The 144,179-nt window shown below is 40.3% G+C and overlaps 3 protein-coding genes across 7 annotated transcripts; all 3 read left to right on the top strand.

The window, feature by feature from the left end:
• Positions 1–20,054: 20,054 nt before the first annotated feature.
• LIPT2 (lipoyl(octanoyl) transferase 2) lies at positions 20,055–22,844 on the top strand. Its single transcript, XM_080815492.1, has 2 exons — positions 20,055–20,546; positions 21,074–22,844. Exons 1-2 carry the CDS (start codon positions 20,081–20,083, stop codon positions 21,301–21,303), a joined length of 696 nt encoding a protein of 231 aa, XP_080671618.1. The 5' UTR covers positions 20,055–20,080; the 3' UTR covers positions 21,304–22,844.
• Positions 22,845–34,375: 11,531 nt separating this feature from the next.
• On the top strand, positions 34,376–46,350 carry KCNE3 (potassium voltage-gated channel subfamily E regulatory subunit 3). Of its 5 annotated transcripts, XR_013967509.1 has the most exons (5): positions 34,396–34,530; positions 40,297–40,432; positions 42,243–42,296; positions 42,471–42,584; positions 44,247–46,348. XR_013967509.1 is itself a non-coding variant. In XM_080815355.1 (2 exons), exon 2 carries the CDS (start codon positions 44,287–44,289, stop codon positions 44,584–44,586), a length of 300 nt encoding a protein of 99 aa, XP_080671481.1. In that variant the 5' UTR covers positions 40,368–40,432; positions 44,247–44,286; the 3' UTR covers positions 44,587–46,342. The 5 variants fall into 5 exon arrangements, 2 of the variants coding, with proteins under 2 accessions (XP_080671481.1, XP_080671482.1); XR_013967508.1 differs by lacking the exon at positions 42,243–42,296 and having other exon boundaries at positions 34,376–34,530; positions 44,247–46,350; XR_013967510.1 differs by lacking the exons at positions 42,243–42,296; positions 42,471–42,584 and having other exon boundaries at positions 44,247–46,315.
• A 40,121-nt stretch (positions 46,351–86,471) lies between these two features.
• On the top strand, positions 86,472–136,645 carry PGM2L1 (phosphoglucomutase 2 like 1). Its single transcript, XM_080815700.1, has 14 exons — positions 86,472–86,903; positions 109,509–109,676; positions 113,088–113,194; positions 113,910–113,994; positions 117,401–117,484; positions 124,054–124,247; positions 125,083–125,272; positions 125,590–125,687; positions 126,341–126,521; positions 128,709–128,802; positions 129,337–129,466; positions 129,724–129,913; positions 133,284–133,417; positions 135,207–136,645. Exons 1-14 carry the CDS (start codon positions 86,793–86,795, stop codon positions 135,307–135,309), a joined length of 1,869 nt encoding a protein of 622 aa, XP_080671826.1. The 5' UTR covers positions 86,472–86,792; the 3' UTR covers positions 135,310–136,645.
• Positions 136,646–144,179: the final 7,534 nt, after the last annotated feature.

The following is a 144,179-nucleotide window of genomic DNA, read 5'->3' as shown; positions in this document are numbered from 1 at the left end:
CATGGCTAAAAACACTAGTGTCATCCCTGACCTCCGGATATCCTTCTTCCTTCCAGGCAGAAAGGCAGCCTGGCTCCTCAAGCCAGACCTTCCCGGTGGGCCATCCTGGCTTTGACCCCACCACCACCAGATCCTCATTCAACATTTAATCACTTCCTCTCTTGACACCCATCCTGCTCTCCCTCATCCTGCCTCTTGGCCTTGGCCCTGGAACCCAAGTGAAGATAAATCCAGAACGAAGGAAGGAGGAAACTCAGACAGAGAGATCACCCACTGTGTACCTGAGACCATGCTTTTTTAGTGTGGGGGGAAAAGGGGTCTGACTTCTCTCATTCTGGATTGACTGATTGATTGATTGATTTGCATCGTGGTAAAATATACATAACATAAAATTTACCATTTTAGCCATGTTTTAAGTCATCAACGACATTTACACTGTGGTACAACCACAACTATTATCTGTCTCCAAAACTTTTTTTTTTAAGATTTTATTTATTTATTTGACAGAGAGAGATCACAAGTAGGCAGAGAGGCAGGCAGAGAGAGGTGGGGGGGGAGGAAGCAGGCTCTCCGCTGAGCAGAGAGCCCGATGCGGGACTCAATCCCAGGACCCTGAGATCATGACCTAAGCCGAAGGCAGAGGTTTAATCCACTGAGCCACCCAGGCGCCCCTCCAAAACTTTTTTTTATAATCCCAGACTGAAGCTCTGTACTCGTAACTCCCCATTCCCCTCTACCCAGGCTCTGGTAAAAACTTTTACAGGCATTATTTCATCTAGTCCTTACATTTGCCTTATGAGGGAGGTACTACTATCCCCACCCTTGACATCTGAGAAATCTGAGGCTCAGAGAGGTTACATCACTTCCCCAAGGTCACTCAGCTCCCAAGAGTCCAGGCTGAGATTAAATTCCAACTGACTAAGCTCTTCCATTCTTTTCATTTGTGTGCTCTTTCTCAGGCGGTGAGAGAGTGAGAAGTGGTGTGTAAGGAATGGTCTTTGCCATTAAAGAGCCTATTCTTTCGAGAAAAACAAGTTTAGCTTGTCTAAATGTGTGGCTCAACATGCACAGAGGCTATGGAGTCAAGGTGGGGCTGTGGTAAATACCATTGGGACTGTGCATTATCATCCATTCCTTCAATGTTCACTGGAAAATTGCTCTGTATCGGGGCTCTGCTGGGCCAGGAGAGCCACCGGACCCCACCTTCACCTGGAAGAAGCTGGAATCTAAACAGAAGTGTACAAGGCAGTATGCTCTTCTCTCTATGGAGAGCCGTGGTAGGTAGAACAGGAGGCGGAAGGCTGCAGGAGAAGGAGACAAGTTTGGATGAGGAGGAAGGTGGGCAGTGGGGAAGACATGGTAGAGCATTCCAGGCAGAGGGCCTGGCATGTCCTAGAACAAGGCATGATCGGGAAACAGCAAGAAGGCAGGGGTCCTGGCAGGGAGGTGGCAGGAAATGGAATTGGTAAGATAGGTGGGGGCTGGATGATCAGCCTGAGGGAGTCTGGATTTGTGTTGGTAATGGGGAGCCAACATTTCCATGTCCAGACCAGACCTCACCTCCCAATTTCTATCCATTTATATAGAGTGTTGATGTTTCCACTTGGATGTCTTATAGTCATATCTAAATTTACATTTCCCTGAAAGAAGCCTGACTTACATGCTTCCTTGCCCAGCCCCACCAGCAGAGATATTAAAAATATTTAGGGCAGAGGCACCAGCAGGTCCCCTGGGTTTGGGATCAGCATCCCAAAGGCCCATAGCTATGCCAGCTATCATCAACACTTTAGATACTGGAGAGTGGGAGGATCTGAAGGTCCCAGGGGAAGTCCAGGCAGCTGGGGTAGCAAGGGGGCTCATAGTGGCAGTGGTTTTCCTAACAGGCACAGTCATACTGCGGTCCGGAAATGCACCAGCTGCACATCAGCAGTGCCTCCATCAAGCATAATCCTCCTGTGCTTTCCCCATCTTAGTAATGGTACCATGCAGGGACTCTTGCTGGAAACCAAAGCATTATCTCCCGGCACAGGCCAAAAATACAATGCCATAATGCTAAATATTTAAAAAGTTATACATCAGGGGCGCCTGGGTGGCTCAGTGGGTTGAGCTGCTGCCTTCGGCTCGGGTCATGATCTCAGGGTCCTGGGATCGAGCCCCGCATCGGGCTCTCTGCTCAGCGGGGAGCCTGCTTCCCTCCCTCTCTCTCTCTGCCTGCCTCTCTGCCTACTTGTGATCTGTCTGTCAAATAAATAAATAAAATCTTTAAAAAAAAAAGTTATACATCAGATTAAATCAATTACTTATTTATTAAGAGAAAAGATCTCCTTAATTTTTTGAGGTATTTTTACATAGAATAAAATGCACAAATTTTAAGAGTATAGTTTGAGGAGTGTTAACAAATACATTGTGTGGCCACCACCCCAGTCAATTACCATTTAGCCTAGCAAGTTTCCTTATGCTTATTTGCAGCCAATTTCCCCTCTTCTCTCCTGCAGGCAACCACCCCTCAAATTTCTGTCACCATAGATTAGTTTTTTTTTTTTTAAGATTTTATTTATTTATTTGACAGACAGAGATCACAAGTTGGCAGAGAGGCAGACAGAGAGGAAGGGAAGCAGGCTTCCCGCTGAGCAGAGAGCCCAATGCGGGACTCGATCCCAGGACCCTGGGATCATGACCTGAGCCGAAGGCAGAGGCTTTAACCCACTGAGCCACCCAGGCGTCCACCATAGATTAGTTTTGCCTATTACAGACTTCATATAAATGGAACTAGGCAGTGTACTCTGGCTTCTTTTGCTCAAAAGCTATGGATATTTTATGGTAGAAAGCTGGCAGAACATCAAAGATGACTGAATTTAATGGTTTTGTTTTGATGGATAGTAATATATGTATAAAAAAGGAATATATGGTTTATAAAGGATTATATATTTCATAAAATTTGTTCTCACCCTCATTTTAACAAAATCACCAATTACATTGTTATAATCAAGAGTTTTCAAATAATTTTGTTTGGTTGACAATAAGGTCCAAAATTAAATAAACTTTGTTGAATCACTGTATGTTTTAGACTTTTTTTTTTTACTTACTAATTTCAATTTGGAAAAACCACTAGTAACTGGAATTGTCAACAAACATCTTTTTTTAAATTATCATTTTGTTACTTGCTGATGTTTTTTTTTTTAATTTTTTAAATTAACATATAATGTATTATTAGCCCCAGGTGTACTGGTCTGTGAATTGCCAGGTTTACTTTTCACAGCACTCACCATAGCACATACCTTCCCCAACGTCCATAACCCAACCACCTTCTCTCAACCTCCCTCCCCCACGGCAACCCTCAGTTTGTTTTATGAGATTAAGAGTCTCTTAAGATTTGTCTCCCTCCCGATCCTATCTTGTTTCGTTTATTCCTTTTCTACCCCCCAAACACCCCACTTTGCCTCTCAACTTCCTCGTATCAGGGAGATCATATGATAATTGTCTTTCTCTGATTGACTTATTTCGCTAAGCGTCAACAAACATCTTAAGACAAAATTTAGGTTAAAACAATGTATCCTGGGGATGCCTGGGTGGCTCAGTTGGTTGGGCCACTGCCTTCCTTCGGCCCAGGTCATGATCCCGGGGTCCTGGGATTGAGTCCCGCATAGGTCTCCTTGCTCAGTAGGGAGCCTGCTTCTCTCTCCACCTCTGTCTGCTTGTGAGCGTTCTCTCTCTCTCTCTCTGACAAATAAATAAATAAAATCTTTTTTTAAAATTTCATTTATTTATTTGACAGAGATCACAAGTAAGCAGACAGGCAGGCAGCGGGGAGTGGGGGGAGGGGGGAAGCAGGCTCCCCGACGAGCAGGGAGCCTGATGCGGGGCTTGATCCCAAGACCCTGGGATCATGACCTGAGCCAAAGGCAGAGCCTTTAACCCACTGAGCCATCCAGGTGCCCCGTAAATAAATAAAATCTTAAAAAAAAACACACACACAGTGTGTCCTGAATTTTATATATTGTGGTCAAATATTGTTATGGGAACACATAGTAAATTATATATTTCATAATAATTATATATCAAAATAAATTTATATCAAAAGTATGAACAATTATATTTATATATAAAATAAACATAATATATATAATAAATTATAAAACGGAGAGCTTTTTCCCTAAGGTCAGGAACAAGACAAGGATGGCCACTCTTACCACTTTTATTTAACATAGTACTGGACGTCCTAGCCAAGGCAATCAGATGACAAAAAGGAAAAAAAGGCATCCAAATTGAAAAGGCAGAAATAAAAGTTTCACTATTTGCAGATGACATGGTATTATATACAGAAAACCCTAAGGACTCTAGAAAAAAAATACTAGAACTGATAAATGAATTCAGTAAAGTTACAGGATATAAAATTAATGTACAGAAATCTATTGCATTTCTATACAGTAATTATGAAGCAGCAGAAAGAGAAAATAAGAAAACAATCCCATTTATAATCACACCAAAAGTAAAAAATACCTAGGAATAAACTTAACCAAAAAGGTAAAAGACCTGTACTCTGAAAACTATAAAACACTGATGAAAGAAATTCAAGATGGCACAAAGAAATGTAAAGTCATTTCATGATCATTGGTTTGAAGAGTATTGTTAAAATGTCTATACCACCCGGGGCACCTGGGTGGCTCAGTGGGTTAGAGCCTCTGCCTTCAGCTCGGGTCATGGTCCCAGGGTCCTGGGCTCTCTGCTCAGCGGGGAGCCTGCTTCCCCTTCTCTCTCTGTCTGCCTCTCTGCCTACTTGTGATCTTTCTCTGTCAAATAAATAAATAAAATCTTAAAAAAAAAAGTCTATACTACTCAAAGTAATCTACAGATTTAATGTAATTCCTATAAAAACACCAACAGCATTTTTCACCAAACTAGAGCAAACAATCTTAAAATTTGGAACCACAAACAACCCTGAAGAGCCAAAGCAATCACAAAAAAGAAAAAAGCTGGAGACATCACAATTTTGGACTTCAGGTTACATTATAAAGCTGTAGCAATCAAAACAGTATGGTACTGGCACAAAAATAAACACAGATCAATAGAACGGAATAGAAAGTCCAGAAATGAGCCCACAACTATATGATCAATTAATCTTCAATAAAACAGGAAAGAATAGCCAGTGGGAAAAAGTCTCTTCAATAAATGGTCTTGGAAAAACAGCAACATGATAAAGAATGAAACTGGACTACTTTTTACACCATACACAAAATAAATTCAAAATGGATTACGGACCTAAATGTGAGACCTGAAACCATAAAAATCCTGAAAGGGAGTACAGGCAGTAATTTCTCTGACATTGGCTATAGTAGCATATGTCTCCTGAGGAAAGGGAAACAAAAGCAAAAATAAACTATTGGGACAACATCAAAATAAAAAGCTTCCACACAGCAAAGGAAGCAATGAGCAAAACTATAAAGCAACCTACTGAATGGGAAAAGATATTTGCAAATGGCATATCTAATAAGGGGTTAATGTTTAAAATAGACAAAGAACTTATACAACTCAACAGCCAAAAAAACAAATAATCTGATTATAATGGGCAGAAGACATGAACAGACATTTCTCTAAAGGAGACATACAGATTGCAACAGATACATGAAAACATGTTCAACATCACTAATCATCAGGGAAATGCAAATCAAAACCACAGTGAGGTATCACGTTATGCCTGTCAGAATGGTTAAAATAAAAAACACAAGAAACAAGTGTTGGAGAGAATGTTGGTGGGAATGCAAACTGATGGAGCCACTGTGGAAAACAGCAGAGTTTCTTCAAAAAGTTAAAAATAGAGCTACTCTACAATATAGTAATTCTACTACTGGGTATTTACCCCCCAAATTCAAAGGGATACATGCAACCCTATGTTTATGGCAACATTATTTACAATAGCCAAATTATGGAAGCAGTCCATGTGTCCACTGATAGATGAATGGATAAAGACAATGTAGTATACATAGACAAAAGAACATTATTCAACCATATAAAGGCATGAAATCTTGTCATTTGCAACAACATGGATGGAGCTAGAGAGCATAATGCTAAATGAAATAAAGTAGTCAGAGAAAGACAAATACCATATGATTTCACTCATGTGTGGAATTTAAGAAACAAAAGGAACAAAGAAAATAAAAAGAAAGTCAAACCAAGAAACAGACTCTTAACTATAGAGAACAAGCAGATGGTTACCAGAGGGGAGGTGAAGGGGGGTGGAAATAAAGCTAAATTTTAAAAAAGTAACATATGTAACAAATTATAACAAAAAATAATCCAAAATCTTTTCATTATATAAATCATAACCAGTTATACTGTGGTTTTCATCATTTCTTAAAGCAATATCTAAGTCCATAAAGAATCAGTATCATGTTCATACATGCTATAATCAGACCATATATTTACATATAAACAAATGTAAGAGTAGTATGAATTTTTTATAATCAAAATATTTATTAGCTGCCATGTGCCACTGTTACAAATACCAAGCAACTCTTGAGTTCCTCCTAGACCACAAATTAGAACACAAAGAGAAGCAAACACTCTGGGAAATGATGTCCCATTACGCATTCGTGCTGTTTGAGGAAGTATATTCCGCAGAACCTATTCGTGTGTTTCTCTCTTCCTCTCCCCGAGATCTCCACCACTCACATGGTCAGAATACTCCAGAGCAGTGACCAGCTCTGATGTGGGCAGCAGCACAAGCCACGGAACTCCAGACACAGCTGCCATGTAAAGAAAGTGGTCTATATCCATGACTGAGGGGGATGGTGGTTACACAGATGGATACATTCATCTCCTCACACTGTGTACTTAAATGTTTGCATTTTGTTGCATGTAAAACACACAATTTTTTTTGTATTGAGACTGTAAAGCAAGACAGATGAAGTGTTTCCCTGGGGCCTGAATGAGTTTACACACAGAAGGGAGTGCTCCTTGTATAGGACATGCAGCGCCAGCACTGAGCGCCAGCTCCTGAATGTCAAATCAACCATGCTTTCTTTACTGTGGGGGGTGTGGGGAGGGCGCATGCCAGCAAAGGAGGGGATACATAAGGCTTCTAAAGTGCAGGGTCCAGGGAAGAGATCCCTCCTGCACTAGTCCATGGGTGGCATTGCATCCTGATTCCTACTTTTTTTTTTTAAGATTTTATTTATTATTTGTCAGAGAGAGAGAGAGAGAGAGAGAACAAGCAGGGGAGCAGCAGGCAGAGGGAGAAGCAGACTCCCTGCTGAGCAAGCAGCCCCATGCGGGACTCCCAGGAGCCTAGAACCATGACCTGACCTGAAGGCAGCTGTTTAACTGACTGAGCCACCCAGGTGTCCCTTGATTCCTCCCTTTTCTCACTCCCCGAATATCCAGTCCATCAACTGGTCCTGTGGTTCTGCCTCCAGAATGTATCTTACATCTCTCCTCGCTCCATCTCTGCTGGACCGCTCCAGCCCAGGGTGTCATCATCTCTCACTTGGAGTACAATGATCTCTTGGTTAAACAGGCCTCTCTGCTTCCTCTCCCACCTTCCTCCTACCTGCTCTCCCCATAGCAACCAGCATGATATTAAAACATAAATAGCATCAGAATTGCTATCTTGCTGAAAACCATTCAACTGCATTCCCATTGCTCTTAAGATAAAGACCCACAACTTTAGTGACCTTTAAGGTTCTGCAGGACCGGCCTTGTGCAGTTCTCTGGCCTCAAGCCATCCTCCTGGTTTATTCTCAGTCAGCATAACCTGTTTAGTGATTTGTGTGATTGCTCCAGGTCTTTCTGTCTTACCCGCCCACCCAAGGCAGGCAGGGACTATCTGTTTTGTTCCTGCGCTGTTGCCCATCACAATGAAAGCATTTGATAAATACCATTGGCCAAATAGGTGAATGGATGTTTTTAAACTGCAGGGTGGCACAGACAAGTCTGGGTTTTTCACACGTATCTGGATGTAGTGTGAAAGGTGAGAAAGATGGAAACAGGTTGGAGGGAGGTGGCTGCCATTTATGCATAAGCTCAGGATATCACTAGGCCAACCTCCACTGTTGAGAGTGAATGATAAATAAAGAAGTGACTTAAAGGCTGAGACAGGGAGAGAGAGGCCAAGAAGCAGAGGCATTCTGCTTTATATAATGGAGATCTATGTAAAATTTCAATAAGAAGTCTCCATTACTGAAAATGGATTTCAGAACCACTGGGCTAGTAGTCAGGATCCCGGAGTTCCAGTCGTGTTTCTTTCCCTGAATAGTCTTGTGTAAGTCCCTTGCCTTTCCCTTGCCCAGGGAGAGCAGAGATTGGAATGATTTCTGAGGTCCGTACAGCACTGACAAGCAGAGTCTACACAAGCGTGGCAGAGCCTTCATAGGCCTGCTTTGGCTCAAGTCCTTGCTTCATTTTATCTGTAACTCTTTAGAAGCTGAGAAGAGGGTCAGTGATACTAGAGATCAGGGAACCAAGAGGTGTCAGGTCTATGACATCACATGCTTAGGGTTGTGCTGGGCCTCTGGCCATTGCCGATCAGGAAAGGGAGGGAGCGGATGGAATCTGGCAAGGAGGCCATGGTTGGCTGTGACCCTGGAGCTAACAGTTCAGGATCAATAGTCACAATCAGTGTCTAAGGGGTATGTCTCAATCTAGGGGCATAGAAACCAAGAAGAACACCAGGATTCAGAACACAGACAGTGCTATGGATTCTCAGAGCGAGATGGCAGCCAGCAGCTGGGAAGACATGCTGTTCTGTCTCCAGCTACATGGACTGGAATCAGGCAGGACCGTAACTACTCATTGAATTGATGGATAAAGGGAGGGATGGATGAAGGGACAGATGAAACAACACACCAACCCTATACACTGAGGAAAGGCGGGAGCTCAGTAGGCCCTCCAAACACCCAGCTTCTCAGTTTATTGCTTTTGTTTATTTATTCAACAAACATTTTTGTTGAGTAGCCCCTATGTGCCAAACTATGAGATGCATGCTATGAGGTATTTGAATCCCGGTTAAGGGCAAGGATCCTATAGCCTGATTACCCAGACTTGAATCCTATCCCTAGCTCATAGTAGTAGCTTAATAGTAAGCAATATATTCACTTTGTGTCTCAGTTTCTTTGTCTGTGAAATGAGGAAGATAATAGTACCTACTTTATGGGTTGTTAAGATATTAAATACATTGATAGTTTCAAAGCTTTTAGAGTCCCGAGCCCATGGTGTTAGCTTTACTCTGTATTCTCATGTCACAGGTCAAGTGGGGGGTGGAAGGATGACCAACCCAACCTACAATAACCCAGGCAGACTATATATTCGCAGAGGTACAGACAAGTTGTTGAGGGATGGGCAAGGGTGGCACTGTGGAAAGGACAGTCTTTGCACTGAAGCTGATAGGTTGATTTGAGGTTGATTCAGCATACTATGAGATACACCCTTTTTAGGATGATGGTAGCCAAACATCCATCCTCATGTCCTGAAAATTTAGTATCACTAGGGACCTGAAGGCCACCTTGATCCACTGTTTCCTTTTATGGTCAAGACCCTGGTAAAAAAATCCCAGTTCAAGGACACACAGCTAGTTATTTATTTAACAAATCATGCCTTCGTTCTCCAAATATTCACTAAAAACTTACTGTGTGCCAGGCACTAGGGTAAGTGGGGATCTAGGGATCAAATTATGCGTGACCTTCCCCAAAGGAGTTCATATACTCAAATAAATAGTGATAGACACAGAACTTGAGCCCAGATCCCAACCTCCCAGCCCAGGTCTCCTTCTAATTCCCACTAGAACCTTCTACAGACTGAGATCATCTTCTCCAAGAGCTGAGTCTTGAGTTACTTTCCTAATCCCATAGCTATTGACTAATGAACTATAGATACCCTGGGACAGGGCTTATGAAGTTTAACCTCTATTTTTCCCTCAGAGCCTGGAGCTATCTAAATGCTATGTTTATTTTTAAACAACAGCACTGTCACTCATGACTCATAATGACTTTTGTAATTTGCTCTGAAACCTACCATTGTATATGTCTGTCCAGGTTATTTTATCTCCCTTTCCCAATTTCTTGGCCCTGAGTCTCATTCTAGCTGTTATTCCCTTACCCCTACCTTCCCACTTCCTCCTTCCCCACTCCTGTGGCTATTCCCCAGCTACACAAGAATCAGTTGATATCTTTCTTCTCTCTCTCTCACTCTCACTCTCTCTCTCTCTCTCTTTTTTTTAGAAGTTGATATCTTTGTCTAAGTGTTTATATTCCTCTAGCCCCACAACTTGCATACTGAATCTGGGCCCAAGTCCTTTGAAAAGCTACCCTCTTGTCTAGGATAGGGGCTGGGGCTGAGAGAGATCATACCTTCCCTCTCTCAGTGGTTTCATTATCCTCAGATATCTTGTATCCATTAGGTACCACAAGCTGGAGCTGACAAGCTTCTCAAGGGTCCCAAAAATGTTTAGGACCACTCCTCTCCCATTTTTTTTTACAGAATTCAAAATACAAAAACTATGAAATCAAAAGCAATAAATATTTAAACAAATGTCTACAAATGTATATTTTTTATCATTTTGTTAGTTTTTCAATGTAATTGTGACAGTGACTGTCACATACCCCATTCTTCCTTTATTAACAGATTGCCTGAATTTTAATGAGGCATAAGATCACCCAGCAAAAGCCTATACTTACAAACTCTCTTAAAGCTAGATGTGGTCATGTGACTAAGTTCTGGACATAGGAAGTAAGTACAAGTGATACCTACTACTTTTGGTTGCGTAGTAGATGTGGGCCCATATTCATCTTCTTCATAGTCATAGTACTTAAGATTCTTTTGAGCCACAAATTATCCTACTCATGGAAGATACTTTGCCCATTTTAATTCCTGAGCAGCATTCCATTGTATAAATATACCACAGTATATCCATTCTAACTGATAGACACTTGGGCTGTTTCCAGTTTGGGAGTATGATGAATAAAGTTGTATTGAACATTGTTATAAAAATCTTTTGTGGTATAAATACTTTCATTTATCATGGGTACATTCCTAAAGGAAAAAATGGGCCATAGGGTGGGTGTATATTTAGTTTCATAAGAAATGCCAGACATTTACCAAAGTGTTTATACCATTTTACACTACCAACAACATTATGTGAGATTTCTGGTTGCTCCACAATCTTGTCAACACTTGATATTTTCAGGTTTTTTTTTTTAATTTTATGCACTCACCAGAGTGTGTAATATCATTTCATTGTGGTTTTGATTTACATTTCCTGACAATGACGTTAAGCACAGGAAGATAGTAAAAAGAAAACAGAGAAATAATAATAATAATAAAACCAGAACAAACAGAAAAATAAACTACCAGGATTAAGCCTTAATATAGAAATATATCAATAATTACATTAAATCTAAATGACCTAAATATACCAATTGAAAGACAGAGATTGGTAGAGTTGGGGGGGGGGAGGGGGAGGAAGCATGACCCAACCGTACGTTATCTGTAAGAAACTCACTTTAAATATAACAATAAAGACAAATTGAAAGTAAAAGGATGGAAAAATATATATGATGCAAAAGTAATCAAAGGAAGCAGGAGTGAGTGACTACAATCCAATCAAAGTCAACTTCAGAGCAAAGAATAGTATCAGAGACAGAGAAGAACTTTATAAACTGATAGAAGGATCAACGCACCAAGAAGCCAGGGCAATCATAAATGGATATATACCAAACAAAATACGTGAAACACAGAGTAATAGAACTCAAGTGAGAAATAGGTAAATCCACAATTATATTTGGAGACTTCAACACCCTTCTTTGAACCATTGGTAGAACAACTAGATAGAAAATCAGCAAGGATATAGTAGAAAACATCAACACCATCTACCAATAGATTCTAATTAGCATTTAAAAACTACTGTACCCTTGGGGCACCTGAGTGGCTCAGCGGGTTGAGCCTCTGCGTTCGGCTCACGTCATGGTCCCAGCGTCCTGGGATCGAGCCCCACATCGGGCTCTCCGCTCAGCGGGGAGCCTGCTTCCTCCTCTCTCTCTGCCTGCCTCTGCCTACTTGTGATCTCTGTCAAATAAATAAATAAAATCTTTAAAAAAAAAAAAAAACTACTGTACCCAACAACAACAGAACATACATTTTTTTTAAGCTGCCCATGGAACATATACCAAGGTAGACCATATGAGGCCATTAAGAAACATTTTTTTTAAAGAATTGGAATCATATAGTGTGTTCTCTGTCCACAGTGGAATCAGACTAGAAATCATTAACAGAAAGATAATAAGCACGTAACATACTTAGAAATAATCCATGGGTCAAAGAGGAAGTCTCAAAGGAAATAAAAAGATACATTGAACTGAATGAAAATGATCATACACTATATCAAACTTTGTGGATACAGCCAAAGTCATACTGAGAGGGAAAAATTTGTAGCACTAAATCCACATACTAGAAAAGAGGGGAAAAGTCTAAAAGCAATTATCTAATCTCCTACACAGAAATCATTTGGAAAAGAAAAACAAAATAAACCCAAAGCAAGTAGAAAGAGGGAATAATAAAGAGCAGAAACCAATGAAATTAGAAACAAAAACAATGGAAATAATGAAACAGAGCATGAACTCTTTGAAAAAATTAATAAAATTGACAAATCTCTAACAAGACTAACAAACAAAAGAGAGAGAGAGAGAGAGAGAGAGAGAGAACACACATTTTCAACATCAAAAATGACAAAATGGGCATCACTACAGACCCATGTAAGTATCCACAGGATAATAAGTGACTACTACAAACAACTTACACACATAATTTGACAACTTAGATGAAATGGACCAATTTTTTGAAAAACACAAACTACTACAACTCACCCATATGGAATAGATAATTTTTATTTATTTATTTTTGAAGTTGATAATTTTAATAGAACTACAACTCTTAATAAAGTCGAATTTGTAATTTTAAAACTCCATGAAAGAAATCTCTAGACCCAGGTAGTTTCAGAAATTCTACCAAATGTTTAAAGAAGAATGTAGAAAATCTACACAATCTCTTCCAGAAAACAGAAGAGGAAAAACACTTCACAATTTATTTATGAATCTAGTATTGTCCTATACCAAAACAAAAGAAGCACAAAAAAGAGAAAACTTTCAACCAATATCTCTCATAAACTTAGATGTGAAAATCCTCAACAAAATATTAGCAAACCAAATACAACAATGTATAAAAAGAATTATAAAAATGTATAAAATGAATTATACACCATAACCAAATGGGCTTTATTCCAGATATACATATATATTTTCATTCATTCCAAAGCTAGTCAACATCCAAAAATCAATCAATGTAATCTACCACATTAACAGGTTAAAGAAGAAAAGTCACATGATCATACCAATCATTGCAAAACAAAACAAAAAAAAAAAAACTTTTGACAAGATTCAACACCTTCATGAAAGAAAAAAAAAACCCTCAAGAAAACAGGAATAGAAAGAAACTTTCTCAACTTAATAAATTATCTACAACAAGCCTACAACTAACAATTTATCTCACAGTGGAAGGCTAAATGCTTTTCCCCTAAGACTGGAAAAAGGCAAGGAAGTCTGCTCTTACTACCCTTATTCAACATAGTACTGGAAGTTCCGTTCAGTACAATAAGGCAAAACAAAGAAATTAAATGCATATCCAATCAGAAAGGAAGAAAATAGAACTGTCTCTTTTGCAGATGACAAGATTATCTACATAGAAAATCCTAAGGAATCTACAAAAAAATTCTTAGGGCTAAGAATTCAGCAAAATCAGTTGCATTTCCATATATTTGCAACAAACACATGGACACAGAAATTAAAAATACAGTACCATTTAGAATCACTCAAAAAGGAGAAATATTTAGGTACAAATTTGACAAAACATGTATAGATTTGTTTGCTGAAAACTACAAAATGCTGATGAAAGGAGTCAAAGAAGATGTAAATAAATGGTGAGACATAACCATGTCCATGGACTGGAAGACCCAATATAGCAAATATGTTGATTCTTCCCAAATAGATATAAAGGTTCAATGCAATTCCTATCAAAATTCCATCAAGAGGGGCGCCTGGGTGTCTCAGTCGGTTAAGCGGCTGCCTTCGGCTCAGGTCATGATCTCGGCATCCTGGGATCGAGTCCCACATTGGGCTTCTTGCTCCGCAGGGAGCCTGCTTCTCCCTCTGCCTCTGCCCGCCTCTTTGCCTTGCCTGTACTCTCTCTATCTCTCTGACAAATAAATAAATAAAATCTTTAAAAAAAATTCCATCAAGATTTTTTAGATATAGATGAGGTTATTCTTTTTTATAATTTTTTTTAAGATTTTATTTATTTATTTGACAGAGAGACGAGACACATCCAGAGAGGGAACACAAGCAGGGGGACTGGGAGAGGTAGAAGTAGACCCCCACTGAGCAGGAAGCCCAATGTGGGACTCAGTCCCAGGACTCTGGGATCATGACCTGAGCTGAAAGCAGATGCTTAACAACTGAGCCACCTGGGCATCCTTTTTTTTAATGTTTTTAATTTTTAAAAAATTTTAAATAGGCTCACACCCAATGTGGGGCTTGAACTCATGACCCTGAGATCAAGAGTCACATGCTCTACCAACTAAGCCAGTCAGGTGCCCCCTAGACAAGATTATTTTAAAATTCACATGAAGGGCGCCGGGGTGGCTCAGTGGGTTAAGCCTCTGCCTTCGGCTCAGGTCATGGTCTCAGGGTCCTGGGATCGAGTCCCGCGTCGGGCTCTCTGCTTAGTGGGGGAGCCTGTTCCTCCTCTCTCTCTCTCTGCCTGCCTCTCTGCCTACTTGTGATCTCTGTCTGTCAAATAAATAAATAAAAATATTAAAAAAAATAAAATTCATATGGAAAGATGAAAACCTAAGACAATTTAGAATAACTAAAACGGTTTTGGGAAAAAAGAAGAATAAAGTGGAGGAATGGGAATAATTGATTTTAAGACTTATTACAGAGTTACAGCAATCAGGAATAAATGATATTGGTTTAAAGAAAGACACATAGATCAATGGAAGGGAATCCTAAAATCAGCCCCTACAAATATGCCCAACTGGTGTGTGTGTGTGTGTGTGTGTGTGTGTGTGTATTTTTAGCACAAAGCAGTCTCTATTATAATGAATGAAGTAAACAAAACATGCTCATTAAAATAATTTTTAAATTTTTTTAATTTTTCAATTCCAGTATAATTAACATACAGTGTTATATTAGTTTCAGATGTACAATATAGTGATTCAACAATTCTAAACATTACTCGGTGTTCATCATAATAACTGTACTCTTAGTCCCCTTGACCTGTTTCACTCACCACCCCCCCGCCCCTCTGGTAACCATAGTTTGTTCTCCATAGTTAAGAGTCTGCTTTTTGGTTTGTCTCTTTTTTACTTTGTTTGTTTTGTTCTTAAATTCCACAGTCGAGTGAAATCATATGGTATTTGTCTTTCTCTGAGTGACTTGCTTCACTTAGCATTATACCCTCCAGATCCATCCATGTGGTTGCAAATGACAAGATTTCATTCTTATTTTCATGGCTAAGGAATATTCCATTGTATACATATACATCTTCTTTGTCCATTCATCTATTGGTGGACACATGGGTTGTTTCCATATCTTGACTACTGTAAATAATGCATTTTTAAAAAGATTTTATTTATTTATTTGGGGGGGCACAAGTGGGAGGAAGGACAAAGGGAGAGGGAGAAACAGGTTGCCCGCTGAGCAGACAGCCTGACATGGGGCTCAATCCCAAGACCCTGAGATCATGACCTGAGCCAAAGGCAGACACTTAACCAACTGAGCCACCCAGGCATGCCTGTATATATCTTTTTGAACTAGTGTTTTCATTTTCTTTAGGTAAATACCCAGTAGTGTGATTACTGGCATAGGGTAATTCTGTTGTTGCTTTTTTTTTAAGTTTTTGAGGAACCTCCGTACTCTTTTCCAGAGTGGCTGTACCAGTTTGCATTCTCATCAACACTTCAAGAGGGTTCCTTTTTCTCCATAACCTCACCAACACTTGCTGCTTGTGTTTCTGATATCAGCCATTCTAACAGATGTGAGGTGATACCTCATTGTGGTTTTGAGTTGCATTTCCCTGATGGTTAGTGATGTTGAGCATGTTTTCATGTGTCTGTTGACCATCTGTATGTCTTCTTTAGAAAAATGTCTGTTCATGTCCCCTGCCCATATTTAATTGGATTATATGTGTTTTTCGGGCATTGAGTTATATAAGTTCTTTGTATATTTTGGGTATTTACCCCTTATTGGGTATATAATTTGCAATTATCTTCTACCGTTCCATGGGTTTTTTGTTTTGTTGATGTCTCCTTCACTGTGCAAAATCTTTTTGTTTTGCTGTTGTTCCAAAAGTTTATTTTTGTTTTCATTTCCCTTGCCTCAGGAAACATATCTAGAAAAATGTTTCTACGGCTGAGGTCAAAGAGATTACTGCCTATGTTTTCTTCTAAGAATTTAATGGTTTCAGGTCTCACTTTTAGGTCTTTAAACTCAAAATAGAGTTTGTTTTTGTGTACAGTGTAAGAAAGTGGTGCAGTTTCATTCTTTTGCATGTAGCTGACCCGTTTTCCCAACACCATTTGTTGAAGAGACTGACTTTTTCCCATTGCATGTTCTTGCCTCCTTTGTCATAGATTAATTGCTCATATAACCAAGGGTTTACTTCTGAGTTTTCAGTTCTGTTCTGTTGATCTATGTGTCTATTTTTGTGCCATTACCATACTAGTTTGATTGCTACAGCTTTGTAGTATATCTAGAAATCCAAGACTGTGATAGCTCCAGTTTTGTTCTTCTTTTTCAAGATTGCTTTGGCTATTTGTGGTCTTTTGTGGTTTCATACAAAGTTTAGGATTATTTGTTCTAGTTCTGTGAAAAACGCTGTCGGTATCTGCTAGGGATTTATGCCCAACTGGTTTTTTACAAAGGTGTGAGAGCAATTAAATGGAGGAAACATGGGCTTTTGAACAAATGGTGGTGGAGCAATAGGATATCCATAGGCAAAAAACAAAAAAACAAACCAAAAAAACTCCAAAAAAAAGCATGACCAAAGTTTCCAAACATAGGGGAAAAACACAGGAGAAACTCCTCAGCATGTAGGGCTAGGCAAAGACTTTTTAGACCAAAATCTTGATTCATGAAAGGAAAAGTAGATAAATTGGACTTTATCACAGTTACAAACATTTGCTCTTCAAAAGATATTAAGAGGATGAAGAAACAAGCCACAGATTGGGCAGAACTATTTACAAACCATGTATCTGACAAAGAACTAGAACTGAGAATATATAAAGAATTCTAAAAACTAAACATTAAAAGACCACAATTAGAAAACGGGCAAAAGGGGCACCTGGGTGGCTCAGTGGGTTAAAGCCTCTGCCTTTGGCTCAGGTCATGATCCCAGGATCCTGGGATCGAGCTCCGCATCGGGCTCTCTGCTCAGCAGGGAGACTGCTTCCCTTCCTCTCTCTCTGACTGCCTCTCTGCCTACTTGTGATCTCTGTCTGTCAAATAAATAAATGAAATCTTGAAAAAAAAAAAGGAAAAAAAGAAAACGGGCAAAATACATGAACAGACATTTCACTGAAGAGGATATTCAGGTTGAAAATAAGCACAGTAAAAATGTTCAACATCATCAGCCATTAGGGAAATATAAATTAAAATCACAACAAAATACTACTACTAGAATATCTTAAAAAATGATAACAATGCCAAATGCTGACAAGGATGCAGAGAAATTAAATCACTCTATTATATAATGCTGGTGGGAATGAAAATGGGACAACTACTCTGGAGAGCAGTTTTTCTAAAAAATGAAACATGCAAGCACCATAAGACCCAGCAATTGTACTCCTCGGCATTTATTCCAGATAGATAAAAACCTGTGGTCACACAGAAATACCCTGTATACAAATAATTGTAGCAGTTTTATGCAGGTTCTCTGAAAACTGGAAATAATCTAGCTATTTATCAGTGGGAGAATAGATAAACAAAATGTGTTCCATCCTTACCATGGAATACCACTCATCAAAAAAAAGAAACGGACTATTGTTACATGCAACCACCTGGATGAGTCTCCAGAAAATTATGCTAAGGAAAAAAAAGTGAATTCCAAAAATTTACACATTGTGTCATTACATTTATATAACACAGATTTGTGTTTCCGTGGGAGTGGGGGTGGATATAAAAGAATAACATGAGGGATCCATGTGGTGATAGAAATGTTCTGTGGGGAGCCTGGATGGCTCAGTAGGTTAAAGCCTCTGCCTTCGGCTCAGGTCATGATCCCAGGGTCCTGGGATTGAGCCCCGCATTGGAATCTCTGCTCAGTGGGGAGCCTGCTTCCCCCTATCTCTCGCTCTGCCTGCCTCTCTGCCTACTTGTGATATCTGTCAGTCAAATAAATAAAATCTAAAAAAAAAAAAAAAGAAAGAAAGAAATGTTCTGTATCCTGACTATATCAATGTCAATATCCTAATTGTGACATTGGCAAGACATTACCATTAGGGAAAACTGGGTAAAGGGTACAGAAGATCTCTCTGTATTATTCCTCACAACTGTATGTGAGTCTACAATTTTCTCAAAATAAACAAAATTAATTTAGATGTTACCTTTGTGGTTTCTCTCTTGTCTGAACCCTGAATGATGCAATACCCTTCATCAGACTGGGGAATTTCTCTTCTCTTCCTAGTTTGTTCCAGTTTGCAGGGAGTTTTAGTCAGGATGGGTGTTGATTTTTGCCAACTGCTTTTTTTGCACCTACTGAAAATAATCATATGGTTTTTCAAATTATATTATTCGATTTTATAATGTTAAACCAATCTTGCATTCCTGGGATGAACATTACTTCATCATGATGTATTAATTCTTTTATACACTGCTGGATTCAATTAGCTAATATTTGCATAGGATTTCTACGTCTATATTAAGAAATGTCTTTCAGATACCTAAGGGAGGGAAGTTACTAGTTTTCTAAAATTAAAAAAGACCTAAGCAAAAATAGTAAAATATCAAAATTTGACAAGGCTGGATGATGGGTAAACAATAATTTGTTACACTATTGTCTACACTTTCCTGCTTTCTTATTTTCGTTTTTCTTTCTTTTCAATTGAATAATCCTTGCCTTTAGCTTGGAAGATAAATTCAGAGGACAGATTGAGGATCTAATAACCAAGTTGTTTATGCTATTAGGACTAAGGGGTGGGATAGCCTTATGTATCCTCTTCACCTGGAAATAGGCCTAACAAAGTTGGTACTCAGTGAAAGTTTATTGAATTAGTTCAATTTATTTGAATGACAATCTGAAACAACAGAATGGATACTGTGGTCCAGATCCACCCTCAGGACCCAGCCAATCATTCCCCCAGGTTCTGAGAGTATGCTGCTTCTGGCTCATAATTCTTCTCTGGGAATTGCCTTCCACAGAAGTTCCCTTGCCGAGAGTTACAGATAGAGCCTCTATCACTGCTCAGTGATAGGAATAAAAACTTCTGGCCCCTGTTCTTTAATTCGGAATAACTCTTAAAGGTCATCCCCGGTTCAGAGCATTCTTTGAGATAGGCTGAGGCCTCTACAGCGACTGTTTCAGGTTAACTTCTCCCGCTGCGAACCCTGGTTCCATCACTCTTACAGCTTCCCATCATAAACTTTCTGCACGTTCACCTCTTTTTCGCTCTCTTCCTCGGGTAATTCCACCCAGGACACACATTACCCTATTTTATATTCTTTTCCTAACAGTTTTCAGAATATGAGATAACCTTATTTATTTAATGCTTTAATACTTGCTTATTGTCTGCAATTAGACTGTAAGCTTCCCAGCACAGACTTTTCCCGCCATACACTGTGCACCACTGTATCAAGCGCCCACTGGTTGTTGAATGAGTGGAAGAGACACACCTGATACTGGGTCTTGGGCCCACAATCTCTCTACAGCCTGCGACCAGCGCTTAGGAGCGGCCACTGGGGACGTGCCTCTGAGTCCCCGCCCCTTCTGTCACGCTTCCAGCCCAGGCAGGGGGCGGAACCTCGCAGATTCCCTCGCTGAAGCTATGCGGCTGCCAGCGGTACGCCTGGTGCTGCTGGGCCGGCTACCGTACAACGAGCTGCTGGCCCTGCAGGAGCGCTGGCTGCGGCGGCTGCAGGCCGAGCCAGGCACTGAGGCCCTGTCAGGGACTGAGGCGGGCGCACTCCTGCTCTGCGAGCCCGCGGGGCCCGTGTACACTTCCGGGCTGCGCGGCGGTCTGACGCCGGAGGAGACGGCGCGGCTGCGGGCTTTGGGCGCCGAGGTACGCACCACAGGCCGCGGCGGCCTGGCCACCTTCCACGGCCCAGGCCAGCTGCTCTGCCACCCAGTCCTAGACCTGAGACGCCTGGGCCTGCGCCTGCGCACCCACGTAGCGGCGCTGGAGGCGTGCGCCGTGCGCCTGTGCGAGTTCCAGAACTTGCGAGGCGCCCGCGCCCGGCCCCCGCCCTACACCGGCGTCTGGCTCGGGGAGCGCAAGATCTGCGCAATAGGTTAGTGCCGTGGGCCGGGGGCGGGGCTTGGCGGGACTGGACCAATGGAGAGGAGAGCAAACTTGGGCTGGGCGGAAGTGTATCTGGCGCAGGCTTTGAATCAGAACTACCAGCTGCGTTTGATGTTTTAAGCCTTCTTACTGATCCAGGAGGGCCCTCAGTGGTCATCTCATCCAGCATTCATCTTTTCGAGAAGTGAATTGTCAGGTTACTTCCAATGAGTCACAATGCCTGGACAATAATGGAGTTTAGTAATTTTCAAACTTCTTTTTTTTTTTTTTTAAGCAACAGAATCTCTGTTAAAAGATATTTTCTGGAATCTCCATAAGAAGTGCAGGAGCTGTGGAGCCACACACCCCTCCCCAGCCTCCCCCACCCCCACCCCCACCCCCTATGCCCAAGCTCTTGGGTGGCTCAGAAACAAAGCTGGAAAACCAGTGATGGAGTCCGATTCCTTCATCAGACTGAGGGGGATCCTGAAGCCCGGGAAGGGTATCTACTCTGAGACCCTTTTTCTTGTCTTGCAGGAGTCCGCTGTGGAAGGCACATCACGTCCCACGGCCTGGCTCTGAACTGTTCTACAGACCTTGTGTGGTTTGATCACATTGTCCCCTGCGGGCTGGTTGGGACAGGTGTCACCTCTCTGAGTGAGGAGCTCCAAAGGCATGTCACTGTGGATGAAGTAATACCACCTTTCCTTGTCGCCTTTAAAGAGATCTACAAGTGCACGTTGATCTCAGAAAACAGCTCCAACTGAGTGTTCATGTTATCACAGCTGGGAGGTCCTGCTTGAAAAGCACCCAGACTGACTTGGGAGTCACTGAAACCCAGATTCTAGAGTTGGCCCTGTCATTCATTCACCATGAGACTATGAGCGAAGTATGAGCTCTTAGCCATTGTTTCCCTATGTCTGCTGGCTTATTTATATCTTCTCACCTACCTCAGATATGGTAGATGCGAAAACATGAAAAGCAACACGTGATGTATAAATGGAAGACATTAGCACTACTATTGACCCCCCGTTTTCTCAGCTTAGAGAAACTCAGATATAGAGAATCAGTTTTCAAGTATTTATCACTTTCTAAATACTGTATTTAATTTGGTGATTCTGGGCTCTAGTTCCTTTGATTTTGGGGGGAATCATATCTCTAGATAGCCCAGGTGAAAGTGATATGGTGGAGAGCTTTCTGCAATAAAAGGAAAAGGGAAAGGAATCTTTAAAGAATAAAATGGGATCTTGACTTCCTGCATTGGATTGCCAAGCCTGATAGCTATTTTTAGTTAGGTAACCTGAGCCAGACCAGAGGCCAGGAAAAGACAAGAATAATATACACTGTACAAATGCCAAAGGTAGAAGTAAGTTTTCCTTAAATGAGATCTCTAAATTTATAAGGCTGTGTATTAACTACTCATTGCTATGTAACAAATCACCCCAAAACTTAATGACTTAAAACAATAAACATTATCTCACATATTCTGTGGGTCAGGAATTTGGGAAAAGCTTAGCTGGGTGATTTATGGGTTGAGATCTCTCATGAGGTGTAGTTAAGATGTCTGCAGGATCAACTGTCATCTGAAGGTTTGACTGGGAATAGAGGATCCATTTCTAAGATGGTTCGCTCTGCATCATTGGTACTGGTTGATGACGGGGCCTGTGTTCCTCACCATGTGGGCCACTCCATAGAGCCACTTGTTCCCCCAGAGCAACTGATGCCAGAAGAGATAAGGTGGAAGCCAGAAGGTCTTTTAACAGAGCCTTGGAAGTTACACAGTCATTTCTACCATTTCCCAATAGATGAACCCGACTCAGTGTGAAAGGGACTACACAGGGTGAGGGAAAGTGAAGATCATCAGGGACCATCTTCAAAACTGGCCAACATAGGCAGTTATGGTGGAAAGATCCTTGAATGAAAGGTGACCCAGGCTGCAGTCCCAGCTCTTTGGGCAAGTCATTTACCTCTCTGGGCTTCAGTTTCCCCTATATAAGCACTGTCCAATAGGAATACAACGTGAGCCACACTGTAATTTTGCTTTTACAATAGCCACATCAAAAAAGGAAGAATAAACAAGTTGACATTAATAACACTGTAATTAACCTAATATAAAAATTTTTTACATTCCGGGACGCCTGGGTGGCTCAGTTGGTTGAGCAGCTGCCTTCGGCTCAGGTCATGATCCTAGCATCCTGGGATCGAGTCCCACATCGGGCTCCTTGCTCGGCAGGGAGCCTGCTTCTCCCTCTGCCTCTGCCTGCCACTCTGTCTGCCTGTGCTCGCTCGCTCTCTCCCTCTCTCTCACTCTGACAAATAAATAAATAAAAAAAAAAATTTTTTTACATTCCTTTTCTCCATGCCATATCTAGATATTCAGTGTGTATTTTCCTTGTAGCTCATCTCATTTTGGAATTTTCACACTTCAGAAGTTCAGTAGCTACGTGTGGCCAGTGGCTACCACATTGCAAAGTGCAGCTTTAGCTTTAGGTAATGTATCTGAAGACGTGAGCTTCCAGGGTCCTGTGGCCCCATTGGCTTCTGGAAGAAAGGTGAGTCTTCCCACTTCTGAGGTTTGATGTTTAACTCTGCACACAGTTTTTATCAGTTTATCATTCAAGCTGGAATGGACTTTGGAGGTATATACCTGCCTCCTCATTGTACAGAGATGAAACCAAGACTTGGGAAGAAACTTATTCAAAGAACACAGTGAGTTAATCACAAAGCCAGGATTAGGTGCCAGATAATAAGGCCATTCTCATGTTCTTTTCCTGCTGTGCACACTGACTTAGTGCTCAGGACAGTATGATTTACAAGTCATGAACATTTGGTCAATATTAGTTGATTGGTGGATTGTCCACCCATTATTTACCCATATCCCTTTTGTTTTCCCTCTATGGAGCCAACAGTGCTATTGTAGGAATGTGGGGAGTGGATAGTAGTTGATAATTACTTTGCAGTATTATTGCCAAAAAGGGAAATAATTATTCCAGGAAAAGTGAGTTAGATTCTCATGGTTGGAAGGCTGTGCACAGTGTTGCTCCCCATCTAGTATTCGACTACCCTCTCTAGCAACGCTAATAAAGTGACTATACAGGCTGGTCTTGAGTTCCTCCAAAGATTGGGAAAGAAACATTTATTCAGCACTTATTTTTAGTACCAGGTACTGTGTTAGCCCTCTTAAGTACATTGTCTCAGCAGCCTGTCCCATGTTTCTGGAACACTGGGAATCATTCTGCATGGTGTAATGACTGAGTTACCTGACCTTCCTGAGCCTTCATTTCATTAGGCCCAAGGCTTGGCACAGAATAGACATCAGGAAATATATGCTAATTATTAATGTGGTTCACCAGATATTTCAGGCAGGACTGTACTGTGTGACTCCCTTGTGGTTGGTTGGGGCCAAGCAACTTGTTCTGATCAATGAGTTATGAATGGAGGTGACATACCACTTCTGAGCTGGGGCACTGAATTGCTGGTGTCAGGCCCCTTGGGGTTTCTCTTTCCCTCTGGAAGGGTAACCAACAGGACAACGTCACACCACTCTAACGGGAGCCTGGGATTTCCAGGCATCCTGGAAGAGCCAAGTCTCCAAGAACAGGTGGACTGTGGGTCAGCAGAGCCAAGAGGATGCAGAGCAGAAGGCCAGGGGTCGGCAGAGGCCAGGCCCATGGGATCAGGTCAGGCTGCTGCTGTGGGTTCCTGGCTCTTCTTCCTGCCTGGACAGAGCCCACTTCCGGTTTCCCGCAGGGGCCCTTCCTCAAGGAAGGAAGCTGAGTTTATGAAGAAGGATTTTTAACACCCTGGTTTTCCTACCTCCAGAAGGCTTCTTCTTGTTTGTACAGAATCTCTTCCTCATAAATAAACAGATTGTCCAGGGTGTGGTACATAGGTGCTAAATGTAAGGACGTGACCAGCCACAGTGACTGGTTCAGCATCTCATTCCTCTGGTGAAGCTGGCAGGAAGCCACAGAGAGCCAGCTCCGGCAGCGTAACCAGATGTAACTTCTTGCAAAAATCCTCTCTCCGAAAGCCCTGTGGAAATCAGATATTTCCAGTCTAAATCTGATTCTTCTTTTCACCAAATTACAATTTATCATACATATAATCATATCATATTATAGTATCTATAAAATTTAAAAATAAAACAATGCTTGTACTGCCACCTGACAACAAATTCCCTACGTTTGTGTGTCTTTGGTGCTTGATCACTAACAGACATATTTTAAGTACTTGTCATTATTGTGTGGATAAAATTATGTATATTTTAAACTAAACCTAATATTACATACACTTTCCCACATTGCTACATAATCTTTACAATTATATTTTTGAATGTCTTAAAATATAATCATAATATAATTAAAATATAATTTGTTTTTATTTCTTTTAAAACGTAGAATTTATTTCTTTTAAAACTTAGAATTCAAGTTTTTTCTAAATATAGGTAATGCAAATTAGAAAGGTACAAAATGGTGGCATTGAAATGTAATTCTTGCTCCTATTCTTTTCCCCTGTAAACTCAGTTGTTTTTTTTTCCTGGAGGCCCAAGTGATGGTAAATTGTTTTTTATACACTTCAGAGATATTTTATGCATATATAAGCATGCATGATTGTATACATGTTTTTCATATATTAACATACTATACCCACAGCATTGCATTTTGGAGGTTGTTTCAGATTAGTATATAAAGAGAATCCTCATTTTTAAAAATGACTACAGAGAGGGGTGCCTGGGTGGCTCAGTCATTAAGCGTCTGCCTTCGGCTCAGGTTTTCATCCCAGGGTCCTGGGATGGAGTCCCACATCCAGCCCCCTCCCCAGTGGGAAGCCTGCTTCTCCCACTCCCACTGTCCCTGCTTGTGTTCCTGTTCTCACTGTCTCTCTGTCAAATAAATAAATTAAATCTTTTTAAAAAGTGACTACAAAGTATTCCATTCAGTGGATTTCTTATGATTTATTTAGCTAGTTCTCTATTGAGGACATTTAAGTTATTAGTAACCTTTTGCTTTTACAAGCAAGGCTGCAATGAAAATTCTGTGTGTGAGTGTGTGTGTGTGTGTGTGTGTGTGTGTTACATTTGGTGAATACAAGGGTTGCATCTTTAGAAGTGATTTTCTGAGTCAAAGGATATGTGCGTTTTTATTTTACTTTATTTTTTTAAAGATTTTATTTATTTATTTGACAGAGAGAAAGAGATCACAAGTAGGCAGAGAGGCAGGCAGAGAGAGGGGGAAGCAGGTCCCCCGCCGAGCAGAGAGCCTGATGTGGGGCTCCATCTCAGGACCCTGAGATCATAACCTGAGCCAAGGCAGAGGCTTAACCCACTGAGCCACCCAGGTGCTCCATGTGCATTTTTATTTTAATAGATACTGTCATATTACCTTCCATAAAAGTTACACCAATTTATATTCCCATCAGTAATGTACAAGGGAGATGCCTCCATTTTTAATGTTCCAGCATCTTAGATTTTTTTTCATTTTTTAAGTTTTTTGATATAAAATCTTTTTAACATACAGCAATGAACCCCATTTATCCATCAGGCAGCTAAAGCAATCATCAACTCATGGCCAATCTTAATTTGTTTAAACTGGGAAGTACTTCTGGCTTACTCCCTGGATTATTGTGAAGCAAATCACAGAAACCATATTATTTCATCCATAAATACCTCAGTATGTATTCCCCAAAGATAAGGGCTCAAAAAAAATACTTCAATATCAACAAATATTCATTTAGTATTCAGATTTTTCCAACTGTTTGCTGAACTTCCTATTTTTTTTTCCACAGTTGGTTTGTTCAAATCAGGATTCAAATACTGGATTTGGTTCACATGTCTCATAAATGTCTCCTTAGTCTCCTCACCTATAGATTCCTCCCACAACCTTTTTTTTTTTTTTTTAAGCTTTTTTCCCCTGTGTTTCCTGAATCTTGAAAGATAAAGCCTGACACGTGATATGATTTGGCAAGTCAGCTTCATAAATGCTGGTGTGTTCTTAAGGCATGCAGTATCTTTGTGTTTTTTTTTTCTTTTTCATGATGATTATTCCCTAGATTCATTATTTGGTTAGGGGTTTACAAAATTTAATACTCTGATTCTGACATGCTTCTTCACTTACTAGCTGGAGAATGTTGATATAACTCAACACGACCAGTAGCATCAGTGTTATTGGTATTTTAATTGTTTTTTAGTTTTGTTCATATTCAATAAAAGTTTGTATTGAATAAAAATTATCTATATAAAATATTTTCTCTTATAGTTACATTAGAGTTTATACCAAGTTAAATTTGAACATATTTAGATTGCCAGCTTTGAGTACCTCAATAATTTTTGAGGAATCCATATATTATTCAAATTCAAGAGACACTGATACAAGGCTAAAGTGTCACATTTTTGTAATACCTAAATCCTGGGTTTTTCTAAGCCCGGCACTGTTTGTTTGTGTTTGTAACCTAGTACGCAGCATGTAAAAGGAAGCAAATTTCATATCTATGTTGTTACGAAGAGTTCCCTATCGCCTCCACATTGGTTCTTTTGTTGACAGATATCAGTATCCAGTCTGTGTTGTGCTCATTGTGGCCATGCTCAGGCAGTCTTCCATTCCTACAGAATTCTAATTGTTAGACAGTTATTCTTCCTCCTAAACTGAAACCCGCCTCCAACACGTCAAAACCCTACCCTCCTGCGATGCCTTCTCTCAGAGTCCTTTCCTGGCCATGTCCTACTTATATCCCTGTCTAATAGCAGTGGCCACACTGTGTTACAGTTACTTTGTTCCACATCTGACCCTGTCCAGACTGTGAGCTCTCCAGGCAGGGACTGTAGCGGCATCCTCTGTGGCCTCTTCAGGTCCAGCCTAGGGCCTCACACAAAAGAGGTACCCAGAAATGGCCTGTTGGGCCAGCAAATGAATTCTATTCCAGAAGTGGTCTCTTCTTCAAGTTTAACTTTCCTGATTCTTCTGTTCTTCACATAACATGGCTTCCAGACTCCACACCTCTGCCCTCATCTCGGTAGGCTCTAATTGGCTACCGTGCATTTAATCTGTGTTACTGGGAACTGAAGATAACATGACTGGTTTGGGATGGCCAGTGTGAGGTGTGTTGGCTTGCGCTGGGCCCTGAGGACACAGGACACAGGGACTTCCTCCCTGTCTTCAAGGAGCTCACAGCTTTGTGGAGGAGACATACTATAAATAAAATTCATAGTAAACTGTTACAAGTACCATGAGAGAAGCTTGCACAGAGTACTATGGAAACATAAAAGTAGAGGTGAGAAATCATAAGAGAGGAGGGGCAGAAAAGGCTCAAGGTGACGCTGAAGTAGAAGGCCAGGCTGAGTTTTTGACAGCGCACTGGAAGATCAGAGCTGGCAGAGGCCCCAGAGATCAGACAACCTCACCCCTTTCTGTGTCCAGGAGGAAACAGCTCCAAGTGGTTCCCCTTAGCTCCCACTAAGGGGTTCCTGCAGGAACCAGAATTAGAATCCAGAATGTCTGCAGACACCCTGTAAACATATCAGGGGGAAGGATGCAGCATTCCCCTCAGAGAAGAGAGAGGAGAGAAAAGAAGGGGTGGGGATCTCAGAGGACAGAGAAGGGGTGGGGATCAGGATCAGGGGTGGGACTATAGGATTTCAGATTTGCAGGAGGCAAGGGATGTCAGAGCCCATCTAGAAGACTTCTCTCATAGCACAGCTCTCCCAACCCATCCCAGCCCAATGCAGCCTGTTACACTCCCCGTGAATAGAGATCTAGGTCCTGTGACTCCCTGTCCCCAAGCACACTTGTTCTGCAAGTGTGCATCTTCTCTCTGGGATCCATAGTGCACGTCTACTCCCACTGCCCCAGATATGGGAGACATGCTCACAGCACGCTTAATCCCCTCTTCTCACTTTCCCTTGGCTAGGAATCTCTAGGTGACTTCTCCCTCCTCTCTGTCCGCCCAAATCAGGGATGTTCTCCAAGGCCCACTTATTTCAACTTGTACAACTATTTACCCCACTTCCACTAAAAACATCCATATTTTCCTTAGGGAATCACACCCCCATCAACTTTAAGTTTATGCATTCTTTTTCATTAAGGTATAATTGGCATATAACATCATGTTAGTTTCAGGCATACAACATAATGATTCAATATTTACATACATTGCAACACGATCACCACAGTAAGTCTAGTTAACACCTTCCATAATTATAAAATTTTTTTCTTGTGATGAGAACTTTTAGTATCTACTCTCAGCAACTTTCAAATATGCAGCACGCTGTTAGTAACTGTAGTCACCATGCTGTCTATTACATCCCCACAACTTGTTTATTTTATAACTGGAAGTTTGTAATTTTTTATCACCTTCCCCCATCTCTCCCACCCAAGTTTTTGCGGTTTGAATAAAGATGATGTGACTGTCAGTTTCTTTCCCTGGCTTCTGTGATGGGTGCAGGGATGGGCACTGGGCCTCTTTCAGGACAATAAGAGTCAGACCCAGACTTCTGCCATGAGGGCTGGGGGGAAAGAAACTCTTCCTAACGGTTTTACAGACAGGTTAGAGTGTATACATGAAACTGCAGGCAACCATCTTGTTACCACAAAGCGGGACCCTGCCTCTGAATGGAGCAACAAGCCCAAAGATGCAAAGAGAGAGCTTCCTGAAGACATCATCTAAGCTCCTGGATCCAACCATGCCTGATGCCAACCCTCTGAATTTTGTAATTCCATGAGCCAATAAATTCCTTTTTCTACTTAAGTCAGTTTGAGTTGGGTTTTCTGCCTGTTGCAACTAAGATTCCTGACTGAGACTTACTTCCTCTGAAAATCTTAGTCCTCATTTATCCTACTTTCTTCTGCCTTCCCATAACCCTATTGTTGAAGATCATAAGATTCAAAAGTCCATATTTACAACACTATGAACACACATGCCCTCATTAATAGTCATTCTTTACAAAACACTTGCTATGTGCCAGGTACCAGGTGAAGCCTTTTATAAATAATGTCTTACAGTAATCCACAGATGTAGCTATATTTTTAAAGATTTTATTTATTTATTTGACAGAGAGAGATCATAAGTAGGCAGAGAGGCAGGCAGAGAGAGAGGGAGGGAAGCAGGCTCCCCGCTGAGCAGAGAGCCCGATGCGGGGCTCGATCCCAGGACCCTGGGATCATGACCTGAGCCGAAGGCAGAAGCTTTAACCCACTGAGCCACCCAAGCGCCCCTGTAGCTATTTTTAATCCCCATTCTACAGATAAGGAAACTAAGATTCAGAGAACGTAGGCTCTCATTCCTCTGTCGGACCCCAGAGGCAGTGTTCTGGACCACTTGCTTCCCAGGACATAGCATGTGTGAGGGGGAGGTGGGGAGAAGATGCCATGGAGATCTTTAGTCTCCTGACACCACACCATCCCACCCTTGCTATCCCTTCTTCCAGGTGTCTTTTCACTGCTCTGTGCTGCTTGTAGAGGCAGGAGAAAGGTGACGCTCAGAACAAGAAGACAAAGTGTTCTGAGGGTCAAACTGACAGGCCAAGAGTGAGTAATGGAATAAGATAGGATGTGACCATTAAGCTTTCTCTGTGTCTCATGCTGTATTTTCCTTGGTGACTCCGGCTTTTAACACTATCGACAGACACAATCTGTGCTCATCCTACCTCCCAACCCTTCTCCCCCTACTTACTAGGAAGACATGGAGTTACATCCTGTGTATTCTATGGTGAAAAAGGCACACTTGATCTGTTCTCTTGGAGTGCTCACACTCTGATGGGAAAGGCAGACCCCAAGTCCATACACAGGTAAACCGAAGAGCAGGTGGAGTTCTCTGAAGAAAACAAACAGGAAACTGGAGGGGTGATGTTTCCATTTACTGAGAGAATGAAGACTTAGGGGAGCCAGGGAAGGAAGTCAAGGGTCCCAGTCCCCATGTATCATTTAGAGATGTCAGGTACATAGTCAGATATGGGAGTCTAATGCTCAGAGGAGAGGTCTGGCTTAGAGGTTGAAAAAGCATCCGGTTAGCCTTCCAGCCTCTTGGGGTTTTTTTTTTTTTGTTTTTTTGTTTTTTTGTTTTTAAAATTTATTTATTTATTTGAGAGAGAGAGCACATGGGGTGGGGGGAGGGGGAAGGAGAGTGGAAAAGGAAGAGAGAGACTTTCAAGCAGACTCCCTGCTGAGCACAGAGGGCAGAGCTCATGAAGGGCTTGATCTCACCACCCTGAGATCACACCTGAGCTGAACCCAAGACTCAGATGCTTTCATCCACTGTGCCACCCAGGCAGCCCCCAGGCTCTCCCAGGTTTCATCTCTTCTTGGAAGTTTTCCCTGATAACATAATTCCTAGGGAATTTCATGACATCCATTCATCCATCCATCCATTCATTCATTAAATCATTCAACACATTCTCAGCAAGGTCTACTGTGGGCAGACTTTGTATTGCCCTAGCATCCTCTAGGAGCCAATCTTCTAGGTGTGGAGTCAACAAATAAAGTTGACAATTAAATAACAAACAAACAAACAGACAAACAAATAAAGTAGACAATTACAGCACAGACTGGTAAGTGCTGTGTTCAGGGGAAGAGCAATGGGCCTAGGAGGATGGGTCAGCCTGGGGCCTACAGGAAGCAGATGGCCATCTCAGGCCAGTAATTTGAGGAGGCTCTATTCACAGAGGTGGGCAGGGAGTAGGGAAACCACAAGGGATAGATCACAATGTACCCTGGAGCTGGAAACATTTCAATATCATTACCTCCCCAGGCCTGGAGAGGAGAGGGAAGGGGTGGTCCCAGGAACATGGAAACAGGGAGCGCTCTGACATGGGGCTGATCGACAGAAGCTGGGAGCCTCGGTTGAGGCAGGTAGCAAGAGAAACAATAGCAAAAGGTTTTTGGTTTTGTTTTTTAAGTTAACTATATCAGATGATGTTAGGTGTTACTGAAAAACAAGGCAGAAAAGGGAGTTAGGGAGGGCAGTGGAAGGAGGGCAGCGGAAGGAAGGGATTACAATTTGTAAATTGAATGGTCAGAGAAGACCTCAGCAAGAAGAGGGCACTTAAGTAAAGACTTGAAGGAGGTGTATCTCCAGGTGAGTCTTCCCCTACCCCTTCAGTCATCCCACCCCACTCCCCTGCCCATCCTGTCTTAAGGTCAGGGCCTTGTCTCCAACTTTTTTTGTATTAGAGGTCCCTGAAGATCTGTCTCAGACTTTGGTCTCCTTGGGACAGGAATCCTGTTCCATCCTTTCTTTTCTCATCTAATAACAATAGGAGGGGCACCTGGGTGGCTCAGTGGGTTAAAGCCTCTGCCTTCGGCTCAGGTCATGGTCTCAGGGTCCTGGGATCGAGCCCCGCATCGGGCTCTCTGCTCAGCGGGGGGCCTGCTTCCTCCTCTCTCTCTGCCTGCCTCTCTGCCTGCTTGTGATCTCTGTCTGTCAAATAAATAAATAAAATCTTAAAAAAAAACAAACAATAGGAGCTGTCGTTTATGAAGCACATATGTTATGCTGGGCTCAGCTCTGGGCCCGTTACACACACTGGGTCATCTAAGCCTTGTAGCAAATCTGCAAGGCACAGATAAAGAAAATGAGGCATCTCAGTCCACTTTCCAAGAACCCCTTAGCCAGCTGGCTTCCCTAACAGGGTTCCTGCTCCATCCTCACTCCAGAGAAAGGGAAGTGGAGAACAGGCCTTAAGTTTCTTTCTTTCCTTTTTTTTAGATTGTATTTATTTATTTGACAGAGAGAGAGAGAGATCACAAGTAGGCAGAGAGGCAGGCAGAGAGAGAGGGGGAAGCAGGCTCCCCGCTGAGCAGAGAGCCCGATGCGGGGCTCGATCCCAGGACCCTGAGATCATGACCTGAGCCCAACGAAGGCAGAGGCTTAACCCACTGAGCCACCCAGGCGCCCTAGGCCTTAAGTTTCTGAAGGACAGAAAAGGGGAATAGAAATTAGGCATATACTTTGTGTCTCCAGTGAACACAAGGACCAAAGGGTAGAAGTAACTAGGAGGCAGTTTTTGTTAAAACACGAAAACGTCCTAACAATCAGAGCCTTGGCTGCCTTGGAAGCAATGAGCTCCTTGTCACTAAGGGTGTACAAGAGAAGCTGGACAATATCATGTCAAAATGGAATATAGGGGATGTTTAGTAAGGGATTTGACCAGATAACTCTAAGAGTCCTTCCAACTTAGGTTCTATCACTAAATGACTCTAGAATTCTAAGACAGTGCGATTCAAAGACTTGGATTCTAAATCCCTATCTTCAAAGAACTCACAATCTAATAAATGAGGTGGGCAAATAGTTACTTTTGATAACTGTAGCAAATAGTCCTATAGAGGAAATGCAAGGCCCTGGGCAGCAGCCCTACCTGAGCTGGGACTGGCTCCTCAAGGCTGATCTTAAGAAGCACTGGCATCAGAATCCTTTGGGAATCTTGCTTGCTTGCTTTCCTTCTTCCCTCCCTCCCTTCCTCTATTCCTCCCTCTTTTTCTCTTTCCTTCCTTCTTTTCTTTTCTTTCCTTCCTCCCTCCCTACCTCCCTCTTTCTCCCTCCCTCCTTCTCTTTTTTTCTTTCTCCTCCTCTCTTCCTTCCTTTCTTTGTTCTAATGTTTACCTCCATTCCAGATCTCCGGCATCAGAACCTCTGGAGCGGGACCCAAAAGTCTACTTTACCAGAATGAGCTCTGAGGTGATTTCTAGGCAGACTGAAATTTGATTCTTCATGCCCAGAGTCAGGATGACTTCCTTGAGAGGTGATTAATCAGACTGAGAAAAAGGAGTACGTGGGTCAAAATATGCAACCACAGAAAAACAGGGAAGTAATGTGTTTTGAGAAAGAATAGCAATCTTGTACAGTGTTCTCTCCATGCAGTGGGTCTTTTTAAAATGATAGCACCTCTTAAATATAATCTGAGATTCTGTGATAAGGGTATGTGCCTCAGATCTCCTGGAACAAATCTTTGTTTGCAAGAGAGCAAGAGCTGGCCTCAGTTTATTATTAATTATGCCAAGGTGGGAGGCTGTTGAAAAGGGCTCTGATAAGCACTCCCACAGAGTCCCCGAGAGGCTGCTCCTGGCCCCTGGCCACTCCTCTGCCTACAGCCCCCAGCCCTCCTTCCCCAACTACCCCTGGCTACTTCTCTTTTCTGGAGCCTGCAGTGCCACCAGCAAGAAAGCAATAGTGTGGGGAGGGCCTGGTGGCCAGGAAGTGCAGGGTGTTCTGGGGCAGGGACCAGTGGAGGTATGGCTGGACAACAGTCGTCCTCGCATGTGAGAGCTGTAGAGACTTGGAAGGAGGGGACACTGCTGGGGTGAACGACAGAAAGTGGCACAGTGAATTCTGAGTCCGAGCTCTGCCACTTTTGTCTGGAGCCTGGGCAAGTCCCTTCCCCAGACTGGGCCTCTGCATTCCTGTCTGAAAGAGACGGTTTGTGTTAGAAGCAGATGACTTCTCCAGTGACCATCGGCTTTAATATTTTGGATTCTACAATCTCACCCTACCCAACCCACCACCGTACAAAGCATACATGCAGGACCTTAACCCATTTTACAGCGAGGAAGCGGCGGCCCAGGGAGGAGCAGTGATTTGCCCAACACCACACAGCCACTTAGGAGCAAAGCCGGATTCCACCAGCACCCAACGCTCAGCCTGGCATTTGGGAGATCAGTCTCATGCTGGGGAAGCTGAAGCAAAGTGAGAGGCACTCGGTCACCGGTCCAGGAAGCAGGCGCTGCAGGGGACGGAAGGGTCGGAGCCCACGCCGCGTGGGCGGAGGCGCCCGAGGCCAGCCTGGGGCGAAGTGGGTGTGCTGGGGGCCGGGCGCGGCCGGGGGAGGAGGCGCCCTGGGGAAGGTTAAAGGGAGCAGAGCGCGGGTCGGGCGTAGAGCCGAGGGGACTCGGACTGTGTGCGGACAGGTAGACGGAACGCGGAGGGCAGCTGTGCGGGGGCACCGAGGAGCACAGGGTGCGGGGTCCTACCGAGAGACGGGCGCCCCTCGGAGTCTTGCCGAGAGGCAGGTAAGGCGCACTTGCAGGGTCGGGAAGGTTGGGCGGCAACCGCGGGGGTAGAAGTCAGAGGTCTTCCCGCCGCCTCCCTTGGGAACACAGACGGGAGGTGGGGGGCGGCTCCCATACGGAGCTGGACCTCCCCAGAACCGAGCTGCAGGGATCCCGGGGCCCCACGTGGGAGTACCAGGAGCCCAGCTGAAAACCCCGGGGGCTTGCACCAGCACCCGCGGGCCCCGGGACGGCGGCTGGAAAGCTCTTTCCACGTCCACAGATACGCATGCGAACACCGGTGGGGCCGCAGCGAACTCACACGCCCTCAGGGACCCCACGCGGTCTTCTTGTTTGGCCAGAGCTGCTTGCTCCGCGGAGCCGACGTGCCCTTTCGCTACTGCATCGTGCCCCGAGCCTCAAGACCCCTAAAGACATCCTCTGTTGCTAATAACAGAGGTCTAGGTTGGGAGTCAAGAGAGTGGGTTCTAGTTTATAGGCTGTGTAAACCTGTGCAGGTCCTCTAACGGCTGTATGCCTTGAACTTTCTTTTCCTGGGTCTCCACTTGTAAAATGGGCTTCTTGGTCCTGTTGCCTGCACACTTCGTGGGACATGAGGGGAAAGGGGTCTGGACCTGGGATGCTCTTATCTAGAAAGTAGATGAGTTCAGACAGGCCCTTGTAGGAGGGCCCATAAAGAATATCTCCTCCTATTCCTCCTCCCCACTCTTCACCAATTTGCATGTGGGGAGGCTGAGGCCCAGGGGGGAGATAGCTTGCCCAGGGACACACCAGGAACCTGAGAGAAGCAGAACGAACCCAAGTCTCCTCACTTCTAGTGCAGGGCTCTCTCCACTTCACCTGTAAAGGTGCATTATAAATGTGTAAGTTCCTCATTATCTCCTAGCATCCATCCACTTTGCTGGTTACAAATGGAGGAGATCCCTGCTTGAGACATAGGAATGGCTTTCAGAATTTCTCGACTCCTTAAGATGATAACCAGCAACCTTCTTCACCCCTCACTCACTCCACACATCTCAAAACACATTTCTCTCCATAAACTTAATGGGTCGGTGCTCCAGATACCTACCAAGAGAGAGGTAAGACAAAACCCCCAACTTACTGATGAGGAACATGAGGCCCAGAATGGAGAAGTGACTTAACCAAGATACATGGCTAGACATGGCCTAATAGGAGCATGTCTCTTGATTCCACTTCTGGTGTATTCTCCATCAGCCACAGGACTACTGAATGGTACTGCTAAATGGAAGGGGACTATAGAGCTGATCAGAGTATGAGAAACAAGGAAGGCTTTTAAAAAAAATTTTTTTTTAAGATTTATTTATTTGTTTTAGAGAGAGAGAGAAAACATGAGCAGGAGGGGCAGAGGGAGAGGGAGAAAGAATCTCAAGCAGACTCTGTGCTGTGTGTGGATCCTGAGGTGGGGCTCATTTCATGACCCTGAGGTTAGGACCTAAGCTGAAACTAAGAGTCAGATGCTTAACCTACTGCCACCACCCAGGCGCCCCAGGGAAGGCTCTTGAAGGAGGAAAGTATGTCTGAGAATCAAGAAGTCATAAGAACCTGCTGACTTCTCCCAAGAAAAGAAAGCCAAAGGGAGGAGGGAGGGGCAACATAGGGATGGTTGTTCCTGGTAATCTGGAGGTGGGGTTGGGAAATAGAAAAGGAAATCAAATTGCCCAATAATTCTCTCTTATGCTTCTATAATACTTGGCAATTTCTTAAAACACCTTCCCCTCTGTTGTTTGCCCCCGTCCCCACATAAGGTAAACAGGGCAGGGATCATTATCCCCATCTCATATATGAGTTACAGAGGAAGTAAATGCAGTGCTGAAGGTCACATAGCCAAGCATACAGCCAAGATTGGAACCATCAAAGGCACACATGAAAGGCAAGATCACAGGCTGGGTGACTGGGAATTGGACTGTGTGTGTGCTGTGGGTGGGTGTGTGTGGCCACACCCTGGGTAGGTACACAGGGAAGAGGGTGGCAAAACCACTGCTAGTGTTTTGGGGCCAAGAATGTTTGCCCTTTGGATTCAATGGGGTTCAGGTCCAGGGAACATCTGGGCTTCCAAAGAAGGCTTAGAATTCCTCCTCCCCTGAGTCACTTCTCTACCTAACCAAGATGGCTTCTTTTCTTTGAGTCTCCCCTTTCCCAAACCAAATGGTATCTGTTTCTACTCTTGAAGTTGCTTTCTAAGTACTTACTATAAACCATTTTCATGAATGTGTATGTGTGTACTGGATGGGGGATGGTCTAATAAGAAGAGGCATTGATTCATATGTTCTTGAGTGCCTACTATGTGCTCAGGCCCAGGGAATAAAGAAATGCATGAAGTACAGGTCCTTGCCCTCACACCTCACAGCACATAGTTTAACCTACATATTTGTAGGTATCAATACCCACATACACACATACACTTTCAGTACAGCCCAGTGTTCAAATAGGGTTTTATGCAAAGCACTTTAGGAACAGACAAGAGGGAGAGACTAACTGGTTAGGGAGTGGGGAGGGTAGGGGGATTGTCTCAGGAGAGGGTCTACAGACGTGACATTGGAGCTGTGTCTTGAAGGATAAATAGGAGTTGACGGGAAGATAAAAAGAGGAAGGGGACTCCTCTGCCTAAGAAAACAGCATAAACAAAGGCAAGAAGTGTGCAAGTGCAAGGAATGTTTGGAGAATGGCCTCTAGTTCAGTAATCATGTGGCACAGGGTACTGGGGAGAGCTGTGGTGAGATGGGGCTAGAGGCAGGGACACACCCAAAGAAGCTTAAATGACAATTTGAGGAGGCTAGATTGTCCTACAGGCAACAGGGAACTCAAAGTAGAAAGGTCTGTGGATGGGATACCTGTTTGTGGTCCCAGCTCTACCCCTGGACTGAGGCCTTGCACAGGTGATTTCCTCAGGGTGGGGGTGCTCTACTTTGCTCTGGTTGAATGCGGTTTGTACCAACAACATGATTATTAATATCCCTTCCAGTCAAATTTTACTCCTGTGTCTCCTTCCAACTCAGTGCTAAGGTCCATTCCTTTAATTCCTCTCCCACTCCACTGCTCCCCAGTCAATGGTGGTGATGAAGTCCACCTGAGGGACCAATGGCAAAATTGTGTGGCCCCAGGGGTTGTCTTTGGATCCCCTCCCTATCTTCTTTGTGGGAATTCCCCCCCACCCCTTTACTACATTCCCAGGCACTTAAAACATTCACTCTGAAAGAGTAGCTGAAACAGAGCAGTGGGGAACCCAAAAGAACCGATGGTGGAATTTCTCTTTTCCTCAGAGAAACCTGAAGGAAAACCTAAGATGCCAGTTCATCCTTCAAATCACAGCTTTACACCTCCACCCCAACTTGGACACCTGTGAGTTTAAGTCAAGAACATTTAGGGATGGGGTACCTGGCTGGCTCAGCTGGTAAAGCATTCGACTCTTGATCTCAGGGTCATGAGTTCAAGCCCCACATTGGGCATAGAGCCTACTTTAAAAAAAAGAAAAGAACATTCAGGAAGAACCTGTTAACGTGCAGGAAATAGCAACAGAGTATAGAGGAAGAGAGTGCTCCTGGCTTGTTTGGGGGAACAGGAGTGTGTCTGGAGCAGAAAGGACCACAAGAGATGAGATTATAAAGGAAGGTTAATTCCTCCTCCCACATGCCAACCCCCTCCCCACCCCCTGCCACCACAGCCCTTACCAGATCCTTGATTGGTGAGAATATGGAGTTCGAGGACCTGATATGCCAGAACACAAGGAGACTGTGTTCGGTGTGATGCACAACTCAGATGCCAGCGAATGTTACCATTGGTAGTGGAAAAAGCACCCAAAGGACACATGCCCCCAAGTCCCAGTTCTCATTGGAGCTCTGCCCTTCACCGGCCCTGCCATTCTGGGCAAATCACCTTCCCTCCTGGAGCTACCATTTCCCTGTCTACAAAATGGAGCAGCTGGCCTAGAATCTAGATTCTAAATAATCTTTAAAATCTCTTTCTGTGTGGTCAGTGACTGTTCTCCTTCCTTCTTAACTGGCCTATCTTCTGTTTCAAGTTAGGAACTCTCCAGAGCAGAGCTCCATCTCCCACCATTATAAACTTTATAATCAGTGACTTATCTTGATGAGGGCAGCCAAGGAGCACAGAAAGAGGAACAAAATTCTCAGGGGCGCCTGGGTGGCTCAGTGGGTTAAAGCCTCTGCCTTCGGCTCAGGTCATGATCTCAGGGTCTTGGGATCGAGCCCCACATCTGGCTCTCTGCTCAGCAGGGAGCCTGCTTCCCCTTCTCTCTCTGCCTGCCTCTCTGCCTACTTGTGGTCTCTGTCTGTCAAATAAATAAATAAAATTAAAAAAAAAAATTCTCAGTGAGGCCAATGGCAATCCTTGGACCTAGAGGTGGTGCAAAGAGAATCAACCTGTCCCTTTATCAGCTCTCTGTCTCTCCTGACCCAGCAGGATGCCCCTGTGCCCAGGCCCTCATTCCTAACCCCACCCAGCACCTACCAGCTTCTTTGCCTCTCCTGCCAGAACCACAAACATCCGGGTCTATCCAGAGAAGCTCCTGAAGGAGGATCTGAGGGATGAACGGTTTCATGAACCTCTACTCCACTCGGTGAACCCTGCCTCAGAGCCCCCCCATCCCCCACACTATCCCTCCACCCCCACTTTCTGCACAGAGTCTGCCTCCTTCCCCGGCTACATCATCCAGGTAGATGGGCTGTTAAGAGGACAAATGAACAAATCAATCAATTTGGCTCTCCATTTATCTAGGCAGGAATATTCAGTGCAACTTGGTCCTGGGGCTCAGTTACATCTTAATCTGTGAGAACAAAGTCGGCAGCCTTCTCTGTCTTGTGATTTAGGGGCTCTAGAAAGACCCCAAAATGCCTCTTCCACCAAACTATCCAACCTCTCATAACCTCACAGTGTGATTTTGTGATCTGTACCCTCGTGGGGGTGTTAGAGCTGACCTCACCAGATTATGTAGATAAAACCCCTTCATTTTATAGATGTGGACGGAAGTGGAGGCCCAGAAAAGGGAAGTCCCATGTCCTATGTCACACAAGTAGCCGCTGAACCAAGACAGCTCTTCAGGTTTCCATCTCCTTCACTATAAGATGACGGAAATTAACTAGAGGTTAGACCAGATGGACTCTGAAGGTCCTGCCCACCTCTGCTTTGCAGAAATTAAACTGCCTCCCCATCTGTGCCATTTTCTTCTTTAATTGTCACAATGAGCTGCCCTACCGATAGCACTGAAGCTGTGACTGTGTTTTACCCAGTCTGTCCAAATAGGTTCACTGGGGACATCATTGTATCAACCCCACGGCCAGCTGCCATTCTGCCCACACACATCATTCCCTTGGGTCTCAGGCTCTTTCAACCTTTCAGAGGCTTCTGCTAAGATACCTGTACCCTTGGGAAAAGGAATATTTGAGTCTGCACTATTGGCTGGTCCCTGAGCACCAGTCCACCTGTTAAACCGAGGCTTCTCATAAAGTCACCCAGGAGAGACGTTGCAGGCCTGGAATTGAGGGACAGCAATCAGATGTGCCTTGGCCACAGCACAGTTCCTGTAACTGCTACTCTAGACTGGCCAGACCCAGCTGCCGCAGGGAGGGGAAGGGGAAATGGGAGGGGGTTAGCAACCACAGCAAGGCTATTGCACAACACTTGGGGCCCCAGCCTTGGGAGATCCACCCAGGTTCTGAAGAGTTTTCTGGGCGTCTGATTCCTTCCTTTCCTGCCTTGTCCCTTGCTTTCCAACTGTGGGCTTCCCAGCTCCCAAAGTCAATACTGAGAACTGAGATGTGTTCAGAGACACCCTGAAGAGGCTGAGGGACTGAGGAGCCCGAGGGCACCCACAGGAAGATTCCTGAAGCTGACTCGGAGCCACAGAGGATATACCGGTTATTTGGTGAGTCTTCCACATTCAGGTTGCCCTTCCTCTGCCCTGTCAGTTAAAAGTACCCTGTAAGGATAACTAAGAAAACTGGTAACAGGGACCGTTCTGGGAAGGAGGCCTGGACCCCTGGGAACAGGGAGACTTCATCTCCATTGTATGTAGTGTGTCTATGTATTTACTTCTCAAAAATGGAGAATAGGCTGGGGCGCCTTGGTGGCTCAGTGGATTAAGCCGCTGCCTTCGGCTCGGGTCATGATCTCAGGGTCCTGAGATTGAGACCCCTATCAGGCTATCTGCTCAGCAGGGAGCCTGCTTCCCCAACTTTCTGCCTGCTGCTCTGCCTACTTGTGATCTCTGTCAAATAAATAAATAAAATCTTTTTAAAATTTTTTTAAAAATGGAGAATAGAGTTCAAACATTTTTTTCACCATAATAAAACTGTATGTTCAAGCTAGCCTGGAGGAAGGCAGGGCAGGGATGATATTGTTTTTAATTGTGGTAGAAAAAAAATACATAAAATTTACGCTAGTGACCATTTTTAAGTATACAACTCAGTAGTATTAACTGTATTTATATCGTTGTGCAACAAATCTCTAGAACTTCTTCACCTTGCAAAACTGAAACTCTGTACCCGTTGAACAACTTCCGATGGTAATCGTTCTGACAGATGAGAAAACTAAAGCCCACACAGGGCAATAAGGCCATTTTCTTTCAAAGTGGGCTCCTTCAGGCATCCCATCTGTCTGTTATCTCCCTGTAAAACTGTCTGAGGCCCCTTCTTCCCTAAACGTTTCCCCACATTCCTCTCACATCTCACATCGCTTCCCACCCCTACCTTGTCATCCCCGGGGCCCCAGCTCCAGACTGTGTCTTCTACATGAACTATTTTCAAGACTCTTGTCACTAGCTTTCCTGCCTCCGTTCTTGCTCCCTCCAATCCACATAGCAGCCAGAGTGTCCTTTCAAAGCACAAGTCTTTTATCATTGTATCCCCTTTTAAAATACTGCCCCATGGGGCACTTGGGTGACTCAGTGGGTTAAAGCCTCTGCCTTCAGCTCAGGTTGTGATCCCAGGATCCCCACATCGAGCCCCACATCGGGCTCTCTGCTCGGCAGGGAGCCTGCTTCCCTTCCTCTCTCTCTGCCTGCCTCTCTGCCTACTTGTGATCTCTGTCTGTCAAATAAATAAATAAAATAAAATACTGCTCCATGGCTCTTCCCTAGCTACAGGATAAAGTTCCAACTCTGTAGCCTGGCACTCAAGGCTGTCCATGACCTTATTCAGGGCAGCCTTTCTATCCTATGTCCTATCTTATCCTTCCACATATCTTATACTCCAACCCCTTTATGCTATTTTCTCTAATTCTAAACATTTCTTTTTGTCATTCTTGTTCACCTCTTTGCTTTTCTTACCTTCTTTACTTCCAAAAAACCCTTCAATGTCCAGTTCAGATGCCTCTGTCACTGTGACACTCTCAGCCCTGATCAGAATTTGTCCCTTCTTTCTCTAAGCCCCAGTAGTCCCTGGTTTGCTCCCTGCAGTATAGATGACCTGGCAATGTGTCCCTAACTGCAGAGACCGGGTCTGAGCCTCCCTAAGCTCCTAGCATGAGGCCTGCCAGAGTGGGTCTCCATAAATGATGACTGGCTCAATGATCATTTGAGCCATTAATTTATCGTGCTGCTGCTACTTCCCATTGGCCGATATGAGGGAAGCAGAAGGCAGAAATTTCTTACCTGACAAGTGGGGTGGTAGATGAGAATCTTTGCCTCCTGGATCTTAAGTCCATGAACCCTTGTTCTCTTTCCTTCCTCCATCCAGACAAGGTAGTCCAAGCACCAAATTGCAGGGAGCCCCAAAGGCCTTGCATGAAAGGTAGGACAGTCCTGGATGACTGCTATATTTTTTAGATTCTTTGCTCCCAACTTCTATATTCATAAGAGTTGTTCATAAATACTAATCATGGTCATAGCTGTCATCTTTTCTGGGGAAGAGACCATATGGTTAAGAGTCAAATTTGTTAACTGGTTGACTGACAACTCTACCTAGATACAGGAGGGCTTTGGATCCGGTCAGTGAAATCTGAGTGGCCTATGGAGAAGTCCCTGAAGTAGCCATCTTTACTGGAGCCCGTTGAAGGAAGAACACCCAGCCAGTCACAAGGTAGACCTTGGGAAGCACAACACCCAGCCAGTTTCACGGTAGTCCCCTAGACTTGAGGGAGAGATTCAGTCCTGCTGACCAGGAGCATGTGGTCTGCTTATCAATAACAAGAAAATAGCCACACATTGCCTTATACGAAATTGCTGGCCAAAAGGGAAGGCCTTGTGGAGTATGGTTAAGGGGTAGGGAGCACTCAGGGCACCTGGTTGGCTCAGTTGGTTAATCTGCCTTTGGCTCAAAGTCCTGGCATCAAGCCCCACGTGGGCTCCCTGCTTCTCCTCTGCCTCTTGACCTCTCTCATGTTCTCTTTCTCTCAAATAAATAAATAAAATATTTTTAAAAGGTTGGGGGGCGGGGTAGGGAGCACTTATTGAAATCTTCCAGAAAGAAGTGAGTGTGGATCCTTGCTTAAAGGGAATGACATAGTTTCTCAGAGACTAGAATACAAGGCTGTCTTTGGATAATTTTTTATATTATAGACTAAAAATCTCTAAGAGAAAGGAGAAGAAACATTTATTATATACCAAGTACACAGTGACTTTTTGTCACAAGGTGGGATGGTTGAGATGCCTGTGTCTTCTCTCTCTGGAATAGGTAAAACCCCAAACCGGACTGAGTGATCCTTTCCCTCCTCTACCCTCAGGCCCAACCCTGTTCTTTTTTTCCCTGGTGTCTGCAGTGATTATCAGCCTCTCCCTGCTTCCCCTACCACCTCACTTCCAACAGAATTTCCTCCCAATAGCTAGGAATACCTAAAGTATTTGGGACATAGGATCCTTGAGAGATCAGTTGACCCAACCTCTGGCCTCCAGGAAGGGTGAAATGAAATCTAAGCTACCTCCAAACATCTTGTAAATGTCTTCTGTGGAATATAAAAAAGAACTGTGTTAGGAGTGCCAGGGTGGCTCAGTCGGTTAAGCGTCTGCCTTTGGCTCAGGTCATGATCCCAGGGTCCTGAGATTGAGACCCACATCAGGCTCCCTGCTCAGCAGGGAGGCTGCTTCTCCCTCTCCCTCTGCCTGCTGCTCCCCCCCTTGTTTGTGCTTGTTCATTCTCTGTCAAATAAATAAATAAAATACTAAAAAAAAAAAAAAAAGAAAGAAAGAAAAGAACTGTGTTGAGGGAGGGTTCTGGGGAATGTCTTCTGATGGTGCCACACAGTCCTGCTGAGAGCTGGCCCAGGAGCCAAAGGAGCTCCAAGTCGGCCATCACAGAGGGGGACTCTGTCTTGGCTCTCCTTCCAGTATTCTCTGATCATGGACAGGCCATTTAATTCTCTCTGGGTCTCAGTTTCCCCGTGTATAAAATGGAAGGAGTTAGAGTAAATAGCCCAGAATGTCCTGGTAGCCTAAATTTCAATGATTTATAGAATCAAAAAAAAAAAAAAGATTCATATGGGTTACAGTGGTAAAGGAAGGCTTTGTTCCACAAGTATAGACTGAGCATCTGCTGAGTGCTGTCTTAAGTGCTTGTATAAAGCAGTTAGTAAAGCAGACACACTCCTTGCCTTTTTCGACCTTACCATCTAGTGGAGAAGACAGACAAGTAAACAGGTAGAATAAACTGTGACGTTGGGATTTTAGCTGGGTCTGAAGCGGTCGGGAGGCAATTCAAGCCACAGGTGACAGAAGCCATCTTCTCTCTCTTTTCTGTCACCAACAGAGCATCCTCCAGTTCTTTGCCCATTTGGATCCCTGTTGCTATGGAGACCACCAACGGAACGGAGACCTGGTACGAGAGCCTGCACACAGTGCTGAAGGCTCTAAATGCCACTATTCACAGCAACTTGCTCTGCCGGCCAGGGCCAGACAGCCTGCCTGAGGGGCGGAGGGCCAACCTACCTGGCCGTGATGACAACTCCTACATGTACATTCTCTTCGTCATGTTTCTATTCGCTGCCACCGTGGGCAGCCTCATCCTGGGATATACCCGCTCCCGCAAAGTGGACAAGCGCAGTGACCCCTACCACGTGTACATCAAGAACCGTGTGTCTATGATCTGAGGCTAGGGGGCCGGGAAGGGCAGCATATCAAGACACCAGAACTCAGTTATGGACCACATCAGGCCTCAGTGTCCCCATCTGTAAGCTCAACAAGAAACAGTCCTAAGGGAGGTCATCATTAGGGTGGGAGGAGAAGGGCTGGCAGACCTGGGACTTGTGGATAAAGATTTTTTTCCCCCCAGTAAGGGTAGACTTTATAGACAATGGGAGCCTCATGAACAAATATATAGAAGTAGCAAAAGATAATAACCAATAATTGGCCCAGTGGCTGGAGTACTGGGGGTTAGGGACTAGAGGCTGGAGGAAGGAGAAAAGGAAATTGTAGCAAAGGGAGATGAAACAGAAAGATGCACCGAGGACACATTTTTTTAAAAAAGATTTTCTTTATTTGAAAGAGAGGCAGAGACAGAGCACAAGCAGGGGGAGGGGGTGAATGGGGGAGGAGAGAAGGAGGCTCCCCACTGAGCAGGGAGCCTGACCCGGGCTGGATCCCAGGACCCTGAGATCATGACCCCAGCCAAAAGCAGACGTTTACCTGACTTAGCCACCCAGGCGCTCCTGAGGACACATTTTTTGATGTGTTATCTTCAACGACCATGAAAAGCAGCAGTGATTGCTGCATCACAGATAAGAATCTGAGTAAGGTGATTTATTTATATTTGTTCACATTTTATGTGTTCCAAGATATTTAACGTTTGTGATTTTACCCCCTGTGAGGGAAGCAAAGTATGTACAGTTCTGGCCATTTGGGCAAGAGCAGGACCATAGGACTGGAACCTAGGAACTCTGGTTTCCTTGCCTACTGCTTTTCAAAACTGCGCCACACAGGACAGGATCCAGAATCTACAATTCTGGGGGCCCTCCTTCAGAAAAATAATTCGAAAAGATCCTGCTTTTGCAAATGACAAACACACATCACCATGTGAATACATGACTAGGACCCCTCCTAAGATCCTAAGGAGTGATGTGTTTTAGCTCCATGGGTCATGTGCCTCTCCGGCCGTGTGGCGGCGCCCTTCCCAGCCACATTCCCTCTAACATTCCTTCTAACACAGCCTCTTCCGATTTGATGAAGTTCTGTGAGAAGTTTTCTGATACCAAATTGAAATCTTCTAGAAGATTACCATCACATCTAGAAGATTACCAAATTAAAAGGAGGTTATGCAAGGCAGGTATCCATCTTGTTCAGTGGAAGTTTTCTGGTACGTGAACGAACTGGTTACCTCTCTCTTTGATCCTTTTCCCTCTTCCGCAATGTAATAGTTAAGGCTTGAAAGTATCTAAGGGCTCTTCTACCAGTTTTGACATTCTGGGCTTCACAGCTATTGGGTTAATCATAAAATTGTGTTTGTAGGTCAAAAAGCAGCTATCAGTGGTTTTCATATGGTTCGGTCTCATATGTGCAATGCGGCGAGTGAATCCTTTACAAGCTACAAATCCCAGACCGGGACCTCCCACTGTTCTGTTTGATTCTATTTAAGGGATCTACATGGGTTCTCCAGAAGGCCCTATTGAAACATACATATTTGTATATGGCAAAAACTCTGAAAGAATATTTTAATTGCCATTATCTCTGAAGAGAAGGACTGTGGGTGATTTCCCCTTTCTACTTATAAAATTTATGTAATATTTGATTTATTTGACCATAAGTATGTTGCTTGTACAATAAGGGGAGGGGGAAGCTACTTCCACTTTGAAAAAATAAAAATAAATGCCTATGTGTTTCTTGAGTGAAGGGTCACAGAATAAATTCACTCCCATGAGCAGTTAGTTGTGTTCTCTCCCCATAAAATCTGTGCTGAGCTCCCTGTGTGCTCAAGCCTTTCCTTAGCTCTTCTTGAGGGAGAAGGCAAAGACCTACTTTAGAAGATTTGACAAATGGGAAGACAACAGATTCAGAAATCTCCAGTTGAATGGGACTTTAGAGATCACCCAGCCCAAACTCCCAAATAAAACAGGAAATGCAATCAAGTATAGGAATGGTCCTAGGAGGGTTTTAAGAAACGAGATGGAGTAGATTCAGAGGACTCAGAGTAAAGGTAGAATTTGAACTGGGCTTTGAAAGAAGACTGATCTAAATGGGCCAAGTGAAAGAAGAGAACAAGACAAAGGAAGCTTGGGGGTAGAAATGCGGTGAAACCACACTTTTTTTTTTTTTTAAGATTTTATTTATTTACTTGACAGAGATCACAAGTAGGCAGAGAGGCAGGCAGAGACAGAGAGAGGGGGAAGCAGGCCCCACGCCGAGCAGAGAGCCCGACTCGGGGCTCTATCCCAGGACCCTGGGACCCTGACCTGAGCCAAAGGCAGAGGCCCTAACCCACCCAGCCACCTAGGCGCCCTGAAACCACACTTTTAAAGATAGTGGTTGGCTGGGAAATTGAGCAGGAAGCAGGCCGACTGTGGCATCTCTGGGACTTCAGTGTGCCTACCCATGGAAGTGGGTCCCCTTCACACAGTCCTTATACTTACAGGGATTAATAGTAAGATAATAGAAATTCTGCTTGTAAATTGCAGAAATTAATGTATATTAGCATTGAACATAAGTTCAAAAGAAGAGCTACTGACAGCTGGGCAACTCCAGGGCCCAGAGTTACTTATTGGTCTGAATTCACAAAGTAGGGGCTCAATCTACCTCACTACTCATCTCCCCCAGTTCTACCCAACACCAACGGACTGGAGTTCAGTGGCCCTTCCTCTTCTGAGCCCAGGATCTTTTATCTGCACCGGTTCTGCCCTCTGCTGGCCAGATCCCAGCACAACATGTTAAGCCCTCAAAGCAAAACTTCAGGAAGCACCCATTCAACAATTATTTATGGAGGGCCTACTATGTGCCAAGCACGCATCTTGGCACTCTGGGGATTCATAAGTAAAAAAGATAAAAGAAACCCCTGCCCTAACACTTTCGAGCATTTACTATATGTCAGCTAGTGGTCTAAGCATTTTATACATTAATTCATTTAGCTCTGAATACCTTTATAACAACCATAATTAGTAGGTATCCCTTACAATTACTTCAACAGAGCCCACCAGTTCTCCATCTAACTGCCGCACCACCTTTAACCCAATTTTGGCACTACTGCACACCCAACCCAGGGTGTGGATCTGAACAGTCCCCAGAAGTGAATGGGAAAGTGATCTGGGGAAATGATAGCAGAATACTGATGCTGATAGCTTGAGGCTGGGTTCCCTAGAAGGAGAGTCTGAGACAGGCGTTTATTGACTGGGCAGTTTTCAGGAAAAACCTGCAAGGAAGGAAGGACAAAGTGTGTCTCAGGTCATGTCTAGCCCTGGTCTGATCAACAGGGAACTAGTCTACATGGTTGGGCACAAACTGCACAGCAGGATTATACCCCCTTGAAGCCAGGGGTCTGATCCTTTATGCCCCTGTATCAGTAAGGCATTGATTATGAGCCACTCTGGTGGGGAGAGGGGACAAGGGGAGGGTTGTAAGGAGGATCTCATCAGCTGAGAGCAATTCTCTGGAGACAAGTGGCACATGTGAGCTTACAGCAGGCTAGCACAGTGGAAGAAAGCTAAGCAAGAAAGTTATCTTGGTTGGAGGTTTGCAACAGCCTGAGTCCTCGGGAAGGTTCTGAAGCTCAGTATTCATCACAGAACTGCTCCACCTTTTTTGGCTATCATTTTCTGCTCCATGTCACGCATCATTGGCTGCTGGCTGCTAGAGGGGGCACTTGACCTCCCAGGGATGCTTACATTTGGCTGAAGCCAAATCTCTGGAGAAGGGAGCAGCTCCAAACTGATTGCAGCAACACCCACAGCAGCTGGGGAAGGGGCCCTCTTTGGGCTCCATCAGTGTCCATGACAGATGTGCTACTGGGGAAACGGGAGCAGAAGCAAAGGAGTCACCTCTTAGGATCTCCTTCTGTTAAACTGACAAGAAGCACACACCAAAAAAAGAACAAAACAAAGTAACACCAAACAGCACCACATAGGAAACAATGTAGTTTACAAGAAAACATGGGGAACAGATATTTTAAGTGATGGTCAAGAAGAGGAGAGAGAAGTATTGGTGGATGTTTCCTGGAGATTTGAAGAAGGATTTGAAGAACTATAAGGATTTGATTAGGAGGTTGAATTTAGTATGGTCCAAAGCAGCATTTCAAGTAGGTGGATGGCTCTGCTCTACTCAAGTCATTCAGGGAATACGGATAATGACTACCATCTTCAACAGGTAGCTTCCAAGTGCACTCTGCCTGGAGCATTTCTAGATAGAGAGGAGAGAGAAAGAACAGAATTCCAGAGCCACAGATTTACTCTTACTCTTTTGCAAGGCAAAAGCTGCCTATATCCCTTCTGCTCACAACCGCTGATAAGGGCTTAGTAACATGACTACAACTGGCTGCAAGTAGAGCCAGCAAATGAAGTTTCTATCTGGGCAGTCATATCCCAGCCGAATCTCTATGGAAGGGATGAATGGATTTTGGAGGACAGCTAATGGTCTTCACCCTACCTTCCCCATTCTTTTCCCCAGGACTGGCCTTGAACAACAACAAGAAGAAAACACATACAGCCTTGTCAAGGAGAAAGAAGTGCTGTTACTCTGATTTGATCATGTTTTGGGGGGTGGGGTGGGGGTTTGGAGCCTTGTGGGTATAATTAAGCCTGTCCTGGCAGTGTGACTTTTGCTCATTTTTTTCTGGCATTGGTGAGTCTTGTCTCATCTCTCCCTGGAATGGTAATGTCCAAGATATTGGTATAGGCATAAGGGAAATAGACCAAGCAAGGTTTTCAGCCAACCTCATATAGGAGAAAGAATCCTCTTTCAGGTGTCACTAAGAAACCAAGAATATGATTTGCCCGGATGAAATCAGAGAACCCATCTGTGGCAGTGGTTAAACTCTGACAGAGAATGAGCTCCTGGGGAGCAGGAAAGTCAGAAGTTAGTGATCAGGAAACAAAAAGGGAAGAAAAATTAGTTTTCCATGAGCAAACAGCCTCTGCTAGGCACTATGCTAGGAATTTCCATGTTACCTTATTTCACCTTTTCAAACGCTCTTAACTTTTTTTTATTTTTAAAAGATTTTATTTATTTTATTTGACAGACAGAGATCACAAGTAGGCAGAGGCAGGCAGAGAGAGAGAGGAAGGGAAGCAGGCTCCCTGTGGAGCAGAGAGCCCAATTCGGGGCTCAATCCCAGGACCCTGGGATCACGACCTGAGCCGAAGGCAGAGGCTTTAACCCACTGAGCCACCCAGGTGCCCCTTAACTTTTTTTTAATCACCATTTCATAGATGAGGAAACAGAAGCTCAGAGGTGAAATAGCTTCTTTAACATTCATTTAATACATGAGGCTGTCTAGATGTTAATACCGATTCGCCCACATTCAAAGCCCATGTTTTCCCCCACTGTATGTAGCTGGTTCCTTTGAAAGTCACATTATATGGCTTTCTTACATCCTTTGAGAGTCACATTATATGGCTTTCTTACATCTCTTACACAGAGAGACTGTGACCAGCCTCTCTGTTCTCCTTCAGGGAATAAACAGGGCAGTCACAATCACATCCCTGCCCAGCACCTTCCATCCCCAACTAAGATGCCACAAAGAGAAGAGAGGACATTGTCACAATTCTATGGGAATAATAAGCCAATTGGGACAGCTCTTGGGTGAGGGTCCCTGAGTCCCACGGCACTGACTCTGAACACTGGAGACAAGGGGAACAGAGAGACCAGCCATAGCATCTGCTGGGAGATTAGAAGCATTTAATCTCAAGAAAGCATCTAATGTGAATCACGGCTGCACCTCCCTTAGTCGGAGGGAGGATGGTATTATTTAAGCACATCTGAAAAGAGCTCTGTGGAACAGCTACAGGCTTATAGTTCTGCCCTTGGTTTATCATTTATTCATTCGTTCAACAAATATTTATTAAGTGCCTAGATGAAGGCAAGGTTTGATTCTAAGAACACAGCAGTAAATACGGTAGGGATGGTTCCTGCCTTCATGGAGGCAAGGATTAGCTCTCCCACTTCAGTTTTCCTACCTATGAAAACGTTCTCTTTCTATGAAGCTTTACATTGACCCCATCTATGTCCCTCCTCCACATAAACTGAAGCTTCTTTCACTCATCGCACTGTCCTGTTTATGGTTCTATAGTTCTTACCACATTGTACTCTCTTGGCAAGTCTTTTCCCTTCCTAGAAACAATGCAAAGGCACAGGCAGGGACCACGTCTAATGTATCTCTATGCCTCCATCAACTAGGAGAAAGCTTGGCACAAAGTAGATGCTCAATAAATTAGAGAACAAATCAACGTTATGATGAGTATTGTGTTATATAATCTCTCACATGTGTGTGGTGCTTCCAGTCTTTCAAACTATTTTTGTCTCCATTTTCTCATTTGGTTTAGAGAGTTTGGTTCAGTGGATTCAATTTAAAGTGGATGTGAGAGCACTTTGTAAAATGTAAATGAAGCATTGTTGTTGAACTCTCTTCCTAGCCCTGAGGCCATGGTAACTTAGGTGACATCCTTAAGGTCATGCAACAGGAGTCTGTGCTAGAATCTGTGACTGTTGACTTTTCGTTTCTGGGCTTTCCCTGCACACATCAAGGGAAAAACGACAAAAAAGAGGAACAAAGTGCTCAGGGAGCCCATGAATGTGAATGCAAACTCCCAGGAGTGGATACGGTGGTGTTCTGCCCAGATCTTTCAAATCACCCAGCTGCTGGGAATGTGAGCTGCTGACGGCTCCCAGCTTCGTCCTTCACTGTATGCTGTCTTGGGTCACAACTAACTATTTCATCCAAGGCTAGGACCCCTCCTGGAGGTGGCTCACAACCAATGACAGACTGATGCAGGGATACAAAGTTCTGGTTCCATGGCACCAATTTGGGAAGTCAGGTGCCATCTCAACTCCAGAACTCCTGTTAGGATCAGCTAAGGCTTCAGCTGCAACCACATTGGGAGATAGCTTCTCCCTCTGCCCACTCCTGCTTCCTCACTTCTATACTGGCGTACTCCCCTCCAAACCTGCATGCCACTCTCCATCTCGGTTTGTTTCCAAAGGAACCAATATTTCCCTCAAGATCTGTGCCCTAGCTCTGAGCCAGTAATGATAGAGGGATGGGAGGACAGAATATAGATGGAGTCAGTTAGTGGTTCTAACAAAACCAAAAAGAAGACATGACAGTCATGGAGACTAGAGAAAACAGCGTTATGTTCATTGAATACGAACTAGCCACTAGAGGGCCCAGCACGACAGGTCTAGAGCTCTGTTGCTACATTAGAGCAAAATTCTAATTTTGCTCTTCATTTGGCAGACACCTAGCATACCTGCGTGCACTAGGGGAAAACGTTTTCCCAATGACCCAGCACTTCCTGTCCTTGTACCTGTTCCATGGACATCAGTGTCCTAACCTGTTGCAACACCCTATTACCAAGCCCTCTACAATACAAACACCACTACATATAAATGTACTCCTATAAATCAAGGCTTCCAAAGCCTGTATTTTTTCCACCCACTGCTCATTGTTCCCAAGGGGTTCAGAAGATCTGAAATATGGAATTCCAAACAGTTGGTTGTGAAAATTCTCACCCAGAAATGGGAAGAATCAGCAACATATTCCGTCTAGTGCGGTCCTTTCCCCAAACCCTTTACTTCCCCAGTTTGCAGTAAAGATAAGACATGCAGACTTCAGTGTGAAATACAGTGGCCAAAGGAGAAATAGGTTACAGGAGTCTTCTCAGAAGATGAAAAAGTTTGAGAACATGGTGTAATCGAATGAATTAATCAGTTAATTTTTTTTCTGCTGTGGACTTAGTAAAAAGACATAGAAAAATTTCCGTTGTACTCTTTTTGGAAAGACAGTTAGTCCTTTGTAGGTTGGGAGGCTTTCTTTACCTCAGGGGAACACATTTAGAGGTCCCTGTTTCCAACCTATCTGTTCTTTGTTTTTAAGATTTTATTTATTTATTTGATGGAGAGAGAGGGAGCAAGAGCAGGAACACAAGCAAGGTGAGCAGGAGAGGGAGAAGCAGGCTTCCTGCGGAGCCGGGAACCCGATGTAGGGCTTGAACCCAGGACCCTGGGATCCAACCTGAGCCAAAGGTAGTCACTTAATGACTGAGCCACGCAGGTGCCCCCAACCTGTACTTTCATGAAGGGACAAAGCTGGATTGTTTGGGAGGGGGAAGCAAGCCTTGCTTGGAGGATGGAGGGGTGGTAGGGATCTCTGCCAGTATCTCTACAGTGATGACTACAAGGACACCTGGGGAATGAACACCAAGCCATGGCTTTGGCAGCCATGCAGGAGCTCTTGGTGGCCGGGTATAGAACAGGAGTAGATGCCTTGAGCAACTGGGCCAGATACATCTGACTGCAACACACCTGCTTGGACAATGAGCTACGACAACAGTGGGCTGAACACAGCTGCTCACGTATCCCAGGTTGGGTAAGCCTTGAGGTTTTTTGAATCCTAACGAAAGCTCCGAAATGTTATGTCCCACCAACCTGGTAAGTGAGAATGAAGCTAAATTTAATTTGATTTGAATTAGAGAAATTAAAATTTGATTTGATTTAGAAAAAAAGTAAGGAAATCTAATGTTTTTTCATTTGTTATTGAACAAATCAAAGGTGTTCTAAAAAGTTGGTGTTCTCCTTCAGCTCAGGTCATTATCTCAGGGTCCTGGGATCAAGCCCCGCATTGGGGTCTCTGCTCAGCGGGGAGCCTGCTTCCCTCTCTCTCTGCCTGCTTCTCTGCCTACTTGTGATCTCTCTCTCTCTCTGTCAAATAAATAAACAAAATCTCTAAAAAAAAAAAAAAACTTGGTGTTCTGATATCACAACAGCAAATCTAGTGTGGTTAATAAAAAGATAGTAATAATCTTTTGAGAGATTACCATGTGTTAAGCAATGCATTATTTCATTGAATCCTCACAATAACTTAAGAGGCAGACTGAGACACAGAAGTACAGCCCTAGGTGTACTTGGCTACGAGTACATGTACATGGCTAGGTGTACATGGCTAGTAAATGGCAGAACCAGGTTTGTTGGACTCCATGTCTGTCTAACTTCTACAACCACTCATTCCCTGCCACCCAGCCATGTGTTCACTGACATCTGGTCCATCATTCCCTAATTCAGTTAGCCAGACAGTCCCTCAGACAACAAATGGTATTAATGCAATTCTTCTGTTATTGGAAGATTGAGACAGAGCTACTAGTTGGAAGAACTAAAGAATCTTAGAATTTCAGAATGTTTGCCCTGGCAGCTGGTCTAGTGGGAAAAGCAAGAGCGTTAGAGCCCAGTGGACTAGCTGGGAATCCTGGCCCTGCTGGTCCCTTCTCACGTGAACTTGAGTAATTTATTTGACCTCTTTCAACCTCAGCTTCCATATCTGTGTATCACAAATAGTAATACACACACATTCTCACTAGACTGATGTGAAGTTGAGAGATTAAGTATTAGAGATAATCTCTCTCTTTCTCTCTCTAAACGCACACACAGCCTCACAGGATCAGCTACATAATTTATGGAGCCCAATGCAGAAAAAAACGCAGAGCTCCTTATTTGGAGAACAGTGTGGAGATTCCCCAAGAAATTTAAAATAGAGCTTCCCTATGACCCTGCAATTGCATTACTGGGTATTTACCCCAAAGATACAGATGTAGTAAAAAGAAGGGCCATCTGTACCCCAATGGTTATAGCAGCAATGGCCACGGTCGCCAAACTGTGGAAAGAACCAAGATGCCCTTCAACGGATGAATGGATAAGGAAGATGTGGTCCTGGGTATTATGCCTCCATCAGAAAGGATGAATACCCAACTTTTGTATCAACATGGACGGGACTGGAAGAGATTATGCTGAGTGAAATAAGTAAGCAGATAGAGTCAAGTATCATATGGTTTCACTTATTTGTGGAACATAACAAATAACATGGAGGACATGGGGAGATGGAGAGGAGAAGGGAGTTGAGGGAAATTGGAAGGGGAGGAGAACCATGAGAGACTATGGACTCTGAAAAACAATCTGAGGGTTTTGAAGGGGTGGGGGGTGGGAGGTTGGGGGAGCCTGGTGGTGGGTATTATGGAGGGCACGTATTGCATGGAGCACTAGGTGTGGTGCAAAAACAATGAATACTGTTACACTGAAAAGAAATTTAAAAAATAAAAAAATAAATAATAAATAATAAATATTATGAAGAATTTCAAGATGGTGAGAGCAGATGGCGATGGCTGATTAAACCAACCATGGGGCCCTTCTAAGGTCAGGACCCTGATGGCATGCCAGTGTGTGGTACAGAGTCAGTGTGCGATAAACAGTAGTCCTTTGTTTCTCTCTAGATCATTGATTTCAAACCTCTCCTTTTGCAGATGAGAAAACTAAAGTCCAAATATGACGAAAAGTGCAAGTTGGTGGTAGAGCCAGGACCACAACCCAGACCTCCTCTGCTCCCAGTCAGTAGTCTTTACCTCAGCATTTCACAAGTGTGTTCTGTATGGTAATAGATATTCCATGAATAAAAGTTTTCATCAGGAAGCAAGTTTGCAAAATATTGGATTAAGGTTAAATAGACATCTATTGCAGAGCTCTTCAGGGACTTTTCTATGAGCAACATTAGTCTCCAAGACAAGGATATAATATGGAACATTCTCCCAAAGTATTGATATGGAATCCCTTCTCAAGAGCATATTAGAACTCTTTTGGAAATGCTGTTCAACACAGTGCTGCAGAGCAGTGGAAGTTTCCATGATTTTGATCTGTGGGGTGTGGTCGTTATAATTCTAAATTAGAAACAAATATATTCCTTCCATTAGGCTTTTCTGTCGGCATCTCTGCCCCGGCTGATTTGTGAGCCTGAGGATATAAAAATAATGAAAACCACACTCCAGGAAGAGCATATTTGTTTAAAGTCACCCAGTTGCATTCAAAAGGCACATCCACTCTGCCCTTCTCCCAGGAGCAGGAACATACGGACAAAACATACACCATGACCCCAAAATTCTTTCCATTCTGAGTAATCTGCTCACAGCCACCACATTATAAAAGTAACAGCTAGGGGCGCCTGGATGGCTCAGTGGGTTAAAGCCTCTGCCTTCGGCTCAGGTCATGATCTCAGGGTCCTGGGATCGAGCCCCACATCAGGCTCTCTGCTCAGCAGAGAGCCTGCTTCCCCCTCTCTCTCTCTGCCTGCCTCTCTGCCGACTTGTGATTTCTGTCTGTAAATAAGTAAATAAAATCTTAAAAAAAAAAAAGTAACAGCTAAAGTCCCATATGACCATGATTCCTGTCTTAGCCCCTCCAGCTATTAGCCATTTGACCTAGATGGTTAATTCATCTGCTCATCCTCTTGCTTTTATTGAAAACCTTCTTGTGTCAAATCAATTTCTCCCTTCCTTGACCTACCACACATTTATATTTCGTCTGTAGCACTCCTTCCCCTCCCCCAGGCATTTAAAAATTTCTCTGAAACACAGTTTGAGAATTAGCAGCCTAGATGATCTCTGTAGTTCCTCTCAGCTCTGCTACTCTATGATTCAAATTTGGTTGTAGTTTTACAAGCTCTTGCCTCTACCTCTTGACAAAGTTACCCTAGCTCCTTGAGAAACGTTCCTCTTAATTTTTGGGAGACCCAGAGAGTGATTCTCACGTGCCAGGTGACATTGACCCTTCAGGAGCCCACAGTACAGAGAACCCATTACATGGATTGTGCAGAGGAGAGACTACTTTTCTTCCCTTATCATGCTATACTTCGTCACATGGGCTTCCAATAAGTATTATTTATGTCCTTCAACTCAGAGTTTTAGTAAAGCAGCTTTCCTATATTTTGCTGATTCCTCCTCACCCCTGTTCCTCTCCATAAATTACTAAGCTTGGGCCAATGGTGGGGGCACAGATGTAGGGCTGCATCAAGGCCAGGAAACCAGTCCATGATATGCTGAACTTAGACTCACTCCTCTTTAATTCTGAAGAGTCCCTTCTGGACCCGCATTGGCTATCTCCTCATTTTCCTTAGGATAAGCTCCCTCCCAGGAGAGACCTAAAGCCCTCATGAAAAATAGACTTTTGGGAAAGCTGGACCAACTAGCAGACCCCCTGATGAGCAGGGAGCCCAATGGAGGGCTCAGGTCAGGACCCTGGGACCATGACCTGGGCCTAAGGCAGACACTCAATTGACTGAGCCACCCAGGTGCCCCTCCAACAGGCATGTTTTAATAGCCTCTATTGTGTATTAATACTACGTCAAGCTTAGTACAAAAGAGAAAAATCCTTAGGGAGCTCAAGGCAGGTTAGCAATAAAATATCCCTCAACCATGGGTAGCTCCGAGGAGACCTGAAGATTTTCCTCATGCTAATCACTGGATGCTCCAAGGACAAAGGAGCTTTTAGTAGAATTGGCCTTGGAAGTTACCAGAGAGACCTTGAAACTGATCTGGCAGCCTACCGGGTGGCACAAGGGCATGCTCCACCCCCAGGAGCCTGCCAGCCAAGATTCAGGATTCGCCGAGAGGCAGGCCCAACACCTGTTGCCACTCCTGGATCGGACTCACAATTTGAGAGAGACAAGGGAGGGAATAGGAAGGAACTGGGAAAAAGGGATTTATAGCTAGAAAGATAAGACAGTGGGCTTTCCAGAATCATGCCAAAATTCATCCCAACCTAATCACCTGGCAAGAGAAATAGTGTCAGTGGTGGAAAGAACACCAGGCCTGACATCTAAACTCTGTCTCTAACACCCTGGCTGACCTTTGTCATTCAATGCCCTCCTTGGCCTGTGCTCTTTAGCTATGATCTGCAGAACTAGGCCAGACATTCTTTAATGTTCCTCCATTTGAACAGTCTAAGATTTTAACAGCTTCCCTAAATTAATCTTGGAAGAGTCTGCAGAGAGTCATGAAAGGGACAGAGTATAGAATGAAAAGAATTTCCAATGAACCCAGGAATAATATAATATAATATAATATAATATAATTATAATAATATAATATATTATAATATAATATTATAATATAATGTAATATATTATATTATAGTTAACATAACACAATATAGCAAGCATTATAAGCAGTAGAGTGTAGGAATGGGGACTAGTAACATCTCTAAAGCGGAGCTAAATTCATGATCAAGACATCCAGGGCATCGAAATGTGACTCTGTTCTATCTTTATATAGAGGTGCAGATGATCTGGGAAGGAAAATAGTTCCTCTGCCAGCTGGTTCTAAAATATCTAATATTCATATACATTCCAGCAATCACATGGACCCTCAAGGTTACCAAAGCTAGGAAGATGCAGCTATCTGTGGCCTTTACTGAATCCTTCCATTTTCTCTTCCAAAAACAAGCCATCTCTACTTCCTTTTAAGTCTGAGTTTGCTGTTTATGTTCACTTAGATGAGAATGCTGGGGTGGGGGAGGCATACTGTGGGATTGCTATCAGGTTCAATATTTCAGGATTCTCAGAGCAACAGCGTTCTGTGCTCCCTTCTCATTTATTTCTCCTATTGAGCTAAGCACCACAGTTAAAAACCAAAAACAAAAATCACAGTCAAGGGGATGGCATAATTAGCAGCCAATCAGGAGAAGGCTCCACAATCGGCAGGCCTTCCAATACTGTACCTTCCAGGCTAGCCCCTCCCAGAGAGGATCAGGTTTTCTCTTGGGGTTTCTTCCTTTTTGAATTAAGCACCACTGAGGGCTACTGTCCAGAAACACAAACTCTTAACCTAATCTCTGGAAGACAAACAGGTCTAGGGAGATTGTATGACCCGTAGGGAGTGAGTGCTCTGGGTTCCCCGGGAGACCGGGCTAAAGGGAAGGGAAAGCATGTAGTGTCCACGAGGACATAAGAGCAGCCACAGGAGGGCCGTGCAGTCTAAATAAATAATGGCCTGTTTGGCAGCAGACTCAGTTCTAGGATATGCAGGGGGCCTACAGGTAGGGAGTCTGCTAACTCACTTTTTTGCCCTTTAGATTTCAGCTTAAACATTATTTCCTCCGGGAAGCAGGGTGCCACACACAGTTGTGCAGGTTGTATACTGCGTATAACTAGGGTGTGCCAATTGCAGAATAGATATTACAGATTTACATATTTTTATTACAATTTTCTGGCAGTTGGCAGTTAAGTGTTTTGAGGAAAGGGCACCTTTTTTTCTGATTCGCAGACAGGTACCATAAAGGCTGGCAGTGACCCTGCTGTGGAGTTTTTCCTAACTCAGATCGGATATAGTGCCACTCTCATCTGCTTCAGAAGCACCCTATATTCCCCCTATGTTTACATTTACCACACTTTATTCTAAGTGCCTAGTTACTGGTCTGTATTCACACTGTTTTATCAGCTTCATGATAGCAGAGATTGTGTCTTGTTCAACATGTACCCTGGGCCCGAGAATGGTGCTTGGCTCCAACTCCATTTTATTTATTTATTTATTGGTATTTATTGAACATCCTGGATTCGAGTCCTTGCTCTACCTCTTACATAACATGTGACTCTCAGCAAGTCACACCACCCCAGTATCCTTATGCAAAACATGCTGTGTACCATGAAAGGGCACTGTAAGAAGCAATTTTTTTAAAGAGAGTGTGCATGCAAGTGTGTGTGGGGGGGGGATGGGACAAAGGGAGAGGGAGAGAGAGAATCTTAAATAGGCTCCACACCCGGCATGGAGCCTGATGTGAGGCTCAATCTGTTTACACTGAGATCATGACCTGAGCTGAAATCAAGAGTTGGAGAAGCTGAAATCAAGCCTCAGGAGAAGCAATTTAAAAGTACCACTTAGTAAACTGTAAAAATACTAAGCAGGAGAAGTAAGGGGCTGTTTCAGGGAAGCTGGACCTATGAGGGGCCCAGGACCGGGAGTAGCCTTATCTCTGAACACAGTAAGGAGTCACTGCCAACAGAAAACAAAGATTTCTGGGTCAAGCAATACTTTTTGGTTTTCAGGGATCGAAGCCCAAAAATATCAAAAGGCAAATTTATTCCCTCATGTGACAAAGGGAAAGTTGTAGCTGGGTCTTGAGGACAAATGGAAACAGGCACAATAATGCCACAGGTAATCTGCTTCCTCATTCTCCCCCTTCCATCCACCCTACTCCCTCCCCCCTATCCCAGCCTTCCTCTCTTGTCAGTCTTCCTTGTGCAACAAAGGACATGGCTACCACTAGCTTCTGACTCCATTTCAGTTTTGCTATCTGAGAAGGATTGAACCCTTTCTCTTAATTCCAATTTGCAAAATCTCCCCTTGCCCTGGCTTGAGTGACACATCACCTCTGTGCCAAGAGTGAGGGATACTATGATTTCTAGCCCCTATAGGAATCACACGATTCGAGTGGGGGAACTGGTGTTTAAACAGAAGGGAGGCTACTGTGCCAATATGAAAAGATGGGTGTTATTCAAACAAGACAATAGATGTCCACTACAGTTTTCTAAAGATCATTCCCACACTGAGACCTGAAATGTGAATATTTGCAATCACTTAGCTTTGGTTTGGATTCTGCTCCTCTAGGCTCATTTTTTCATTTGCCTTCTCTGAGTTCCTTTTAACAGCAGAAGCGTGACAAGAGCAGGGAGAGAGACAGGCAACCAAGTAAAAAATCACAGTCCACTTTCCTCCACGAACATTCAATGAATAATTAGAGGAGTGAGCTCTAAGTCTAGAAAGCTTAGTTCCCTTTACAGAACTGGTACTACTGACTTCACCTGCTCAACATCAGATCCTAAAACCCTCTGTGCTTTGGCCAGGTTAGGGCTCAAATGACAACGTTACCGAATTGGAATACTATTCAGCTAGTCCGACCACTTTCACTTTCTGTTCTGTAGCATTCATTCCTTTCTTTCTTTTTTTTTTTTTTTTAAGATTTTTATTTATTTATTTGACAGACAGAGATCACAAGTAGGCAGAGAGACAGGCAGAGAGAGAGGAGAAAGCAGGCTCTCCACGGAGCAGAGAGCCCGATGCAGGACTCGATCCCAGGACCCTGGGATCATGACCTGAGCCGAAGGCAGAGGCTTTAACCCACTGAGCCACTCAGGCGCCCCGCATTCATTCCTTTCTTGTCTTTCCTTTCAAATACTGTTGACCCTTGGACAATGTAGGGGTTAGGGGCACTGACACCCTACCCAGTCAATAATCTGAGTATAACTTCGACTTCCCCAAAACCTAACTACTAAAGCCCACTGTCAACCAGAAGCCTTACTGATAACATAAGCAGTTGATTGACACATATTTAGTATGTTATATGTATTATTCATGTATTCTTACAATAAAGTAAGCTACAGAAAAGAAAAAAATATATTTTAAAAATTGTAAGGAAGAAAAAATACATTTATAGTATTGTACTATATTTACTGAAGAAAATCTGCATACAAGTTGGACCCGTGCTTGTTCAAACCCGTGTTGTTCAAGTCAACTGTAGTCTAACACATACAGGCTGGAGATGGAGAAATCAGTCTCAGAGAGGGAATATTTCTAACTAACACCATATACTAAAAGGCCAAACCAAGATCAGACTTCATGTCATCTGACACTTGTTTTTCCCATTAATATCACCCTTTGTTTATCTGAACATTTACAACCTGAAATACAAGCCATCCTTTAATCTCACCCTTTTTCCATTCTTTTGTCCCTCTGGGTCACCTATTCAAATGCTTTCTCTAGGTCAGTTTTATTATATCACTGTTCAGTCACCTCTAGGTCCCAGTCCACTGCTGCTGTCTTATCCTTAACTGTCAGGAATAAAATTCCAATACCAGAGGGAACCCTTCACCTCCCCCAACTACGTGGTATTCCCTACACTATTCCTCCAGGTGAACACACCATTTAAGCAAACTCAACCTGTGGCAAATTTTCAGGCATCATCTTGGCTAACTTCTACTTATCTCTCAGCTAACCATTTAGATCACTTCATTTCAGGGAGTGAAACATATTTTATTTGGTCTCTCTCCTCAGTCCGGGTCAGTAGGACCTTCTACAAGTACCCGCTGTATCCCAAACTTTCCCCAACAAAACATTCATCCCCCTGGACAGTAACTGCCTCCTTACTTTGTCTCAAATTCTCCATTCCACTGTAATTTCTATGAGAGCAAAAACCACTGTGGTTTCCCTGTACTATTATTTTCCCCAGGACCCAGCAAAGAGCCTAGCACATGGCAAATGCTGCATAAATATTTTTTGAATGAATGACTAGAACTCTGACTCCATGATTCCTAATTACTTGCATAGTAGTGATCAGATAGACAAAAAGATGTGAATACTTTGTAGTTGAACATATGTATATGTTAAAGACTTATGTTAAAAGAAGTCCTTATACCAGCTATTATTATAATAAAAATTTTCTCTGCTTCTAACATGGAGATTAAAAAAAAATCAGCAGTCTATCCACAAAAGTTTCCAAGATTCTTAAATGTTTAGAAGGGCCCTGCTATTGCCAGGCAAGCATCATCACCAGAGTCAAACACTACCTTTTTGACATCGCCCTTACCTTAAGGGCAGGCTGGACTCTCTGCCTGTGGTGTCTTCCTTAGTCTATCTTCTTGGTGTCCACATATTTGAGAGCTCACTGTGAGTCAGTACCTGTTCTAAGTTAGTACTTGCATTATCATATTTAATTCTTACAACAACCCTAGGAAGAAGGTTCTATTTTCATTATCTTTTCAGAATGGAAATTCCAAGACACAGGGAGGTTCTGTGACTTGCCCAAAGATATTGAGTGGTGGACCTAGGATTCAAACCTAGTTTTTGGTCTTAATCACTATACTATAAGATTTCTTTCTACTACCTCTTTAACGATAGCCTTCTTACTTAAACTGGCTTCCTCCTGTTATCCAAATACACCTTGGATTTTCCAACTCCATGTATCTAGAATATCATTCTATTAAGAATTCAAAGGAGCCTTATAGATTACCTTATCAAATACTCCTATGTTATCAATAACAAAGTGGTAGCATGTGTCATGGAAAGAATACCGGCACTGGAACAAGGAAGACCTAAAGTCAAAGCTTGTCTGTTTCAGTTTTCTAGGGCTATGCAGCAATTACTTCATAACACAGAAGTTGGAACAACAGCAATTTACTACTTCTCACGTTTATGTGGGTCAGCTGGGCAGTTCCTCTGCTGGTTTTACCTGAGCTCACTCACAGGGCTGCATTCAGCGGGAGAGTCTATGGGGCTAGAAGGCTTGTCATGACCTCACTTACATGTCTGGCTTTGCTTGGGTGCCTTCCATTTGGCCTTTCAACCCCCAGATGTATGGTGGTCTTGGTGACAGGAGCTGAAAATAATTTGCGGCCATATTTAATCGACCTCACTTACTAATTGGTTGACCTTGGGCACTTTACTTTTTCTTTCCCGAGATCAGTTTCCTATCTGGGAAACCCTGGAAGTAATCTCAGTTGTCTCAGGTTCTGAGTATTAGATGATATGATACATGCCAACTACCTAACAAACTCCTTGTCATATGACATTTATCCAATGTTAGTTTCCCTTGCTCTAAATCATACAGTTACTTGACACTTCTAGGGCCTAGAGTGAGCCCTTCCTCCCACTCCCCATAATCTCTTTAGAGTCTGCTTAAATCCTATAGTCCAAAAAAATGCAATTCTACTCTCATTTTCTTTACAAAAATTTCCAAAATCACTAGACTTTAATAACGGCATGTATTAGGAAATTCCAAAGTTCTGTGTATAAATGAACAGTTCTCAGCCTTTCCTTCATATCCTCATAGAAACACTTAGTAAAGTCACATGTGAAATGACTTACTGTTATGCACAATTTATCATTTCTGGCTAGTTGGATATAATTCTACCCCTATCTCCCCAGCTTAAGAAAGCATATGGAAATGTGAATGTCTTTATTATCCTTATAATCTGCTAGAATTTATTTTATAAAGGCAAATCATCTACAAAATTTGCTTCATTATTAGCAAGAAATTACTTGCAATTACTGTTCTAAATCACTCATTTGACACTAAGCACATGCTCCTTTGTGTTTAAAACTTTTGAATCTTTTAAAGGATAAATCCTGTGTTCCTAACTAGATTTAAAACACTAATAAAGTGAAAGACCTTGATATATATACATGCACACATATAAATATATACACATATATATTATCTTGTAGTTCCATCATAGTGGACTAAACATAATAGAAGGGCAATACATATTTCCCATATACTCTCTGTCGAGGTTTATGTCATCAATGAGCATGAAGCAGCCTGGAACAATGGGAAAGATAACTGTATAGAAGCACAGGCTCCGGGGCGCCTGGGTGGCTCAGTGGGTTAAGCCTCTTGCCTTCAGCTCAGGTCATGGTCTCAGGGTCCTGGGATCCAGCCCCTCATTGGGCTCTCTGCTCAGTGGGGAGCCTGCTTCCCCCTCTTTCTCTGCCTGCCTCTCTGCCTACTTGTGGTCTCTCTCTGTCAAATAAATAAATAAAATCTTAAAAAAAAAAAAAAAAAGAAGCACAGGCTCCAGGTTTATGTACTGGCTCCAAGTTTATACGCTGGCTCTAGGGTTCTGGACCAAGAAGTTACTTACTTAAACCTTGAGCTTCTCTGGTATAATGGGAGAAAAACACTGAATGAAGAGAATGGGGGCCCTTGGGTACTCAAAACTCACTATCTTAGACCAGTGGGTCTCAAAGTGTGTGTGAGGGTCACTTTTTATCAAACTGCACAGGCCTGATCCTTCCCTTCCCTTACTCACAGATATACCCTGGAATGGGAAGGCAAGAGAGAAATAGATAAATTTGGAATATGAGCACTGCTACAGCATCTGACTGTTTATTCAGTGTAGTGAACTCTAACAGTTTTGTGCAGTTGCAGGGAGAAAGAATTCTTCTTCATATCTCCATAATTATTCTGAGTACTGAGAGTATTTTTATTAAATTGAATCAGGTTACCGTTTTCTCAAAGTAGATTTCTCATCTCAAGGTGCCTGGAGAGGGAAACATAGAGATTCAAAAGTATCATTCAGTCTACGGTCTACAGTCTAGTCAAAAAACCCACCTTGCCAAATTCCTAACCACATAATCATTTCCTTCAGTTCTTTTCTTTCTTATCACAGTCAACCCATAAAAGGCCTTACACTGATATGAGTTTGCATAATGCCTGGAAGATAGCACAATGTTTGCTGCTTAACTAATCTCCAGCTGCATGGAGGGCTGTTCTCTCTGTGACAATTCACACTAACAGGTTGTTATGGTTTTATCTATATCTGCCATAGTAGGTGACACCAGAAGGTACTTAATATGTGCTTTTGGATTGACTAGAATGACCTGTACACATCTTGGTTCTTTCGTAGAGCAGTGGAGAAAACCTGATAATTTGATCCAACTCTGGCTCTTAGCAGCTCAGAGAGAAGTCTCTTATGAAAAAGAAAGAGGATAAGACCTTTGGGAGGTTGTTAGCAATTTAGCATTTCTTAGCCAGGTGGGAGCTTCTAATTTGCTCACTAAAGAGAGCAACTTGATCTCCAGGGTGTGGCAACAACAAAGCTAGTGCTAATTAAGAGCCTTCACTTTTGTTTAGCCCTTTCTAGGTTACAAGATGCTTTCATACTTCTCATCTCACAGGAGCTCCCAGCAACCTTGTCAGGCAGATGTTATCAACCTTCATTTTACAAAAACAGAAGCTAAGGCATAGGTGGCTTATATGACATAACCAAAGTCACACAATTAGGAAATGTCTAGAACAAGTACCAAGATACTCCTAGTTGAATTAATCATGGCTTCTTCAAGACAGGAAAGAAACTTCAAATAGTTTAAGCAGGAAATAACCTTTTGGCGTATATAGCTAGGGAGTCATAGAAGATACTGTGGGTATCTCTCCCAAGATCTGTTCCCTTTTCTCTTGGTATCTCCCCAATCTCCTCCCTCATTATCCAGGCTCCCCCTCAATCCAAACCGTGGCACCACGTGTTCTTGTGGAAACTGACCTACTCCTGATTGGAAAAGAAAGGCTTATACTCAGGTTTACACTCAACAGCATAATCCTACTTCCTGGCTGCAGTTATTGGTTCAAGGATGGGCATGTGATACTACATGGATCAATGAGAAACAAGGAGAGGTTTGCTGAGAGTTTTGGGAAAAGGATTTCCTGAATTTTCTGAGAAAGTACCTGGAAACAACTCTCTCCCACCAGATGTTAGAGGAATGGATACAACTGCCTTTTTATAACTATGTAAAAATCCAGACTCTAGAATAAAACTGATACTGTATATGGCAAACAGGGTCTATAATACATTATTCAACTACTAGATCAACTAATTCTGAAGAAAAACTATCTCTGGACTTTGCAGTTTGGTAGGTCATGGGCTACCTTGGTATACTTTGTGGCAAGTAACAGAAAACTCAACTCAAATTGGTCTAGACATGAATGGGATTCCTGTTACTTGCCTATTTACCATGGAGTACACTAGGGTAACTGAAGGAATGGAAGGGGGAGCTTGAGGAAGAAGTGCTTGGAGGCTGGAATTCAGATCTCCATGACACCAGGACTTCCCTCTTCACCTTGCACTCTCACTCTCGCTCATTCTCTTCTCCTGCAGACATACCTCTTCCACTGTGTGGCAAGTAAATGATCATCTGCTATTTCAGTCTATCAGTTAGTTTGCTGACGGGAAAGAGAGACCTTTCAAACGGAACAATCTGAGGAGAGTCTAATGCGGTGATTATATACAAAAATATGGGTAGAAATACCACAAGGGATAATGTAGGGCCCCAGAGCTAGACACACTTGACGAAGAGATATTACCTCTCTGAAACCTGTGGGGATGAGGGAAGGTAGCAGCTACTGGAATCAGAAACCAAAAGGGATTTGTGGAGAGAATCACTTGACATCAATTATGTCAAAGGATAAATCAGATTGCATTCCAACCTCAATCTCTTCCTTCTTTCAGTTACCTGCTAGTGTTCCGCATTGTTCAATGAGACTGGAAGCAGAAGAAAAGGAAGCCTGTGGAGGCACTCCATATAGGTCACCCTTCTGAGGCATGGTGGGCTGCAGGGTACAGGGTAGATTTAGAGGGGCATAAGGAAATCATCCAGTACAATAAAGTTAGCAAACTCTGCAGAATGACAACATTTTTAAAAATTAAGTAATCTCTATGCCCAATGTGGGGCTCCAATTCACACCTCCAAAGTCAAGAGGTGCATATTCTACCAACTGAGCCAGCCCCGTGCCCTCAGAACGTTTATTTTTAAGTTACCTGAATGTCAATACCAGTAAAATGAGTCTGGCCCTATTTTGGGGTAGTGGCTGACTTCTTGGACCAGTTGTATAAACATACAAATAATTCCTAACTCTCAACAAACACTCCATGGAAGAGTGTATCAAGGAGAATTTTATTATAAAACCTAAATATCCCTGTGAATGAGCAGAATATTTAGATCTTAGTTTTCCCCTGACATTTTATTTTAATGCAATTAATTAACATATCATGTATTATTAGTTTCAGAGGTACAGTTCAGTGATTCATCAGTTACATATATTACCCAGTGCTCATTACATCACGTGCCCTCCTTAATGCCCATCACCCAGTTACCCCGTCTCCCCATCCACCTCCCCTCCAGCCACCCTCAGTTTGTTTCCTATAGCTAAGAGTCTCTTATGGCTTGTTTCCCTCTCTGATTTCGCCTTATTTTATTTTTCCCTCCTTTCCTGTAGGATCCTGTCTTGTTTCTTAAATTCTACATATGAGCGAAATCATATAATTGTCTTTCTCTGACTGACTTATTTTGCTTAGCATAATACCCTCTAGTTCTATTCCACTGACCTTTTTAATTGATCGACCTTGTTAAATACAAGGCTAGGGCTATCATAAAGCATCTCAGATCACTGTAGCAGTGTTATGATGGGCAATGACAATTATTATTGTCATTGCTATTATTATCATTATAGATTATAGCAGTATCTTTATTACTGCTAAGAGAAAGAATTATTATTATTATTGTTATTACTAAATTATAGCTTAATGGTTAGAAAAAGGACTTGTTCATAACAGCAAAAGCTGAAAACTTAAATTTTCTTGTTATGTTCTCACAATGGAGTATTAACCAAGAATGAAAGTAGTGACAGCAAAATTTTAGTAACACAGAAAATCCCGGAAGATAATATAGGTTGTTAAAATCTTTTTACAAAAATAATAAGTAAAACAGTATAAGTGATAAAACATCTTCTCCCCAAATGCAATTATAAAAACAAAATAGATGTGTCTTTGGGGTACCTGGGTGACTCAGTCAGTTAAGTGTCTGACTCTTGATCTCAACTTACGTCTTGATCTCAGGGTCATGAGTTCAGGCCAGGGTTTGGGTTCCACGCTGAAAAAAGAAGAAGAAGAAGGTGGATGTCTTAAGGGGGAGGCAAGGCGATGGATAGGGATAAAGCACATAAGAAAATGTAAGTTATCTGTTTTTAGTTTAGGTGATAGGTTCATAACAAGGGGCAGATATATAAAGGAGTAACATTTGGAAGTTCCTTTGTAGTTATGGAACAGTTTTGCATCTTGAATGTGGTGGTGGTTACACAAGTATACACATAAGACAAAACTGCATAGAAACACTCACACACACACACACACACACACACACACACACCCAAAACCCCAGCATAGTATAAAGACACAGTATTCTAAGCTTGTTGGTACAGACACATGAATGGACAAAAAGATCTTAAAAAAATTGTTTTAAATATTTTATTTATTTATTTGACAGAAAGAGAGAGAGAGATCACAAGTAGGTAGGCAGAGAGAGAGGGGGAAGCAGGCTCCCTGCTGAGCAGAGAGCCCAATGCGGGGCTTGATCCCAGGACCCTAAGATCATGACCTGAGCCGAAGGCAGAGGCTTAACCCACTGAGCCACTCAGGCACCCCTAAAAAATTTTTAACAGTTTTTTTTTTTTTAAATTTATTTATTTGTTAGAGAGAGAGAGAGAGCGAGCACAGGCAGACAGAGTGGTAGGCAGAGGCAGAGGGAGAAGCAGGCTCCCCGCCAAGCAAGGAGCCCGATGTGGGACTCGATCCCAGGACGCTGAGATCATGACCTGAGCCGAAGGCAGCTGCTTAACCAACTGAGCCACCCAGGTGTCCCACCCCTAAAAAATTTTATAATAAAATTAATTGACCAAAGTTTATGGAGAAAAAAATGAATTAATTAACATCTTAGAAGGTCAGAGACCCTAAAACTTATAGGTAATTATCATTTCATTCCTATGTTTATTGATCCAAAAACTCATAGTACTTAGCATCTGCACATGCCAGGCATTACTGGTGCTGAATAAGCACCACTGAACAAAATAGATAAAAGCCCCTGCACTCATGAAGCTCATTCATTCAGGTAAGGAATAGAGAGGCATCCTGAGAGCTAGCTTTGGCAACTATTTTTTTTTTTTTTGAGATTTTATTTATTTATTTGACAGACAGAGATCACAAGTAGGCAGAGAGAGAGGGGGAAGAAGGCTCCCCACCGAGCAGAAAGCCCGGTGTGGGACTCGATCCCATGACCCTGGGATCATGACCTGAACAGAAGGCAGAGGCTTAACCCACAGAGCCACCCAGGCACCCAAGAGTTAGCTTTGGATGAAGACAGGAGTAAGATGAGAGAGACAAAGGTAAAATCTACCTATTTCACACAAATCTCCTCCCTTTCAACTGCCTGGCAATATCCTATCCATCTACTTCTGAGTTCCTCTCTAATGAATCCTACCACCTCCCTGATTTTTTCCCAGTCACCCTACGTTGTAAAAAATATATTTTTATGAATTATAAAACAGCATATAATGTAGTGACAGTTTTTTATTTCCTGCAGTGTGTACAATTGTGCCTTGGATGTTTTGGATGTTTGGTATATGAATAAATGAATTTTTGTCAAAGGCAGTATGTAAGCAGGTGGGCTGTTATAGGAGAAAGCAGATGGCTTACAGGGAGGGGGAAGGAGAACAGATGACCAGGTGGCTGCTCCAAGATGCAAGATATACCTCTAATTAACTTAATAAATGTGAATCATCAATACCACATCAGCAAATATGAAATCATTTTCAATAGGCCATAATGTAGCTAAAAGAAATAATGAAATACAGCAGAGTCCAACATGCACATCCATTTTTGTTTGACTATTTGAAAACAAAGTATTAATAGGTAAGGCTATAAACACAATGGAAATATATTTAATTAATAGCTAAGTGAAAATACTTTATGGTCAAAGAATTGCTTTTTAGGCTTTTCACCACCTTAACTTTAATTAACTAAAACTCTTTTGAAGTAGAACTTAGTCTTTTTGAAATGAACTATTTCCCCCAGTGCTATTATTATAAAGCTGGAACACAACATCCTTGCCTTGGCATGTCATAAAAGCCACTTCCTTGTGTATACTTGTAATTCAAGCATACAGTAAAGAGAGACTGCAGAACATTCATGAATAAAAACCAAGAACAAGTGGGAAAGAAACATAATAAAAAGCCAGGATCATAATGTTCAAATACATGGTGCTGACAGCCTTAATGAATGTACTTTTCAAAGATTATACATCACCAAAACCCCTTTTCACCAACAGGAGGCTGTGGAAACAGCAGAAGTAACACAAAAGGCAGACTTAAAATAAAGATGTGATATTAGTTCAAGTCAGTGATAAATTAGAAAATAGTTCCTGAGAGTTAAATGACTCATAATCAATTTTAAGTGGTAAAAAATTCCAATTCTTATGTTGGGGAACACATATTGCTCTATTCCTACTTGGAATCAGTATTGTAACATTAAAAATTATTAAATAAAAATACAAAAACATATTTTTAAAATATAAAAAATATTTTTAAAATGTTTTAAATAAAAAAACCAAAGTGGTTCTACATCTGTGATGGGTAAAAACCAGAATCAATTCTTTTTTTATTTTGATTTTAATTAAAGACAATTTTTTTTTAAGTAGGCTCCATGGAGCCCAATGCAAGGCTCAAACTCATGACCCTGAGATCAAGACCTGAGCTGAGATCAAGAATTGGACACTTAACCAACCAAGCCACCCAGGCACTCCCAAACTGGAATCGATTCTGAAACTATCCCTGTGGCAGCTAGAATCCAAGAGGTGGTTATGCCAGTTTGGAAGTGAACAGAATGGACTTCCAAAAAGGGCATCCTTTGCAAGGACCAATCTTTACCAATTTTACAAAATTATGCCAGTTCCAACTTGGGCACCTCTTTTACATTATTCTCAGCTTACCAGTGACCAGAGTCACCTTAGGAGATGAGGTTCCCCAACATCCCTTGGCTACTCCATGAGTTGGGAACTTGGTAGCTTCTGTACTCTGGAGAGATCCTGTCAAAGACAGCTGCTACTCTGGTACCACATCACTTCCTCTGAAGTCACCTCAGTAGGACAGGCTCAGCTGGTTGTGTTCTTCTACTCAAGATACCCTGAGAATAGGGAGTGTGGCCTGGGGAGATTATTATTTAGCTATTAGTTAGATATATTTTTTTTGTGTTACTTGCCTGCATGACGTACTGGGTGGATCAGTCACTTACACAGGGGTGGACTACGGCACAAAATCTGTGATGTGAGAGGGCAAGGGACACGGTAGATATATAAAACTTTTCTGCCCCACTAGCCTTTAAGTTCTCCATGTCTTACTCTGGTACTCTGCATTGTTATACTACTCAGCATCATGCCTGTCTTATCTACAAAATAACCTAAAATGCTCAGCATGTACACATCCACATCCTCCCAGCTCTCATTGTTCCCGGACCTGAATCCGTGTTTCTACACCTGTCTCAACTCTTCCTCCTAGTCTCAGTGCAACAGTCAAAACAATCTCTCCTCCCCCATGAGCTCTCCAGTTGTCATGGTAACCAAAGACAAGTGCAAAGGAAAAAAAATCACGTAACAAGGCTGGATACAAAATTTGAGCTATTCCCAGGGGACTTGCTGAGACTACTTCATTTCTTTTCATCTTGAATGCATGTAATAAATAAACTATAATCTGTGTGGCTAGTTTTAACTGTTTACCTTGATTAGTTGAAGAAAGGTATATGAGGGGGGAGACTAGCTCGACCTGTTTTAAAGAGGTTTGTTGCCAACCTTTTAAGGAACTTGCTTTAATTGCCTCAGGTTTTTTAAAATGTCATGAAAAAACCTCAAAAGTGATTCAAAAAGACTGTAATGAAAAAGAAAGGACTGTAATGAAATTCCATTCACTTCAGACAAATATATCCCTTTTCTTGACAATAAAGAATGCTTTAAGTAAAAGCAGGTTGTCTGTACAGCTCTATCCTTGCTTATTTTGTCTTGATGGAGATCAAGCATAGAAACAGTTTCTCCAAGTGTTCCATGAGCACATAGCATAGGGAAAGCAGACTGCTCTTGGGATAGAATTTATACCAAATATTTGAAAAAAGTACTTCGTAAGATCAATTATTATTTCCTCTGATGTAAAAGTCTATGCACTCAAAAATAAGAATTGAACAACTACTAATTGCCATATTAACTCACCTCTCTCAAAGTTTTTATATGTTTTGATGCTCTCCCGGAGAAAATTTTGATGCCACAGTGTGGCATCAAGAACCTAAGATAGTATGGCCTCTCTGTCTCTTGCTCTCTCTTTTGGAGTGTCACACATACACATTCTTTCCCTTTTCCTCTCTCTTTCTTATCTTTCCCATTTCTCCCTATCTTTAGCAGATATTGTTGGAGCTTCTCCATATGCCAGTTCTTCCTATTCTCATGCTGGCATAGTTCCACTTCTTTTTTTTTTTTTTTTTAAGACAAATTGTTATATATTTTTTAAAGATTTTATTTATTTATTTGACAGAAATCACAAGTAGGCAGAGAGGCAAGCAGAGAGGGAGTGGGGGAAGCAGACTCACTGCTAAGCAGGGAGCCCGATGCAGGGCTCAATCCCAGGACCCTGGGACCATGACCTGAGCCGAAGGCAGAGGCTTTAACCCACTGAGCCACCCAGGCACCCCCATAGTTCCACTTTTGAGTAGATCTCATCCTCCTGCTCAAGGATCTCTAGCTCCAGCTCACTGCAGGAGGGAATTATGACTGATCTAAGGCACTCATATGGTCTCATTCTACTTGCCATGAATTGATCAGGTGCATATCTAATTTGGACAATTAGTTGTGAGCAGAAAGCTGCCAAAAACCTCTGTGTTTTGTTTTTAAGATTTATTTATTTATTTATTTATTTATTTATTTGACAGACAGAGATCACAAGTAGTCATAGAGGTAGGCAGAGAGAGAGGAGGAAGCAGGCTTCCCGCTGAGCAGAGAGTCCGATGTGGGGCTCAACCCCAGGACCCTGAGATCATGACCAGGGCGGAAGGCAGAGGCTTAACCCACTGAGCCACCCAGGCACCCCTACCTCTGTGTTTTTAATTTCAAATTCCATTTGTTCATTATGCGTGTATAGGAATGCAATTAAGTTTGTATATTAGCCTTATATCCTGAAACCTTGTTATAATTACTTATTAGTTCTAGAAGGGTTTTTTCCTCGATTCTCTTGGATTTTCTACATAGACATTCATGTCATTTGCAATCAAAGACAGTTTTATTTCTTCCTTACCTATCAGTATACTTTTTATTTCCTTTTCTTATGTTAGTGCATTAGCTACGATTTCCAGTATGATGTTGAAAAGAAGTGGTGAAAGGAGACACCCTTGCCTTATTCCTTATGGTATGGGGAAAGACTCAAGTTTATCACCATTAGCCATAGGTTTTTATAAATATACCTAATTGAGATATTACCAAATTGAGACGTTCCCCTCTATTCCCAAGTTCACTGAGAGTTTTTATTATGAATGGGTATTGGGTTTTGCACAATGTTTTTCCTGCATCTGTTGATATGATCATGTGATCTTTATCCTGTTGATGTAATTGATTACTTTAAGTGAATGTTGAGTCAGCCTTGCATATCTGGGATAAATCCTACTTGGTTATGGTGTCATTGGGTATAATTTTTTTATACATTGTTGGATTTTATTTGCTATGTTTTGTTGAAGATTTTCATATCTATGCTCATGAGATATTGGTCTACAGTTTTCTTGTAATGTCTTTGTCTGGTTTTGGTAATAGGATAATGCTGGTCTCACAGAATGAGTTAGGAAGTATTCCCTCTGCTTCTATATTCTGAAAGAGAGTGTGGAGAATTGGTATAATTTCTTCCTTAAATGTCTGGGAGAATTCACCAGTGAACCCATTTGGGCTTGGTGTTTTCTGTTTTAGAAAGTTATTAATTACTGTTTCGGTTTCAATTTTCTTAACAGATACAGGACTATTCAGATTGCCTGTGTCTTCTTGTGTGAATTGTGGCAGATTTTGTCTTTCATGGAACTGTCCATTTCATCTAGGTTACCAAAAATTTTTAAAAGATATTATTTATTTATTTGACAGAGAGAGGGAGAGAGAACAAGCAGGGTGAGGGGCAGGCAGGAGAGGGAAAAGCGAGCTCCCTGCAGAGCAGGAGGAGCCCCATGTGGGGCTGATCTCAGGACCTCAGGATCATGACCTGAGCTGAAAGCAGTCTCTTAGCCAACTGAGGCACCCAGGAGCCTGCTTCTTCCTCTCACTCTCCCTCTGGGCTTTCCCTCTCTCTCTCTATCAAATAAATAAATAAATAAAATGTTTTAAAAAATAAAAGAAAATCAAATGCTTTTATTTTACTTTCACTTATTTCTTCTCCAACGCTTTTTTTTTTTTTTAAGATTTTATTTATTTATTTGACAGACAACGATCACAAGTAGGCATCAAGGCAGGCAGAGAGAGAGGAGGAAGCAGACTCCCACTCCCTGCTGAGCAGAGAGCCTGATGTGGGGCTCCATCCCAGGACCCTGGGATCATGACCTGAGCCGAAGGCAGAGGCTTTAACCCACTTGAGCCACCCAGGTGCCCCAACGCTCTTTTTTTTATATGACCTTTTGACCTGTATCGTTTTCCTTTTCTTCTTCTTCTTCTTTTTTTAAAGATTTTATTTATTTATTTGACACAGAGAGAGAGAGAGAGAGATCACAAGTAGGCAGAGAGGCAGGCGGGGGAGGGGGAAGCAGGCTCCCCGCTGAGCAGAGAGCCTGATGCGGGGCTCAATCGCAGGACCCTGAGACCATGACCTGAGCCCAAGGCAGAGGCCTTAACCCACTGAGCCACCCAGGCACCCCCCTTTTCTTCTTTTTAAAAAGAATTTATTTATTTTAGAGAGGGAGAAAAAGCACATGCAGGCAGAGAGTGGGGGGAGGGGCAGTGGGAGAGAGAGAATCTCAAGCAGACTCTTCACTTAGTGCACAGCTTGATGCAGGGCTCAATCTTAGGGTTGTGAAAAGCAGAGTCAGATGCTCAACTGACTGAGCCACCCAGGCGTCTCTCATATTCCTTCTCTTCTAAAGAACTTTGAACATTTCCTGCAAGCCAAGTCTACTGGCAACAATTCCTTTAATTTTGTCTGAGAAAGTCTTTATTTCTCCTTCCCTTATGAAAGATTAGTTTGCAGAGAACATAATTCTAGGTGCTTGTTGTTGTTTTTATCTCTCAAGACTTTCAATAGTTCACTCCATTCTCTTCTTGCCTGCATGGGTTTTGAGAAGAAGCTGATGTAATTTGTATTTTCGCTCCTCTATGGGTAATCTGTTTTTTAATTCTGGGTTCTTTCAGGATTTTTTCTTCATCTTATATTATCAACAATTTGAATACAATATTCCTACATAAAGTCTTTCTTGGCCATTCATCTTGCTTGGCGTTCTCTGAGCTTCCTGGATCTGTGATTTGGTATCTAACATAATTTAGGGGAATTCTCCTTCATTATTGCTTTAAATATTTCCTGTTTCTTTCTCTTTCTGCTATTCCCATTACGCATATATCATACTTTTTGTGTTGTCCTGCAGTTCTTGAATATTCTGTTCTGTTTTTTTCTGTCTCTTTTCTCTTTGCTTTTCAGTTTTTGAATTTTCTATTGAGATATCCTCAAGCTCAGAGATTCTTTTCTCAGCTGTGTCCAGTTGAGGAAAGATGCCCATCAAAGGCACTCTTCATTTATGTTACACTGCTTTTGATCTCTAGAATTTTTTTCTGACTCTTTCTTACATTTACCGTCTCTATGCTTACATTACTTAGTTGTTCTTGCACGCTGTCTATTTTATCAATTAGAGCGCTTAGCATATTAAACCATAGTTGTTTTAAATTTCTGATCTGATAATTCAAACAACCCCACCATATCCGAGTCTGGTTCTGATGCTTTCTCTGTCTCTCTAAACTGTTTTTGCCACTCAATATGTCTTATAACTTTTTCGTGATAGTTGGACATGATGTACTAGGTAAAAGAACTGCTATAAATAGGTCTTCAGTAATATGGTAAGGTGTGGGGGGAGCAGAAGTATTTTATAGTCCTATGATTAGTGTTAGTCTTTTAAGGAGCCTGTGCCTCTGGATTGTGAACTTCACAAGTACTTTTCAGTTTTCTCCCCAACCCTTAGAAGGGACAGGATGGCTAGAGTAGGCTTGGGCTGGGTATTTCGCTTTCCCTAGGTCAGTTAGGCTCTGATAAAAATCCAGCAGATTAGGCTCTGGTTAAACAGTTTCTCCTGAAGGCAGGCCTCGTTAAGAACAGATGCTCTGGTATATTCAAAATGGCTACTTTCCCCCTTGCCCTGCCAGAAGCAGGGGCATTTTTCTCCAGTATTCACTATGAGAGCTGGGTCAAGATCCTGGACAACAGGACATTGACAACAATATATATCCCCTTATGAGTAGGTCTTCTTGGAGTTTTTGATTCTTGGACTTGGGCACACTGAGTCTCCAATAATTCATCAATTGCAGTTTTGGTTTTCCAACCCTTGCACTAGTACCTGAGGTTACTACTTGTGGGTTTTTGCTACACTAAACAGCGACTAAGTCTCCAGTTTGGGGGCAGCAGTTTGTATTGTAACCTCACTTCTCTGATGGACCCAAGAAAGATGTTGATTCTTTAGTTTGTTTACCTTTTACTTATTGTTAGGGTGCAATGACAGCTTCCAAATTCCTTACAGGCCTGACTGGAAACCGAAGTCAGCAGGCATCTTTTGACCATAAGGCTGAAAGCCACACATTTAGGATGAGAGAGCAGGAAGATAAAAAAGAGACTGGTCATTATTGATGTCTTTGACTTATTGCACTTGGATTGCCTTCCTTGGGACTTCTTGTTGTTTGGAAAACAAAAATATACCTCTCTTTGGTTAAGCCACTCTGGTTTGGTTTTCATTACATGTAGCTGAATGCAATCATAACTGATACATGGCCATTTCACTCCTCACTAATATTGATAACTAAAGGGTGGGCAGAAAAATGTGTGTGTGTGTGTGTGTGTGTGTGTGTATTACTCATTCCAGTTTGTGATTTATACAGAATTCTTTTAAATGATGAAATCCATAAAAACAATACCTTTTAGTCCTCCCTTTGCCATAAATATTAGGTTATGTTCTCCTATTGCTTTGAGCCCCAAATCTTTCATTTTCTAATCCTAGAAATTTCTAGGATATGTCAGGCTGTGGACATCACATAATCATAAAATCAGTTTCCCTCCCAGAGCCCTGAACTAACTCCAACAGATTTAATTTCCCTTCATCCACAATATACCATACTACCTGCATATTATAATAGAAGGTGGATCTTAGTAGTTCATCAGGAAATGTAACATTGTTAGAGATAGAAAACTGACTACATGCTACCTGTTCTTTCACTAAATAAACAGAAGATCTCTATAGAGAATAGGAAACCATAAAAAGTGCTATACCAAATTGGCAAAAGACTCTAAAAGAATTATACACACACACACACACACACGTACACACACACATATATACAAAATACAATAACTGAAATTAAAACTGCAAAGACGGATCTTCCAGGTTAGTGGACACATTCAGATACTAGGAGGATAGCATGCCCTGAGGACATCAAAGTTACATACTCCCCCATACCCCCACATTTTGCCCTATGCATCTATTCATTTGCTGTTTTTGAGTTGGAGGAGAAGGCCATGTGAAGACAGAGGCACAGACTGGAATTATGCAGCCACAAGCTAAGGAAAGGTTATAGCCATCAGAAGCTTAAAGTGGCAAGGAAAGATTCTCCACTAGAGGCTTCAGAGGAAGCATGGCTCTACCGACACTTCAGCTCAGACTTCGGGCATCAGAACTCTGAGATAAAACAGGTTTAATCTGTTTTAAACCAAGAACAAGCAAACAAAAAACCCAAGGTCAGATCCCTGCTCTGAAAAGATGGCTCTTAGACTTGGCTGCACATTGGAAACACAGAGAAAGCTTAAAACAAAAAACAAACAAGCAAAGAGAAAACACTTCATGCTCCAACCCAGATCAGTTGAGTCAATCTCAGGGGTTGAGGTCCAGGAATCAGTTCCTTAAAATGCTATGCATCCAGGGTTAGGAACTATTACTCTGGATCAGAGTGAGCAAACTCTGGCCCTCGGGCCAAATTTGGCCTGCTGCCTGCTTTTGAATAAAGTTTTATTGGAATACATGTACACACACAAAACCTATAGCCCAGTTTAGTAAGTTAGATTCTGATGAAAAGAGAATTAGGAAACTGGAAGAAGAGAAATAATATAGATTAAAGTAGAAATTCATGAAACAAAGAATAGCAAAAGCAATAGAGAAAATCAATGAAACAAAGTTCTTTGAAAAGAGCAACAAAACTGACAAACCTTTAGCTAAACTAAACTCCGCCCCTAAAAAAAAGACTCAAATCACTAGAAGCAGAAGTAAAAGAGGGGATATTATTGCTGACCTTATGGGGAAAAAATTATAAAGGAATACCATAAACAATTGTATGCCAACAAATTAGAGAACCTTGATGAAATGGACAAATTCCTACAATGAAACAAACTAATGAAATTTACTCAAGAAGTAGACAAGTGAACAGACCTATAAAAAGTGAAGAAATTGAGTTAATAATCAGAAAACTACTCACAAAGCCCAAATCCACATGGTTTCACCATTGAATTCTCTACTAAAAATTAAAGGAAAAAATATGCCAATTCTTTACAAACTCTGTCAAAAATTAGAAGAGATGAGAACACTCATTTTATGAGGTCAGTATTATTCTGATACCAAAACCAGAAAAATGCATCACAAGAAAACTACAGACCAGTATCTATTATGAATACCAACAGATTAATCCTCAACAAAATACTAGCAAAACAAATGCAGAAACATATAAAAACAGTGCTATACCATGAACAAGTAGGATGCAAGTTTGGTCTAACTTCTAAAAATCAATTAATGTAATAATTGTAATAATGTAATCAACATAATAATAAACTTACATGTACATCTCATTAGATACAGAAAATGATTTGACAAAATCCAACACTCTTTCATGATAAAAACACTCAACAAACTAGAAGCAGAAATTCTCTTGTTTCACCAGTATGGAAAAAGCATCTACTAAAACCCCACAGTTAACATTACATTTAATGGTGAAAGACAGAATGCTTTCCTCTAAGGTCAGGAACAAGACAAGGATGTTTGCTCTTGCCACTTCGATCCATCATTGTACTGGAGGTTCTAGCCAAAGCAAACAGGCAAGAAAAAGAAGCAAAAGACATCCAGATTAGAAAGGAAAAAGTAAAACTATCTATTCACAGATGACACAATCTTATATACAGAAAATCCTAAGAAGTTAAATAAAAAACTATTAGAACTAACAAATGAACTCAGTGGTTTCAGGATGCAATTGAGGGATAAAAGCCAACTGTATTTCTATATATATGCAATGAGCTATCCAAAAATGAAATTAAGACAATTCCATTTATAATGACATCAAAAAGAATAAAATACCTAGGAATAAATGCAACATATGCTCTGAAAACTATAAAATATTGTTGAAAGATAACAAGGGGGATCTACAATTAGAAAAAAAATCCCATGTTCACAGATTGGAAGACTTAACTTTGTTAAGATGGTAATACTCCCCAATCCATCTATAGATTCAGTGGATTCAAAGATAATCCTGACTTCTTTGTAGAAATTGACAAAGTGACTGTAAATTTACTTAGAATCATGAGGGACTTAGAATAGTCAAAACAATCTTGAAAAAGAAGAATAAAGTAGGACTCATACTTCCTGATTTCAAAACTTACTACAAAGTAATAGTAATCTAGATCTCGTGGTACTAGCACAAGATTAGACATAGAGATCAATGGAATATAACTGAGAGTCCAGAAATAAATCCATAAATCCATAGTCAACTAATTTTCTACGAGAATGCCAAGGCCATCCAGGAGGGAAAGAGTAGTCTTTTCAACAAATGGAGCTCAGATAGCTGAGAATGAGGTTAGATCCAGAAGAATGAGGTTAGATCCCTTCCTCACACCATGTATTGAAATTAACTCAAGGTAGATTGAGAACCTACACATAAGAACTAGAACTATAAAACTCTTAGAAGACAACAAAGAGGGGATGCCTAGGTGGCTCAGTCAGTCAGTTAAAAGCGTCTGCCTTAGGCTCAGGTCATGATCTCAGGATCCTGGGATTAAGTCCCATGTCATCACTGGGCACTGTCTTCTTAAAGAAAACAACAAAGGGGAAATCTCCTTAGATTTGGCCAAGGATTCTCTTTTTTTTTTTTTTAAGATTTTTTTATTTATTCATTTGAGAGAGGGTTAGAAGGAGAGGGAGAAGCAAGCTGCCCCTCTTCCGACCATAGAGCCCAACCCAGGGCTCAATCCCATGACCATGGGATCATGACCTGAGCCAAAGGCAGATGCTTAAGGGCATGAGCCATCCAGGTGCCCCTTGGCAAAGGATTCTCAGATATAAGCAACAAAAGAAAAAAAAACAAGGTAAATCAGACTTCTTCAAAACTAAAAAGTTTTCTGCTTGGGACAACACCATCAAGACTGTAAAAAGACGACGGGGTAGAGGGATGGGTAAAACAGGTGAAGGAGATTAAGAATCGCAAACTTTTGGTTTTGGTTACAAAATAAGTTCTAGAGATGAAAAGTACAGCATAGGGAATACTGTCAATAATACTGCAATGATGTTGTATGGTGACTATATTTATTGTGGTGAGCACTGACTAATGCATGAAATTGTCAAATCACTATGTTGTACCCCTGGAACTAATAAAACACTGAATGTCAACTGTACTTCTATAATAAATAAAAGAATGTGAAAAGACAGCCCACAGAAAGAGGAGAAATACTTATAAATCATTTAACTGATTTGTATCAGAAACTTATATCGAGAAATACAAATAAATCTTAAAATTCAAAAATAAACAAAAAACAATTTTTAAAATGGGCAAAAGATGTGAATAGTTCTCCAAAGGTATACAAATAGCCAATAAACATATGAAAAGATGTTCAAATCACTAGTCATCAGGGAAATGAAAATCAAAACCACAATGAGATACCACTTCACAGTCACTAAAATGGCTAGAATCTGGGGGACCTGGGTGGCACAGTCAGTTAAGTGCCTGACTCTTGATTTCGGCTCAGGTCATGATCTCAGGGTGGTGAGACTGAGCCCAGAGTTGGGCTCCACACTGAGTGTGGAGCCAGCTTAAGACTCTCTCTCTTCCTCTCCTTTGTCCAAGCATCCCCCCATCACACACACCCGCTCTCTCTCTCTCTCCCCCCAAAAATAATTTTTAAAATAGCTAGAATCAAAAAGTGAGATAATAACAAGAGTTGGAAAATCTGTGGGAAAACCCTCAAACACTGTTGGTAGGAATTTAAATGGTGCAGCTGCTTTGGAAAACAGTCTGGTTGCTCCTCAAATGGTTAAACATAGAATTACTACATAGTCCAGCCAATGCATTCACAGGTATAGAGAAATGAAAACCTATTCCACACATAAACTGTACATGAATATTTGTGGCTGCATTATTCATAATAGCCAAAAGACAGAAACAACCCAAATGTCACCAATGGACAAACAGATCAACAAAATGTAGTATACCCATACATTGGAATATTACTCAACCATAATTCTACAAAGATAGAAAGCAGATTAGTGGTTGCTTAGGCCTGGGAGTAGGAGATAGGGTGATAGGTGGTTCATATCTAAATGGCTTGAGGTTTCTTTTTGAGGTCATGAAAATATTCTAAAATTGACTGTGGTGATGTTTCTGCATAACTAAGAATATAACAAATTAGTTATAGTTTGTTAGTTTCTGCATAACTAAGAATATAACAAAAAAACACAGAACTGTACACTTTAAATGGGTGAATTATTTGCTATGTGAATTATATCTCAAAAAAGCTGTTTAAAAAAATGTAATAAGGCACTCACTCTCAGGCACCAATTCTGCACTTCCAGAAACCTGAAAGGAACATCTCCTTAGATTTTGCACCCTACGTTCTTTGCCTTGCTTCACCCTAATCCCAAATGTGCTCTGCATCCTTCCCCCTACCTTACAGGAAGATAACCACTTCTTATTTGTTGTTGTTGTGTTTCTTTGGAATTTTATGTAATAGGGCTAAAAGTAGAACATAGAAAATTGTTTACAAGATACTTCCTTTAATGATTCTATTTTTAAAAAAAATACAGAGTTCACTAGAGTTTAGGTCAAGTATCTTGATGAGCAACAAGAAAATACTTATCTTTTCAGAGAAATCACACAGCAGAATGATAGATTTCCTCAAGACTTAAAGTCTTAAAATATCAGGGTGATGAGAGAGCAAGAGGGTCCCTAAAGATTGCTTGGTGGCAATACTTCAAGGAATTGACAAGATTTTGGGGGGGATGTCTATATGGTACACCTAGACAGAGGCTTTAGGGTTCATAGCTTTAACCAAGGTTCCTGACAACAGCTTATGAATGGTATGCAAGGAGAAAGCTGTCAGACTTCCAAAGACCACTATGGCCCTAGATAATACAAATGTTAGCAGAAACCTTGATGAACTAGAGCTATCGACTCTGTTTCCCTGGTATTATATAAGCCCTGGGTGAGAGGGGAGCCCCCTGATAGTGATGAAAATTCAATTTCTTGCTACCCTAACAGAATGAGAGCTTTGAGTCTCTTAATTTGATTTTTTAAAAAAGACTTTATTTGTTTATTTGACAGACAGAGATCACAAGTAGGCAGAGAGGCAGGCAGAGAGACAGAGGGGGAAGCAGGCTTCCTGCTGAGCAGAGAGCCCGATGTGGGGCTCTATCCCAGGACCCTGGGATCATGACCTGAGCTGAAGGCAGAGGCTTTAACCCACTGAGCCACCCAGGTGCCCCTTAATTTGATTTTTTAAAACAATAAATAAATGGATATTTCTTATACACTTGAGGTTTTTCTTTTAAATTTTTAAATTTGGAAATAATTTCAAATGAAGTTGCAAAAATTAAAATGTACAAAGATTATCCAATTATCTTTTACCCAGATTCCCCTATTATTAAAATTTCCCCTATTTGATTTATTATTTCCTGTTTATCTAATTATATGTTTGTATATATATTTATATATGTGTATATGTAACATATATTTGTGTGTGCGCATATATACATACACAGTATTTTTTTTCTGAACCATTTGAGGGTAAGTTATGTATCATGATCCTAAAATATTCAGTCATATATATGTATTAGGACCAAGAGAGATATTCTCTTTCATAACCACAGTTAGGGTTGCCAGATTTAGAAAACCTTGGGCAAATTCTCATAAGAAAGAATGAAATCTTTCCACTTGCAACAGCATGGATGGAGCTAGAGATTATTATGCTAAGTGAAGTCAGTCAGAGATAGACAAATACCATATGATTTCACTCATATGTGGAATTTAAGAAACAAAACAAATGACCAAAAGAAGAAAAGAGAGAGAGAGGCAAACCAAGAAACAGATTCTTAACTATAAAGAACAACCAGAAGGGAGGTGGGTGGGAGGATGGGTGAAATAGATGATGGGGATTAAGGAGTGCACTTATGTTGATTAGGGGGTGATACATGGAAGTGTTGAATCACTATGCTGTATACCTGAAACTAATATTTTTTTTAAGATTTTATTTTATTTATTTGTCAGAGAGAGAGAGCACAAGCAGGCAGAGTGGCAGGCAGAGGCAGAGAGAGAAGCAGGCTCCCTGCTGGACAAGGAGTCCAATGTGGGACTCGATCCCAAGAGTCTGGGATCGTGACCTGAGGCGCAGGCAGTGGCTTAACCAACTGAGCCACCCAGGTGTCCCATACCTGAAACTAATATTATACTGTATGTTAAATAACTGAAATTTAAATAAAACCTTTTTTTTTTTAATAAAAACTTAAAAAAAAAGAACTCTGGGCAAATTCGACCAGAAATTTAAGCTTCAGAGGGGCGCCTGGGTGGCTCAGTGGGTTAAGCCTCTGCCTTCAGCTCAGGTCATGATCCGAGGGTCCTGGAATGGAGCCCCGAATCAGGCTCTCTGCTGAGCAGGGAGCCTGTTTCCCCCCCACCCCCCACCCCGCCTGCTGCTCTGCCTACTTGTATCTCTGTCTGTTGAATAAATAAGTAAAATCTTAAAAAAAAAAAAAAAGAGAGAGAGAAAAGAAATTAAAGCTTCTGAACTTTCCCTGACTAGGAAAACTATTATACTCCCTCTTCTGGACACAGTTACACACTATTCTTTGCTTTAACGAGTTCTGGGTCTCTTTGGTCACCCCTCAATTCCTAAGCAATAAGCCAAAGATGCTGGGCAAGGTTTCTAGTAAACATTGTATGTCATAATCTTGTTGATAAAATTAAGGGCTGGTTGACTCTGGTATTGAATTAAAACTTGTATTTCTCCAGTCTTTTATAATTGCCTTATATAATTCCAACTCATGGAAGTTCTGTTGATTTAAGTGTTTCTCAGAATTGAATTAAATTGCAGAATTGTCTCATAAAAACCACTGCTTATCAAATTTAGTATGTGTAGAATCATCACTGGATCTTGTTAAAATATAGATTCTGACTCAGTAGTATTGGGAAGGGGCCTCAAATTTTTGTATTTTCCAGAAAACCTTATAAGAGGACCTACTCTGTATAGCAAGGTTATGACCACTTATACCACAATCAATAGATATTTGTTAAATATGTTGGGACCTAGGCCCTGTGCCAATGTACTGATTTGGAATCTCTGGGGCAGTGACCAGGAATACAAATTTTAAATGAACTCCCGTAGATTTGAGAACCAGTGGTTTATGGGTTTGAAACACCCGCCACCTTTTTCTCTACTTATTAATTTTTTGTTCTTCAAAGCCTAGTGCTTGTTGCTCCTGCTGCTTGTTGCTTCTATTGACCACCTCAGACTCTGAATTCTTTAACAGTTGTCTGCAGGAAGCATTTGCTGTTTATCATCGGCTATCTTTTCTCACATATATCCTGTCTCCCCAGACACATTTCATTTTTTGAAATGAACAGTTTTGTTACATACTTTCTTATAGTCTCAGCTCCTAGCATAATGCTTGGCATAGAGTAAATATTGAATCAATATTTGTCATGGACAATAATCGTGATGATAGTGAACGATTAATTTCTTTCAGGACACGTGGTTGTTTCCCAGGCCTTGTATGATTAAAAGAATTTGCTAATTCCATAAAGTAAACCACCCAGCTGCTTAGAGAAGACTGTAAATGCCGACTGTGGCACGTTTATTTTCAGGAATTGGCACTACGATGCTTTTGTACCTTAGTAGCTTGGATTTTATTATGGTAAATGGCTTGTTAAAGGAAATAAAGTAATACTTTGAATTTATTACGTCTTTTATCTGTGAACCTGAAAGCCCTCTAAAGCCATTTATTAAGTTCCTGTATAGCCATGGTGTAAATATTATTACACCCTCCTTACAAAACAGCTGACTGGGGAAAGAGCTGTAAGATACTTGGCCAAATTCATAGAGCCATTTTAAGAAGGCCAAACCAAGAAAATCAGCAGCTGCTGAGTATGACCGGTAAGCCTTTCTCCGCATCTCCCAGACCTCAAGTTGCGTGACTTCGCGAGGTGAGCGTTCCAGAGGAGAGAGGCCAAAGCAAGAAGAAACTGAAGATGACTTCAGCGATCTCTTCTCTTCTTCCGTAAGCCTATTGCCATTGTTCTTTGTATCCCTCTTTTGACGCTTGTACACTGTTGCTTGTGTTATGGTTAAACGTTGACCCATCTTCCCCCCTTAACTTCCCTGTCTATTTTTTCTGTCATCTTTTTCTCTCTCCTCCTTCACTGCAGCAGCAAAAAGAACTGCCAGCAGACGAGATCTAAACGAGGTTGGCAACCTCTGGTTCTATCACTTAGGAATTCCGAATTCTGCCTCTTTGAAAAAGTCCCTTCACACTCTGAGGTACTTTCCTCGTTTGTAAAATCGGGGTAGATCACGCCCACCTACCTCACAAGATGGTTGAAGAGATTGAACACGATTCGTAAACTGTAAAGCATTAAATGGATACCAGTGGTCCCCTTACTGCATCATTCCTGGTTTAAATTAATTTAATTCCAGGGCCACACTGCGCAGCAAAGCAGGGACAGGGTGTGTCCGTAGGGAACAACCTGCAGGCATATCTTTTTCCTTCGAGGAAAGGGAGTGCGCGGAGCTGCTGGGTGTTGTAGTCTTTCCAGTAGTCTCCACAGAGCTCAGAGAAAGAGAAGAACTACAATTCCCGTGAAGCCCTGCGGTAACAGTCCCGTGCACCCTCCCGCCAAGCGCGTGCCCCAAGTTGAAACGGGAGGAAGGGTTCCTACGCGCCCGCTAGGGGTGCACGGAGCGATCGCCGAAGTGGGGTGCTGGCGGTGGATACGTCAGCTGATTGAAAAAAGGAGACGCGTGGGAGTGTGTGGGGACTGTAACAAGGATAAGACGCGAGGCAAGAGGCAAATTAAAAAACAACCCAACCCGTCACCACCCTAGCTGATCCGAGCTTGCATTGCTGCAGAGGAATCGCGACCGCGCTTTCTGGCTCAGGCTTCACGCCCCAGCGACTTAAATCGTCAGGGGCGGGAAGGGGCGGGGCCTGTGGCGCGGGAGGTGGGGCGGGGCGTAGGGCGGCGACGGCGGCGGCGGCCACGACCCAGACATCTGGGACTGTTGTTGTTCTCTCGCTGTGTGACCGCCTCAGTCGGTTCGTGCAGAAAAAGATCTGGAGCTGGTTTGGGGAGAGCGGGCAGCCGCATCCCCCTCTCTTCTGCTTCCCCAAAGCTGCAGCAGGAGCTGGCTCAGACACCCCGCGGTTGGTCGGTCTCCGATGCCCTTCAGTGAGGAGGGGGCGTCAGAACCCTGGTGAGCGCATCTCAGGCCCCCCCCCAACCCAGTGTCTTCGCGGCCCCCCAGGCCCTCACACCCCAGTCTCGCTGCCATGGCTGAAAATGCAGAGGGGGACCTGAACTCCAACCTGCTCCACGCCCCCTACCACACCGGGGATCCTCAGCTAGACACGGCCATCGGGCAGTGGCTTCGTTGGGATAAGGTGGGTACCCGGTCAGCCCGGCATCAGCCCTGTCCTCCCGCATGCCCTCGCATACGTAGTCCGCCTTTTCCCGTCCCCACCCGGTGCTCGGCAGGCTGCAGAGGAGATGGCTCAAGCCACCGGGCGGGGACCAGCGGAGCCGGGCGTTGCCACCCACCTATGCTTTGGCCGCCTCCCCGGGACCGTCTGAGCAGGGCTGCCAGTAGTCTCTTCTTTTTGCAGTGCGCGGGATTGCAGTCTCCCTTTCTCACCCACTCCCTGCCCTTCAACAGCATGTCGTCTCTCTCTCATAAAAAATAATTATTATCATCATCATCGTAAGTTAAACCCTTCATAGAGCTATTTCCTTTCTCCTCTCTTGACTTCCTTCTCTGCAAACCTGAAAGTGGTTTTTGGTACCCTTTTTAGATATCCTTAACCGCTCTCCGCTTTACTTCTGGTCTGGTGTGTTTCCACCTTCCGTCGCTAGGTAGTCACTGGTTTTTTATCACTCCCTGGTATTCTCTAGTATCACCTTTTGCTCTTGAGAAAGGTAAGCGTTCCTTTACCTCTTTATTTCTCTTGCCGGGAGTTATTTTCTGGAAGTATCCTGTTCAAAGAATCATGTTTTCATGGTTTCATTTGATGTTCCCGATACGGAAGTGTTTTTGCTTTGCCCATTCCTTTTCCTCCTCTACTCCTGCCACCCCCTCGGAGTTGTTGGGGATGATTTCATCATGTGCAGGCATATGTGATGGATCTGTGAAAGCCAGAGTTAAAATTCAGCTCTCTTACTTGTAGAAGAGGCCGTTGGTGGCTCCAACAGGAGAACATGATCCAAGCTTTTGCTTTGTCAAGTGCATTAAATGCATTTGTTGAAGTAGAGAAGGCAGTGTATTTTAAATGGAATTAATAATAGTGAATTAGTATGGCAGTATGTGAAACCATGTACACAAGAATTTTCTAAAGGATTTGCTTTCAGAAAAAGTCTTATTTTCACTTTGCTCAGTCATTAATATATTTAGCAAAAAATATTTATTGAGCATTGGGTCAATATTTTCCGAGCCTGTTAGGGATGAATACTACTGGTGAGGAAATAGAAGGGTTTGACCCCAACAAGCCTTCAGTTAGCAGATAAGACCAACAAATAAGCAATTACAATAAGTTAGTTACTGTTGCTTGTTCATAGGCATCTTGGACATTCTGTTTTTCCTCTAGAGTGTAAACCAGTGCTTCTCAAACCCTAAAGTGCTTACAGATCACCTGGGGATCTAAAATGGAGATTCACATTTAGTAGGCCTGGGGTAGGGTCTGAGATTCTGCCTCAAGAGTGAGTTCCCAGGTGACACCAATGCTGCTGGTCTGTGGACCACGCTTGGAGTGGGAAGACTCGAGAGTGTTGTGACTCAAATATCAAATTAAAGAAGCAACTCCCTTATTATAGGATTTGACCATATATTTTTTTAAGCCAAGTGTGCAGAATTTGTGATATCCCATTAATTACCATAAGAATGTGTAAAAAGCAAATAACTTTAAAGCCATTTGCCCAAGGATAGCTTAGCACAAGAGCTAATGCTTAGCATACAATAAAAACAAATGTACTACAAACTGACTATATAAATGTCTTCAGCATGGAAACCTTACCAAATTGAAAATGAATGATAACCTTATATGTTTAATAAGGTTAGTTGTTTTTGTTTAAAGCCATTTGCTTTCATTGGTATTTTCAGGAAATGAATGTTTTTGGGCACTTATGTGTCCCTGAAGAGAAAGGACGACTGATGAAATTTGAAAACACTTGTAGAATTCCAGCACAATTTAATTACTAGTAACTACTATGTATGTCAAAGCTTTTGATCCCAACAATAGGAATTTGTTTTCATTGCCATGGGTGAGATCTTTTGTTCTTTTTTGGTGTCAGTTTTTTTTTTAATTTTTTTTAGGTGTCAGTTTTGACTATGCTTTTCCTAACGAGTCTTTGATTGATTTTTTTAAAGATTGGTTGAATGAAATAATATTTATTAATTGTCTATGCTGTGCCTAGATATTGGAATATATGGAAATATAAAAAGACTATAAAATTCATATAAACACAAAAAATAACACTGTATAAACATTTATAGGCAGTCCTTATAGGAATTCAAAAGTAAGAGTAACCTGTGGGCTGGGATGATCAAGGAAGACTTTATAAAATGGGATACATTTAAAAAGACTGAGGGGAACCTTCACTGAAAATGGAAGAGAAATTCTTAAATTATATTTAAAGTACCCTTTCTTTTCTTTTCTTTTTTTAGATTTTATTTATTTATTTGACAGAGAGAGAGATCACAAGCAGGCAGAGAGTGAGGGGGAAGCAGGCTCCCCACCGAGCAGAGAGCCCAATGTGGGGCTCAATGCAGGGCTTGATTCCAGGACCCTGGGATCATGACCTGAGCCGAAGGCAGAGGCTTAACCCACTGAGCCACCCAGGCGTCCCTAAAGTACCCTTTCTATATAAAATACTAGCTAAAACCAAAAAACAAAACAAAACAAAAAACTAGCTAAAACCTGTGGAAGATACAAAAATGAAATAGATAGGGATTCTATCTTCAGAGAACATAGAAGGGAAAATGAAATAAAAGCTCACAAAGGGAGCAAGTAGTAAGTGCCCTTGCCCGAGGAATAAATCTAAATAATTTTAATAATTATTTAATAAAAATAAGAAGTAACTAGTTGATCCCTCTCATATGGGAAATAACACTTTTAATTGGTAAAAAAGGTGTATTTACTGTAGATTGATAGTGTGGTTAACCTAGGCTATATCCCAGGACACTGAAATTTAGAGTGCAGAAATGTGAAATAATAGATTAAACTTACAGCCTTTATTATATTACACACTGACAACAAATATTGTCTTTTTTTTTTAAAGATTTTATTTATTTATTTGACAGAGATCACAAGTAGGCAGAGATGCAGGCAGAGAGAGGAGGAAGCAGACTCCCTGCTGAGCAGAGAGCCTGATGTGGGACTCGATCCCAGGACCCTGAAATCATGACCCGAGCTGAAGGCAGCGGCTTAACCCACTGAGCCACCCAGACGCCCCCAAATATTGTCTTTTAGAACAGAAACTGAGTTTACTACCTGATTAATATCTCTTTAGTGAAAAAAAGAAACCTATAAAATGTGGCTGATTCTTAATGACTCTGCTTGCGCAAATCACTGAAATTGCTAGTTTTAGCTGTGGTAGGGTGGTGTACTTAGAAAAGTCTTCATGAAAAAAAGTATTTGTGCTAAACTCTCAGAATTAGTTAAAATTTAGACTTGCCAACATAGAGAGGAGCTATTCCAAGCAGAGATAGAAACTTGGTGTACTTAGAACATTTGTTTCTGCTGTAGCTTTGGGTAAGAGATAGAAATTATTGGAAAGGCATGTGAGACCAGGTCATAGAAAAGCTTCAGTATGTGTTTAGTGGCCTTGAATAAAGGTGTATGTAAGTGTTAAAAAGAAAATAATGCAATGAGACAGGGTTTTTATTGGGGCAGTCTGGAGTACCCCACATAGTTTCTATGCGGTGGCATTCTGTTGTTTATTTTACTGTAGTTCCTTATCTGACCCTCAGTTTTTATGCCTTCAGACTTTGTTAGTTTGTCTTGTCTCAGGATGGATTGACCCTACTCAAGAAACTGAAACTGATGTCTGAATTCAGAATGCAATTTTATCAATTTAGGGTATAGATGTAATATAAGTGGATTTGTCTCTAGTCAGGGTATTTGCTAGATGTACCATAAGGGAAGTCAAAGACTAAAAAGATTTACAGTAATCATGAAATCAGATCACAGGGATTCAGATACATGCTTAAATGTTTAACAGCATTGGCCAGTAATCAGTAAATGCATCCATTTCTATGCTGGGACTATCCTACCGCTGGAACCCAACAAGTCCGAGGTTCAGGGTGTTCCCCCTCCAGGTAATGCACAGATGACTCTTAAAGTGCTCTTTCCCGTCTATGCTCTAGGGTAAGCCTCCCACTTTCTTCCTGCTTCTTTCTTTCAATGTTTTCATACATTCTATCACATTATAGACAAGTCTTGACTGGCCTAGAAGCCAGATTCTCTTTAATATGACAACCATTACCTGTTTCTGATCTACTGTAAATTTTAACTTTTTGAAAACAGATATAACCAAGATACTGAGTACTGCTCAAGTTTGGGTGTGTGAATGTGTGGGTGGGGAGTGGGACAGTACAGGGCAGCGCTGTTCAGTCAGTTGGAGGAGCAACAGCTATAGATTGACAAAATGTGCAGGCAGAGATTGGCCATGGCATTTTGAGAAATAGAAAGCAGAGAACTCTGGTCTCAAAATGTAGGTCTATGTTGAGAAAGGATAGAATGTCAAGCTAAAGATGAGTTAGGTTAGGTTAGGGTTATGAAATGCCTGAAAATAGAAATAAAAGACTTTAAGCCAATGATTTTCCGATATCTAGCAGTGAAACTTTTTCAAGCAAAATATAGCCCAGGAAACTAGTGGTGAACGAATTCCCTTTTAAATCATCATTGTGTAATGGAAAATACATCCAAGAAGCACATCTACAAAGGCGGTCTAGTGTAATTTCATTGTTCAGAGACCTGAAGAAGTTGTGGTAGAGCCTGGACCACAGCATCTATCTGCCACCTAGTTCAATCCAATTTTTACAATACTAGTTTATATTACTTTTTTGGGTTCACATTTTTAAAATTAATTTGGTTTTTAATCAATGAAGAGTATGGAATACATATGGCTTTATTAATTTGGGGAACTATTAGTACTTACTAGTTGAATTTATTTGTGTAATGTTTCAAACCTTTGTAAAATGATCTAAATCTCATTTGATACTCACAGCAACCCTGAATGGTAGGCAAGCCAGGCAGTAGTTATCCCCATTTTTACAAGTAAAGAAACTTAGTTTAAGAAAAGGTAAATGACTTACTCAAGGATGTATGACTTTTAAGCAGTAGAGTTGGGACTAGAATTAGAACCTGACCTTTACTCTAGTTTTCTTATCACTGCACTATACTCTATAACCTGAATATTTAGTAAATGTTAGTGACATACACCAGGTTCAAGGACTTCATTTAAAGCCATTTTATTGGCTTTTGTTAAACCGGAGTAGGATGTAATTGCAGAATAAATGTCATGGAATTTTTTTAAAGAGCTGAATTTGCAGATCAACAGTTTTCTTTGGTCTCCCTGGCAACAGCATTCTCCCTCTGAGAAATTTAGTGCATATAAATAAAGGTTTGAATTTATTTTACTTCTTAGAAATAAAATTCATTATTTCTTTTTGTTTCCAGACTTCTTACATTTCCTCATCAGTTTCCACCATTTCATCTTCAAAGCATTTTTATTTATTTTAAAGAAATACATGCTTATGATTTAAAAAAAAAAGTATAAAAGAGAACATAATAGAAAACAATGTTCCTAACCACTTCTCATTTTTGATTTGCTCCTTAGAAGCCATTTTTAGCTGTTTGTTTTTAGTTATTCTCATGGTTACCATCAAAAGACTAAATAATATGCCAGTACCAGTAGTCCTTGACTTAGGTTATTATTTGTCATATATGTCCTATAAAAACTCAGAGCTCACTTACACAATTCTCTCTCTCTCCTAAATTTCGGTAGTTATGTTTTAGTTATTCTCTTAAAAGTTTAAATAATGTACTTAGTGCTAACAAAGTCTACAGAACAATAAGCCCAACTCACAAATCAGAACTCCCAATTGACCATTTTATTTAAGAGGACACTAGCACTGACATGGATGAATTACCCCAATGTAAAGAAATCCCAGACGACCATAGTGCACTAGATCCACATTGGGCTTCAGGAAATGTGTCTATACCATAAATACTAAAAAGCTGGAAGATATTAATAATATGGTGAAGATGGTATGTTTTTCTGGCAAAAACATTAAAAAAAGAAAAGCAGTTATCCACGGATAGTAGAGAAGAAGGGAGGGGAAGAGGGAGGGAAGGAGGGAAGGAAGGAAGACCTGAGTAAGCAGGTTATGGTTTGAACATGAAGCAAACGAAAACAGGGCATGATTTTGAACAATGGATTGACAGAGCTTAAGAAAAAATGCATTTTGATCTCAATACCTTCAGGAAGCATAGGTGGGCCTGAACAGAAGCAAATTTTATCCAAACCCACTACAGGGATTCATAGTGAACAATATTTAGATGATCTTAACCTTATGTTTACATTATGTTCAATTTTGAAGATCAACCTGAAGACAAAACATAAGATTTAGTAATTTTTTATTGTGGTGAAAAAACATATAAACTAAAATTACCATCTTAACGATTTTTTTTATTAAAGATTTTATTTATTTATTTGACAGAGATCACAAGTAGGCAGAGAGAGAGGGGGAAGCAGGCTGCCTGCTGAGCAGAGAGCCCGATGCGGGGCTCGATCCCAAAACCCTGGAATCATGACCTGAGCCGAAGGCAGAGGCTTTAACTCACTGAGCCATGCAGGTGCCCCATCTTAACGATTTTTAAGTGTACAGTTCAGTAGTGTTAATTATATTCACATTGTTGTGAAATGGATCTCTAGAACTCTTTCAGCTTGCAAGTCTGAAACCCTGCTGTTACATAAGTCCCCTTTTACCTCTCCCCCCACTCCCTGGTAATCACCATTCTATTCCGTTTCTGTGAATTTGACTACTTTAGATAGTTCATAAAAAGAGAATTGTACAGTATTTGTCTTTTTGTGACGGTTTATTTCACTTAGTATGATGTCTTTAAGATTCATCTTGTAGCCTATGACAGGATTTCCTTCTTTAAGGCTGAATAATATGGTATATCATACTTCATTTATCCTTTCATTCATCAGTGGACATTTGGGTTGCATCCACCCCTTGGCTGTTGTGAATAGTGCTGCTGTGAAAACGGATGTGCAAATATCTCAAGACCCTGCTTTCAATTCTTAACTTACTGAGCCACCCTGACGACCTGCTTTCAATTCTTTTAGCATATACTCAGAGTGGGATTGCTGGAACCAAATGTAGATGTTAGTGGGATAAATAGGGTTTTGGCTTACTGTGCTTTGTTTCATGCTACTTTCTGTCTTTCAGAAATATGTTGAAATTTCATCTAGTCCTCAGTACCCATAGACCCTTTCCCCAGTTCTTTTGCATTATGGGTTTAGTCCTTTTACACCTTTACTGTCATTTAAAAAATTCTCAGGAAGACGAGGAGACAAGCGTTTGAGACTTTCATCTTCAACTGAAACTATTATTTTTTCAAATTAAAAATATACTTAAAACTGGAAGCAACCAAGGTGTCCTTCAGTAGTGAAGGGGTAAACAAACTTTGGTACATCCATACAGTAGAATATTATTTATTGATTTTTTTAAAAAAAGTTATCAAGCCACAAAAAGAAGTAATCTATCAAGCCACAAAAACACAGTTAAACTTTAAATACTTACTACTTAATGAAAGATGCCATTCTGAAAAAGCTACATACTGTATGACTCTATATGTTATTCTGAAAAAGGTAAAACTATAGAGAAAATTAAAAAAAAAATTACCTGGGGAAAGGAAGGAATAGATAGAGCACAAGGGATTTTTAGAGCAGTTAAGCTATTCTTGTATGATACTGTAATGTGCAATACATTATGTATTTGTCAATACCTGTATGTAAACTATGGACTTTAGTTCATAGTATTGGATCAATTACAACAAATGTACCACACTAATAAAAGATGTTCACAACAGGGGAAACTGAAGAGAACACCCTGTACTATCTGCTCAATTTTCTTTTTATTTATTTATTTGACACAGAGAGAAATCACAAGTAGGCAGAGAGGCAGGCAGAGAGAGAGAAGGGGAAGCAGGCTCCCCACCAAGCAGAGAGCCCGATGCGAGGCTCGATCCCAGGACCCTGAGACCATGACCTGAGCCCAAGGCAGAGGCTTAACCCTCTGAACCACCCAGGTGCCCCTATCTTTTCTTTCTTAGAGGATTTTTGATTAGTTCCTTCAAATTTTCTATGAGGCCATTAGGAAGCCTATGTGGAGGGGCGCCTGGGTGGCTCAGTGGGTTAAAGCCTCTGCCTTCGGTTCAGGTCATGATCTCAGGGTTTTGGGATCAAGCCCCACATCGGGCTCTCTGCTTAGTGGGGAGCCTGCTCCTCTCTCTCTCTCTGCCTGCCTCTTTGCCTACTTGTGTGATCTCTGTCTGTCAAATAAATAAATAAAATCTTAAAAAAAAAAAAAAAAGAAAGCCTATGTGGATATATCCTTGATCTAGAATTATTTTCCCTCTTTCTTTCCTGTTTAAAAAATCAGAGCCTAGAGAACCTGATGAAAAGGAATTTGTCTTCATTTGATTCTTTCAGATTTTACTTGTAAGATACACTGAACTAACCAAAGAATGTAAGTATTATATTTCACCATTTTAGATTTTCATAGTCCTCCCTGGATTATCTATATTAGATTTCTTTAATTGTCTTGGAGAGACAGCATGATTTGCTTGTTTATTTGTTTTTACATATTTCATGTGTCTGTTTTTTATAAATACATTTTCCCCAGAATGAAAGGTTGATACATAACTTAGTGCAGATTATACTAAAATATTTTTTTTCATTAGTCAATTTCTATCTACTGCCAGTTAGTACTAAGAGAGTTAATGGAGAAAAGAATATTTTTCTGGTGGAAAAGAATAGACAGGTAGGTCACCATAGCTAATCCTGCATGAGACCTTTTACACCAGATAATTTAGTGAGCACTGGATCTTACCAAACAAAACTATGGCATGTTCATATCAAATGTCCCGAAGAATATGAAAATTATAATGTAAATGAAAAATCCTATGCTTCTCAGATACATAGGCCTTTTAGCTTTCAGCTAATCAGAAGATCTCTTTATTGTAAACAGTGGTTTTATTTTACAGTTTCTGCTTCACATTTTTCTCATGTCATTTTCCCTCTGAAATGTTTCATTATTTATGCAGATAAAATTTAGAAAAAACCTAAATGCCTACCAAAGGGGGAAGGATAAACAAATTGGAACACTGCAGCAGTTGAATACACTAGATCAGGGATCAATGGATAAAGAAGTTATGGTATATATACACCATGGAATATTATTCAACCATAAAAAATGACAACACTACCATTTGTGACAACATAGATGGAACTTGAAGGCATTATGCTAAGGGGAAATAAGACAGACAAGAACAACAAAAACTATATGGTCTTACTTACATGTGGAATCCAAAAAAACCCCAAAAGACCAAAAAACACAGCAAACTCATAGATCAGATTTGTGGTTACCAGATGGGGGATGTATATGCAGAATTAAAGGAAGATGGTCAAAGGGTGTATAAACTTCTGGTTATAAGTCAGTACTAGGGATGTAATGGACAATATAATTATAGCTTACACTACTATATGATATATTGGAAAAGTTGTTTAGAAAGTAGATTCTAGGGGCACCTGGGTGGCTTGGTTGAGTATCCGACTCTTGGTTTCGGCTCAGGTCTTGCTCTCGCGGTTGGGAGATTTAGCCCCACGTTGGGCTCCATGCTCAGTGGGGAATCTGCTTATATTCTTTTCCACTCCCTCTCCTTCTGCTCCTCCCATTTCTTTCTCTAAAACAAATAAATAAATCTTTTTTTTTTTTTTTTAAAGATTTTATTTATTTATTTGACAGACAGAGATCACAAGTAGGCAGAGAGGCAGGCAGAGAGAGAGAGAGGAGGAAGCAGGCTCCCCGCTGAGCAGAGAGCCCGATGTGGGGCTCGATCCCAGGAACTGGGATCATGAGCGGAGCTGAAGGCAGAGGCCCTAACCCACTGAGCCACCCAGGTGCCCCACAAATAAATAAATCTTTAAAAAAAAGTAGATTCTAAGAGTTTTCATCACAAAGAGAATTTTTTTTCCCTTTTATTGTATCTATCTAAGATGATGGATATTAACCAAATCTGTTATGCTAATCATTTCACAATACCTTGAATAGCATAAAGGTTGGGGCACCAACACTGCAAGCAGTCGAAAATCTGCATTTAACTTTTGACTCCCAAAAAACTTAATAATAGGCTCCTTTTGACCAGAAACCTTACTGATAACATAGTTGATTAACACATATTTTGTATGTTATATATATTACAAAATATATTCTTACAAAAGAATAAAGCTAGACAAAAGAAAATCATAAAGGGAAAATAAATTCACAATTTTGTACTGATTTTACTGAAAAAAATTTGCATATAAGTGGACCTGCTCAGTTCAAATGTGTGTTGTTCAAGGGTTGATTGTATATATAAATTAAACCATCATGCTGTGTATCTTAAACTTACAGTGATGGCAATTGTTTCTCAGTAAAACAGGAACAAAAAAAATATAGATCTATATGTATTGAAAGGATCTCCAAGATATATTAAGTGAAATAAGCAAGTTGCAGAACAGTGTGTGCCATTTGATACCATATATATAAAACAAAAAGAGCAAAACTCTCTCCAGTAAAGATCTGGAAGGATACATCACAACAGTACTGGCTCCCCCTACAGGAGGGGCCTGGGACTGATGGTAATAGTCAAAGACCTATTTAGCTTTTTATGTATTATTAGGTTTTATTTTTTAAAAGATTTTATTTATTTATTTGATGGAGACACAGCAAGAGAGGGAATACAAGCAGGGAAAGTGCGAAAGGGAGAAGCAGGTTTCCTGTTGAGCAGGGGACCCAACGTGGGGCTCAATTGGAGGACTCTGGGATCATGACCTGATCCGAAGGCAGACACTTAATGGCTGAGCCACCGAGGCGCCCCTGTATTATTAGTATTTTTTTTAAGTATGAAAATGTATGAATATAGTTCAAAATTAATAATAATATTTAAAATACAAATAAAGAGGGGAAGCAGGGTGGCTCAGTTGTTTAAGCTCTTCATCTCAGCTCGAGTCTTGATCTCAGGGTGGTGAGTTCAAGCCCTGCATTGGGCTCCATGCTGGGTTTGAAGCCTACTGAAAAAAATAAAATAAAATAAGATACAAATAGGGGCACCTGGGTGGCTCAGTCGTTAAGCGTCTGCCTTCGGCTCAGGTCATGATGATCCCAGGGTCCTGGGATCGGGCCCCGAATTGGGCTCCCTGCTCAGTGGGGAGCTTGCTTCTCCCTCTCCTGCTCCCTCTGCTTGTATTCCCTTTCTCGCTGTGTCTCTATCAAATAAATAAATAAAATCTTTTTAAAAAATGATACAAGTAAAGAACAATTAATGGTCAACTATCTGACACTGCTTTTTAAGAGCCGTAGAAATTGAAAGTCAGGAAGACTATGTAACAAATAGAATTGGAGTTGGGCCTTGAAGGATAAATGAGATAGAAATAGATGATGAATATGGGGAGAGAAAATTTAAGGTGGGAGAAATAGAAAAATAAAATGGAAAATGAAACTGATCAGGGAAATGAAACTGAATGGGCAGTGTGCAAGAGAATAGTGAAGTTTTTTTTTATATTAGCTCAAGTATAGTGTATGGAGTGCTGTGGCAGTGAAGATTACATAAAGGAGGGGCTCCTGGGTGTCATCTGCATTTGGCCCAGGGCTAGATCCCAGGGTGGGGCTCTCTGCTCAGTGGAGAGTCTGCTTCTCTCTCTCCCAGTGACCGTCCTCTTGCTCCTGACCTTATTGGCGGTGCTCGCTCTCTCAAAGGAATAAATTTTTTTAAAAAATCTAAAAAAAAATTAGGTAAAGGAAAAAGGAAATCTCTTGTTTATTGAGTGATCATGTGCCAGATATGTTAATAGATGCTTTCATGTAAAAAAAAAAAAAAAGAAAAAAACAACTCTTAATCTTTCAAGGATTGTTTGAGGTAGTTATTCCCATTTTTTTTTAACCCTGTATACAAACTTGGATTCAGAGAAATGGAGAGAGTATTTCAATCTGAAAAGATTTTGATCTCTGGCCTTTGGAATCTAATTCCTAACCTTTATATTCGATATAAATGGAACTGGACTCTAGCGTTGGTTCTTGACTGATTAGTCTGGCAGTATTAATTAGGATGAGATGGGTTGGAGATGTGGAGGGTAGCCTGGAGACTCTTCTAGAATTATGGATAACAGAATTTTACATTAGGATGATTATAGAGCCTTCCAATGAATTAAAGAAGTAATGAGCCTTTTTAACAAATTGACCTCTCCTTTTTAAAAACACAGAATGAGGGGTGCCTGGGTGGCTCAGTGGGTTAAAGCCTCTGCCTTTGGCTCAGGTTATGATCCCAGGGTCCTGGGATGGAGCCCCGCATCGCATCGGGCTCTCTGCTCAGCAGGGAGCCTACTTCCCCCTCTCTCTGCCTACTTGTGATCTCTCCTTCTCTGTCAAATAAATAAACAAAATCTTAAAAAAAAAAAAAGAAAAGAAAACAGAATGATAAGCATCTCCTATTTTGTTACAATATTTTGCTAAATTTGAATCCGATCTCCTTTTTAAAGAAATAAATTACAGGTTCAGTTTAAATTCCCATATCCACTTAACTGATCCCATTTTCCTCCCTTCTGTATTTCTCCGAAGTAAACAAGGCATATCTAAGAATACTAGAGTTTTGTCTAAATTTCCTGTTTGGTTGAAAATAGCTTTGTTTTTCATTTAATTCAAAGTCAAGATAACCTTGGAAGCTGAACAGCTTGGTCAAACACTTGGTCAAAACTATTTTAGTGCCTGAAAACACTCAAATCCCAAAATTGAAGTATTGTGTTTTTTATAATATGTAAATACTTAATATATAATTTTTTAAAAGATTTTATTTATTTATTTGACAGAGATCACAAGTAGGAGAGGCAGGCAGAGGAGAGAGAGGAGGAAGCAGGCTCCCTGCTGAGCAGAGAGCCCGATGCAGGGGTGGATCCCAGGACCCTGAGATCAAGATCTGAGCCAAAGGCAGAGGCTTAACCCACTGAGCCACCCAGGTGCCCCCCCCCCCCCCCCCCCGCCTTTTGATAATACTCTCATCAGGTCCTCGATATTCTTATCACTAGAGTTTTACAAATGAGGAAACTAAAGAACAGAGAGGTTCAGGTACTTGTCCAAGATCACGCAGCTAGTTAATGGTGGCTGTGGGATCAGAACCCGGGCAGATGGGCTCTATTCACCCAAGCCCGGTGATAGTGGTTAAACTCTTGCTGGAGCTGAAGAGATAGGGGGAGACTGGAGTGGAGTTTAAGCATAACAAACTGTGTGTGTGTGTGGCTTTGTTACATGCCAAGCACTGTTCTGAGCACTTTTTTTTTTTTTTTAAGATTTTATTTGAGAGAGAGAGAGAGTGGAAATGGAGAGGGGAGGAGAAGAGGGAGAAGCAGGCTCCCCGCTGACAGGGAGCCTGACGTGGGGCTGGAGCCCAGGACACTGGGATCATGACCTGAGCCGAAGGCAGAGCATTTAACACACTGAGCCACCCAGGCGCCCCTATAACTTTTGAAAATGTGGATACTGTTAACTTTTGCCTAAATAGTACCAGAAGCTATAGTTCCTTAACAAAATGCAAGTCAACAATAAAATAACATCAAATACAGCCTAAGATGTTCATTAGGTAGAAATGTCATATTTTACAAAGATAGTAAGTTTCATTTGTGGTTTCTGTAAAATTAGATTCATACTTACATAGAATTATGATTTAAATATCCCAAACATCAAGGAACTTTTACATAATTATCAGGAAAAACTTAAAAGTAAGAGTGTTGATTTTCTACTACAGTGCATCTCACACCCATGACTTTATTTTTGTAATTTGCATATCTTTAAAAAAAAAACCAACAACTCTGCTTCATAAAGAGAATTCAGGTTATCTTTCAAGTTTTGTATTTTTAACATTAAATTATATTTTTCAAGTGTTTTATAAAGATAATTGAAAAAACCCACCTAATATTGTTTGTTATTAATTCATACTTTATAATGTAAAACACTGTGCTTCTGGGTTTATGCATATTTCCTCTACTTCAACCTCAGCTTTAGGGCTTTTCTATATACTTTTTTTTAAGTCAGGCTTATTGAGGTATAATTTACATTTACATAATGGACAGTAAATTTCATTCTTTTTTTTTTTAAGATTTTATTTATTTATTCGAGAGAGAGGCAATGAGAGAGAGCATGAGCGAGGAGAAGGTCAGAGGGAGAAGCAGACTCCCCATGGAGCTGGGAGCCCGATGCTGGACTCGATCCCAGGACTCCAGGATCATGACCCGAGCCGAAGGCAGTCGTCCAACCAACTGAGCCACCCAGGTGTCCCAGTAAATTTCATCTTTTAAGTGCTCCATTTAATGAATTTTGAAAAGTGTATACAATTGAATAACCAACATCACAAAGAGCATTTGCATCACTGCAGAAAGTTCCCTCCTGCCCCTTTTGTAGTGAAATCCCCTTGCTCCAACCCCTATCAATCACTGATCTAATTTTGTCCTGTAGTTTTTGTTAACTGAGATATAATTCACGTAATGTGAAATAAAATTTATCACTTTAAAATGAATGATTTAGTGGGTTTTAGTATATTCAAAAGGTTGTACAATTGTCACCACTATCTAATTCCCAAACATTGTAATCATCCCAGAAAGAAACCCCATACCCATTAGTAGTCACTCCCTGTTCCTCCTCCCCCACCCCAGCTCCTGACAACCACTCATCTGTCTAAATTTGCCTATTCTAGACCTTTCACATAAATGGAAGCATACTATTGTTGTATGTGACTTTTGTGTCTACCTTCTTTCACTTAGTATATTTTTAAAGTTCATCTATATTGTAGCATGAATCAATACTTATTACAGTGAATTGTCTATATATCTTCTTTAGTGAATCCTTTGCCTGTTTTTTTATTTTTTTAAGATTTTATTTATTTGAGAGAGAGTAAGAGAGAGCATGAGCAGGGGTGCTACCAAGGGGCAGAAGGAGAGGGAGAAGCAGACTCCACACTGAGGAGAGATCTTGACTCTGGGTTTATTCCAGGGGCTTGATCCCAGGACCCCAAGTTCGTGACCTGGTGGAAGTCAGATACGCAACCGACAGAGCCACTCAGGCATCCCTCCTTTGCCCCTTTTTAAAATGGGTTGTCTTTTTATTGTTGAGTTGTAATAGTTCTTTATTGTTCCTATAGTTTGCCTTTACAGAAATCATGCAATATGTAGACTTTTCATGTCTAGCTTCTTTCACTTAACGTAATGCTTGTGAGATTTATCCATTTTGTTGTCTATTTCAGCAGTTTATTCCTTTTTATTGCTAAATGTTATTCCATTTTATGGATGTACAACAATTTTTTTATTCATTCACCTGTTGATGGACAGCAGGTTTCAACTGTTGAGAATAAATCTATTATTAAAATTCATTTACAGAAAAAAAATTCATTTACAGGTCTTTGTGTGAACATGTTTCAAACATTTCTCTTGGGTAGATGCCTCATGGAATTACTATTAAAAGTTTACTGAGAAATTTAAAAATAATTATTGGCTGTTGAATTTTTCAAATGCTTTCTCTGCATCTACTGAGGTGATTTTTCTAATTTTTTTAAAATTAAGACTTTATTTTTTATTTTTTTAAGAAGATTATTTATTTATTTGACAGACAGAGATCACAAGTAGGCAGAGAGGCAGGCAGAGAGAGAGGAAGGGAAGCAGGCTCCTGGCTGAGCAGCGAGCCCGATTCGGGGCTCAATGCGGGGCTGGATCCCAGGACGCTGGGATCATGACCAGAGCCAAGGCAGAGGCTTTAAACCACTGAGCCTCCCAGGCGCCCCAAGACTTTATTTTTTAAGAGCAGTTTTAGTCAAGAAAAGTATGTGTCAGAATACCTAAAGAAAAACAACAAACATTTGAAATGCTTTATTTTGACTGCCTTATATGAGAACTATTTTTTGTTTAAAGCTTAATACATATTTGAATACGACTATGTTATTGAACAGTAAAAAAAAAAAGACTATGTCTATGTAATCTTCAGTATTGAAATATAATAATCAACATTTTGATCTTTCATAATAATTTTGATATATTTAGTATTATACTTAAATGGTAACAATATATTATATTTGGAATTGTATTTTCTGCTTTTTGAGTAGTTAGAATCTTTATTTCCTGGATACGATTTTTATATTCATTAACTGGTATTTCTCAAATTTTATTAAGCCAATTCTTATTAATGACATCTCATTTTATATGACAAGAATAGTCATTCAAATTTATCTAAGCCAATTTAATTTATGCTAATTTCTATACTTTTTTAAAATGAGAAATTATTTTACTTATATCTGGAATCTAAAACACAAAACAAATGAACAAACAAAAAACAGAAACAGACTCATAAATACAGAGAACAAACTGGTGGTCCCCAGAGGGGGGAGGGGCGGGGGCATATGCAGAATACGCAATAGGGACTGAGAAATACAAACTTCTAGTTATAAAATAAAGTTCTTAATAAATATCTTTATAAAATATCTTTATAAAATAAAGTTCTTCTAGTTTATAAAATAAACAAGTCATGGAGATGAGGAGTATAGGACAGGGAATATAGTCAATAATATTGTATTGTATTAACATACGGTGACAGATGGTATAACTACATTTATCATGGTGAGCATTGTGTAATCTATTGAATTATCAAATCACTATTTTATACTTAAAACAATATAATGTATGTCAGTTATACTTCTGTATGAAAAAAAATTTTAAAGATGGAAAAATAAAATTTAGAATTACATAAGGACCCTTAAATGGGAAAAAATTATTGATTAGCAAGAGTATATTTTGGGCTCAATAAGGAAGCAGCTGGTTGGGAAAACATGTTCTACTCCAGGTCTCTAGATTTGGATCTTCAAACTGGCTGACCCTCAGAAGTAAATGTCAGTTGTGTTTACCCTTTGGATTTTCAGACTGCAGTTTCCTATTTTAACTTCTATTTAGAAATAAACTTAAATATTTTTTCTCTGTAGTTTTATAAAATGGGTATTTATTGTTTAGGCAGCAGCCTCTGTCAGTAAAATTTTAAAATGTTATTTGTAGCTTTGCAATTTTAGATATATTTGAGCCACTAAAAAGTCAATTTTGTATATTGCCTCATCTTTTTTTTTCTTTTACTTTATTACTTGTTTCAGGGGTACAGGTCTGTGATTCATCCATCTTACACAAGTCACAGCGCTCCCCAAAGCACATACCCTCCCCAGTGTCCGTTGCCTCATCTTTATACATATAACAATATTAGGGTTTGAATTGTGAATATATATTATGTTTTTTTAGATCTGTTCTAATCTTCTAAACAATGAAGGTCACATTTTAAATTATTTTTTTGCTGTTAGGTTTAGTACTAGAATATTAATAGAGTAGATTCAAGCTGTATAAAAATTATACAAATATTAGGTTTGTAAAAGAAGTAGGAACCAAGATTTATAGGTGAATTCCTCATTGACAAACTTGATTTGTTCTATATAATGATGATTAATTACTTTTACATCCTTTTATATGTATTTACATTTATTATACATAAATAATACAGAAACCCTCTAATTACGTACAGAATAGGTTCAGAAAAGCTTGGGTGAGTAAAAAAAAATCCTTCATAAGTGAGTACTAATACTTTCATTTCATGGCAGGCAGGGTTGGAGTGACTTTGGTCTGGTATATAGCTTTATTCACATCTATGAGAGTTTGTAAGAAGTTTGTTAGAAGAGGTACTTCTGTGTGTGTGTGTGTGTGTATGTATATATATGTGTATATATATATACACACACATATATATATAGTGCTGCTTTTGTGTGTGTGTGTATGGAAATCGGTTCTTTCATGTTTTCTTTGAATTTGGGCCTTATGAACTACGCTATGGAAAACAGAACTCCACAGAGTTTTATGTAAGAAGACACTTTCTTTTCTTCATTTCAGCCATATAAAGTTGCAGCAATCCATAGGATTAGAACCTAAAGGAAAATTTTGGGTAAACAGGTAAAATTTGAAAATAATGCATGGCTTTAATTCTGTACTCTTTAGCTTACTGATTTCCTACTAAACAATCAGCTTTACTCCTGATGAAGTATAGAAAATGCTAGCAGTCACTAAAATCTTTTTGGATTTTCTTCAGGATTACTTTTTTGGGGTACTAAAATTATTAGGATTCTAAAATATAGTGGTTAAGAGCAAATTTAGTTCATATTGAATGCATTTACTTTCTAAATAATTAATTTTCATTTTATATGTAGATCAACAAGTGCATTATCAAAAAGTATGTACATCATATAACTTCTCCACAGACTTACAGTATAATTTTAGAGATGCTTTCTTTACGGTTGACACCAGTTGAATCATTTTTTTCTCTTTTGGCTGATTAGTCTGTTCCTACTCTCAAGTAATGAGTGCATTATAAATAAGGGAGCACATTTATTAAGCAAACAATAATTTATATTTGAGGAAGATCCAATGTATGTTTTATTAATAGCCCTCTGTGGGTGCTGTTCTAAAAAGAACAATTTGTGAGGTAAAACGTAGACACACAAGTAGTTTTCCCTCAGTGATCATAGATACTTACCTAGTTTTTACCATAAAATAAGTAAGACATCCATAAAATATCCAAACAGTACCAAGGCTATGCAATAAAAATAAGTCACTTACCTACCTTAGACCTCACTCCTGGTTTCCCCATCAGAGATAATCACTATTTCTAGTTTCTTACATTTGCATGGAGTATTTCTGGAATGATATATACATATCATGATATATACACATACCTTTTTTTACACAGATTAAAACACTTTATACACGCTTCTGCTTTTTACTTAATACATCTGACTTCTCTGTGGAAATAGTATTTAAAAATAATTTGTAGTTCTTTAGAACCTTCATATATGATAGCTTACAAAAATCATAGTCATTTGAAGATTTTAACAACAAAATACAAAAAAAAAAGCCAACCAAAAAATATAAATTTATCTGAATGGAAAATATAAAATGGCTACATAGATAGCCCTTTAGGTGTATTTTAAAACATGTGAGACATCAGTATCTAATTTAAAATTGTCTACCTATGAAATAGTGGAGAAACCTAAAGTAGACTTCATATGCCTGTCACTATAATTGCTTAGCACTGTTTAACATAAAAATATACTTATGTCTAATGCATTATGATTTTTAATCCATTTTTATTTTTCTCTAATTTACAGGCTCTTTCAGAACCAGGAATAATTAGGTTAGGACTGGTTGTGATGTTTATAACAGAGAATAGAATTTTTAGGCCCTACTCTAGTAGCTGTGCAGTTAAACATTAGGAAGTACTCAGTAACCTAATAGTATTCATGTCTGGTAGATCATTTTTATATAGCTGTAATTAAAAAGAATAATGTTTTACCTTATAGTTGGAGTTTATTATTATTAGAAGCATTATTAGCCTGCTCTACATAATTGTTTTGTTGTTTGTAGTGAGGTGGTATAGGATATAGAGCCAGACCAGCCTGGATTCAAATCCTATCTAGACCTCTAATATTCGCTCAGTGTTACCAGGCTCCCTCTCTAAATCTTAAGTTCTTTATTAATGCAATGATAATAATACTACTACCAGTAAAATGCTGCAGTCAACATTCTTACATGAATAAATCTTTTTGTTTGGGTGAAGATATTGCTGTGGACAGAGAAATTTACGGGACAAAATGTACATGCAGTTTAAATTTTGATAGTGGCTGCAAACTCTAAAAGGACTACCCCAATTTAAAAAATTAAGTTTATTTATTTAATTTTAGTAATCTCTGTGTCCAGTGTGGGGCTCAAACTCGACCCCAAGATCAGGAATCATATGCTCTTCTGACTAAGCCAGCCAAGTCCTCGAGGACTACCCCAATTTCAGTGTCACTAACTATGTGACACTGTCATGTACCCTCTACAGAATGCAGGTTTTTTTAGTCTTTTATTTTTGCCATTCTTATGCTTTTTTTAAAAGATTTTATTTTATTTTTTTGACAGAGAGAGGTCACAAGTAGGCAGAGGGGCAGGCAGAGAGAAAGGGGGAAGCAGGCTCCCTGCTGAGCAGAGCCCCATGTGGGGCTCCATCCCAGGAACCTGAGATCATGACCTGAGCCTAAGGCAGAGGCTTAACCCACTGAGCGACCCAGGCGCCCCCTTACGTTTGTTTTTAAGTGTTAGCCCTCTTCAAGTCTCTTTGACCTCTATCAAATCTGGTGGTATCTTAGACATTAGAATAATAAATAGTTTCCCAGGTAATCTTATTGTTTAGATTCTTATCTTAATAGCTGTTCCTATTTTGGGGCATCAGGGTGGCTCAGTTGGTTAAGTGTCTGCCTTACACTCAGGTCATGGTCTCAGGGTCCTCTGCCTCTTCCTGGCATGTACACATGGCACGCTCTCTTTCTCTCTCTCAAATAAATAAAATCTTGAAAAAAAAAAGCTATTCAGGGACACCTGGGTGGCTCAGTTGGTTAAGCCGCTGCCTTCGACTCAGGTCGTGATCCCAGGGCCCTGGGATCGAGTCCCGCATCGTGCTCCTTGCTTGGCAGGGAGCCTGCTTCTCTCACTGCCTCTGCCTGCCTCTCTGCCTGCTTGTGTGTACTCTCTCTCTCTCTCTCTCTCTGGCAAATAAATAAAATCTTAAAAAAAAAATAGCTATTCATATTCTTTTTTTTTTTTTTAAGATTTTATTTATTTATTTGACAGAGATTACAAGTAGGCAGAGAGGCAGGCAGAGAGAGAGGAGGAAGCAGGCCTCCCGCCGAGCAGAGAGCCCGATGCGGGGCTCGATCCCAGGACCCTGGGACCATGACCCGAGCCGAAGGCAGAGGCTTAACCCACTGAGCCACCCAGGTGCCCCAGCTATTCATATTCTTATATAGCCTGTGTATTTGCTAGTGTGTGCCATTTATAAAATGGAGATTCCTTGAGTTAAGGTTTTATGTGAGAGAGAGATATATATACATATTTTTTAAAAAGATTTTATTTATTTATTTGACAGAGAGAGAGAGAGATCACAAGTAGGCAGGGAAGCAGGCAGGGGGGGGGAAGCAGGCTCCCCGCTGAGTAGTGAGCCCCATGCGAGGCTCAATCCCAGGACCCTGAGACCATGACCTGAGCCGAAGGCAGAGGCTTAACCCACTGAGCCTCACAGGTGCCCCAATATATTTTTATTTTACAGGCTATTTTTAGCAGATTACAATTTCAGTTAATCAGAATTTCCATTAGTTTGTGGCATGTACTCTGGTTACTTTAATTCCACTATAACCAGAAAACCTTTCTGTTCATTTATTTATTTATTTATTTTTAAAACATTTTATTTATTCATTTGACAGACAGAGATCACAAGTAGGCAGAGAGGCAGGCAGAGAGAGAGAGGAAGGGAAGCAGGCTCCCTGCTGAGCAGAGAGCCCAGTGCGGGGCTAGATCCCAGGACCCTGAGATCATGACCTGAGCTGAAGGCAGAGGCTTTAACCCACTGAGCCACCCAGGTGCCCCTTTCTGTTTAAATATATATTAATATGTTTTTATTTCTGTGCAAGTACAAATATACTCTCATATTTAGCACCTTGTAGGTGCCTTGGTTTATCATTCGGAATATTCATTATTGTATAGGCTATAGATGTAGAAGATCTAAGCTGTTAGTATGGACTAAATCTATACTACACAAAATATGGAAGGGAGAAGTTGTGGTTCACTTTATTTTCATAATATCTGACTCTTAAAAAGAAAATACTGGAAAATCCCATTCAAATTTTATTCCAATTTTTTATTGCATTTCTATTTGAAGTTAATTGTTTGTGAAGTACTGTTTCAGTCAGGGGCATCCTTGAGCTTTATGAAAATAAGGTAAAAGATGTGATAATGAAACACAGAATTCTAAAATGTAGATGTTGGTGTGTCCTGCTCAGCAAGCCAAGTTTGGACTGGATTTTCATTCTCATTCTTATCTAAGTCCACATGTAATATCTAAGACCATTTTATGGTCATCTTTACTGTAGATACATTGAGTGGTTTTCTGTGACTTTAAAGAGCAGGAACACTTATCTGGTCACTTTGAATCACAGAGATTTGGGAAGTAGTTGGTCAGTGTCTGTTGATGGCTTTTACCCAATAGCTTCCACATTTCTTTTAACACTTAATAGAGACTCTAATTAATGTTATTTTTTTATTTTTTTATTTTTTTTAAGATTTTATTTATTTATTTGACAGAGAGAGATCACAAGTAGGCAGAGAGGCAGGCAGAGAGAGTGAGAGGGAAGCAGGCTCCCTGCTGAGCAGAGAGCCCGATGTGGGACTCGATCCCAGGACCCTGAGATCATGACCCGAGCCGAAGGCAGCGGCCTAACCCACTGAGCCACCCAGGCGCCCCTAATGTTATTTTTTGACTAAGAAGCTTATTTTGGATTCATAGCTCTTAAGTTTATCAATTTGTTAAAAAAACTCTTGAATAGTAGTACAAAAAAATGCTGTGATAATTAGAGATATGTAAATGGACTCGAGTAAGGGCCTGGCTCCTTGGGGGACTCTGTAAAGGGCCAGGTATTGTTTTATTATACATACTAATATTGATCATTAGCACTGTGGAATCTATAGTGTGTCTAGAACCTTGTGATATACACATTAACACTTCCCGGCTCCTCAGAAGGGCTTCATATTAGGACCCTGCTTGTGATCCTGATTACGTCTTAATACCTTTTTTATAGAATCCCAAAACAAAAGAGCAGATTGAAAATCTGTTACGGAATGGGATGAACAAGGAGCTGCGGGATCGTCTTTGTTGCCGAATGACTTTTGGGACTGCAGGACTTCGTTCTACTATGGGGGCAGGATTTTGCTATATTAATGACCTTACAGTAATACAGTCAACACAGGTAAGAATTACAAAGTACTATATGTATACTTTTTAATCATACTATTTTTTGGCTTTCTAAATTAGGTTGTGCCTTTCTAAAAACAAAAACTTTATATCTAGGAAGGTACTTTTTTCAGTAAAAAATGTGGAATAAATCCTGATCTTTGGTCTTACATAAGATTTATTTTAGAAGGCATTTGTGTATCTTCAAGGTTATAGACTAACTTTCTGATTAAGAGTTCTTTTGGTGACCATATTCAAACTCTTGACATTGTTAATTTGCATTTGAAATCAGGAAATGGATATTGACATTTCCAACTGATAGAAAGAAACAAACTTAGAAAAAAGAGAGTTACTTATTTTGGCATATGGCCATTGATAAAGATTAACCAGAGTATTTGGAAAATGTAGTTGAAAATATTTCCCTTTAACATGGTTTTCCATATCCATGAGAGTTCTTTAAGAGTGTCCATATCCATGAGAGGTTTTTTAAATTTAAATTCAATTAGTCAACATATAGTACGTCCTTAGTTTCAGATGTAGAGTTCAGTAATTCATCAGTTGTGTATAACACCCAGTGCTTATCACATCACATGTCCTTCTTAATGCCCATCACCCAATTACCCTACCCCTCCGCCCACCGCTCCCCCAGCAACCCCCAATTTGTTTCTTATAGTCCATGAGAGTTCCTTAAAACAGCTTATGATATGATACAATTTATTTCTCCCCATTTTTATGCAATATAGAAACAGATTACTTTCTTTTTCTAGTGAATCATTCCTACTGCTTCAAGGAATTGTATACTTTTGAGGCTCAAATGCATTTAGCATATACTAAAAATAGTTCTGGACTAGAGGATTGCTCAGTAGATATAAAGATATAATTCTTATCAATAGCGCCAACAGTAAATCATCCTTAGCTTTGTTCTGAGGGAATTCTCTAAAGGCAAAGGCTAATGCAGGGGATGGGGAAGAACAGACGACAAGATGACTAAATAGGAAGGATACGTGCCACTTCTGCACCCGTCTCCTTTCTTTCCCTCATCTAGAGATGTGTTAGCTCACTCTTTTTAATAAATTTATTTCCTTATAGGCTTTTAATAAAGGAAGATTCCTTGACTTTACAAAAAGGATTGGGGGAGGTGTTTCAAAATCATTTTCTATGGAAATGTAAATTGACACTAGAGTTGAGATTCCATTATGTGAAGTGGAAAAGCCTAATGGAATCTGATTCTTTTTTTTTTTTTTTTAAAGATTTTATTTATTTATTTGACAGACAGAGATCACAAGTAGGCAGAGAGGCAGGCAGAGAGAGAGGGGGAAGCAGGCTCCTGGCTGAGCAGAAAGCGGGACACGGGGCTCCATCCCAGGACCTGGAATCATGACTCGAGCTGAAGGCAGAGGCTCCAACCCACTGAGCCACCCATGGCGCCCCATGGAATCTGATTCTTAAGCCCTAGCCCTTTTCAGAATCTAGGTTTATGGGGATAAGTGAAGGTAGATTTTTAAACCAGAGAATAGTAGGAAGTTCTGTGAGATTTGAGGATAGCATCATCTTTAGAAATAAATAAATTGGTGAAACTAACCAGTGTGGGTTATAGTAAGCATGCGTGCACGCACACATCCACAGACTCACACCCACAGTCACAGGGAGTGTAACCAGAACGCAGGGGTGCAAGAGCACCAGACTCTGGAGATCCTAAGCAGCCCAGGTTCGGCCACTTGCTGCTGACAAAATCCAAAAGCAGAGAAACAGAGTGGTGGTGAAACAAGAAAGGAATTTCGGTGTGGCCAACACCAGGAAGATAGTGGACTTAACATCTCAAAGACTGTCTCCAAAGGGCTGAAAAAACTTCTACGTTTATATAAGGAAAGTGTAGGACAAAAGTAGTGGGTATGTGCAGGTGGGCAGTAAAGGTCAGGTCGATCATTGTCTTGGGGTCACTCATGCAGGGTCTTGCTGACATTATTGGAGGGGTAGGTAGTTTTGGTTCCCATCACAAGATGCTTTGCCAGCGGGGGTTTTTGCCTGATTTAAGAGATTAGCTGGAGAGAAGACCTTAATCAAATACAAAGTATAGACTAAGGCCAAAAGGGAGGTGGTTGAGGTTCTCTTTCAGGAGTAGGTTGGAAAGAATAATTATATTTGAAAGAGGGGTCCAGAAGTCACTGGGGCCTCATGGTGCTGCCACATACTGTCTTAGCTGTGCCTGCCATATAGTAGCCTTCAGTAAATTTAGATGAATTTAGGCCTTGGGCAAGTCATTGAGTGGAGCTTCAGTCTTATTCTGTCTGCTCTTTTCTTTGAAAAGATGTTGAAGGACAGACAAAAATAGGAAAGGTATCTTCATTTTTTCTTTTTGAGGTTGTAAGGATTAAATGTGCCAACATCTGTGAAGGTGGTTTTAAAGGACTATACAATATGAAGTGTTATTTTTAGAGATGAAAGCATTTATTAAAGTTAGCAAATCATTCATAGGACACTTAAATGGTTCTAATTTATTGTTGTGATGTTTTCAGTATTAAATACTTTCATTTCTTTTTTTATTGCCATTGGCTGCAAATTTTCCTAGTTTATGAAATTTTCTTTCTGTGAGATTTTAGAACTAAGGAATTACAAATGGGATCAGCCATCTTAAGAAATGTTCTAATGAAAAAAAAAAAAAAAAGGAAAAAAGAAATGTTCTAATGGGGCACCTGGGTGGCTGAGTTGATAGAACGTGCACACTTGATGTTGGGGTTGGGAGTTTGAGCCCCATGTTGGGTATAGAGGTTACTTAAAATTAATGAAAGAAAGGAAGAGAGGGAGGGAGGAAGGAAGGAGGAAAGGAAAGGCAGAAAGAAAAGAAAAGAAAGAAGGAAAAAGAGAAAGAGGAAGGAAGGAAGGGGAAGGGGTAAGGGAAGGAAAGGAAAGGAAGGAAGAAAGGAAGAAAGAAAGAAAGAAATGTTCTAATGAAGGTTTATGTTGCTGATTTAAAATGTTTGTGTCATAAATAGGTCAAATCTTTTGTTTGGCTTCAGTCTTGAGATTTAGCAGGGCCTAAAATGGTCAAAATTCTGTTGTCTACAGCCATAAGGCAAGAAACAATTTCTTTTGGTTCTTCTAACAATTTTTTTTTTTTGTACCATACTGACTCTCTTGTCCCTTCTTTTTTCCCTAATGTTTTATGTATCGTATTGGCTTTCATAGTTACTTAATTGATATTTCTGTGGTATTAAATGTACCTGACACTTGAGGGAATAAATGTTTGTCCTCTCAGATTTGAGGATTGAACAGTATTGTTCCCACACTGCTAAACATGAGCATAAAGGTGGAAGCCAGTTCCCTGTGAGCCAATAAACTGCACACAACACATAAAAATAATGGATTTTAAATGGTGGAAAATGCAGGTATTAGTCAGGAACTAATCTTTTGTGTTTATCTGCTTCAGGGAATGTACAAATACCTTGAAAGATGTTTCTCAGACTTCAAGCAGAGAGGCTTTGTTGTTGGGTATGACACCCGGGGTCAAGTAACTAGCAGCTGCAGCAGCCAGAGGTACAGTGTGAATTGTTTCAGAGACCAAGTTGGACTGGAATAAAACCTTAAAAACAATTAGTGGTAGGATTTCTGAAACAGGAAACTGTCAACTAGAAATGTGATCACATGCTGATGTTTATTTTAGAGCTGAAATGGAAGCATGTTAAAGCTTCTATTATAACCTTTCGCTCTTACAGGCAGAATTAAAATTTTAAATATTTAGAGTTAGTATTTAGAATGACATCATAGTTTATGTTATGATTTTAATATTTTGGCACAAGTATCAGGTAGGAGTGATTGTATAACTTGTATTCTCTCATTGTACTCACATTTAATTAGTTTTAAGGCATTTTCACACATAGATAATCAGGAGATAGCCATATTTTTTTTCAGGGTTTAATTATTTTTGTTTCTTGAATTCTCTTAATTCACTCTCCTCCATTCTTTTTGCCTTTTGCGGGTTTTATTTCTTGGTAAAGAAAGATGAATGAGGAAAAAGAAAGAAATTAAAATATCAGTTCTATTTCTTATTAAGTTCCTTTTCAAAAAATCTTGTTTAACATTTTTAAGTTGGGACATGAAGCCTAAATAACCAGTGATTGTAAGAATTTGTTGTATTAGGCTACTACATACTCAGAATAATTACAATATGAAACTTTTATTTTGTGGAGGGTTGGGTTTTAAAATGTGTGGTAAGCTAAGGACTAAGTGAAATCTCTATTTTTGTTTTTAGACTTGCTAAACTCACTGCTGCAGTCTTACTAGCCAAAGATGTTCCTGTGTACCTTTTTTCAAGATATGTTCCTACACCTTTTGTAGTAAGTGTGTCATGTTATTGATTGTACACTTTGTTGTTCCTAAAAAGATTTTTTAATTCAACTGGGATTCAAATCTTTGTCATGCTTATAGTTCTATATTAAGTGATATGAAAGACGAAAGGGAGGAAAACAAATTTTGCTCTGAGTTTATTTTCACTGAACAAGCGTGTGTTGACCCACCAAAGAATTTGATCTATAACAAGATGAGAAGTCCACAGTCATGGTCTGATATTTTAATACTCTTCTTCCAGAAACTGGCTTATCAGGCAGATTAAAATGGCTGAGGAGAGATTTGGACACACTATTAGCATGCTTGATCTGAATGTGTGTGTGTGTGTGTGTGTGTGTGTGTGTGTGTGTGTGTGTGTGTGTGTAAACACTGTATTTAGTAATGGTAGGATATTCATTTTTATCAAACAGGGTAAAAAAGGAAATTTCAGTAAATACCAGAGAACTGCTTATCAAGCCGTAGTTCTGGACCTCAATGCAATGATATCAGAGATAAGAAACTCATAAAACCCCATGTGTTTGGAATTTTTAAAACATAATTCCTGGGTTAAGGAAGATATAATAATGAAGATTGGAAACTACAGGCAGTCCTTGCTTTGCATGATATTGTAGGCCTGTAAAGATAACTATCAGCTGAAACCATGCACAGAGATCCTTAATAGTCAAAGGGAAAATTACAACTGTTCTGTGAACTTTAAAGTTTTTTGTCCAAACATTAAGAATACCCTATTCTTGGTTAAAAATGTATAAGGAAAAGAAAAAAATAGTAAAATTAATACTTATATAGTACACTGTAATTAAAACATTAAAAACATTGAGAATAAAGTGTTTTATTTCTTGGTAAAAAAAAAAAAATTATCAAGGGTATGAAGAGGACAGGGGCATCTAGCTGGCTCAGTTGGAAGAACGTGCAACTCTTGATCTTTGGGTCATGGGTTTGAGCCCCATGTTGGGCTAGATAGATAGATAGGTAAAGAAAGTATGAACAACATGTGCTTCTTATTGTATAACTTAATATGAGTGAGCATCCTTTCTATTTCTTCGTGAATTGTCACATTCTTTTATAAGTTTGGATCAGTTTCCCATAGTGTATCCGTTGTACTTTCAATGTTGTGATTTTTCTCTGAGAGTTCCTTTAATGTGAAGTTTTTTTTGCCAATATCACTTCCCCCAGGACATCTTCATCCTTTTCATCACAAGCACATTCCTCACTTCATCCATATGTTCACCTATACTAAGCTCATCTGGTTGCACATCGAGAGTCTCTTGAATGACAGCAATGTTATCATTCCCAGCTATTTTCTTCTGTAATTCCACTTATGTTTGATTTAAATTTCCCTTCCATTGTGGTCACTTTTTGTTCCTTTTCTAACCTCTAATCTTTCTTGGCCAGTTCCTTCTTTCAGTTATCCATTTTTGCAAACTATCCCATGGAGTTAAGTAGGCAACACAACTACATGCTTTGCTGTCTGTTGAGAGCTGATAACAGATGCACAGGTCACTGGCAGATTTTAACAGAGTGACATGATTGGTCACTGGTCATGACAGATCTCTTATATACATATTATTTATGGACTGGAGAGCTAGCAAGTTTACACTTGATACAGTTTCTCACAGTTAATATACCATGGTAACTGAAATTTGAATGCATTGTTGGGAAACTGTATTGTTGTTGACTGTATTGTTGGGTGTTATTTAACTAAAATATGGTATCAGAAATTCATGTGTTTTGGAACTGTGCAAAGCAAGGACTACCTGTATTTGAAACTGAGCCACAATGAAAATAGTAAATAGCAAAAATTATGGACTATAACTAAAGCCCTACTTCAAGGGAAATATATAGCGTTAATGAACATATTAGAAAAAGGGAGGATGAAAAAATAAAGAGCTTAGTATGTTATAGTCAAAACATATTAAATCTAAATAAAGTAAAAGAAAGAAAATGGTGAAGGTCTAAGGAAAAAATCAATTAAATAGAAATATTTTAAAAACAGGGTATGAATAAAAGCAGAAGTTGACTCTCTGAAGAGACTAATAAAAATAGACAAAACTTTGGCAAAGATGCTCAAGAAAAAAAAATATGACAGATTAAAAGGGAGCATAATATATATATATTAGAGATTAAGAAAAACACAGTATTCTGAACATAATGCAAATAAATGTGAAGGCTTAGATGAAATTAGCCAATTTCCTAGAATAATTGATACATCAAAACTAGTAAGAAATAGAAAACCTGAAGAGACTTATAACCATTAAAGAAATTCAACTGGTATTTTTTTTTTAATCTTCTCAAATTAAAAATGGCAGGTCCAGATAATTTTATTAGGCCAGTTTTCCCAAATATTTGAGGAATAGATAACGTCTCTAGAAACCATTCTAGTGATTCCCTGGAAATATACTGAGTCGTTCAAAGAAGTGAAAGAATCACTAAACAATTAGCTCTAATGAATGACAGAAAACAGGAAGGGTTCAGAAATCTAGACCATGTCTGTAGGATTCTGCCATTGGGTTGCCAATTCCAAGTACCATCAATTCCGGTGTGTTAGCCTTCCTCTCTCATTACAGGTAGATTTACTCTAATATGTAGGGAAGATATTTTTAGCGGTCCTCCTTGGCAATTCTCTTTGACTAGCTGCAGAAGAAACATCTTGGGGAAGGACTCTGACCAGGCTTGGGTGGTTATGAGCCAGTCTCTGAATCCTATCATCAGGGGAATAAATTACTCTGGTCAGACCTGGATCTTTTGTTCCCTATGGCCAGGAGAAGAGAAATCAGAAGTGACGGTAGAAGGGGTAGGAGGGACATCCTAGGCTGACAAATAGTAACTACTACAGAGAAAAAGGGAAATCTAACCTGGAAATTAACTTTGGGAGAGAAGATGGTGACTTGACCTGTATACGTTATAAGGGTCATGGAATATATATAAAGACCTTCAAATTGGAAGTCAGTAGACCTATGTTGTTCTACCCTTGAATCTTCTCCCTTATGATTTTATAATGTGTAAAATGTGATAGATTAGGTGATTCCTAAATTAACTCCCAAAACTAACATTTTTAAGGTTATATTCATAATTAATATTTCCAGAGTCTGGCATATAGTAAGTGTTCCTTAAATATCTGTTAAATTAAAAAAAAAAAGAAAAGAAAAGTTTATAGGGCTAAGGTAAATTAGACTAGAAGGAAAAAGCCATTCAGTCTAACAGCTAAGTGGCTACTGGTGACCTGACAGTTACATGGCTTTAGCTATATCTCGGCCAGTGTATCTGGAGTTGATTGTTGAAATCATAGGCTGTTTATGTCTTCATGCCTTCTCCTGTTACTTAATCAAGGTTATTCTTATATCAAATGTGTAAGTAGCTGGAAAGCAGAATGGAATTATGGCGTTACTGTTTTTTCAGCCATATGCAGTCCAGGAGCTCAAAGCAGTTGCAGGTGTGATGATTACTGCTTCTCACAACCGCAAAGAAGACAATGGATACAAGGTAAACCTGGGACTCCCGACATTTGCTTATTTCACAGTTCTTATTTTATCTATTTATTTATTTTTATTTTTATTTTTTAAAATAATATATGCTGAGTATATTCTCATTGCTGAGGAGCAGGCTTAGATGTTGGGGACGGGCAGATAAAAACATGAAGACCAGCCCTCAAAGGATGTGTTTCCCTAATGACCTTTATTACTTCTCAACGTGTATGACTATGAAAATCTCTTCAGTGGTCTTTTTGCTTCTAGTATCTTCCTGCCTTTGATATCCCCATCCTATCCCCAAATCCACCCCGTCTACCATTTTAGAAACGAAGTCAAAGAATGAATGAGAGTTTGCAGGAGGAGAGCGAGAGAAACTTGATCTTATTCTCCTTTCCCTCCAGTCTTCTACTGGGACATAGGATCCATGTGATGTGTCAGCTTCCATGGCAGAAAGCAGGGTGGAGAAGGGTGAAGACTGGCAAGAGAGGATACAGCACATTATTGAGCCAGCGTTTGGGGTTCCTGGGTGATGAGTACATGACCTTATATTTGTTTTTCTTCTTGTATGGGAGGTCTTCAGATACACGGAACTCTGTTTTACTGGGGAAAATAAGATTTTTCTTTTAAAGATTTTATTTATTTATTTGACAGAGATCACAAGTAGGCAGAGAGGCAGGCAGAGAGAGAAGAGGAATCAAGCTCCCCGCCGAGCAGAGAGCGGGGCTCGATCCCAGGACCCTGGGATCATGACCTGAGCTGAAGGCAGAGGCTGAACCCGCTGAGCCACCCAGGTGCCCCAGGAAAAGAAGATTTAATACTAATTCAAGATTTGGGCCCTGGCTAGCTAAATGGGTAGTGTTACCATGCACAGAGGCAAAGAAGAACCATGATTAGTTCAGTTTGGGACATACTGAGTTTGAGGTATTTGTGGGTCATCCAGGTAGCAACATCCTGTAGGCAATTGGATATATAGATCTGTTGCCTGGGGGAGAAATCTAAGCTGAAGTTACAGAGTTGGGGGCCATGATATATATTAGAACATGTAAGGGTATTTGGAAGTCTTTTACTTGGATATGTGGCCCAGAGATAGTATATAGTAAAAAACAAGCCCAAAAGAGATCCCCAGGGAATACCAACTTCAAGGGAAGGAAGAAAGAAGTGCAGAGAAAGACCAGAAGAGATTAGTGCCATCAAAACCAAAGGGAGAAGAAGAGAATTGCAAGGAAGGAGAAGTTAATTGTCAAAGAGAGCTGAGAACCCAGATCTCTCCTCTGACATCAGATGAGACTCCTAAATCCATTGGGATGTCTACGAGACATTTCAGAATTAGTGTCTCTAGAATAGAAGCCTTAATTCCCCTACAGCCTCTCACATATATGCCCCAATGTGTTCCTTTCCCATTCTTCCCCATCTCTGTAGATTGACACTACCACTCACCCAGATAAAAACCAAAAATTATTCTCGATTACTCCTTTCCCTTCACTCCTAACATTTCACTCACTAACAGGTTTTACAAATTCTACATCTAAAATGTAGTTGAAATATGTTTGCTTCTGCTCACTTCTTCTACCTCCACCGTTCTAAAGCATGGTTTTCTTCTCTCAGAGCTACAGCATCCTGGCTGGTCTCTTCCCCGCTCCCATTGTTCTCCCTAAAATCCATTTTCCATCAAGCAGCCAGATGATTTTCGAAAATATGAACAGGTCATGTTACTTCCCTGCTTAAAATTCTCCAGTGACTTCTCCTTCTCCAAATAAAATCCAAGCTCCTTACCTTGGCATTTACAGGACTGTCTCCTGCCTACCTCTCCAGCCTAATTTCATTCATTCCTCTTCTGTGCTCACTGTGTTCTAGTCACACTCCCACTTCTTCCTGTTCCTTCGTCTGCCAGTATACCAGGCCCTCTCGCATCTCTGAGCCTTTGTAAATGGTTTTGGCTCTGCTAGCATTGCTCTTGCCTTCATCTTGCAGATTTGTTTATTTTCATCCTTCAGGTTCCTGCCCAGATGTTATTTCCTTGAAGAGACCTTCCCAGGCCACCTTATCTGAAGTGGCTTCCCTCAATGACTTTCTCATCATCTTGTTTATTTCCTTCACAGAGCTTATCGCTGTCTGATGATCTGTTTTCTTGAGAATGAATTGTTTTCTTTATTGAGTTGTTTGTTTGACCTTCTCCAACCCTGTTCCCCAATATAAACTCATGGGTGAAGGGACTTGGTCTGTTTTGATGTTCATTGCTGGTGAACATATTTGTCACATAGGAAAGCCTCAAAGGTTGGTTTTTTTTTTTTCCTTAAAATATATGCAGAAGTTAAGAAGGATAAAAGTTAAACAGTGTATAAAGTTAAACGTAAAAAGTATCTCTCCCATTCCTCCCCCTCCACCTGCCCCATACCCCTTTTCAGAACCAAATACTGTTTCTGGTTTTAGTTTCCCCCCAGCACATGTAATCATATATGTATTTGTCACTCTCACTCCTACATTTTTTCCCCCATAAATGGCAGAGTACTATATGGAGTGTTCTGCACCTTGCTTTTTTCACACAACAGTATGAAACAATCTTAGAGATCATTCTCTTAGTCAATTGATAGGGAGATAGGTCTGCCTCATTCGTCTTTAAAAGTCTATATAACAAATCCTGATTTATTTTATTTTATTTATTTTTTTAAAGATTTTATTTATTTATTTGAGAGAGAGAGAACAGGAGAAGGGCAGAGAAGAGTAGAGGAAGAGGGAGAAGCAGGCTCCCTGCTCAGTGGGGAAGAGAACACATAGGTGGGGGAAGGGACAAAGGGAGAGGGAGAGAGAAAGAATCTCACTCATGCAGACTCCATGCTGAGCATGGAGCCCAACGTGGAGCTCAATCTCATGACCCTGAGATCATGATCTGAGCCAAAATGAAGAGTGGAATGTTTAACAGACTAAACCACCCAGGCTCTCCACAATCCTGATTTATTTAAGCAATCCTCTGTTGGTGAACAGTTCATTTTTCTAATCTTCTGCTATTTATAAACAGTGCTACAAAGAATGTTCTTCTACATATGTCTTTGTTCATATGTGCAAGTAGATTTATATAATCAGTATGGAATAGTAGTTAGAACTTTGGGTTGGGTTTAAAACCTGACTGTAGGATATTTGGGTGGCTCAGTAGGTTAAGCGTCTGCCTTTGGCTCAGGTCATGATCCCAGGATATTGGGATCAAGCTGTGCATTGGGCTCCCTGCTCAGTGGGGAGCCTGCTTCTCTCTCTCTCTTTCTCTCTCTCAAATAAATAAATAAAATATTTAAAAAATAAAGAAATAAAACCTGTCTGTGCAACTCAGAAGCCTGTGGAAGTTCATTTCTCTGTGCTTTAAAGTTTTTTTTTTTTTTAAAGATTTTATTTATTTATTCGACAGACAGAGATCACAAGTAGGCAGAGAGGCAGGCAGAGAGAGGAGGAAGCAGGCTCCCTGCGGAGCAGAGAGCCCGATGTGGGGCTCGATCCCAGGACCCTGGGATCATGACCTGAGCCGAAAGCAGAGGCTTCAACCCACTGAGCCACCCAGGCGCCCCCATTTCTCTGTGCTTTAGTTTCCCCATCTGCAAAATAGTGATAATACTAGAACCAAGGTCACAGAGTGAGAGTGAGGATTAAAGGAGATATTGCAGGAAAAATGCCCAGTGCTCAATAAATGTTAGCTGTTGCTTGTAGTTTTTTCATCTGCTGCACTGTCCAATATTGTAGCCACTAGCCACCTATGGCTATTGAACATTTAAACTATGACTAGTCTGAATTGAGGTGTGCTGAAAGTGTAAAATACACACCAGATTTCAAAGACTTACTATGAAAAAAGAATGTAAAGTATTTCGTTAATTTTATATTGATTACATGTTGAAATGATAATATTTTGGATATATTGGGCTATATGAAGTATATTACTATTAATTATGCTGTTTCTTTTTATCTTAATGTGGTTACTAGAAACTTTAAAATTATGTAAGTGGCTTGTATTTGTGGCTCACATTGTATTTCTATGGCATTGTTGATCTATAGAATAAATTTCTAGAAGTGAAACTTTTGAGTCAAAGCAGTATGTCACTCTTTATTTGAGGTGGTTGTACCAACTGATACTTTCCCTAACAGCGTAAAAGGGTCTTTATCCCATACCTCCCATATTATCATTTTGGTCTTTGCCAATCAGATAGATGAGTGTTATGTTTAATCTGCACCTGTTTTAGGAGTAAGGTAGAACATCTTTTCATTTATTTGCATTAGATTTGTTTTCCCTTTCCTGAGATGTCTGTTAAAGGTTTTGTCCATTTTTCTCTTGGATTATTGCTCTTCTTCTTAGTGATTTGTGGGAACACTTTATATATAAAAATTAGCTCTTGGTCATCAAATATACCTCATCATCAAAATACCTCAATATTTTGCAGGTATTTCCCCCCCATATCATGACTTTATTTATATTTTTCCATGCATGATATTATTATATTTTTTCCATTTTGGGGAAAAAGTTATTTTGGCATTTTTATTGGTATCCTATTTCATTTGTAGATTAATTTAGGAAGCTTCAGTATTTTTATAATATTTATTGAGTCTCTTCATTCATGAACAGGATGTATCTTTCTGTTCTTTCAAGGCTTCTATTATATATTTCAGTAACATTTTAAATATTTTTAATAGGTCTTTCATATTTTAAGAAAAAAAATTTTTTTTAAAGAGGCAGAAAATGGGATTGGGAGGGAGGGGCAGAGGGAGAGGAAGAAAGAGAATCCTAAACAGGCTCCATGCTCAGTGTGGAGCCCAAGGCAGGACTCCATCACAAGACCCTGAGATCATAACCTGAGCTGAAATCAAGAGTCAAACGCCTAAGCAACTGAGCCACCTATGCGCCCCTTTCAAATACTTCTTTTAAAGTTTGTTTATGGGTATATTTTGTTGCATGAATTTTTCTTTTATTATATCAGATAGGGATACTTTCTGCTACAGATTTGGAAAACTTACGGGTTTTTCTGTCAGTTTAAGCTGATAGGAATTTATTTCTCACACATGAAGTTAAGTCCAGGGTAGGTGGCTACTAGCGGGATTCTATAGCTCAGTGTTGTTGGGCCTGGCATCTCTTTGCAGTTTTTTTTTTTGGCCTTTCCTTCAAATGTGAACATCATATAATGGTTATACCTCTAGGCATCACATCCATATACAAAGGCAAGAAGAAATGGGCAAGGAGAAAGGCTAGGAGTTTTTTCTCATGTTTTATAAGTTTTCATGGTGAACCTTCAGGGCCTATGGATAGAATCTTTTTTGTGGCTTGGAATGTGGGAACATCACTCAGAGCAGTTATTGGTTTGGTTTGGTTTGGTTTTCTAATTTCTGCAGGAACCAGGAGTTTCACTGACTGGGAGCAATTTCTATATTAACTGAGATCGCAGATTTGAAAGTTTTTAAAAATACCCCAGAACACACATCCTTCCTCAACACCTTTCTATAATAATGGGCAGGACTTCTATTCTGTATTTCCACTGTTCGGGGATGGGGGAGTCTCAGGTCTCCAATTTCCTACCTTCCACATGGGTATTACAACTCAAATACCAAATAAATAGACAGTTCCCAAACCCCAGGCAGTCACAGCATCAGCTCCACAACCTTTTATCACTCTGGTTTTCCTTTTTTCCTGCTGCCTGGAGTTTTCCCTTTTCTTCTTATGAACTGACCTATGCATTTTAGATAATGTTTTTCTAACATTAGCTAACATTTCAAAATGTTTACAGAGTGAGAATTTTCAGGTCGTCTAGTCTACCATCTTGTTTGACACAGAGCTTAGTACATAGTACATATTCAAATGTATTCTTCTTTCCTTCATTCAGGAGGCAGAAGAGGGTAGTCCTGTCATATATTTGGTAGAAGTCATTATGGATATTCTCTAAGCAAAGTGTCTTCTAAATTTGAGATCCTATGAATTATAGAAATACACTTTATTGATTTTTTTTTTGTTAACTGTTCCTAATGTCTTGTTGATCAAAATACTTGGCAAACTGACAGCTTAATGAAATGTATTTTCATTCATTAAGTACTGAAAACACATATACTGAAATGTATATGTAATAATTAACATGCTAATTATATTTCCTGATATAGACACTGTCTGGTATGACATGTATTCTACTTTAATTTATATCTGAAAAACAACTGCTTCTTTATTACAGAACTACTTAATGCTAAAATTTTATAGTATGAAATTTTATGGATATCCATGATTTCTTAGATTATCTTTAGTATATAGTTATAAATCTAAGAGTATGATTGGATACTACGGCATATGCATATTAATATGCTGTCATACTGATGCCCTGATTATATTTTACTTGTACTCTTACTAAAGTACACTTCTAAAAATGAAAATAATACATTATCACTTTATTGAAGAGTCCCTGTAGAATCATTATCATGGACATCCTTTGGTATTAAATTAGTCCCATGTTGATATTTTCTACTTAATTAACTTGGAACACTTCTATATAAAGCCAAATATCTCTACTGTAGCTAAAAATATCTGGCCAACATTTCAAGTACTTATAGCTATATTTACCTACCATCTAGGTTTATTGGGAAAATGGTGCTCAGATCACATCTCCTCATGATAAAGAAATTCTGAAATGTATAGAAGAATGTGTGGAACCTTGGAATGGTTCCTGGAATGATAATTTAGTGGATACCAGCCCACTGAAGAGAGATCCTCTGCAGGACATTTGCAGAAGATACATGGAAGATCTTAAAAAGATCTGTTTTCACAGGTATCCAATGGAAATATAGGGATAACATTACCATATAAGAAGATTAACAAATAAAGAAAAGAAACAGGGATAAAAATGTGTTGGCTGTTCATTATTTTAAAAGGCTAGCTAAATCCTACCATTCACCATAGTTAAAAGGTGGAAATAACCCAGATATCCATCAACCGATGAATGGATAAATAAACTGTGCTGTATCTATACAATGAAATATTATTCAGCTGTAAAAAGAAATGCTGATACATACCACAACATAGATGAACTTTGCAAACATGCCCAGTGATAGAAGCCAATCACAAAAGACCACATATTATATGATTCCATTTATATAAAATGTCCAGAGAAGGCAAATCTATAGAGATAGAAACAGACAGGGTATATTAGTGATTGCCTATGGCTAGGAGGAATGGGAATGTTTAGGGGATGGCGGCTCTGGGGTAGAGTTTCTTTTGGCAATAGTGAGAATTTTCTAAAATTGATTATGGTAATGGATGAATAATCTATGAATACAGTGAAATTGAATTGTACACTTTAAATAGATGAATTGTATAGTATATTAATTACTAATTACTAATAACACTGTTAAAGTTATAGCTAAATATATGTATTCTCTATATGAGATTAGGAAATTTTCTCTAAAATTTGATTTTGCCTTATTTCCATATTTTCATAACTATTTCATAAATAGCTAACGCTATTGCTAGAAAGCCGCTGGCTTGCTGAGTATCTTTTCTTCATCTGAAAAAATAGATTTTAGCTTCTTCTCTATAACTGATTTTAATTTTACCACAAGTACCAAGTTTTATGAGATCGATTGACTAATTCTTTTCCTCTACAGGGAATTAAACTCAAAGACCACCTTGAAATTCGTACATACATCTTTCCATGGGGTTGGACATGACTATGTGCAGTTGGCTTTTCAGGTGTTTGGTTTTAAGCCTCCAATTCCAGTACCAGAACAAAAAGATCCTGATCCAGACTTTTCTACCGTTAAATGCCCAAATCCTGAAGAAGGAGAATCTGTGCTGGTATTTTTTTTTCCTTTATTTAAATTATTATTAGTGTATTAAACTTCATCAAATAGAACTCATTGACAATTCAAAGATTACTTACAAAGGCAGAAACCACCTTTGTTGACGTAATTTAATTTCTATTGGAGCCATATAGTCTGTTTTATTTGAAATCTCTGTGGTGGATATCCCTACTTCTAGGCTTATTTACTAAATTTAGTCAAACTGTATTCATTCTAAAATTTATGTCAACTAACATAGTGCCTACAAGTAGGAGTATTAACATTGAATTTAACATCTGGAATACAATCTGGTGATTTGGCTCATTATTTCAGGAACTTTCTTTGAGACTGGCAGAGAAAGAAAATGCCCGCATCGTGCTAGCTACAGATCCTGACGCAGACCGGCTGGCAGTGGCAGAACTTCAGGAGAAGTAAGTAAAGCCTGTTATTTAATTAAAAGCTTAAGCTTTGAAAAAGAGGTTTTGATTTTAAGTCTTATAGGCTTATTCAAAATAATAAAATATTAAGAAAATAAATCTCCTGTTAAGTCCACTATCCAAAGATAACCCCTAGGTATATATTTTGACATCTCCTTAAGACATATTTGTTTTTATAAAATTATTATCATGCTACATATATTTTTATATCTTGTTTCCCACTTAATATTGCACCGTGAACACTTAATATTGTTTAAAATATTATAAAATGACATGATATCCCAACAGATTGCTTTATCAATATAATCATTTTCTAATCTTGGTTCTTTGGATTGCAGTGTATTTTTGCCCTTATATGTTGTGACAAATGTCCTTATATAGATAGGACATCATATTATAACTTTTCTTTCATTAAGTAAGAGAACAAAAGTTACAGTGTAATAATTTTTCAACAGACGTTGTTGCCATTTCTACTCTAAATTCACCCCTGCTGAGCTAGAAATAATCCTAAATGTTTTCTCAAAAATTTCATATAATAGCCTTTTGGATTTTCATACATGAAGGATGGTAATTTATATGTCTAAGTGTCAAGAAATTTTAATGAGAAGTTATAAAAGTCTTGACTTGAATCTTCATTCTCTCTACAGTGGTCATTGGAAAGTTTTCACAGGGAACGAGTTGGCAGCTTTGTTTGGGTGGTGGATGTTTGACTGCTGGAAGAAAAATACATCAAGAAATGCTGATGTGAAGAATGTTTATATGTTAGCCACCACAGTCTCTTCCAAAATTTTGAAGGCAATTGCACTTAAAGAAGGATTTCATTTTGAAGTAAGAACAGAGAATATCTGCGTGCTACTTTTCTAAATCAATTTCTATACATTAAAGCCACCTCCCCACCGAAAGTAACTTGTATTGACTTGATTTAAAATCCTCCCCTTTTTTCTAATTATGTTAACACTTGCTTAATCTTGTGACAGTTTAGACACCTTAAGCCAAGTCCATCCATCCAGTATGTGAATTTCTGGAACTGAGATAAGATATTCTTTAAAAATTGCATTAATGCTTATTATTTCATACAACAAAATCTGGTTTTCATACTAAGAAAATCTGGCACCTAGTGACCTCATCAGTAACATAAACTCCATTCCAAAAAATTATAGGTATCATTGACCATTATTTAGGCTCTTCAAGTTCAGTCTTAAGAAACTTAGTCTTCTAAATTGTAAGTTAAGACCTAATGATTCTGTATCCAAAAAACAAGTAATAACTCTCTCTCAGCACAGATCATTAACTTTTGTGAGCCTTAGAGAGTTAAGCTAACAATTTCTATAGCTTCTGGGACTGATGCCAATTAAATTGCTTTTCCTCCATCATCTTTGTCAAGTATCTGCAGATGTCACCTCTGGGCATTTTTCTTGAGCCACAGCCAAGCTATAGGTCTTAACACTAATTGGCTGAATTAAAAAAAAAAACACACACAACTATACCTGTTTTAATGAAATAGAACTTGCAATCTCAGGCTTAAAAAAAAAAAATACAAATACCAGAGTGCCTGCGTGACTCAGTCCATTAAGCGTCCAACTCTTGATCTCAGCTCAGGTCTTGATCTCACAGTCGTGAGTTCAAGCCCTGTGTTGGGCTCCACACCCAGCACGGAGCCTACTTAAAAAAAACAATAGGGGTGCCTAGGTGGCTCAGTGGGTTAAGCCTCTGCCTTCGGCTCAGGTCATGATCTCAGGGTCCTGGGATCAAGCCCCGCATTAGGCTCTCTGCTCAGTGGGGAGCCTGCTTCCTTCTCTCTCTACCTGCCTCTCTGCCTACTTGTGATCGCTCTCTCTGTGTCAAATAAATAAATAAAATCTTAAAAACAACAACAACAAATTGCTAAAGAGCAGAAACTGAAAATTTATTCAAGCCTAAGATTTTGAATTACGGTAATGTTAACATTTTCCTCATTAATATTTATGGCAAAAAAAATGTATAATGAGCACAAAAGAGAACATGATCCTAAAGACCAGTATTATAAATTTGCTTCCTTGTGTTTTTTGTTGGTTCTGGGGATGGCAGCAAAGGTTTTCGCTTTATTTTTTTCCCACTGAGGAAGTAGAGAGGTAAATTGGGAATCGTTAAGTTACAATGGTGAGTTCTAGAGTCCGTGTCTATCATATGCACTTTCTGTTGACTCTACAACAGCTCATGTCTTTAAAGTGAACAGTAGCTCATCAGACAAAAAGTCCTTGAACCTAATTACAAAGAAGGGCTGGAGGGTATGTGCTATGGTGAGTGCTGTGATGTGTGTTAACCTGGCGATTCACAGACCTGTACCCCTGGGGCTAAAAATACATTATATGTTTATAAAAAAATAAAAAAATTAAAAAAAAAACAAAAAAAGAAGGGCTTAGTAACTTTCTTGGTTTTATTTACTCCATGGTGTTATGGTAAGGGACACTTGGTTAAAGCATACACTGTGCTAATGATGAAAGTGCATCATTAAAAACCTAAGGGGGACTAAATCACAAGCTTCATAGGTTCTCTTATATTGTACTTATAATAGCCCCAAGGACAGTTTCTGAGAATCCTGGCTCCATCTCTTATTTACAGCATAGTCGTAGGCAAACTCACTGAGCCTCTGAGCCTGTGTTTCAGCAACAGAGTTTTTATGAGCATTAAAAAAGACAATGATATAAAGCGCCTGTTAATGATGCTTGATAAATAGTAGATAATCATAATATCTGTATGTATTTATGTTACTCTGTGACTGTCCGGATCCCCACTTAAAGATGTTGGATTCTATTTGGTGTAAGTCAGCTATTTCTGTGCTCAATAAATAGTAGGTTATCAGTCGTGGCAATATGAATCTGAGCACTTCCTGGCTATGTGCTTAGTACGATATAAATCTGTGTGGACCAAAAGCCATTAGAGATCACTATGAAAGGGTTACATGCATTTAGTGAGAGGCCTTTCTATATGTTTATGAGGAGTCACTTACTTAGAATGGCCTTCTCTTCATTTCAGGAAACATTACCAGGTTTTAAATGGATTGGAAGTAGGATAAAAGACCTCCTGGAAAATGGGAAAGAAGTCCTTTTTGCATTTGAGGAGTCAATTGGTATGTAATTTGAAATTTGAATGAGAGCATTTTTTTAAGTGTAGTAATTCTATGGAGAGGAAATTTTGTCTTCTGGTTTTGTCTTTTGAGTTGTAAAAACCACAGAGAACTCAGAAATATGTAGATGCACTTTTTTTGGGGGGGGAGTTGGGGGGAAGACCCTTAAAAGTCCCCTAAGTACCTTCAGTATCAGTGGGCTTCATCTGTCAGTAGGCTCTTAAATTCATTGGTTCTTCTGAAGAAATGTAAAACTATTGAAATTATTTTAGGCTTAAGTTTTCCCCTTTTTAAAAAATGTGTTTTAAGGGGCCCCTGGGTGGCTAAGTCGGTTAGGCATCTGCGTTCGTCTGCCTTTGGCTCTGGTCATGATCCCGGGGTCCTGGGTTCGAGCCCCACCTTTGTCCTGGCTCCCTGCTCAATGGGGAGCCTGCTTCTCCCTCTCCCCCACTCCTCTTCCCTGCTCCTGCATGCTCTCTCTTTGTCTCAAATAAATAAAAATCTTAAAAAAAAATAAAAATGTGTTTTAATTCTTAGGTTTTCTGTGTGGCACTTCGGTTTTGGATAAAGATGGGGTGAGTGCAGCCGTAGTTGCTGCCGAGATGGCAGCTTACCTGGAAACCATGAATATAACATTGAAACAGCAGCTGATTAAGGTCTATGAAAAGTAAGTTCTGTTATTATGAATTTCTCATTTCAATTGCCAAACTTCTCATTTTGGGGGCCCTACTTTTAGCTTTCTAAATTTGGTTTTGAAAACAGCTAGTCCTTTCTAAAAAGTTCTAAAACTGAAGTAAAGACTGCCACTTTCTATGTAATACTGTAATAGGCTTATCTTTTTTTTTTTTTTTTGCTTATCTTTAATCTATACTTTTCTGAAGAGTTATCTGAAATCTGACTTTAACACTTTAAATCTTTGTGCAGATATGGTTATCATATTTCAAAAACTTCATATTTCTTGTGTTATGATCCAAGTACCATCAAAAGTATATTTGAAAGGCTTCGCAATTTTGATTCTCCAAAAGAATATCCAAAATTCTGTGGGACATTTGCTATATTGCACATACGGGATGTTACCACTGGCTATGACAGCAGCCAGCCTAATAAGAAATCAGTAAGTACCCCTTTTTTGTTTAAGTTTAACAATTTGTAGTACTTTGTACTATAATAAAATAGTGGAAGTTCAAGCCTGTGAATGTCTTGAAACTGGGATTCATTGTTTTTCTTCAGAGCGGTTATAATCCCACTAACAGGCTCCCTGCCTCTGATCCTGTCCTCCTCTCTCCCCAAGTGTATGCTCCTCCCTGGGAGGTGGGAAAGAGAATTAGACAAAAAGAGAAAGGGACGGAGAGAGGGAGAATGTGTGATGTTGAAAATAAAGTCTAAAAGCCTTTTGTTTCAAAGCTCACCATTACACCTTTCTATTTGCAACTTCCCTTTTCAACCTTAGTCCCTACACCTGCAGCCAAATAGAGCAACTTATAGTTTCTTATATGAATACATTTTTATGAAAAATTTCTGTATTTGGGGGCACCTGGGTGGCTCAGTCAGTTAGTTGTCTGCCTTTGGCTCAAGCTACGATCCCAGGGTACTGGGATTGAGAGTCAAGTTGGGGCTCCTCAGCAGAGAGTCTGCTTCCCCCTCACCATCCCCCCTAACCCTGCCCTCCTCTCTCTGGCTATCTCTCTCTCTCAAATAAATAAGTAAAATCTTTAAAGACATGAAAATGAAAATCTCTCTGTTTTTGCTCAAGCTATTTCCCCAATCTGCCTCTCCTTCCTACTGCGGCAGGTCCACACCTCAGCCATTATTTAAGACTTCAGGCAGATATCACCTCCTGCACATACCCTCCAGGTCCCGTAATTAGATATCTTCCTCCTAAGGTTTCATTATATATTGTGCCTTCCTCTTGTCATTTATCACTTTCTATTTTATTGTTATCATTGTGTTGTGCATGTCAGATCCATTTCTGACATACCTCCATGCCTGTCAAAGCTCCTGCTTTTGTGGTAGGTGCTCAACAAATATTTAAACACCACAGATTGGGGCGCCTGGGTGGCTCTGTCCTTAAGCAGCTGCCTTCAGCTCAGATCATGATCCCAGAGTCCTGGGATTGAGCCCCGCATCAGGCTCCCTGCTCAGTGTGGAGCCTGCTTCTCCCTCAAACTTCCCCTGCTTGTGTTCCTGCTCTTGCTTTCTCTCTCTCTGTCAAATAAATAAATAGGGACACCTGGTGGCTCAGTTGGTTAAGCCGCTGCCTTCGGCTCAGGTCATGATCCCAGGGTCCTGGGATTGAGTCCCGCATTGGGCTCCTTGCTTGGCAGGGAGCCTGGTTCTCTCGCTGCCTCTGCCTGTCTCTCTGCCTGCTTGTGTGTACTCTCTCTCTCGCAAATAAATAAAATCTTAAAAATAAATAAATAAATAAATAAGTAAAATCTTCTAAAAAAATAAATGCCATAAATTGCTGATCATATGTATTTGGTTATTGTTAGGATTATTAGACTAAATTTCCACTTATAATGTTCTGATGTTGTCTCAAGATGCTACGGGCATAATATATTTTGGAATATCTGTCATTTCTTGCATAGAATATAGCTCATATTCCTTTTGTATCTATTCATCTAATCAGCAAATATTCATTCCCAGTTGTTGGCATCTATTTTTCTGTCTTTGTAAACTACTTGAAGAGTCGAACCAAATGTTTTGCTTCTTTTTATTTCACTAATGTTGTGCTTAGGAGTAGTTCTTGTTGTGATGCTTTTTTCCTATTAACCCCCTTTAAGGTTTAGGATATTCCTTATTCAAAGTACTTTTCTATCTGCTCTCCACAGATGCTTACAACAATTTTGTAAGGCAGGTACTACAGACATTGTTAATTTACCCCAGCGGTCACATGGTGTCAAAGACCTCCTGAGTGTTTTCTTCACACTCCAAATTGCTCTCTGTGTGTTCAACAGGCATTTATCAAAGCCATTCAGTGCCACAGGTGTAGGCACACTGAGAAGGAGCAATGACAAAGCCACTGTTTCTGCACTCAAGAGGCTAGTGGGGAAATGGAAGTAAGCAGGGATTACTTTACAAAATGAAACGGACCGGGGGTGTGTAAGGTGCCATGGAAGAGCATAGGAAGAACCCTTGCTCAGATCTGGGAGGCTTATGGAAGACCTTCTAGAGGACTTCTGTGAGCTGAGTATGAGTAAGAGTTATCCAGATGTAGGAGGAACAGTGGGTATTCAGGCAAAGGAAGCACCGAGTGCTAGGTCTGGAGGTAGGAAGGCATGTTCTCCTCCAAAAAACCACCAAGAGTTCTCTACACTGTAGTGTGGAGTTTGAGGAGGAATGGCACATATGGTATGGGGGTCAGAGAGAGGCAAACTCCCAGGCAGGAAGTTCAGTTATTACGCTGTTTCAGGAATCAGGATGAGAGATGATGGGAGCCCGAATTAAATCTAGTAGCACTAGTGGTGGAGAGAGTTGGACAAAGTTGAGTTAAAGACTAGAATAGACAAGACTTGCTAGTTGATGGCCTGTGAGTGAAAAAGAGGGGAGAAAGGTCTCTGTCTTAAGCAACTGGTGTATAGTAGTACCTGTAACTGAGGGAGGGGTTTCAAAGAAAGGATCAGGCTCAGACCCCTGTTGAAAGGCACCTCTGTCCTAGTACAACCCCCACAGTTCCCCCAAGATACCTTCACAGAAGGAGTATTAGTATGAATCCGTGTGTTCAACATCAGTAAAGATTCATTTCCTTTTTTAACTTTTAGGTAAAAAATATAAATTTTTTTGTACCCCAGTCAGTGGATTATTTTGCCTGCCCTCTAGGACACATGCAGTCTGCTTTGGAGACAACTGATAAACTGTCTATGAAAGTGCTTCGAAATTGTAAAGCCCTTTGCCAACACAGAGGCAGTTTGGACTGTGATACATAGGCCTGGCTCAAACTTCTTGCTCTGCCACTTTAGCTGATTACCTTGACCAGGTCATTTACTCTTTTTGAGCCATGTCAGTAAATTGGCAGTTAATATTTACTCTGGAAGATTGTTGCTGAGGCCTGGAGATCGTGTGTGTAAGGTATATAACCCAACGCCATATTATTATAAATGTTCAGTAAATGGCATATTTATGAATTATTATGTATATAATCTTTTGTGTTTTGTAATTTAAAAAACAAATTTTTAATTGTAAAAAATGCATAACAAAATCTACCACCACAACTACTTTTGAACATGCAGTCTGTTGGTATTAACTCTGTCTACCTTGTTGTGCAGCAGATGTCCAGAACTTTTTCATCTTGCTGAACTGAAACTCCATACCCATTAAACAACTCCCCACTTCCCTCTTCCCCCACCTCTTGCCAATGACCTTGGACTCCTGTTTCTATGAATTTGACTCCTTTAGATACCTCACATAAGTAGAATATATTTTACAACTCCTGAAAATGAAAAATGTACCAAGTATAACTAAGCCATTGTTCACCTTGTGCATAGGTACTGCCTGTGAGTAAAAACAGCCAAATGATTACATTTACTTTTCAAAATGGCTGTGTCGCTACTCTTCGGACAAGTGGGACAGAACCAAAGATAAAGTATTATGCGGAGATGTGTGCATCCCCTGAGCAGAGGTGAGAATTGACTTTTAAAATATATATACATATATATTTAGATTTGTATATTTATATATATATATATATATAGGCTCTATTGAGATTAAATTCACATACTGTACAGTTTACCCATTAAAAGCATACAGTTCAGTGGTTTTTAGTATATTCAGAGTTGTGCAAACATCACTACACTTTTTTTTTTTTTTTTTTTTACTACATTCCATGTTAGAACATTTTCATCCCCTCAGAAAGAAGCCCCATACCCATTAGCAGTCCCTTGCCATCCCCCTCCCTGTAGCCCTAGGCAACCACCAATCTACTATCTGTCATTATCGGCTTGCTTATTGTGGGCATTTCATATAAATGGAATCATACAACATATGGCCCTTTGTGACTGGCATCTTCTACTTAGCATGATGTTTTCAAGGTTCATCTGTGTTGTAGCATGAATCAGCACTTAATTCTTTTTTTTTTTAAATTGTTTTCTTGGCCTAATAATTTTCTGTTGTATAGATACAATGCTTTTTTTTTTCAATCCTTTTATCAGGTGGTGGACATTGGGTTATTTCCACATTTTAACCATTAAAAGTAACAGTGCTACAAACATTTGTGCACAAGTTTTTGTGTGGACGTGTTTTCATTTCACTTGGGTCCATATGTAGATGGAGAATTGCTGGATTACATGGTAGTTCTGTGTTTAACCTTCAGAGGAACTGCCAGACTGTTTTCCAAAGCAGCTGAACCATTTGGGAATTGAATTTTAAGATTTTGGTAGATTTTTATTACTGGGAAGGTTCTGTGAGCTTTAACTGTTATATGCTGAACCTAAAGAAATGATCAACAAATAATTTATGTTCAAACATTCATTTCATATATCTAATATGATTTGACTTAACCTGCCCAATTTATTTCCTTTTAAGAGTCTGAATTGTCACTAAATTGACTTTAATAAACATATTCAAAGGCTATTTACACTTAAGCGTTGGTGGTATAGTGGTGAGCACAGCTGCCTTCCAGAGCCCATTTACACTTATTAAAAGAAGTACCTTCTATAATGTTGTCACTCATCAGTATATTTTTGGGAAAGAGATGCTTTGGAATTGCCTTCAGATTCCAAGGTACATTATTTTGTATGTCTCTAAATCTTTGCATTTAAGAGATTTTTATTTTCTTTTGGGGGCAAAAAAGGATGTCCTAAAGTCATTCAGAGTAGAGTTTAAAGGAAACCAAATTAGGGTAATGCTATATTTGGTTAAAAATAAAGGATGATTATTAAAGTAATAACAAATGACCATGAAGGCAGTTGAAAAGAGGCTTTCCTAGACATGTTTTGGTCAATAGCAGTGATGACTTTGAAGCACATACCTGTAAATGTGTATTTATTTCTTAAGCATCTCATTTTTTTAGTCCCATCCCCCTTCTGTATCTGAGTCATGCTGTATCATCCCATAATATCTACTGAGTATTCTTCAAAGTATCAGGAAGCCATTTTAGTATAATACCTGGTATTGGTGTTCTGGACCATTAAATTGCCTGACCAAGGAGAAAAATCTAGATATACCGAGACTCATACATGTATCATGTACCAAGGAACTCCCTTTAATGCCGTACAACTTAAGTTTGTGATCATGGTGTTTTCTTGTGTGTGATTCCCGCCCCCCACTTTGGTCTTGTTTTGTTTTAATGGAGTGAACTTCTTTTTGGTTTACAAAGTGTTTAAGCATCCCCTTTTAAAATTATAACAATTTAAACAAAATTTAAAGTGGTAAAAATCAAGAATTTCAAAATTCCCCATCTTTCTCTTCAGTGACACTGCCTTCCTAGAAGAGGAATTGAGGAAACTCATTGAAGCTTTGATTGAAAATTTTCTCGAGCCTAGTAAAAATGGACTGATCTGGCGTTCTGTTTAGTGCACACCAGTACGCCATGACTTGGCACCGGCACATGGAACAGAACAACCAGGAATTCCATGCATTGAAGTCGTGTTAGCATTCTCTATCTCATCTGGTCAAGTATCTTTGCACTTCGATTTTCTTTCTTTTGTTGGGCTGACAAAACAAACTGTATAAATTCGAAAGGAAATGATCTGGAGAGAAAGGATTTGAATTTTTTCATGATCTTGAACAAATGTCATTGCATTAAAAGTATTCTAGTAACACATTGTTCTTCCTTTAACAGAAGAAAAAACCCGATACAAAAGTGAGTTTTCTTATTAAAGTGTGATTAAGCTTAGTTCCGTATTGTACTTGTGTATAGCACGGTTTTTTAAAAAGGCAGATAAATGTTATATAGTTGTCGAATTAGCTAAGGAAATTAATCTATAAAATTGACAAGAAAATGGCATTGCTCCCAGCATAGTGTGGGAAAGTATCATTATTACATCATAGGTATTAACTTACAAAGTGTAGAGTATTTGAAATTGGGTATTTCTAGCTTAGAACAGATGTTACCATATGTGTTTCAGGTGCTCTTGGTGCAGTGTAAATTTATTGTATGTATTTAAAATTCTGACGTTTACTGAACATGAAACAATAGTGGCAATGCTCCTAGTGGCTTCGTTCTTGTCAGATTTCTTAGTGCCTTCTCAGGGTATGGTATGAATTAAAACAGTGTTCCTGCATTGACTATAATTTAATCAGTTAATTTTCAGACAGTTATTTCAGACCAAACTATGTAGGTGCTTCCCCTCTATATCAAATCAATTTGCCCTCTTAAAAATCTTATGAATGTAAATAAAAATCTTAATAAAATCAGATTCAAAGTAACTGTGCTTAAGGATCTTCTTGTACGAATTAAGTGTCAATAATCACAGCCTTCAGGTAGAGAAAAAATTCTGAACTGAGAAAGAAGCTCCGAATTTATTTATAAACCTGACTTCGGAATTAAATTTTTGTAAGTAGATTTATTCCTAATCTAATTTTACTAAGAAATATAATATCCAGATTTTAGATGTTACCAAACACTAAAACTACATGTTTTAAAACTAACGTCCAGTTTATTCTTTTTTTTTTTTTAAGTCCAGTTTATTCTAACATCTTGCTGGCTACTATAGAATTTCTGATCTCAAGAGTATTACTTATCTTTTTCAATGTGGAAAAAAATTTTGCTTATTTTTTTCAAGTAGTCTCCATGCCCAGCATAGAGCCCAATGTGGGGCTTGAAGTCATGACCCTGAGATCAAGATCCAAGCTGAGATCAAGAGTCGGAGGCTTAACCAACTGTGCCACTCAGGCGCCCCTCAACGTGAAAAAAATTTTTGGAAGGTCACTTTTGGTTGATTCTCCAGTCTTCTAAAAATGTCTTAGTAGAGAAGTACTATTTAATTTTCTTAAAGTGTATCCTGTCCTATACAACTCAACAGAATACATAAACACATGTGATATAGTTAAGAGGTAACAGTAACAAGGCCTTGGGTATAATCATACTAAACAAATTGCTAATGGGACATAACTGGTATTAGAGTATTTATTTCCTAAATAATAATAATAATAATAATAATATAACATTTAAACTGATTAGACTATTTAGTAAATAATGGTATGGTTTGTTGCAGCTTATCAGCTAACATTTGTTTGAATCCATATAGTGCAAATATAATTTTCAAATTATTGTATTGCCACTATTGTTAATTTGTTCCTTCCTTTCCTATAGCTAGATCTCATATGACTGTAGTTAATAGACAGCTAAGTAAGTGTAGAGCACCATACTTCTGAATGACTTTGTTTTCAAAGGCTTTGTACTGAAGAAGAAATGTGCAGACTTTTTTATTTTGTTTGCTTTTAGGAATGTAGAATGTAATTTCGGAGATAGCCTATATTCTACCAAGTAGTATGAACAATGCTATATATATGAAAAGTATGTATATTTGGCCTTAGTGTCTGTTCCAGTGACCGAAGAACGAAGGGGGGCTAAAATGATATGCTAGCACATTCATAATCACTAAAGCCATGTCATGATTGTCAGTCTATTATAAGGAGAACAGTTTTGAGTGCTTTAATATAATGCAACATTTAAGTCATCTTAATTAAGATGAAAAGTTATTAAAGCCTAGATTCTTACCTCAAAAATTTAAAAATCCAAAGTTAAAATCAACAAAATGTTACAAATGTTCTAAAGTGTATAGATTAAGGGAATTATTTGATTCTAGCCAAGCTCTCAAGTCTATCTTAGCATGATATTTAACATGAACTTGACACAGTGGTGTACAGTTGCCTAACGGGGTAAATTTAGTAACCCAAGCCGACCAGGAAAGACAGGAGTGCTGAACTATAGGTCTCAGCCTTGGGCTCTACATTGTTTAGCTTTTTCTTTACGAACAATATCATGAAAATGAATCCATTCTCATTCAGTGTGTAGATTAAAACTGGGCTTTTCTAGAGTTTGGGGGGAACAGAGAGCACTAGTCTGGCAAGATCAAAACATACACTGAAAATAATCAGTAGAAATAAACAAATAGAAAGATCAATACGATGGCACAGGAAATGCTTCTTTTGAAGGGTGAACTGAGAGAGCTAAAAGTAGGGAAAATAAGCTGGCTGTGGGCAAGTTGTTTACCCGTGTGTTTTGTTATAATGATGAACAGATAGTGAACCTTTTGTTTCCTTTATTAACAACCACTACAAAGAGGCCTAGTTTTTGGAGGTGAGAAAAAGTACCCCTCTTACTGATTCAATTCCTGCTAGGATGTTGTGTCTTAGGATCATATGGGAGCTGGAGAAGAGAAGAAATAGCAGAAATAAAACAGAATACAACAGAGATTGTGAGAAAAAGTTAAAAGAATTCAGATAATTTAATTCTGGATGGGAGAAAGCTGTTAAGATAATTTAATAAGTCTTAAGTTATTTGTTGAATCTTTTCTTAAAGGTCGCAAAGTAAGAAGTAATAGTGGCAAACTGTTTTCTGTCTTCAGTGAGGACAGAATAAAAGAATAAGGACCTTTTCAAAAAAACTAAATAACAAACTTAAGATTAAGGGATATATTAAATGTCTTTTAAAGGTTCCGTCTGATATATTTTTTTCTTAACTCAGGTTGGAACAATGATGATGTCATAGAGAGTACTGAAAGTAACATTTGAGTTTCACTCCCTGTCTAGAAGAATTTAGCTCATGAGAGTTTCTGTATATGTGTAGTAGTAGTTGCATGAGCGCAGTCTTCATTCATTGCACAGAGACCAGCTTGGATATTATTTTTAATTTAACCTGGCAAATTAAGTGAGACTTGAACACCATTTTGTTCATCTTGAAGAATGTATAGCATTATAGGATATTTGAGGGTTTTGTTTCAACTCTATTGTTGAATGTAGCAACTTCAGCAGACAGGAAGATTCTAAGAGATTGCAAACTTTGGGGGTATCCTTATATAGGAAATAGGGCTCCTGTTTCATAAGGAAGTCACTTCTAGAATGGACACAACAGGGATATTAGCTGGAGTTTAATGGAGAAATTGTTCTATGAACTGCTGCTACTGGTATTTCTTTCCAGTGTTTTCCACTGATGTTTGTGATGCTTGAAAAATCCAAATTTCGCTTGGATAAATTTATTTTATGCCTTTTTCTCTCTACCTCCCTCCTTCCCCAGGTGCCCTCCTACATTTTGTTACTGTGAAAAGCTATTGCTCTATTACCTCACTGATAAGAAATCTTAACTGTATTCATCCAGAATGCTTTAAGCTGATTCATAAACTATGTTTTTTTTTTGACTTGATTATTTTGTTACTATTGTGAGAATATTTAAAACATTGTAAGAAGTAATTTTAAATCTATTTCATAGCCTTTTTTGGTCTGTCTGGATACTACTATATGCTAATTTATTATGGCCTTTTATAATTCATTTGTTTTTCTGAGATTGCTCTAGAAATTGATGAGGAAAGAGTCCGACCAATCAAAATGGATGGTCAATTGATCTCACATTTTATTTCAGGTCTCCTTGTACTTGGGGCATCCAAAGCACAAAATTTTAGGAAATCGTTTTTCCCTTTTGTCCCCCAGAGCATCTTACCATAAGCCATAAGAAGTCCAAGTGGAAAGAAGAGAACCTTTCATTGCAGGACTTGACATGGCATGACTTTCTTTAGTTCCAGTTGAAAACTAAGTTAGTTTTTACCACTGGCTACTTTAAAATATTAACCATACTGTTATGTTCATTAAGCCATCTTTTCTCTTTGTTAAAGACTATATACCTTAAAAAGAGGACATATAAGAATGAGTAAAGTGACCAAGATAAGGGTACATGGCATGCTAAAGTCTGCTTCGCAAATTTTGCCACCAGCATAACCCTAAAGCGGAGGAACATGATGACTATGTGGGGGAAGGGGCCCAAGCCCAAACTCTGAAGCAGTCTATCGCTCATGAAATTTCATGTTGTATCATAAAAATGGAAGCTGAATTTTGTATTCCCCATAATAAAACTGTTTCAATGTAAAAATGATTCCTCCAGTCCTTACGGAAGCAGGTGCTACTGGAGAGGAGCTCCATGTTGATCATAGGGCTGCTCAGTGGTCTCCCCCTCCCCACCTCAATTGCCACATCTGCCTGGAGGTACACACACCGACCTTAATGTGAGAAATAGAAACACAGAACATATCTAGCCAGTTCCCTGCATTTTAAAAGCTGAACTTTGAAAGCATTACTGCCAAATTAAACTGACCTGAAACAGTTACGTTATCACTGAACCTCATTGTCAGAAGTGTTGGCTACTTTGTTTTCATTTATTCACTGGCATTCCTTGACTGAGAAGGAGCATCTGACTATCAGCTCCCTGAGAGCAGAGATCATGTGTTACTATTTTTCATAACCTCCCCCACCCCCATTATAGTATGTGTTATAGAACGCTTAGTTGGTGACAGTAGGAATTAGGGGATTATATCTTAAAGCAGCTAATAGTTTAAGAAGCAATCAAAAATGTTAATTTTCTGATTCAGTTTTTTAAACAATTCTCATTACTGAAATTTATAATAAATCATCTTCATTAAGCACGCATACCCTTAAATACTCAGCTTCTTTTGAGAGAGCAGAACATATTCCTGTTTGGAAAATTATATATAATGCCTAGTATTTTACACTCAAAACAAGGTGTTGGCCAAGTAGGCTAAGAACGTACCTATGTAGACTTAGTATTACTGGGTATAGGTGCCACTTTGAGCCTCCTACTGCTACCTTCCAAGTGAATCACAGCTAATTTGATACGATTTGATATATTTTTGTCCACTGTTATGATTCATCATACATCTCACAAGAGGCACTCAAGCAAGAGTCTGCATCTGTATATATGGTGAGGCCTTCTTGTTTTAGGCAAAAATAAACTTTGTATACATCACTGAATATGCTAGATGAAATATATGCCATTAAGAATGAATTATTTTTCTGACCATGTAGCAGTAGATCAAAATTGTGCTCTTGTTTTACCTGTTCTTGTCAATATTTTCTCTTTCTTTTTCTGATGAAAACACCAGGGTGTATCATAAGTACTGCCTGTGAGAATTTGCATTTGAAGTGTTTGTGTGTGGATTTCTTGTGGTTTTAGCCAAATGAAGTGTTATCAGTAATAAACAGGCCTCTTTATAGGCATGAGTTTCTGCGTAATTTTTATTATCTTAGTTACTGTGTGGTTCATAAAGTTTGCTATCCAAGTAGAACATGTTTTTGAAATATATACATGGCATACTTAGAATCTACTTTCAGCCTAAATGAATCTTCTAGCTTACTATTTGGTAAAAACGTATTGATTAGCTCATCGGAAGTCCCAGAAGAAGGGGCACCTAGGTGGCTCAGTTCGTTAAGTGTCTGCCTTTGGCTCAGGTCATGATCCCAGGGTTCTGGGATCAAGCTCTACATTGGGCTCCCTGTCTAGCAGAGAGTCTGCCCCTCTGTCTCCCTCTGCCCCTTCCTTTCCCTCACTGCCCCTCCCCACCATGTGCATGCATGCACTCTTGCTCCCTCTCTCTCTGAAATAAAAAAAAATAAAAAATAAAAAGAAGTCCCAGAAGAAAGAGCCAATATTAAAGCCCTTTCCATTTTATTTTTGCCTTTCACTCCTTCAGTTGACTTAATTTATCTACCTGTGTAAGCATCAGCTAACATAATAAAAAGTTAAATATATATATATATTATAATAAAAATCTGTTATTCCCCATCTTTCCTCCCTGTCCTCCCTAAACTAACACTTCCTCATTTCTGTTAGTGATGTGACCATTCTATCTTTATTTTCCTCTCTAGTTCTGGTTCTAATCATTAAATAGTCCAGTCTTGCATGCAGTTTGCTTTAAATCAAGTCTTTGACCTTTATCCTTGTACTTCATTATTTCTTTTTATAAATATTTATTGACTTGGAAATATGTTGGTACTGAGGGCACTCTAGAAGGCTAAAAAGTAGGAAAAAAGACACAGCAACCATGTTATTGCTGAAACAGTCTGTTCAGGATACTGTTCCCACTATCCCCACTGCCATCAGATCACCTTTATCTATTCCTTATATCTTTGGAGTCAAAGCACTAGAGAGAAGGCCCAGTTGACTAGACTTCTGTTACATGGCTTTCTCCTAGCTGAAACCAGAAACTAATAAAGGAAGGATTTGAATGCCTAGCTTCCTTCTGAATGGTAGTAGGAGGCAAGCCACTGCAATTACCCTTCAATCAAGACACAGTGGGAGAGTAGGGTGCCTGGGTGGCTCAGCGGACTAAGCGTCTGACTCTTGATTTCAGCTTAGGTCATGATCTCAGAGTTGTGAGATGGAGCCTGGCTTCCGGCTCTGCACTAGGCATGGAGCCTGTTTGAGATTCTCCCTCTCCCTCTACCCCCTCCCTGCCTTAAAAATTAAAAAAATTAATTAATTTAAAAAGACTGTGGGAGAGAGTTAATTGACCAATTGGAAATTATGGGGAAGGCAAAGGAAGAGGGAGGACATCTTAAGCACAGAACATAGCATGAGCCTGCCAAAAACTCTAAGTAGTTTGGTATTGCTGTATTGAGTAGGGGTGTAAGTGGAGAGGGTCCTGTGTGTTCTGCCATGGAGTTTGGACTTCAGTCCGCAGGTGAGAGTACAGAAAGTCATAAGCAGGTTTCTGAAGTGGTGGTGGGGAGCTAGTATGAGAAAACCCACCCTTGGAAAGAACCTTAAAGGTCATCTTATCTAAGAACTCTCATCAATTCCCACAATCTGATTTGCAAGTGAGGATATATATTTGAACCTCTCCCATGACAATTTGCCAAGACAAGTTGTACACTTTAAAAGAAAGGCCAGTAGAGTGTTCTTTCTTGTGGTCAGCTGAAATCCGCCTCCTACAGCTTCTACCCTTTGGTTGTACTTGGAAGCTCAATCTTATTCAAAACCTCATTTCCTTTTCACTCAAAGTCCTTTCCCCTCAGTCTAAATATGTGCATTTCAGCTACTTATTTCTTGTATGGCCATCCTCTCATCTTCCTGAGAAGGACAGTTTTCAAGGAGCTGGATCCAGAATTTTTTTTTTAAGATTTTATTTATTTATTTGACAGAGATCACAAGTAGGCAGACAGGCAGGCAGAGAGAGAGAGAGGAGGAAGCAGGCTCTCCACTGAGCAGAGAGCCCGTTGCAGGGCTCGATCCCAGGACCCCGGGATCATGACCTGAGCCGAAGGCAGAGGCTTTAACCCACTGAGCCACCCAGGCGCCCCTGGATCCAGATTAATAGACTAGAAATAGTGGTGCCAGCCCAGAGTAGGAAAAGGCAGATTTCCCCTTGCTATGGGTGGAGCGCAGCAGACATGGAAGGGAGGGGGCTCTGCCCAAGGCACACCGCTGGACACCTCTTCACTTCACAAACAACTCCTTCCCTAACCCTCAACTCAAGCATCATCCCTTCCATAGAGCATTTCCTGACTGTTGCCCATCGCCCCAACCCCCCACCCCCACCCCTGCCCCAGCAGCCCAGATGGGCAGAGGCCCTGCTCTATACTGCCACAGCTCCCTCTGCCATCCTCTGTTTCAGCATGTCCCACGATATGACTAAATGATCTGCTTGCGTCTGGACTCTCCCAGCCAACCAGTCAGTTGTGAGCAACCAGTCAACTCAAACTGGGCAGGACCCCCAGTGCCCAGAATGGAGCCAAGCAGACAATGAGCTCTCACAAAAAAGAAAGAAAGGAAGGAAGGAAAGAAGGAAAAAGTTCAGATGAAGTGAACAGAATCGGAATTTGAGCTGAATTTTCAAAAGCAAGTAGGCTGTGACTAAGCAAAGGGGAGGAGGCACACACCGCAGATGAGTGCGTTCAACTCAAAGCAAAGAAATAAGTGAGCAAAACTGGGAAGCAAGAGGGGTGCCTGGGTGGCTCAGTGGGTTAAAGCCTCTGCTTTCGGCTCAGGTCATGATCCCAGGGTCCTGGGATCGAGCCCCACATCGGGCTCTCTGCTCAGCAGGGAGCCTGCTTCTCCCTCTCTCTGTCTCTGCCTGCCTCTCTGCCTACTTGTGATCTCTCTCTCTCTGTCAAATAAATAAATAAAAATATTTTTTAAAATATTTATTAAAAAAAAAAACGAAAACAAAAAACTAGGAAGCAAGAGATCCTTGAGATTTGCTAGAGGGCTTCCAGCCAGACTTTGGCTGCAGTGAAGCCATAAACTGAAGGGGAAAAAAACCAATCTGGGGCTAAATAAGTCAAGCTGGCGTGGGAGAGATGTATTCCCTTTGGGCAGGAAGCAAGGGCAGAAAAAAAACAGCAACTGAGTCAGTATTTTCCAGTTGTCTGTCAGTCCCACATATGCATACTTCCCCCTGGAGGACGGATCCATGTCCCATGGAACAGACTTG

Source organism: Martes martes (assembly GCF_963455335.1).
Source record: "Martes martes genome assembly, chromosome: 10".
In the NCBI taxonomy this organism is placed as follows: Eukaryota; Metazoa; Chordata; class Mammalia; order Carnivora; family Mustelidae; genus Martes; species Martes martes.
This window is presented reverse-complemented; position numbering and strand designations above follow the sequence as displayed.

Bases quoted from the DNA above. Each gene is read 5' to 3' on its own strand.
- LIPT2 (XM_080815492.1), top strand. From the start codon at position 20,081: ATGCGGCTGCCAGCGGTACGCCTGGTGCTGCTGGGCCGGCTACCGTAC. The intron at 20,547-21,073 runs GTTAGTGCCGTG...CTTGTCTTGCAG, and splicing joins GCGCAAGATCTGCGCAATAG to GAGTCCGCTGTGGAAGGCAC.
- KCNE3 (XM_080815355.1), top strand. From the start codon at position 44,287: ATGGAGACCACCAACGGAACGGAGACCTGGTACGAGAGCCTGCACACA.
- PGM2L1 (XM_080815700.1), top strand. From the start codon at position 86,793: ATGGCTGAAAATGCAGAGGGGGACCTGAACTCCAACCTGCTCCACGCC. The intron at 109,677-113,087 runs GTAAGAATTACA...TATCTGCTTCAG, and splicing joins CAGTAATACAGTCAACACAG to GGAATGTACAAATACCTTGA. The intron at 133,418-135,206 runs GTGAGAATTGAC...CTTTCTCTTCAG, and splicing joins TGTGCATCCCCTGAGCAGAG to TGACACTGCCTTCCTAGAAG.